The sequence below is a fragment of the Ylistrum balloti genome, unplaced genomic scaffold, assembly GCF_031769215.1.
Source record: "Ylistrum balloti isolate Yb309-2 unplaced genomic scaffold, AGI_CSIRO_Ybal_v1 Utg370386, whole genome shotgun sequence".
Classification (NCBI taxonomy): Eukaryota; Metazoa; Mollusca; class Bivalvia; order Pectinida; family Pectinidae; genus Ylistrum; species Ylistrum balloti.
The window spans coordinates 1,204,262-1,348,440 of NW_026782268.1; the positions used below are offsets into that span (position 1 = coordinate 1,204,262).

At 34.5% G+C, this 144,179-nt stretch overlaps 5 protein-coding genes across 5 annotated transcripts in view; 1 reads left to right on the forward strand and 4 right to left on the reverse strand.

Moving 5' to 3' along the window:
* Positions 1–580: 580 nt before the first annotated feature.
* LOC132554211 (uncharacterized) lies at positions 581–17,530 on the forward strand. Its single transcript, XM_060218517.1, has 22 exons — positions 581–625; positions 5,745–5,840; positions 6,379–6,492; positions 7,125–7,364; positions 8,030–8,122; positions 8,418–8,513; positions 8,996–9,094; positions 9,292–9,354; positions 10,877–10,969; positions 11,987–12,085; positions 12,474–12,566; positions 12,828–12,950; positions 13,151–13,264; positions 13,589–13,696; positions 14,046–14,114; positions 14,265–14,348; positions 14,792–14,854; positions 15,115–15,198; positions 15,837–15,938; positions 16,480–16,593; positions 17,029–17,124; positions 17,453–17,530. Exons 1-22 carry the CDS (start codon positions 581–583, stop codon positions 17,528–17,530), a joined length of 2,166 nt encoding a protein of 721 aa, XP_060074500.1.
* Positions 17,531–23,294: 5,764 nt separating this feature from the next.
* On the reverse strand, positions 23,295–37,070 carry LOC132554155 (protein aurora borealis-like). Its single transcript, XM_060218457.1, has 12 exons — positions 36,850–37,070; positions 34,927–35,272; positions 33,613–33,701; positions 32,774–32,898; positions 30,608–30,697; positions 29,912–29,968; positions 29,441–29,561; positions 28,733–28,859; positions 27,325–27,457; positions 26,115–26,393; positions 24,346–25,137; positions 23,295–23,380 (listed from the first exon to the last, which is right to left on the reverse strand). Exons 1-12 carry the CDS (start codon positions 37,068–37,070, stop codon positions 23,295–23,297), a joined length of 2,466 nt encoding a protein of 821 aa, XP_060074440.1.
* An 18,758-nt stretch (positions 37,071–55,828) lies between these two features.
* On the reverse strand, positions 55,829–57,349 carry LOC132554156 (UDP-glucuronosyltransferase 2A3-like). The gene has a single exon (XM_060218458.1). It carries the CDS (start codon positions 57,347–57,349, stop codon positions 55,829–55,831), a length of 1,521 nt encoding a protein of 506 aa, XP_060074441.1.
* A 7,679-nt stretch (positions 57,350–65,028) lies between these two features.
* On the reverse strand, positions 65,029–90,315 carry LOC132554157 (polycystin-1-like protein 2). Its single transcript, XM_060218459.1, has 24 exons — positions 90,252–90,315; positions 89,862–89,968; positions 89,308–89,547; positions 88,145–88,649; positions 87,731–87,778; positions 87,075–87,184; positions 85,161–85,394; positions 84,333–84,503; positions 83,860–84,014; positions 78,556–79,222; positions 77,795–77,894; positions 76,458–76,723; positions 75,122–75,332; positions 73,941–74,036; positions 72,108–72,698; positions 70,630–71,211; positions 70,158–70,189; positions 69,370–69,527; positions 68,758–68,947; positions 68,482–68,616; positions 67,823–68,047; positions 65,894–66,011; positions 65,564–65,687; positions 65,029–65,095 (listed from the first exon to the last, which is right to left on the reverse strand). The coding sequence occupies exons 1-24, from the start codon at positions 90,313–90,315 to the stop codon at positions 65,029–65,031; spliced, it is 5,196 nt and encodes a 1,731-aa protein (XP_060074442.1).
* Positions 90,316–137,195: 46,880 nt separating this feature from the next.
* Positions 137,196–144,179, reverse strand: part of LOC132554197 (anti-sigma-I factor RsgI2-like) — a 22,986-nt gene continuing 16,002 nt past the window's right edge. Inside the window, exons 7-9 of the mRNA XM_060218502.1 lie at positions 142,371–142,513; positions 141,876–141,960; positions 137,196–141,395 (exon numbers count right to left, since the gene is read on the reverse strand). Coding sequence (XP_060074485.1) covers positions 140,272–141,395; positions 141,876–141,960; positions 142,371–142,513 — 1,352 coding nt within the window. The 3' untranslated portion in view covers positions 137,196–140,271. The remainder of the gene's footprint in view (positions 141,396–141,875; positions 141,961–142,370; positions 142,514–144,179) is intronic.

Sequence of the window (144,179 nt, forward strand, 5' to 3'; positions counted from 1 at the left end):
AGTTCCACATACGAATCTTCTTCTTAAATGAAGGAGAGATTTTGGAAGCCAATGAATGACTTATGCTAATCTTAGTTTTGAATGTAACTGCAGGCTGTCTGAATCAAAACGATCTAAAATACCTGTGCAAATAAAATTACATCTAGATTTGAGTACAATGAAATACCAATATTTCACTTGATTTGTTCAAACATCGAATCCAATTATTCAAACAGATCAATGCCGGCGACAATTAGATAGAAAATACTCCATCTCATGTTCATATTTACCGGCCTGTCAGGACAGAGAATGATGAAGCACTTAAACCCCCACCCCTCCCCTCCAAATAACACTGTTGATGACCTACATTCTTCTTTGGTTGGGGAATATCAATGTCGTCTTCATTTTTTTTGTTTATTAACCTTTATCGTTGTTTACTTATATATTGGTGACATTTTGTTTTATTTTGTTTGTTTGCATTTTTTTTATATTTTGTTTTTAGCTTTGGACACTGTTGTTTATTTTCCCGTTTATTGCACTTTTTCGTTATGTTTCCAGATGAAGACGGATTAGGTTTGTGTATTGCATCAAATTTGACGCCATGCCGTCCGGATCGGATTTTGAGATTGAAACTTTAGCCCAAAGAGTATGTATCTACTGAGAACTCATCATAATTTTAATCATAAAGTTATACCAACAATTCTATATCAGATAATCAGCATACTACATCCGAAAGTAAAAACCATTACAAAGCATTTTCACACTTCACTTGTATTTATCGTTGGAATGCAGAATATTCACAGAAACATGCTGTCAAAATATCTTATTGATAGGGGTTTCAATATTTTGATGATGTATTTTGGTTTTCGGGATCTTTTAGATATAAAACATTATTTCTTTCTTCTGTATGATTTTGTTCTCTTAGACTAATAATAGATTATTATATACTAACATCTTAAGCTTTTTCAGATGATATCTATTCCAGTAGTAATAGTGATGTAAAATATGAAACAAAAATCACCATCGTGAAATAAATCTGAAATATGAGATCTATATCAGATAAGCGTGAATGAGGTTTCAGTATTAAGCTGTGGTCAACGCTAGGTATGGAACCATACATTATTAGAGGCGATAAGACGATTAACAGTTCATAATTTTGCGATCCGTTGCTGCTAGTGAATGGGTCAGGAGGTGCAGTTATAATAATTGTTCCTGTGGTATGAAACGATAAATAATACAGTTCCAATAGACAGAAAGAAAAGAAAACGAAAGAAAAAAAAACACGAAAACAAAATAAACAAAGATATCTAAAAAAAAAAATGAAAAAAATGTCTTAAAAACTAAACAAACGAAAGAAGAAGAAGAAGAAGAAGAAGAAGAAGAAGAAGAAGAAGAAGAAGAGGAGGAGGAGGAGGAGGAGGAGGAGGAGGAGGAGGAGGAGGAGGAGGAGGAGGAGGAGGAGGAAGTGGAGGAGGAAGAAGAAGAAGAAGAAGAAGAAGAAGAAGAAGAAGAAGAAGAAGAAGAAGAAGAAGAAGAAGAAGAAGAAGAAGAAGGAGGAGGAGGAGGAGGAGGAGAAGAAGAAGAAGAAGAAGAAGAAGAAGAAGAAGAAGAAGAAGAAGAAGAAGAAGAAGAAGATGAAGAAGAAGAAGAAGAAGAAGAGGAAAAGGAAGAAGAAGAAGGAGGAGGAGGAGGAGGAGGAAGAGGAGGGAGAGGAAGTGGAGGAGGAAGAGGAGAAGAAGAAAAAGAAGAAGAGGAGGAGGAGGAGGAGGAGAAGAAGAAGAAGCAGAAGAAGAAGAAGAAGAAGAAGAAGGAGAGGAAAAGGAAGAAAAAGAGAACAAGAAAAAGAAGAGCACGTATCGAAAGTAATGTAGCATACGGTCCAACAGAGATTAACCTGATTTGTTTTGATTTACATAAAACAAGAAACAAAGATTTATCATGAATACATATTTTCGTTGTAGTCTTCATACTGTCAGTCTGTCCGGTATCGTAGATACAAAGCAATGTTAATGTAATGTTACTGGATCAATTGGTCGATTCGAGTGTACGGAAAGTTCCCGGCTGTGTTGACATGCTATACGACTTATATCGGGTAGATAATATGTCCGCTGGCATTTTGATCTGGGATCAATATTCTGATCCACGGGAAAGCCTATCTATCATAGTTACTTACAAGACACGGATTTCAAACAGCAGGATAGAACAGCCCGTGTGACATTTATCGAGGTGGCTATAGAGTTCGTTCGCCAATGCCCGGTTCCTTTGTGTGTACAATAATGCAGCTACACTGTCTAGAATCTTCTTTAGTTCCTGATGCTGTGAAAAAAAAAGCTGTATAATTTCACGCTCATTCTCTTTTAGAAAATTGCTTGAAGCAACAGAAATGAATCTCCTAAGCGTATGATTAGATATAGATCTCCATATCATGATAATAGAAATATCAATCGATAAGAAACAATCTGACAGACCAACTGAGCTAAAGGCATGGGCACGGCCTAGAAATGGACCTTAATAGCAGAGCACATTAACAAGCAATGTAGGAAGCTAGATTTCCTTTCGTCGGTAAAAATGTTTGATTCCGAAATTTGTTTTTCTTCTTCTTCTTCTTCTTCTTCTTCTTCTTCTTCTTCTTCTTCTTCTTCTTCTTCTTCTTCCTCTTCTTCTTCTTCTTCATTTTAAATTCTTTATGTTGAAGTACATTTCGGTAATTTTTTTTTATATATATATATCTTGAGTGATTTCGACTGTATATTGTCGATTTGTAGGTTTAATAATTCATATCGTTTTTATATACACTGGTCTTCCTTAGAGGTGAAGGTCGTCTCTAGAAAATGATAGATATTTCTAACAATGAACTGAGACGTATTTGTAGGTAAAGCAATAGTTTACGTTACACATTGATTAATAATTGATGGAAACACTGAAGATATCAATTCTGTTTTGTTGCATAAATAATCAGGATGTGGTATCTCTCTTGTAAGCGTCGCTAGTAAGTATGCAATAATGTCACAGACTTAGATATAGACTTACATACTTTGATGTGTTGCAATTGATGAATAAAGCAGGGTACAGATAGCCCCATAAACATATATTCGTAGTCGAGAAGCACAGTCAATAGACGTTAAAACTCAAACGTTTATAGACTGTTTTATGAGAGGTCGTCATAAAGCCACATACAGACGATCTTTTTATTGCGTTTCTTTTTAAACTAGGGACGCGACACCACAATGGCTATGCTGCCTTGTAGAGTTACACAATGAGAAAATACACTGAAATAAAAAAAAGTTGTTTTGAATAAAGGACTGAACTCAATAGCATAACATTCAGTACTGCGAAATAATTAATTTCGGCGAAGTATTATTTTCGTTCATTTCGTGGGTACTATTAATCAACGAATTCTTGTTTTATTCTAAATTAACAGTAGTTGTCAGACAGAAATTTTATCTTACATTCAAACCTCACCGAATTATATTAATAGCAGATGTCTGTAAAAAAAAAAAAAATATATATATATATATATATATATTTATCTATACCACAAAATCGATCAGTCATTTGATAGCTTAGGAATAATACACAGTAGGGGATAAAAGACATTTACAAAGGTGTATTTAGGTAGTGACGACGAGACATTTGACTAAATGATGAAAAATAATGTCTAGGTATTGGCAGACATTCAATATCCTTTAAATAATTCAGCAATCTGTTCGGTGCATTTAACGATTTTGTACACAGCTAACCTACTCCAAGTTCAAGCTAATCTTACCATGTTTTGTTACGATAGCTGCCATTGTTCATACACGAAATGGAAAATTCGGCATGAAAAATGTAAAAGAAAATGAGATTTGACAAAATTAGGAAAAATAAGAAAATATGAAAAGGTTTTACGCAAAGTCCCTTGGAAAAGTAAAAGGAATGAGTCCAGTGCTCTGGACGTGCATGGGCTATCTCAAAACGCCAACCACCATTCAAATCAAGGCCAGTCCAATTAATATCACGTTCTGAAAAATGAGAGACGAGGCAACGAAACCACCAAGAATATTAACAAGCATCTGGCATATCTTCTCTCCATATCACAGGAAATAAAAGTCAAAGGACATCTCCAACTGATATGATAGCGTCCACAAAGCACTCCTGTATTTTTTCCTCAACCTTCATCTCTCAAAACCAGATAAAGACCATGAATCTATATTCGTTACTACACAACTTATTAAGAAGAAATGTAGATTCAGAATGACAGTGTTTTTATTCGTCTTACTAATTTATCAATAAATCGGTTCTTACAATTTAGGTGTGTCGTCTACGTATGCTGCTCGTTTCATTAGTAAAAACATCTTACCTTATTGATTTATTTATTTACCTTTTTATTTTATTTTGCTAAAACGAAAGACGCAAGAATTCTAGCATGAGCAGCACAAATCATCACACCAATGCTTGTTTTGTATCTCTGTTTATGGTGAATATAGAGCTTTATTATCTTCCAAATGTTCTGTCTTAAATCATTTCTGATGATGTATTTTTAACTTATGTGATTATTAAAATATATCAAAAGATGTAACAAAACAAATAAAAAACATCACCCAAAATATTTTTTCTTTAAACCACAAGTAGTCTGTATCTCATCCCGGAGGGTTTGTTATAATCTACCATTTCTTAATCCCTTCCTCATGACATACTTTTAAAAGGATTGCGAATGAGACTTAGGAAATACTTTTATATAGACAGCTAATGCTCTGTCATTGTGTACATTTCTGAAAACTTATCAGTGCAGTTATGGTACTCGTTGGTCGAGATAACAAACCATTAGTGATTGTCCGAAATAAGCTCCCTTTTATATATATCCAAACATGTTAAGTGCTACTTTCACATATCTCAAATGATTCTACAAACGACAATTAAGCGAATACACTGCTTATCTCTACTTTAAAATCAATCTAAGACGAAGTCTTCTGAAACGTCATTATATATCTTTGTATCAAACGTTTAAAGTGATATAAAATTCAAATTGTATGCAGTAGACTTTTAAAACGTTACCGTTGGTTTCCTATTTCAATTACATTACATATATATCTTAAATTAATAAAGCTTTAAAGGAAAACGCATAAGTTTTAAATAAAGACTTGTTACAAACTTATAGCTAAAATCTAACTGAAAGCAAAACGTCACAGCTTCATGAAATTCCAGCTGATCACTCTACAATATTATGAAAAAATAATAATAAAAAAACTCCTAGAGAGATTATTCTAATGAACGACAAAACGTGTTTAACTAATCACCGTGCTTGTGGTAATTTAATAAATGTTAGTTGTATGCATCAAAAAGCCATTTTTGTTGCTAACGAATCATAGTTGGTCAATGATAAGAATATTTTGTCGCTGAATGCTTGATACTGACACATATCAAGAACAAATACCCGTATTTGTCATTAGGTAAATTTCTGTTTCGAATTGAATGACACTGATATTCCCAATATGTTAATGCTGTATTCAACGACCTTGAACAGACATTTATGTTGTATATATAACAATAGACACTCCTGTATAGAACTAGGTGAGATAACATATTAGCGGATCAATACAGCTGAGAGTTTTGATAACAGGAACACGTACATAGCAAGCATAAACACAAACAAAAGGTGATGTTACCATTAAAAGGGCAAGACGGACGGTCCATGTCGGTGCAATTACATATCTCATGACACAGTTATAGAGTTATAGGTCATTTGAATAAGTCTATGTATTATACCAAAGCCTTGTTCTTTTCAGCTCTATGGGTATATCAAACATGGAGACTACAGAAATGTGCAGGAAATGCTCAACCCTATTACAGAACGGGCTGTGCTCAAGGCTATAGAAGATAGAGTGAGTATGATTTTCAGTTGTATAGAGATCTAGATGAGTATTGATACATTATAGGAGTAATTAATAACACCGTAGTTATTGCGTTTATAGAAAACTGCAGGGGTTTTCATATATACCTAAGGTTGAATAGGATAAACACATGCATTTGAATCATATTTGCTACGCCTCTTATTGAGTTGTAGAAAATACAAAAACGTATATAAAATCCTTTATACCTTTTATAAAACACGTTTGATATTTAACACAAGCTAGTAGTCTTTCACTGCGTTGCGGAAACGGTGGCTTGATTTGTGTATTCTGATGGAACAGCGGATATTACAGTCGGCTTCATACATGATTCCTCGATCAGACGTGAAAACAATTGGGGTTGCTAACTCGACCAGGAGGGTTTTCTTCGAATGCTCCGGCTTCATCCGAAAGTAGACCTCTTGAGCATATACATCAGCTACTACAAGAATAATTAGTATACGCTAATATTGTTATTCAGTTGTTGTAAAACCACTAATGTTAGTATTTTCACGTAAATTTGTTGTTTCAGTTTATCAGTCTACATACAGACACAGATCCTGTTAATCTAGCTATAAAGGCACGAGAGGAAAAGATTGCAATATATCTGGTGGAGAAGGCGTTTTCAACAGATAGGGTCTTCCAGGTCAGTACCAAATGGCATTCTAAAAATCTGCTAAAACTGTAAGATATAACGCATTCGCAGTTCTTGTTTTAAATTCACGCAAAGTTTTCAAAAAAAAAATGGTTCGCATATCCATCCTTTACTTTGGTGACTTGTGTTATGCCGGGTCGTGTACCTGCAACTGTTCAATTTGTTTTTAATTTCTCGATTATTGTCTCATATTAGATGTCTTGAGCAATAATAATCACATAATGCTATTTTGCCTATCACATGGTAGTATAGATGAGTAATGCACTAGGATTTTGACAGTTTTTTTTCGAACACTCGACTCCTAGACCCTTAGAATCACTGATGAGTCCTAGAAGGACGAAACTGCTGTAAGGTGATTTTTGGTCATTGTTTGGCTCTACTGTTTCTAACTTCGCTAGCATAATATTTTTTTGTTTTATCTTTTTTTCTTATCATTTCGTAACAAGAAGGAATTGGAATTGTCACAATGGCCAGTATTGCATGAGACTCCAACCTTCTCCCTCAGCCTCCCTATGACTCAACCATATACCAAAAAGGCTATGTTGGTTTTCTATTTCTCTCTTTCAATGTTATCTAGCAGTGACCAGTGGTGTTATTATATCAAATCTCTCTTTTGTTGCTAGTGGCCAGAGCAGACTTGTGACCAGTGGTGTTACTACGATCACGGACCGGACAAATGTATGTCCGAATTCACCGCAGTTGACAACGCCGAAAAGGAAAATTTGTACAAACTAGCAAAACGAATCAAGGAGATCAGACAAGGCCAAAGAAATCCGGGAGACGGACTGATCATCTCCACTGTACAGCACCACATGACAGGCCAACAGCCGATGGAGGAATCAAGATATCTCAGATATGAAAGGGTATTTAAGTTTCTTATCTTCGGCTTTCACAATTGACGGTTCAATCTGTTGCGGATACTGTGAAATGATGTAATTTCGTAGGGCTTGAATTTCATGGTTGAACAAAAACATGCGTTTTAGTTGGCACTTAATTTCGGGTATAATCTTGCTTACTTTTTTTATGTTTTTTCTTACTCTCTGTTAATGGTGAAATTTGTCACTCAAGTGTAGAACATAATTTGTGTTAAATCTTAATGTGACCGGCTGGCTTATCAGACAGATAGTTTAATTGCGGTCACCTTAGTGTCAGAATCATGCCGTGAAACATTGGCTGGACATGCTCTCCACCATTGAGACATTAACTGTTCACGGTTTAATTGTAGATCAGTAGAAGACACTTTCCCTATCAGAATTAGATTATAATTACTTTAGGATAAACTGTAAGATTACAGCAAATAGAGTCAGTCCTGGTGTGGCCGTGGAAGGAGTAACTTGTTAAGCTCGATACTCAGGCCATACCTGTTATCATTGTTGTAACTTGTGCTAATACTCAACATTTGTACTTGAGAACGATTGTTGCTGGTCTTTTGTATAACATAAGGATAGTACAACATAGAGGGGTAACACTCTCCTTATTAAACAACTATTTTATTGCACGTTAATAATTATTTTGATGTATATTTCAGCCCTCGCCAGTATCGGATTCAAAACATAGAAAAACTGCCGCAGATGAGGCGCGAGAAAAACTTCAGAGATACGGAAGGAAACACGTAGATAAGGTTAGAATATCTTTATTACTTATATAGTGTTTCTTACATCTACAAGGGGTTCCGAACAATTTATCGAAATTGGGTTGAACAAGGTTAATCTAATGATTAATTGTCATTTTTTACTGATTTTTTCCTATATTTTGGTGGACGACATAAAATCGCAAAAGAAATCCCTGAATGTAGAATGAATAAAAAAAAAACAATATTCTTTTTCTATTTCACGATTTCGTGACTATTTCTCATCCGATCATGCGGAAGTTTATGTACCTACCTCATGCTTTCATATCCATTTTATATTTTACAGAATGGAAATACTCTTCTTCATTTAAGTATTCGAAAGCCCCAGGCATATACATATGTATTTGCGAGCGGTGGTGTTCCAGTTAATATTCAAAACAAGGTTGGTGTGAATGTTGAAATGTTTTATAACATTTATGATAACACATACTGTTAATAGTGCGTTATAACGCGTGGGACGTTTATTCCTTAAAACTCACAAAAATTAAGGACAAATCAGAAATTTTGTCTTTCCACGAGACTCATACATGCACATTTTATCCATCAGTGCATCTTCAATACACATTATCGACAAAAACAAAAACAAAACAAAATGGACTGGGAAAAACTAAACCATAGATAAACGTTTTCACGTTGTATATAATGTGCAAGAATGAAAGTTGGTCACAAACCACTTGAACCACTGTGAAAAAAAAAGAATATTTTTCAGTCATAATAACAGGTACATCATAGGAAAAAAACAGATTTCTGTTTTGATCCAATTTTATTTGATCATCACGTGATCAAATACATAAGAATGATTTTGTGAAAGTTAACAGTACTCCCTGATATTTTGTATTTACTTATTTATTTATCTATCTATAGGACGGTGACACAGCTTTGCACTTGGCAGTTCGTGAGGGACTATACGACACTGCAGAGGCTTTAGTACAATGTAGTGCAGACATATCCCTCCGCAACTCTGTACGTATATATTAACACCAACAAATTCGTTCATGAAATTCAAATATATATGTGCATTTTTCATCTTCTGTATCTATATGGCTTGGACTATCACATACCGCCACTCTTTATTTGCATGCAGTGATGAAATAAATTTGTTTCCTGATGCTGTTATTATAAAATTGTAAAACTTATTCTTTTTCAATTATTCCGTTTAGATGGGTCAAGCTCCTTTAGCTGAAGCAGAGGGTCCCATTAAGGAAATGTTGGAGAAATTCCAGGTAAACGTTAATCCTTTGTTTACCAGCATTTTTAAAAGCAAAAAATCATCAATCATTTGAACGTATGAGCATTATTTCTTTTTCTAAATCTTACTTTAAAATAATCTTTATCATTTCTACATATGGCGCTGTATTTTCTTATTGTCTTAATATTCTATGAATGTAAATTTAAAAAAAATTGTTTACTAAACATATAAATATTAGTCGTCGGCAATATTATCTGAAGTGATTTAATTAAATGGTAAAGTGAACAACGTAAATGATTGATAATATTGATGATTTACTTTCTTAGCCTGGCTTTCTTGGTGTCGTGTTGCGTGGAAAAACACGACCTTTAGAACGATTCAGAATGTTCTGGTGTAGTACTGAAGCCTTTCCTGTTAAGGTATCGCCATTATTGACGCAGGCCGTATGGCTTGACTGACTAGCAGTGTCCGTACTGACGTAGCTAATTCAGTTGATGTGTTTTAAATTGTGGCGTGATATGCTGTGATGATGTAATGATGATTTTTGTCATTGAATCTGTTAGAAAATATCACTATTCATCACTTCCCTTTCTACAAAGGTTTAGATGTAGGAGCATAAATCACGTCTCATCACCGCCCTGTCCCACAAGGTTTTGTGAATATTTGACCACTCATCCGAAAACCTAGATATCGAAGAATCAGAGCTAAAAATTACATACCTAAGGCATTTTTACCTATGAACACAAGCATATAAAATGTTGACACAAATACATACGTTGATTTTATTATATGATTCATTTTGCCCGCATAAAAAGTTCAACCCCAAAACGACAATAAGAAATTCATGGTTTATCATTAAATTCATTTTATGACATAGATAAATATGGCGAATCAATATGGTAAAGCTGTTATAATCCGCTTATGATGTGAAGAATTCGTGACTATGTGTGAAAAGCAGGCAGTCTAATGTGTTATTGTTTGTGATAATTATTTCATGTGATTTGAAAAAAGAAGTTTCAATAAAAGAAAAAAAAATATTAACAAGATTTCATATGCATTGATTTCAAATCACATAAAATTAACGTCTTTTGTTTGTCGTTTGCCTAGCATAACACGTTTTAAATCTAGTGTCGTTACTGCAGTGTTAGCAATAGAACTGACTTGTAGAGAAAATAAAATGGCAACCCAATTGAAAATAGGTCATAGTACTAAGCTTCATATAAAAGATTACTGTACAGCTTGATTATTACCGTGGTTCAAATTTTGCGATTTTGGGAGATAAAAAAAAAATCACTGAAATCCTGAATGTTGTTTTTGATATTTTCAATGTATCTTTTGCGACAATATTCCATAATCGACAAGAGCAAAAATATTGAACCATAGAAAAAGATCAAACTATACAGTTACATTGCCAAATGATACTAGCATTTTCACTCATATAACCAGAAAAAAGAACGTCCATTGAAAGAATAACAATTTGGTTGTCATTCTTCCTCAAACAGGGGTGTTTTCTGTTAGGTGCAAGTAGTATAGAAAAAGTTGTTTTTGTTCTCTAGCTGGGCGTAGTGGAAGCCGTGTGTTGTGGGAAGTCTCAACTTTTAGACAGAATTCTCAAACGCACGTGGGCCAGTTTGAGTAGCAAGGTCAAGGTTTGTAATTTGTCAAAAGTATCATGATATTCTTTATATGTAAACTATAGAACAGCAAGTGTCGCTGTTTTCATGTGAACCTTTTCGTAATGAAACAAACACTTTCACTCCTGGAATTCGTATATCACTTCGTCAAATAAGTCATCCAGTTTGTTTTTTTGGTAAGAAATCATTCACTGATATGATTATAAACCAAACAGATGCATATCCCGAATCAAGGCAAATTGAAGGTGCGTAAGAATTGAAATAAAGAACTCTGAACATATTTGTGGTGAAAGGTTGGAAGCAGTTACTAACGAATATATACATATCGTGGTCAATTACATTTTATATCTATTTGCCATTGTGTTCGCAGTATTGTCTATAACGCTTATGTCAGATGGTCCAGGTCAAGTGATGTCCATATGTTGTCCATTGAATTTCTTTAAATCGATATAAATGAGCAATTGCGATGAAACTGATGTGGGGAAAATAAAAGAAAAAAACGAAGGGAGATAATTATGAAATATTTCTGGCAAAAATTGATTTTTTCAATGTGCGTTTGTATACGTATGCAAATGTAATGTTTACATGGCTTATATGAGTCTTTACAGAACAACAAAACTAAAAATGTGTCTGATTCTTACTGATCTAACTTCTCTGTGTGGACTCCGTGTCGTAACACACTAACTGGACTAAATTGACATAACAAGTAAACAGTTTTGTGTGCATTTGAACAAAAATATTATTTGACGTGTTCTGTACGTTTTGTGATCAAAGAAGGGAAAACATTTTTGAAATTTATTCAGAAAATAGAATAGTTATGAATTGTATCTATATCGTTCGATATACTGTGAAATCACTAATTTTCGTTGGGTTTAAATTTTTGTTGATATCGTATATACCGCAAATTTTGTTGTTACTGAATAAAGGACGAAAAGAAAAAAAATTCTTTTTTGAAATGCTAGTGTGTCCATCTTTTAATTTCTATATATTCTGTTTTTAATAGATATTACAAACCCCTTTTTCTGTCGATAGGAAGAAAAGAACATGATAGAGCTGGCGATGCTGAGAGCAGGAGTTGATCCTCAGGTTCAAAATTGTGTTAGATTACTGAAAGAATATCAAACAAGTAGCGTAAGTATCTTACATAAATAATGTACGAATACCAGTAATCAGTAGCGTGTATATTTATGAGAAAGAAAGAAAGAAAGAAAGAAAGAAAGAAGGAAAGAAAGAAAGAAGGAAAGAAGGAAGGAAGGAAGGAAGGAAGAAAGAAATGAATAAATAAATAAAAAAAATCACTTAATAATTCAATTAATTAAATCGCTCAAAATACAATAGTTCTTATTACATTAGATTCTGGTTAAACAATTCTTATCATTCTGAAATAAGGTATCTCTAAACGCCAGGCAAAGTCAACTTATCCAACAACAATTCTTGCTGGCATGTAATGGGACGGTTCCAATAGAATTTGTCAGTTTGCTTGTGAACATGTTATAACTGATCGGTTTCTGTCTTTCAGAAACTAATCCATGCTGTGCTTTGCGAAGACGTAGAGACTGCAAAGGACATTATAGAAAACGAAAAGGGATGGCACACAAATATACGGTTCATGGTCGGTCGATTTCAAAGTTATACAATCACGAAAATCTGTCTATAAAATATATAAGTTTATATATTAATTTAATGTACATTTCAATTATTTAACATGTTGATCAAAATTTCAGCTATGTTTTAAAATGTAAAATATTGTGTTAAAGATTACAATTTTTAGACCTGTGTGAAAATTTTGATGTAATTATAATTCTAAACCTTTAAGCTCACGTAAGTTTGTTGTTTGAAATAGAAGAATGATTTAATATTCTAATTCGTGTAGGACCGAAAAGGAAAAACACTTCTGTCCCAAGCAATAGAGGCTGATAATATTGACCTTGTCAGACTGTTAGTGGACAAAGGCGAGGCGAAGATCAACGCCATCAGGGTTAGGGAGAGCGGAATGGTATATATAATATCTATATTAAATTCTGTGGAAATACTCTATTTCTTTACCTGTTAGAATACTGGAAAACTGAAATCTCAAACTATAATGAACATATAATGATTATATATAACATTTTTACACACACTCCATATAACATTTCTGAGCCAAACAATTTAATTTTACTTGAAAATGAATGCTAGCATTTACGTACATTACAGTCCGAAGAAACCGTCCCCTTATTCCACAAGTGCTTAAAAGCTGGACTGAATCCAGAAATTGCAAAATTTCTCAACGCAAGAATGGATGTGATGGAACGCTTAGAAAAAGACAAGGTATATGTCATAGCGGCAAAATATCAATGTTTTCAGAGAATTGTTTGATTTAACTTAAAATCCTTTGATTCTGAAGAAAGGCCAACATTTCTGTCATTTATGATACATTTGCTAATATCGACTTCATCGTTACATTTTCACGAAATAATGTATTAAGATGACGAAAAGAGAATGGGACAACACATGAAAAATGAAATATATATATGAATTTTTTATTATCATTAGTTTCTTATTATTTTATTATTATTAACATTATTATTAAACGAAGGCGATAAAAAAATACATTTAAGTGCCAAGAACAAACATTTCTTTTTCTTTTATAAGAATGGTAACACGGCGGTGCTACGAGCAATTGAGGAAGAAGTTTCACCCAAACTTGTCCACTGGCTCATTGACACTAGTGGTGGAAGCTGTCTGGCGGAACGAAACAAGGTAAACTGATATTTCGTTGCGTAAATTCATTAAGTTTTCTTGAAATCTTAGCGTTGAAAGTGAACAAAAAATTATATATTTCGGCATTTCTTCCTTTGATGACTAGTTCAGCTGAAGAAGGCTTGTCGGCTTGATTCACGGTACTTCTTTTAGAGAAGACAGATCACGTTGAAACCGCAAAGGTTAATTTTCGAGGCAATTAATCCATGAAGTACTACAAGAATATTTTACACAAATGTATCAAATTTTTTTGGAAAAATATGTGTATGTATAACAATAGTCTGAGATTAGTCCTTTACTTAAATATGACGTTTGGTGTTGTATGACATTTGATTTCTTCTCGATTTAGGAGGGTCTTACTCCAAGAGAACTTGCATTGACCCAAAAAAGCGACGCCATTGTTAAAGTCATCGATCGCGTAAGTATTGCAGTATGTCATCTGTTAAGCAACAAGCAACAGATGATTTAATGTATGCATTCAAATTAATTTTTTTGAACAAATCTCTTTACGAATTAAATATTTAAAATAATATCTGTCTTTATTATTTTATCCTATTTTTTATTGTAGTATATTGTACAAAAGCCAACAAACATATCCATATATGCGTCCCACTTGTACAATGAAAGAGATACTCTTGACATTGTCGATGAGGTAAGAACATTTATCTTACTGATAGTATAAAGTCACGCTGTTTTCGACTGAGTAATATATGTGTGTAGTTTTAAAACTGAGCCAGAATAATAATTATCTATCTCATAAATTATTATATATAAAATATTGATGCATTTTTTCATTCACATTTTGACTATTATCTTATAGGGATAAAATGTTTGCATGTAGGTAGAACGTTGAAGTCTTAATTTCATTTTAAGTGAGGAAAAACAAAACAAAAAACAGAACAAGACAAAAAAGGGATAATATGATTAGATGACGGAGATATGACAAGACACATAAACGTTATATGTATTTTAGATGTGTTACTAAATATAGCAACGTATCTATTTCACATTCGTCAGATTTAAAATTTGGTTTATGATTACATTGCATACTTAAAGCAGATCTTTACCCAGTGTATATTTTCTGATTAATTTCAGGCCACTGGACAAACTTTGCGCGACATTGTACAGAAAAAAAAGAAGATCAAACTAAATTATGAGGTAGGTTTCACTAGCTACAATGTATACTTTTAGTGCAATGAATACCAGATTGGTTTTAAAGAATATCTTAATTCCCCTGTATCGAAAGAGAAACGAAAGTATTTTTTTTTTTTTTTTGTTTTTTTTTTTTTTGAGAAATTTTTTGATGAATTTGTGATTGGCTTTGATGTTGCATATATAGTTTGCTACTGTACTTTAGTAGATGATGAAATATATGAATCACACTGTGTGCTAAATGATATTTGTACTCTTTCTTTCAGGTAGATGCGGGAAACATATCCATCGCAGCTGCTAAGGGCGATTTAGGAGAACTGAAAAATTGTACCGCTAACTTTGTTGATAGGGTAATGCATTCCTATATGTTTTGTTGTTTGTGTTTCTCAAGCAAATCTCAAACATGTGTTCTCAAGGGATAAGCGTCTTTTGCTTTATCTACGAAACCTTCCATGTAAATATGTAATAATAAAATGTATATTCTCTTTGTGAAACCAGAGTGAATAACAAGTAATTCATAAGGCAAACTAGCGAGAATAGAACATATCTTACCCTAAATTTCGCCAAGAAAACCAATATCTCCAAATGATGGCAACCATTCACGTTTTCAAATAGTCTAAAAAGTTAATCTTTTAAACCCCGAGAGAAAGTTTTATTCCGTCAGCGGTTGACTCCTGTTTCGGGAATCCTGATATTTGCAGTTAGCCCTAGGAAACTGAATCAAGTGCAAACGCTATAGATTTGGGATGTGGAAAATAAATGATAAGTATGGACACCTTAAGAATTACGTGGTTTGGTGAAAGGTACTAAGGATAAATTGAAGATAGTGTAAATGATAAACAATCTCTGTATAACATTGTTTTGCAGTGGGTACATAACTCTTATACATCACTACAGCTTGCGTTCAGTGAAAAACACATGCTGAACTAGAGGTTGTGAAATTTGAATTTGAGTTGGCTATGCATTTCATACAAAATGTATTTTTCAGAATGGTTATACTGCCCTGACAAGAGCCATTGTATTTCGCCAGCTATCAGTATGCGAACATTTGTGTACTGTCAGGCCGCAACTTAAATCCATACCCGATAACGTAAGTACGACATAGATTTGGCGATATACAACCCTAATGCAAGAGATGTTTGTATTTCGTTTTGAAAAACGCCCTGTAAAGCAAAATATGCTTTGTTAGAGTTTGGATTGGTTTCGACCATATTATAGTACAACAACCTCATCTGCCTACCGAACATTTCTTTTTTTTTTTTTTGTTTTTGTTGCTTTCGACATCCAATATCAGTAAAATTCTAAAAGTCATTACCGCAAGTTCGTGAATATACTGAATTAACTATATATCAAGAAATTTTTCACCAAAGTAAAACTTTAGCATTTGTACCAATAAAAAGCAATTAAACTGTGATTTTAAAGCTGAAATATATTGTTTAAAGTATTTAAAGGCGAAATCAACACTGGGCAAAAAGAAACAGTGTTTTTCAAGGACGAAAAAAGTGAATGAATATTTCTCCGTTAAATGTTTAACATCAATGGCATAATTAAGACATATACATGACAATATGATAATAATTCAATGTAGACTCATAACCCGTGAAAAGAAAATTGGCGTTATTTTATTTCAGATGAACAGATACCCCTTACATTATGCCTATGCTCTCCCTGATGGTGTCGGCAAGGACTACGTAAATCTGCTGCTAGAGAAGAACCCAGAGTCGATCGAATCCAAAGTAGATCTGGTGCGTGTAAAACATTAACCACATCAGTTATAATACTCTAAACATACATATTTTTGCAGTAATCTTATTTAAACGCTTTTTGCGCTGGAGGTTCTGCGCTAAAATTATATGAATTTGCTATTTTTGGAGTTGTTGTTCTTAATTGTTCAAAATTGATAATGCGCTTAAATTCTATAGCGCCAAAACACGTACATTTATAGTATAAATCATGAAAAACTTGCATAGTTTAAAGGTCTCTTAAACGAAAGATTCTTCAAAGAAGCTTAATAATTTTAATTTTAATATTTTAAACTTTCGTTCTCAAAACACATAGATATTTAAAATAAAGGAACCAAATAGATGAAGCAAACAAACACTATGGTAACTAAAGTACTCACCTCGCAGTGAAAACAATATGGGTAGAGTATTTCCATCAGGATGTTACTTAATTTCCAGATGGGGAGGTGTGCAGCTGACTACAAGAACCTCAGACAGGAAGTAGAAATACAAACTATGTTGTACGATGCTATGACACTCGATATCCTAGGAAAAGTAAGTAAATTTACAGTAAAAAATTGATGCTTTTGTTAAAAATAAATAGATAAATAAACATGAATAAATTGATAGATAAATCAAATGAATATGTTGTTTGATTGGTATACGCCGTAACTGCTCCTTTCTACTCTAGATAATCATTTACACAAATCTCAAGTGTTGTGTACAAACATTCAAATTCATTGTACAGCCATTACCTAAATGAAATATCCAGTTTGAATAATTATTTTTGCATGGTTTCAGTCGTCAGCCATTGAGTTGAAAACTCATTTTTTTTCATAATTTCAAAAAAAATATTCCGAACTTATATTGTTATTTTCTCCAGAGAGGACCCCCACTTGGAAATTGGCCAGATGGCGCCACGAAGACGCCCCCAGACAGACACGTGATTGGACACTCATAACGAGGCAACTTTTTCACATTGCCCGTTATGTAATTGAACATTTCCAAAAAACATTTCATCCAACATGCGCAATGAAAACACGATTAACTTTTCGCTATAATAATACTCCTTGGATGGAAGCCATTGTTGTTCTTTTCATGAACGGCATATAAGTAAGAATGTGACAATGAGCTTTCGGGAGATTTGGAACTGTTGATCATAGCATAATGAACCCATATTTCGGCACATAAACCTGATACCATGGTGGGCGTGCATTCTTAGAACACCGATATCTGGAAACCGATATCAAATCGTGCGATTTAAAGAAAAATGTCGACATGATAGGACCAGGAACTATTGGGAAGAAGTCCCAAAATGAAGCAGGAATTTCAACATAATGATATTCCTGGATGTGCCTTCAGTACAAATGATAATTGTGTTAACTTTATAAACACGGATTTATTTATGCTTTACGCCATTTAGATGAAAATAGCGTGAATTTGAGGAAAGCTAAACTACTACGAGACATATCGAAAAAGGAATTGACCAGATTAGAGGCGATTTTCATCGACTGTGTAGTCATCAATTGTATATTTCAAGTCAAACTACAGGCTATAGTTGTCACTCCCCGCCTTGGTGAATGCCGGACTGAAGAAATGAATGTGTGTTATATGTATATAGACCTATAGACTTAAAAATGGAGCTAACATTTCCTTTCTGTGATATTTAGCATTTGCTCAAAATTATTTATTTTCCACAACAAAAATAAATTTCATAAAAACAAAATTACAATTGTTTTCGCTTATTTATGTCACAGACTACATGGATGTCTATATAAAGACATACGGTTGCCATGCTGTCTCTTTATGTCACAAACTACATGGATGTCTATATAAAGACATACTTGCCATGCTGTCTCTTTTTCACAGACTACATGGATGTCTATATAAAGACATACGGTTACCATGCTGTCTCTTTATGTCACAGACTACATGGATGTCTATATAAAGACATACGGTTACCGTGCTGTCTCTTTATGTCACAGACTACATGGATGTCTATATAAAGACATACGGTTACCGTGCTGTCTCTTTATGTCACAGACTACATGGATGTCTATATAAAGACATACGGTTACCGTGCTGTCTCTTTATGTCACAGACTACATGGATGTCTATATAAAGACATACGTTTACCATGCTCTCTCTTTCTACTCCTAATGGTGATTTCATTCCTACACAAAAAATCAAACATCTTAGTTTCTGGTTGCGTGACCCTGGTTTCTTATATTACAGATACAACAGCAAAACAAGTTTTGGCAAATTGTGTTTCATTTCCATAAGAAACCGTTTAAAATTTGGTTGGAATCAATGGTATGGGACGGAAGTATATCTAAGGGAATGCTACACTGATTGACCTCAGGGTCCAGAGACGAAAGAGGCCAGAGTTACTGAAATCTGACAAGTTTTTCTTCAATTTCAAGGATACTGGAATCAAATGCTCATATTGTTTGAATCAGTATACCAGATATTTCAGGGAGCAATTGTATTGTTTTTTACAGATTTTTGCTGTAAATGGAAAAGTTGTTGCCCCTAAAATATTATTTCATTTGCCTCAGCACTTTCCACATTGACTCCTTGTTAACAAAGATAACATTGATAAATTTGCTGTTGGCTTAACAATCAGTCCAACAAATAAAAGTACTTTCTAATACAAACCTTTCATAGAAACTGACAAAATAGATAACTATTCATTAATTACTTGTTTGATGGGTTTCTGCCTTAGGAACTTCCAAGGTCATTTTAAGGAAGTCTCCTTGTGGTATATGGTGGTAACAGCATACAAGAAACCCGGCACATGCTATCAAATGCAATTAGGGTTAAGTGTTTTGCGCGAGGAAATAACCGTGTCAGCACAGAGATTCGTTTCTAATTTCAAGAGAAACATCAAAACCGCCACCGTTAGAGAATGAACCAAACAAATTGTATAGACCAATGTCAGGTATGTTATCCTTCAACTCACTGAAACGTTGTGGTGACCAATGATAACCAATTTCTGAAATGGCACTGTGGTCCAAAAGAAAACATTGTATGAAGCTCATGAATAAACAAGAGGCCTAACTGCCTTGGCGGTCACCTGAGATAAGCAATATTGAATGTGAAGATTAAAGGATAGTTATCAAGTGTCAAGAAACAGAAATTATGACACTGAATATAGTAAGCCAGTGTCAATACATGAATACCATCAAAACTGTCGTCCTATACTGATAATTCTTATAAAGTTGTTTCCAGTGGGAAATAACCATCATTATGCTCAAAAATACTATGAAAATTATTGTAAAGTCTAAAAAACATATTCCTCCCCAGGAAGAAATGAGACTCATTTTGGTAATTAAAGCACCTAAAGATGCTAACATTCATGACCAGTATTTAATTCTACCATATCTGGGTCCTGAGAAGATTTTTGAAAAAAAGTCAATTTTACCCCTCTTGGCCTCCGTCTATCAGTCCCTGGGGGTCAGTCAGGATCAAAATGGGTATACCATCAAGCCGTCATCCTTCACTCATAATTCTAACCAAGTTTGAAATATTTTCAATGGAAATAAAAACAAATTATGCTAAAAATATAGTTTTCCTATATAAAATATAAACTTTACCCCCTTCCCACGGGTAAATGTAAGGCCCTGGGGCCATGAAATTCACAATTTTAGTAAAGCACCTCAAGATGCTTCAATTCATGAAGAGTATCAGATTCTACCATGTCTGGGTCTTGAGAAGATTTTTGAAATCTGAGTCAATTTGGGGATGGGGACTGTATAATTCACAATTTTGGTTCATCTTTGGCCAGGGAAGGTTTCTGTAAAATTTCATTGAAATCAGATTAGAGGTTTTTGAGAAGAAATCAAAAGTATTAAATTGTTCATGGATGCATGATAAACAACACACGACGCGGGATGAATGGTATCAGAATACCCAAATAAAAAAACCAATAAAATAGGAATAAATACAAAATAAAATGACTGTCTTTATTGATTTTAACAGCAATACAAACTTAACAGTATAGCTAAATACATGCTGGAATAGAAAGGACATCGATCAGCGATTTGATATCCTGTGTAAATTGCTGATCATCAATGGATACACAAAATTAAAAGACAATTATACATGGAGGCAAATACAAGACATACTATATTAATGAAAAAAGAGCTACAAATGTATCCGAAATCAAAGACAATATATATATAAATACACAGAAATACAATTTCTGACATTTTTTATATACAAATGACAAACATATTGAAGAATCAGGATAATTATTTCATTGGTTGTAGACCAAGCAAAATCATAAAATTAGTTTAGAGATTCTTAGAAGGAATATTTTGCAGGGCAAGATTTCTTATTTTTCAAAACCTGTCTATAGAGAACAAAATACATTAATAAAGTAATGATTTCACGACAAGACTAAAATTTGCCAAAGTTAGAATTAAAAATAAAATTTGGAGGTAGAAACCCTAAAAAATCTTATGTTTTATTTGGCCTTCTTATGACTTAGATGTAATACACACTGAGAATTCTAGTGAGATCAGTTCATAGAACGGTATATCAAACAATCAGGTACATAAAACGCTGCTACAATTATCTAACAATTCCTATTATTTGTGTCTCTTTCAAACAAAGTGTGCAAGTATTGAAGAAGAACTGATTGGTCTGTATATCTCAATTTGTAAAGAAAGAAGAAAATATTGTAAGGTAAATACAATTTCAAAAACCATAATCAAATTAATTTTACTTTTGATTTTTTAGTGTTGCCAATAATTTCAAATATCTATGACATTAGCAATGAAACCATTAAAATAAACCCAATATGAAACGATAAACTGAAACTATATTCTTCAAATATATATTACTTTTACTTCATTTTCATATTGTCTTACTTAATTTACTTTTAATATAATAGCATGTTTATTTTACATTGTACAAAATTTATCTCTCAATGGAATACCTCTCAACACTTTAATAGTCTTCTTTCTACTGCATTCAAAAATTTGACATTCAAAAACATCAGCACCAAATTAAAACAATATTTAAATGCACTATATATTTTTTTAAGTCCCCTCCGCCATAATCAATTGTCTGTATACATCCTACATTTGTGATCATAACGTGAAATAACATACAAAGCCAGAAGCAAATCAGACACAAGACTTACATATCACACACAATCTCTCTTTCAAGGATACTACCATTCTCTTACCATAGCATTTCAGCATATGATCAATTACAAAACTATTTCATTATTTCGAAAATGATATGTGGAATCTGATACATCCAATAAAGAAAACAGAGCTAAAATGTCGTTTTAACCTGAAAATAATATAATTGAAAGCTGTACACAAATAAAAAAAAAAAAAACAGCAGATCAAAGTTTGTTAGGAGTTTATTTGTTTCAAACTTTGCGAATTTCTATTTGGTAAATTAAGTTGGGTGTTTTTGGAAGAAAATGTGAGAAATATTACACATGCAAATTTAATCTATTGCTATTTGCCTCTTTTTTGGGGGATCTGAAAGCACAATTTTTCAACACTTATGACTGGATATCGCCAATTGAAACATGCATGTACCAGATAATCATGATATGGAAATCATTATGCAGAGTCAATCTCATATGTAACATGCACAACTTCTAATATTCGATTCTGACAAAATCTAAAAATTTAAATACCAAAAGTATCAAGAATAGGAAAAATCAGAATTTATGTTAATTGTAGAAAAAGAAATCATATTGAATGAAAATTAAAGTTGAAATTTTTTTTCGTGTGTTTTTGTGAAGAATTTGAAAACAACTTTTGATAATTAGTTTTATGTAGAAAGATTTTTCGAGACGCAAGTTTTCCTTATTTCAGTGATACATTCAGTAAATACATACTCTGATGGTTTATTTACTTTATGTATAAGAGATCATTTAATGAGAAATACTGTAGTATCAATATTTTGGTGTACTCAAATTTTAGCAGCTTTGAGTAAAAATGTACAGGTAAATAAAGTAATGTACATTTTTTACAAAAAATGTCACATCCCATTTGATGAATAACTAAATACAAAGTTGATGGATTTTCTGAGCTGTACAAAAATTATCAGAATTCAATACCATTGCAGCAATATTGAAAACCATATGCAGCCATTCAAATTCTTTTTCAAAGTTTTCTGTTCATACATCATATAGCACGATTTCTTTCACCTTTAAATTCCACATAAATTGTTTCATTTGAATTAACAGCTATCAATCTCATTTTGTTTTATTTGAATCACGATCTAATTTTCCACAACACAATGTTATGTATATCATGTATGAAAAAGATTTTAAAACCAAAATCATATGATATATTTCTTATTATCAAATTTAACCCTTACAACAAATCTTGTATCAGGTGATGTTGAATTTAATGCATTGTCTATGTAGACAAACTGACAAAGTTTCTTTATAAAGTATGTATAAGCTCCTGCTTTTTATGTTAATGTTTAGTCATTACTATCGAAACGGACAGCAGACCATGGCTCCTGGTTTTTGGGTATAGGGATACAACCCTTAAGAATTTACCAGATGATTTACTCAGAAGCAATAGGCAGAGTTAGTAACTGTGGATAGAAGTGATTAATTTTGGAATCCTGGGGTCAAATAGATGTTTTACTGGAATAGCCTTTTGCAAAAATAGCCAATATTTCTGACATAATCATCATTCTTCTGACATGATCATCGTGCACAATAAAATTGGTGTAAATTTCTTTTAAACTGATGGTTTTTGTTCTAAAAATGTTCCGATTTTGGCAAGATCCTCACCAGCACGACGCAAGATTGCTAGAGCTTTTTCACCTGTAAAGAGAAAAGAAATGAAAACATTTTTTTCTATTAACCTCTATGAAGAACATACAAATACTATAGAAAAAAGGCTGTGAATGTCACCAAATGATGTATACCAGAAATGTTTTCCACAGTTTAATTCTTGTGAGCTCTGTATTCAATTGAAATTTCAAACAATTTTAATGACATATAAATATATACATGAAAGGGATTGGAGGACATCAGGCTGAGCCTATTTAAGTCTATATTTCTTGAATACAAATAAATATGACATCAAATACCTGGTAGAAAAGATTAACATTTTGGGCATTATGATCACATTAAAGGGACAAGTTTAACTCTAGGTTTCTTTATCAGCAATGTACAAAAATCAGGAAAGGTAGAGTTTTTCTATCATTCAGAATTCACCAAATCAGGTTGACTTTATCAAGTACATAACACATATATTTGTCTTCTCATTGTAACCATCATCCAATGTTGAACGCTATGAAACATAACATCAACGCCTTCAATGAAACCATCTTACAGTTTTTTCATCCCAAGTACCTTAATGTATACATTCCATCCCTTATTAACAAATAATAATGTAATAAAAAGGATACGATAGGCTATTTTAATAAAGATTTTATCCCATCCTAGGATTCCAGGTTTTGTTTAGAGGTACCACCAACAGAATTTAATGGGTTATTTGCATAGTAGTAGGTGAGAAGCTGAACTGTGGATAAAAGTCTTAATGAAAGAGTCCTGGAGTCAAGTAAATCTTTTACTGGAATAGCTCACTTTAAAAAATCATTTTCGTCATTATCATATAATTTTTCGTTGTTTGTATGCAAAATGCAGCTTTCTGATTGGTCATTTTTTTTCTTTTCATTCCTTAATGCAAATAATGAAACCCATCAATCTTTTATTCAATTTCAGTCATAAGACACTTGTAAAACCTCATTACACACTATCTACAGACATGTTCCAGTACTTACTTGCTGACTCTGTCTCAGTGTCTGTAACACCAACAGGAGCTGTTTTTTCAACTGTTGATACTAATGGCTCAAGTTCATGAAGTATCTGTAGCCCCTTTTGAGGAATATGATCTCTATCAGGTCTAGAACCTTGGTCTTGACTTGGTAAGAGTCTGTTTGCCATAGATAGGGCTCTTTTTGCACGCTCTAAAATCTCATCTTCTTGCTCAAATTTGTCTAAGTTTGTGAGATCTAGAAGCTGTTGCACAACCTCTTTCTTACTGCTGTCCGTGTCACCACAGGTGATATTTTCGCCAGACATGAATGCACTGTCATCCTGCTTGGGGAGTTCTTCAGAAGTACCAGGACAGAACATGCTCTCGATGGAACTTCCGACATCCTGGTTTGTGGTATTAAAAGGAAGTGAATTAAACTGTGATGTCAAGTTTGTATGCAAGCCTGTTTCCTGATTGGTGGACTGTAAACTTGCAGTCTGATATCCTGTATCCTGATTGGTGGAATATCCTGCATTATTGTCTTGGCTGAAATCCATCTCAGCCATAGAAAAATCTTTAGTTGTTACAAGTAAACTAGAAGTCTTTATATCATCAGCAAATCTTAGGTTTTTGATTGGCGGTACCGAGTCGTAGTCCATTGGTGTGTTATCTAAGTCCTCTTGGAACAAGCTGGTCCGATGTTTATGTCGACTGAGGTGAGAGATTTTGCGATTAGATACGGTCTTCTTCTTCACAGAACACTCCTTACTGGCTACTGGAGTAACTACATCATCATCCTCCTCTTCTAATGTGAAGCCTTTAATATTGAAATCATCAAGAATCCAAATTTAATTATAAGATTTAGAAAAAGTCTACAAGACATGAATGCCCCCACTGCTGTAAAAACCAGAATCCGATCAGCTGTATAAAACTTGATGTTATAAATACTATGGGGGTAAATATAAACTAAACATTTTGAGAGATTCTCAAGTTAAGAAATTCATTCAGAAAAGGCCACAAGATGACAGATAAATATGGGTAAAATTATATCCCTCCTCCCGCATAAAATGGTACAGGCAAAAATTAGACTTCAGAATGCAATCTCCTATCACTTCATTGTAACAAGCCAATTGGAACCAGGTAAGGTGCAAAGTTATATTTGGGCCAATTATATAACATTTGATGTCATTTCTATATTTCTATAAAGGAAATGAGTGGGCTTATTACCAAGCATGGGCTTATTGATAGTTATACAATAATTCCTAAAAGAATTAGTTATCGTTTTATGTAAAATAATGATGATTTCCAAGTGTTAAAATCACTTCCTTCTATAATCAACATCTTGAACAAAATTGGAATTTTACTCAAGTAAAAAAAAATTTGACATTTACATATTTATAAATACAAATGGACTTTTTCACTAACGAGTTCTGCTGCTTGTACAAGATTCAAATTAATTTGTAAAGTTGTCAAAACATTTTCAAATGAAGCCAATCCTGAAGGATTCATTTAAGTGAAAAAAAAAAACTGTAAAAAAACAAATCATTAATTTTCCTGAAATTTATTTTCTTAATTTACCTATTCAGATGTCCATTAAAAAAGATGAACACATAAAAATTGAAAACTATTGCAGGAGAGTACTAGTGGCTTTCAAAGGCAAGGTTTATCAATAAAAACTAGTGCCAACAACCATACATATTTTTGTAAAACTACAAAATTTGCGTTCATTGAAAATATACAATTTTACAGTACTAAAAACAGTTCATCGTTTTCTTCATTACACATGACACCTACCCTTGTTATCCTGTATGAAGGACCCATCAGCATTTTCCTCATTGTATGGAGATTCTGATCTGATCGGAGAAATTCCAGGACTTTCTAAAGACGTACGAGACGGATGACGACCTTCCTCTGGAGAAACATCCCAGTTAATTTGACTTTTAATTGGAGAAATTTCAGGACTCAAAGGAAGATCTTGCGTGAATAAAGCTTTTCTCTCCCCTGCGGAAAAAATGTCATCCTCCACAAAACTACCCTCATGAGGTACAAAGAATCCTGATGATCTTGATTTAGCTGGAAAGAAGGTTAAAGGTTAGATAAAAAACTTTAAAATATTGAACCAAAAAAACTTGAAGACAAAAAGAGTTTAAATATCTACAAGTACAACAACTGAATTATAATATCAAACAAGAGGCCCATGACCATAAAGACCTAATTATAATATAAAAGCAGTTGTAGAAGTAGAAACAGTCATGAAATTATTAAAACAGCGTGGATTGTATTAGCAGTTAAGACAAAAAACACTCGTTGTTTCAGTTTCTTAACATTCTCATTAAATTTTATCTCAGTGGCACCAGTGGCCATATTGGATTTCGGAATGACCCAGAAAATAACTTCATTTGGTCAGAGTATTTCAGGCAAGCTTCAGTTCAATCCCAAAGTAGGACTTAAAGAACTTTTGATAAGGTCTGAAAAATAAAAGCAACTTTGTCTGCTTTCCTTCATTAACACTCCCACCCATTTCCAGCTCAATGGCACCATTGAACCAAGAAAAGTTTCAAATGTGTTTTTCTTTTTTTTAAATGGCGGCCATAATGAATTAATGACTGACCCAAAGAATAACAACACTTGGTCAGAACCATCTTCCTTCTCAGGATCATTTCAGGCAAGTTTCAGCTCAATCTCACAGGTAGAAATTGAGATGAACTTTATAATGTTAAAAGTTAATCTGCAGCAGATAACAATGAACAAAACATGACCCTTCAGGTCAGATTACCCTATGAAAAACTTCTAAAATTAAAATCAGACACGAAAATAAAGAAACTAGAAGGAAAATTGCAGAAATACTTTTTGAAGTGTCGTCATAGATACCAAAATGTTGACATGGATTCATGTTTATGTGTCTAACACATTCACCATAGTATTTCCTGATATTGAACAACTTTTGACAAAAACATGTCTAATTTTCCTATTCAGCTGGGTCCATTTTAAGGACAATACGTACCAGTACGACTCTGGTGACCTCGGAAAATGGGAGATAACTCTGTGTCTGAGAAGTCCTCTAGTGGTGGAGAGTGGCTGTGTTTTGGTAGAGGCAAGCTATCAGTATTTTTAATGGGACTAGATGAAAACTGGTTCTGAAATGGAGAAAATTTTGTTTACTCCAATTATGCAAGACTGACTGATTCCAGAAATATTGCTACTGTTTGTGGACATGGATTATATTCAAATCAAAATTGTACCAACAATTTTAACTATTCATTAAAAATAATTTTAAAATTAGTATAGAAATAATAATTTGAGATTCTTATAAACTATTTCATCAAAACAACATTGCTGTCTCACAGTGGTTCACAAATTATCTATGGTTATCAAGTTATTTAGAGCTCAGTCAAGTAGAAGAGGTAGAGAAAGGTGTTTTGTTTAAGGATAGGACAAGGAATTTGCGTCAAAAGCCAGTGTGCCTTCAATCCCTACATGACACAATGCTGTAGTACAAAGTGGTCCATGAAATCCATATTTGAGAATATGGTTTGATTAACCAATACTATCCTGTATTAAAAGTCTTGAACTTTAAAAACACCAAAAATTTCAAATATGCTTTGATGTATTTATTACTAAAAAAAATAATTTAAAAACACCAGTTTCATTTAAATGTTTTGGAATATTTTTTCCACTGTTTTTAGTTTCCACTGGAGTGACCAAAGCAAGAAACACCATTTTTCAGTCCTTTAAATATCAAAATTTCAACAGTACTGTAAGAATCACCTATATTATGAAACGAAGTTATAGGGAGAGCAGCAACAAAAAGTGACATCCATAAGAGGCAAAATGATACATCGCAATTCAATATGTATCACATTTGCCTTCTAATTCAATTTTTGATATCTCTTTGCTACTTTTATATGATATATTGTCTATTACAGTTGCTCAAAAAAGACGCTAATTAAAATTTCTCCTGATCGTTATGTAGAGAACTTTTTTTAAAAATATATATTTTCATTTCATTATAACTAGTAAGAAAGGTTTCTATTATTGGTTTTTTTTTTACTTTTTTTATTAATATTTTTTATTATTTACACTTCACACTGGTATCTTGTTCTGATACTATATAATATTGTAATGGACTTTTTATGTCCCTCTTAAATTCAGCATTAAATAACACTAACAGCAAATTTAATATCAAAAATGATTTAATCAAAGGTTGAAGGGTATGTATCACACTGTACATCTTATAATCACTAAGATATATAGATACAACCCTGCAATTCCCAGCTTTTATTAACCACACTTAGAAAACTGAGGTTCTCAGGAATATGTGATGCATACATCACAAGTCAAGTTTTGGTAATCAGTATAACAAACCAGTGACTTAATCACACGACCAATCTGCCTAATGATGGCATACTTACCCGTGAAGGAGTCTTTAGGGGCGTGGCTTGATCCCAGCTTTCTGGCAGTTTTGTCTGTTTGACTGGTAACACTCGAGGCGAAGCACAGATGTTCACTAAACTATGGTCACCCTCAAATGGCCCTGCCCTGGAATAAAATGGCAGCATTTAATGCTACTTACTTATAAAATATGGATATTCTTTTTAAAAGTTTCATGAAATTAAACCTCTTAACTGTTTTCTACAGTAGTTTTAAAGTATAGTCCCCCCCCCCCCCAAACAAATATTTCTAAGGGAAACAGAGGCAACATGCAAGGAGTTAAAGGTAACATATCACGTTGATAACTGCTTTGTCACTGAAGAAATAGGATACCAATTTACCACAAATTATATTCTTTATGGCAAAACAATTAAGTTATTGAAATTACCAACAAGGCTTTCCTTCTTTGCATAGTTTTCCTAGGTTTTAGTCACAATCTGGATAGCAAATTTTGTTTTCAAATTTCTAGATTGCATCCAAGAAAAGATTCAAGCTTATTAAAAATGCTAATGTACAAGATATTGTTATTTTCCATGATTTTAATTTCCAAACCACTGAATGTCAATGGTTGTCAGAGAGCAAAATCAGAACAAATCACCAGGTCTATTCTTAAGGCTATATAACCAAATGCCTCTTGAACTAGTCAAACTGTTTAGGCTTTTATCAAATAAAACACCCCCTGGACTCACTTAACAGGACTGGGAGCAACACTACTTGTATCTGCCTGGAAAAACAGCTTGCGTCTGAGAGAAGAGGTGCTTAGCATCTCTTGGTTGTTTTCATCGCTGAGTTCACATGTCATATGTTGGCCTGTAATCATCATCAATGGATTTTATATTATAGTGTAAACATATATCTAGACATAAAAACATTACCAAATGTCCTCAATAAAAATGTGATAATTAAATGTATTTATCCTCAAATAAGCCTGGCCCCCTCCCTTAGTGTTAAAAGTTAAGTACTAAAGATTGGGGAAGGATTATTTGTTAACTACTTTTAGCTCACAATTCTAAAGTTAACGATTCTGCAAAAATGGAGAGGGAGCTAATTTGTTGATAAAAGAATTGTATAATTTATAGCAAAAAAAATTCAGTTACAACTGAACATCTTGTAAAATTATATTATTTTTCAAACTGAAGCATTATGCATATGTATCTTACCTAAAACGTTGTTGATATCAAAATCTACTGGTAGAGTCAGCATGGTTTGGCAACCAACTACAAATAAAGTCAATTATCATTTTTCTCAGTAAAGATGATTTTCCTATAAACATGTTTTGTTTCAATTATAAAATTTAAAGAAATCACTAAATAGTTCACATAGACCTTGAGATTTTTTTTTAAAGAAATTCAAGGACTTTTCAAGGCAAAAATGCAAAATTTCAAGACTTTTCAAGGAAAAGATTCAAATTTGAAAAACTTTCCATATCTGTGTGAACCATGAATAATACTTTCTTAATGAACAAGAAGAATAAGTAAAGTTACATACAAATTAACATATATGAACTGACATGGTCAGATTTCCTGTTTTTTTCAAACAAAGGCACAATTGATTTGTAAAGAAAACTTTTGGAAGTACGTGATGTTATATAAACTTAATTGGTAAGTTTGGTAATCATATGTTTAACATTTAAAAAATTGAGTTTGAACTTACAGAGAATGAGAAACAAATATTCAGTCCTATTTCATTCGAAGGGAATTTCAATATTGACTTCAAAATTTACTACATGGCATTTAACTTTGGACAAATCAACAGAGACTCAGGAGAGTCATCATTGCACATTATATTATTATTCAATAACAGGACTTTAAAGTCACAACTGATACATATATACGCCTGCAGCATCAGACTCTCACCTTCCTGTGTCCGGATAGATTTCTGCGGAAGCTGCTTCTGTATTGATCCCTGAAGGTCTGGCTCTAAACAAGACTTAGGCAACCGCTCATCTGTCAACGCCAATTAACAAAACAACTTAAAATCAACATTTCTAAACAAATTAGAATGAAATTCATACATCCTTTAGTCATTCCATGGACAACTTCGTACATTTTTACCATATGCAGTTATGTCTTAACTTTTTCCTTCTTTCTATCAACACACATTTCAAAGGTAAACCAGTATCTACAGAGATAACCAAGATTCTATTACTTATTGCACTGATTCAGAGATGATTGGTAGAACTGATTCGGAGATGATTGGTAGAACTGATTCGGAGATGATTGGTAGAACTGATTCTGAGATGATTGGTAGAACTGATTCGGAGATGATTATTGCACTGATTCAGAGATGATTGGTAGAACTGATTCGGAGATGATTGGTAGAACTGATTCGGAGATGATTGGTAGAACTGATTCTGAGATGATTGGTAGAACTGATTCGGAGATGATTGGTAGAACTGATTCAGAGATGATTGGTAGAACTGATTCAGAGATGATTGGTAGAACTGATTCTGATTGGTAGAACTGATTCGGAGATGATTGGTAGAACTGATTCGGAGATGATTGGTAGAACTGATTCGGAGATGATTGGTAGAACTGATTCGGAGATGATTGGTAGAACTGATTCTGAGATGATTGGTAGAACTGATTCTGATTCTGAGATGATTGGTAGAACTGATTCTAAGATGATTGGTAGAACTGATTCGGAGATGATTGGTAGAACTGATTCGGAGATGATTGGTAGAACTGATTCGGAGATGATTGGTAGAACTGATTCGGAGATGATTGGTAGAACTGATTCAGAGATGATTGGTAGAACTGATTCAGAGATGATTGGTAGAACTGATTCGGAGATGATTGGTAGAACTGATTCGGAGATGATTGGTAGAACTGATTCGGAGATGATTGGTAGAACTGGAGATGATTGGTATTGCACTGATTGGTAGAACTGAGAGATGATTGGTAGAACTGATTCGGAGATGATTGGTAGAACTGATTCGGAGATGATTGGTAGAACTGATTCTGAGATGATTGGTAGAACTGATTCTGAGATGATTGGTAGAACTGATTCGGAGATGATTGGTAGAACTGATTCGGAGATGATTGGTAGAACTGATTCTGATTGGTAGATGATTTGAGATGATTGGTAGAACTGATTCAGAGATGATTGGTAGAACTGATTCGGAGATGATTGGTAGAACTGATTCGGAGATGATTGGTAGAACTGATTCGGAGATGATTGGTAGAACTGATTCAGAGATGATTGGTAGAACTGATTCTGATTGGTAGAACTGATTCGGAGATGATTGGTAGAACTGATTCTGATTGGTAGAACTGATTCGGGGATGATTGGTAGAACTGATTTGAGATGATTGGTAGAACTGATTCGGAGATGATTGGTAGAACTGATTCAGAGATGATTGGTAGAACTGATTCGGAGATGATTGGTAGAACTGATTCAGAGATGATTGGTAGAACTGATTCTGATTGGTAGAACTGATTCGGAGATGATTGGTAGAACTGATTCGGAGATGATTGGTAGAACTGATTCGGAGATGATTGGTAGAACTGATTCTGATTCGGAGATGATTGGTAGAACTGCTTCGGAGATGATTGGTAGAACTGATTCGGAGATGATTGGTAGAACTGATTCGGAGATGATTGGTAGAACTGATTCAGAGATGATTGGTAGAACTGATTCGGAGATGATTGGTAGAACTGATTCGGAGATGATTGGTAGAACTGATTCGGAGATGATTGGTAGAACTGATTCGGAGATGATTGGTAGAACTGATTCGGAGATGATTGGTAGAACTGATTCGGAGATGATTGGTAGAACTGATTCGGAGATGATTGGTAGAACTGATTCAGAGATGATTGGTAGAACTGATTCTGAGATTATTGGTAGAACTGATTCTGATTGGTAGAACTGATTCGGAGATGATTGGTAGAACTGATTCAGAGATGACTGGTAGAACTGATTCTAAGTGAATAATTTAAATAAGAAGGATTTACATACACAGAAATAATGGAGATATTTTGGTTATGAACACTGTGACAAAACTCTATCACACTCAACTTTACCTGAATTTGGTGTGGTCTTAATGACAGGTGCCTTTGGGTCTGACCATGGAGAGGGAGCTACCAGGTTATCGGAGAAATACTTCTCTATAGCTTGTTGTACTCTCGCCTCAGTCTCTCGGTCAGGTCTGTGGTACATATACAACAAAGTGTGATATTTTACTACAATCTACGCCATCTTTTTCAAAATGAAATAATTTCATGTAAAATAAGTGTTAAAGTAGCTAGCACAATTACCTATCTTTTGATTGATGTCTGCCATAGCATGTTCCTGACCAACCAACACAGCTAAATGCATTTCTTGATAAATACAACATTAACTCCCAAACTCAATGCAAATTGATCATGTTTACATTTTCATCTCCATCTAAGAGATAACAGTTACGCTTTCTTATTTCTGGAAAACACAACTAGTAGCAACTGCAATGAGGTGCATAAAATTATGTTAATGGAGATTGGACCACTAAGATCTAGAATGTATATTTAGAAATTAGATACAAGTTACAAGATACTGGTTAAAGCTTCCTGTAATGCTATTAACAGTGAAAATTTGTGACACTCAATTTCTACAGATACTCAGAAATCTGTAAATGTCTTAATATTTAGTGGAGAAATGAAAAATATCTTATTTTCTAGCTTCGGGAAAAATGTAATTTATGCAGAATGAATCCGTGGCACCTGCATGTCGTTACGACTGGAAAAATGCAAGCGGCCCAGGTCTACTCGTATGAAAATATGCAACTATGTCTAAAATCCACATAGGACTTGTGGCTTTTAGCTGGACACAGTTATCGTTTATAAGACTCTTTGAGATGATATTATCGAATGCTAGATTTACTTACAGAGAATGAGCAGTCTGTTGTTTAGGATTCTCCTCAATATCTGCAGGGTTTAACTCAGCAATATGCTCTATGGCCCAACTGAACACCTTCTGTAATGAGTGTAACATACAAATGATATCATCTTAAAGTCGAACATTTCACATGATTTGCTAAAGGAAATTACGATGATTTTTGTCCACAATCAGAACTAATATCACATAAAAATATTTTCAATAAAAGAAAACAAAAATTTCTTAATTTCATTTTCTTGGCTAATAGAACATGACCATACAGAGGTTATATAATAACCAAAACACTTTAAACTTTTATACACAACACAAAAAACAAAACAAAAATAAAAAAAAAATGAACTGATGAAAATAGTCGCTCAGCAATTGAAATGATAAAAGTTGAGTTGGTACATGAGGATTTTGTAATCAAGATTTATCAAATGCATACAAAAGTGTGTATTTTTGGAAAAACCATGAAATCTGAGTCTCCATTCCCTAAAATATGATTTTACAGTTCCAGGTATTTCAGTATATTGCATTCAACCTTACAAGACAAATAAGAGCTTGTGTTTCTGTAACTAAATGTATGTGGACATTTCTATGCACCTCACAGGTCAAATACTGTATGTATATATATATAAAAAGATATATATATATATATATATATGGGTGTTATTTTTTTAATTTTTGAAGAATTTACATGTAAAACAAACATACACAATACATGTACATGAAAACCCCATAAACACTGATCCTTAATGGATAATTATATACTGGATCATTCTCACTTGCACTCACACAAACAAAAGATGAAAAAAGCATAGAAAAAAGGGTGATGGAGAGTGTGGAGGGGAAGGGTCAAAAAGAAAGGAGTGATGGGATCATTGGAATGTGAGGAGGGGAGGGGTTGGGAGAGTGGGATGAGGTGGGGGATAGTATGTAAGAGAGGTAGTTTCTCCAAACTACTTAAATTTATAAATCAGATATCATTTATGATGAATGTTTATTTAATAAATAAATATATAGACTGTGCTTTGTTGACTTGATTTACTATGTGGTTACAAGCATCATGAAATATAAGGCAAATTCTAAGTTTTAATAGTGAAATCACACTAGAGATAAATGTATAAATAACTAATGAGAACTTCATGATAGACAAACATTCAAATACAAATGTTGAGTATATACCATAACTGGTTACTCATATTTTGATTAAATTGGTTAACTTAACTGATTAACAATAAATCAGATAAAACCGCAAAATGGATGTTATTTTTCATTATCAGTATGTATACAAGTAAAACTCTTACTCTAAAATTTTTACCTTTTCTTCATTATCTGGAGATGAGCGTACAGCAAATACTCCAGGACTCATGAATATTGGTCCACCAACCTCGCCATACATCCCATTATCAAAGGGATTTGTGATTATCTCCCCTTTGGGTGTATATTGGGGAAACCCAGGGGGAAGCCTGTTCATCTGTGGGGTATTATAATGACTAGGAACTTCATTAGTTTTCCTGATTGGGGTCTGGAACATTGGACTGAGCCCAGCAGGTGTTGCCGACAATGGAGTGTAGGTCTTGTGTTGATAAGGAGATGACATCACTGACTTGAGATAGAGTTCACTTCGTGTGCCACTTCCTGGCATCTTGTGTGCAGGACTTGGACTTGAAAAAAAGAAATTGATTTATATAAAATCCTTACATAATTTCAACATATACGCTAAAAGGCAATGCACTGATCAAAATCAAAGCAACCAACAAAAGTATTTTATGACACGCAATATCTTTCTCTTTTTGTTACTCAGTTGAAGGTTAAGTATAGCATGTCCAGTTCTTCTGTTGATATCAGTATAGAGATACATGTATGTAGGCAAAACTATCAAAATCTTGTTTGAATATTTCTGTTGTAGTAATATAGGCTCTGAGAAAGAATATCTAAATTTGAATAAAAAAAATTATAAAAAAATATGAAAGAAAATAACAATCCGAAAATAAGTCTGAAGGGTTCCGACCATTTCTTTGCATTCTAATGCAGACAAAAAAAAAAAAAAAAAAACTCACAGAGATGGTTATGATAACCACTAAATTAACCTTACTATTAGGCCAAACAAAAATGTATTCCTTGTTTCCAACAACCCTATCTACCTATCCAAATATTAAGTGCATACCCTAAATCTTCAGGGCACTTGTCAAAGAAGTAATTTTAAAGTCAAGATCTCTCCTATTTAAATTCAAATTTAAATTATTTAAGATTACTTGTTGAAATAATACCTATTTATCCTAATTTTTCCAACGTGTTACAGGAAACATTTTTTTTGTCTGGCCTTATAGCTTGAGTTTTTTCTAGTTCCTATGCCAGATGTTAGATATTTTGACATACATGCACAGATGACTGGTATGAACCAATATGCTTAATGCAATGATAATAGTACAATGTCATTTAAATAATACAATAAGATTTTTTTCTCCGACAAGGTTTTCCATAAGAGCCGGTCGCTGGCCAATTTGACAGGCTACTTTGATCATTTGGCCGTCTACACCAATCCAGTTCTGTAATAATGTTCCGTACACGACTACACATACACGGCAGGCCAGCCTCCTACTTTCACTACACAGCCTACTACTAACAAAATTATGGAAAACCCTGCTCCTATCTTATATAAGTGTGAAATCCATTGACAGTCATTAACTACATACATATAAACCTATTTATTCTGTCAACCAGTTTCAAGCATATTTTGATCATGGCCATCAATACATTGCTTGCAAGATATGCCAATCGAAAATTTGATATCAACCAAAAAGTAAACACTTCCAAGAGTAGTGGCCGTTTCTAAAAGCTGCTTGAAAAAATGCAGATATCAAAAAAATGAGTTAATATATTTAGGTTACATCTGTCAATGGCTTTGACAATAACCTAAATCAATAATCGAAAAACCTTTTTTACTTCCCATCAACACTGATATGGAAATATTTTAAATCATATTAAACTTCACCTGTAAGCCAACCCATGCATAGGTTGCTAAAATTTTGTGTTTTATATACATGTATTTGAAGGAATTCTGACTAACAACGACAAACATGATAAAATTTAAATTGCAAATAGATAGCCAGAACCCTTCACACTAGTATGGACCTGAGGACAGTATGTATAGCATCTGGTGTATAGGAGCCATGAGGAACTCAAAAGCTACCCTTACATGTACCTACATAGAATGGCTTCTTTTAATAATTTCAATTACCTGGACATGAATGTCGGGTGTCCCAGCATCTTTGATGATGGAGTATGTACTTTGGATGGACGTATAGGACTTGGCATACTTTCATCATTGAATTCATCAAGGAAATGCTTTTCAAATGGGAGACTCCTGACAACAGTTTTTGGTCCAATATCTTTGATTGGGCTATTTACTGCTGAAATCAAATCTTTCACCTCTGGTTCTTTGACCGTGACCTCTTCCATGTTTTGGTGAATTGAACTTAGGTTTTTGTACTCTCATGTAGATGGTGTATCTTCAAAGGAACAAATCTGTAAACCAAGATCATAACGTTATGAAAAACACATGCAGCTGGAATAGGAAATTAAGAAGTTGGCTTTCGTTAATACTGCTGTATGTACCCCCAGCAGGTTCAAAAGTTACATAATATGACAACATTTTAACACACGAAAAAATAAACTTAAAGTATGTCATATCATTTTGACGTCAACAAGAACAACATTTCGAATACGCTTTGGTAGCTCTATTTTCTTTCCCTGTTCCAAACGCGACCGTTACCTTCAGAATATATTGGTAATTTCGGAATGTGATATGCTTCCAATCATCCAAATTTACAAATTGTCCGAACTGTAGAAGGATTTCCGGATCTGACATCGATATGTGGTATAACTAGGAACGGAAATACGTTTATTTAAAAGTTCGTTGTACTGTGTTTGAACACGTTCTAGCTGTCAGCCAAAATTTGAAATCCCGCCATAAAATGTAAACTTCCGGTAATAATCTTGATATACTAGAAATAAATTTATCAGATAAGAATAATAATTTGTTATCAAAGCATTAAATTTATATCGTCACAATTTTTCATTAAATCTATAATTACTTTTGTCACAATACTGTAATATTGAAAAGAGTTTTTATTTTTGTAAATTAATAAAAAAAATAAGTCCTTCTAGAGTATCAAAGTTTTATCATATCGATAAAAAATAATTCCCAATGCTTATTTCACTTTTTACATCAGATTTTCAAAATGAAAGGAAAGTTGTCGATAGAGATGTCAAATTAAAATTAAAAGGCTTGAAAGCATATTTTACTGCTCCGTTCACCCTATTACGTCAAACATGGCGGACTCTAACTCAGCGGGGAAACGTAGAGTGTCTTCTGCAAGGGAAACCATGGATTGTAGGTTCAACACATCTTTGTTTATTTGTCTTATATTGTTCATATATTTTATTGTGTATTCAAATGTCGAATTCAGATGGTCTAAACATGTAACTGTCATGATAACATGGCAAGTTACGGCCATACTGTGAAAGATTCTAGATGTTTCGTGTCGCATATTCATCGGAATGCAACTACTTAGCCATATCAAATTTATTCAAGCCCCAGATTCTTCCTTGAGTAAAGAAATCTTAAGCACATCGTAAGTTATAAAAAAACTATTAGGAGGTACTGGAGCACGAGTAAATCTAGGTAAATAGGCAGATTTGACTTGTACGTTTATAGGACAAATATATGCTGGTGACGTCGGTCAGATTTCTTTTTCGCAGATCGGGGAAAAAATGGACGACGAAATATGTAACGAATCTATAGCGAATCCATCCAAAATGGCGTCATTCACTTATTGTGTCATCTCGAAATAAGCATCCCGTTGATGCATATTCTGACTTACTTACTAAGTCTTACTTAGCCGGCAGTGAACTCGGGCCTTTAGGCCTCTATATTCAGATCAAATCCTTAGTCTTAATTCGGGCCATATGTGCACTTTTAGCATGATGTTTGCTTGCAGTGTTTTGATAATGAATTTTGGAAATTTCTTTTCTCACAACAGAACATGTTGATAAAGGGATGCAAGTACCAAAAGTTGCACTGATGAAATTCAACCAACTCACTGGAAAATTTTGTTCTATGACAAAACTAATTTGTTTTACCAACTTGCTAGATTTGTTTTCTGTTTTTCCGATGTGCACACTAAGATTGTGAGCAGGTATAGCTTGGTGGTTTACATTTGCCCAATATACATATAGCCTGATTTGTTGGTTTACCTGAAGAAAGGAGTTTTCCTTAACTTAATGATTTCCTTTGGGCAATTTTAAGTTTTTGATATTCCTTAATCAGCAAAGATTCATGTAACTGTGGCATCTAATTTCTTAACTTAATATTACATATAAAATTGCTAATGGAATGATCTCATACAGAATAAAAGTGTGTTTGGTTTTTTTTTTAAAATAAACTAATAAGTAATGATCAGCCAGGATTCTTATCAGGGAGATACATTGGAGGGAATACATGTTTACTCTATGATATTACGAAATTTACTGGAGAAAATGATATTCCCGAAATGATTTTGATGGTAGATTTTGAAAAAGCATTCGACTCTTGGTCCTGAAATTTCATAAGAAAAGATTTTTTTCAACTTTGGCAATGATATTTAAAATGGTTCAACACATTACACAGTAATGTTAAGTGAACAATTAATTATTTATTATTTTAAAGGAGAATATTGATATTGATCTTTTATCAAATATTGATGGTGAATATGTATTAAAATGTGGTAGCTTATGTACAAATAATTTTTGGAAAGATGTCTTCATTGCTTGGTACAAATTAAATAATTCTAGTGAAATAAAAGAATTACAAAAAAGATCATTCTTGACAAAGTGCATTTGGCTTAATAAAGATATAAGTGTCGCAGGTAAACCTATTTTCTACAAATCATTTTATAGATCAGGAATACATATGATTGCTGATCTTCTAAAGGATTCAGACAATGTTTTTCTAAATGTGTGAATCATTAGGAGAATGCAGTGTATATTATTGTCCTATGTTTCTTAATATATCTATGTATATGTTCAAAATGATTCCAAAATATAAAAACAAATTATAAAAAGAAAGAAATTGGTGCCAGATTGGGTTGTTTACATTTACACGTTTGACCAGAGTTGTTCATTTAACAAATGAAGGTGGACCTAATGATCTTATTTAGTCATCTGTGCAAGTTTGCACTTAGATTTTGAGGCCAGTTATGTGAAATGTCAACCATAACGCCTCATTTTTTGAAATCAGACCATTTAGCACCTTTTGTGTAATAGTGGATACATTTATAGAAAGTGATGAAGGTTGCCTTACCATTTGAAATTCAGAAGTCAATTGTGCAAGAAATAAGATGTGCTCTTATCCTTGATGGCAGTACTAGTGTCACAAGATATATAAACCTATGAATTATGATTGAATTTAAATATCTTATTGGGTTTTTTATTGAGATTTTTTATAATATAATTCCCAAACTTACAACCACAGCTAGGCCCCATTCCTAAAGATCTAGACTAATGACTATCTCACATTAACATCTCATTAAAATCAACTTTTCTTTGTTTTGCAGCATTATTAGAAATATCACGACTTCTGAACACAGGACTTGATGCTGAGACGTTGACCACATGTGTTAGGCTGTGTGAGAGTGGAGTAAACCCTGAAGCTCTAGCTCTTGTTATACAGGAGCTGAGGAGAGAGACAGCGGCTGTCAAGGTATGTGTTACTGTGACCATCAACTTCTAGGATACAGCTGTTATAATTGTTGACAACTCTTACATCTTGAAGTTCTGCTATTCTATATATAGGGTAATTCATTGTCCCAGTATGTTATACTGTACTGTAGGTCTAAGGTTATTCAGTGCATTGTATATGGCTAGGTTTGGGGTTTTACCATGGCCTTGTATGTATGTCTAAGATTATTCAGTATCTTGTGTATAGGCTAAACTAGAGGTATTAAGTACATTACATGTCAAGTGTTGTGGTTCTCAAACACCCACACAGTTTTGACTGTCAATCCCTACCACTTACAGACACACCGATTCAACAGTCAACAACCCGCCCGTTTCCCTGTAAACTGAAACTGGCTCAACTCCTTGTAGATGGATGTTGGGTATAAGTGATTGAGACAAATGACTTGTCTAACTAACAGTCATACTGTGGAGTACATGTGTTACCTGTGGCTCTGGGTCTGACTTGTGTATGCACAGTACAATGTTTATGGTCAATCATGAAGTGTTACTTTCACTATGCAATGTTTACACTAATCTAAATTCAATGATTACCGCCTTTGGATTTGTGTTATTTATAGTGACGCCACATTTGATCATCTGATTTTGTGTTGCACCTCTTGAACGTGGTCGGCACAGAAGTTTGATCAATGAATTGTATTTCGTCTCACACATCGCTTCGTGATTTTGTTTGCGATATGTATGCCAATGTCAGGATTTAAAGTGATGAATTTTACCAAGTTTATACATTTTGCCATGGACTAAACATATAACATATTTCCCAGGTTATAAGCCACACAGGTATATAAGCTACAGAGCCGATATTGAACGATTTTTTTCTATTTGATCCACATATAATCCTCATCACAGTCTTCGCAAAAGGGATGAAAAATTGCCAGTCATCCAGACTGGGGTAGTTATTTTTCTGCCAGACTGGAAAAAAATCTGCCAGACCAAAAAATAAACAACAATATTCTCCAAAAAAAACAGCATATTTAACTTTATTCATGCAACACAATTATACACAGATACATTTCTGCTTGCATAGTGATCTTGCATATTTCAGTAGATCCCTATTTCCTTAGACATGTAATAATAGTCTCAAAGTTCATCATTTCATCTTGAAAGTCTAGACATTCAGAGTCATCATTATTATTATTAATGTAACGACGATATGTTAATACATTACATGATGTTCCAAAGCGGAAATGTATTGAAAATGTTTCCAATAATCGAAATTTTATTCTTGTTTTCGTCCGGGAACTTTGCTAACAGCATTTACAAATCGGCTATGATACAAGCAAATTGATTGGATAGGCTGGCATTGCTTAACAAATAAAAAAAGTCGATACATTTCGAAGTTATTATACCGGAAACTTGTCTCTTTCGTACGAAAAACGCTGGCAAAAATAGATACTTGTGCCAAAAACATTTGCCAGTTGACCGGACCGACGACTTGACAAAAGTGCCGGACCGGAGGGAATTTTGCCAGACATGACCGACGGTCCGGAACCTTTCTTACGATATGGTGACCACTATTGTTGATGTTTGATATGCTGTTAACAGATAATGGTAGGCATTTCTTACGAAGCGGTAACTGTTATGTTGACCAAATTTTGTTGATATAACAGACCACAGAAGGCAATTTATCAAAACAATCAGTGAAACATTTAATAAAATTTGCAAATGAATTTATACACAGATAATCCTTTACTATAACAATAAGTGAAAAAAATGTAACATAATTCACTGTTAACGCGAGCGAGAACATCAAGTTTTTGACAGTAACTACATACACAAAACAACCTTGTTTGCAACATTTGTGGTGATGTATTAGGTTTTCGCGTAGTCTAGATCAGCCTGAGTCTTGACACATAGTGTAAACAAGGATACTACATCGATGTATCTGATCGATCAGTGGACTTGAATTAATTTTAAGAGTGTTTAAGTTGATAACCATAATTTATTATGGAATATTCAATAGTTATAACTACAAATTTCACTTGCCCGCCGCACAAGTAGCTGAAACAAATCACTCGCCCGCATGTAGCTTTGACTCGTCTAGACGAGCAGACGGGTGGATTTTTCTAACCCTGCCCTATCTTATCTCGTCGGTGTTGGCCGGCTGAAACACCAAGGTTGAAACATGGGCCATACTGAATCGCCTACACCCAGGTAACACTCCACACCTGCAGGGTGTTTGAGAACATCAGCATTTGACGTGTGTTTTACTTTGTATATAGTTATGTGTATGTAAGTCTAGGGTTATCCAGTGTTTTGTAATTAGGTCTAAGTTTATTCAGGATTGTGTATGTAGGTCTAGGGCTATACAATATCTTGTTTGTTAATACATTATTCAATATCATATAAATATAAGTGTATTCACTGTATCTGAATGAAATCATCCATTATCTGCCCAATCTATGTTCATTTTAATGCTGTTTATGGGTATTTTCTCTATAATAATGGATAAAATTTCCCCGATATTCTCTATGTAAATAATGCTGTCAAATGCTCCCAGATTGCACTCTTTTGTATCAACCTGAAATCCTATTTAAATTTCTGCTGGCTTCATGCACAATGGCTTAGGTTTTCCCCTGGCTTGCTCAAATGCTAAGTCAAGTTTTGGCCCATATTTCTGCAAGAGACATCTTCCCCTAAAGCCTAGATTAATCACTGATCTGACATGTTGATGAAAGGTTTTTAAGCACCTAATATGAAAGTTTTTTTGTTATCTAGTAGCCCGTTACATGAAAACTGTTAGGACAAGATTAACAGTATTTTGTAGTTATTCATTTTGCATATACATATTTTACAACGTCTTTCATAGGGACCAGGTTAAATAATAATGTCATGTTCAACGTCAATCAGCATTAATCAAACAGAGGGTATCACCTAGAACATTGTGTACTCGTCAATCAGCATTAATCAAACAGAGGGTATCACCTAGAACATTGTGTACTCGTCAATCAGCATTAATCAAGCAGGGTATCACCTAGAACATTGTGTACTCGTCAATCAGCATTAATCAAACAGAGGGTATCACCTAGAACATTGTGTACTCGTCAATCAGCATTAATCAAACAGGGGGTATCACCTAGAACATTGTGTACTCGTCAATCAGCATTAATCAAACAGAGGGTATCACCTAGAACATTGTGTACTCGTCAATCAGCATTAATCAAACAGAGGGTATCACCTAGAACAATGTGTACTCGTTAATCAGCATTAATCAAACAGAGGGTATCACCTAGAACATTGTGTACTCGTCAATCAGCATTAAACAAGCAGGGTATCACCTAGAACATTGTGTACTTGTCAATCAGCATTAATCAAACAGAGGGTATCACCTAGAACATTGTGTACTCGTCAATCAGCATTAATCAAACAGAGGGTATCACCTAGAACATTGTGTACTCGTCAATCAGCATTAATCAAACAGAGGGTATCACCTAGAACAATGTGTACTCGTCAATCAGCATTAATCAAACAGAGGGTATCACCTAGAACATTGTGTACTCGTCAATCAGCATTAATCAAACAGGGGGTATCACCTAGAACATTGTGTACTCGTCAATCAGCATTAATCAAACAGAGGGTATCACCTAGAACATTGTGTACTCGTCAATCAGCATTAATCAAACAGAGGGTATCACCTAGAACATTGTGTACTCGTCAATCAGCATTAATCAAACAGAGGGTATCACCTAGAACATTGTGTACTCGTCAATCAGCATTAATCAAACAGAGGGTATCACCTAGAACATTGTGTACTCGTCAATCAGCATTAATCAAACAGAGGGTATCACCTAGAACATTGTGTACTCGTCAATCAGCATTAATCAAACAGAGGGTATCACCTAGAACATTGTGTACTCGTCAATCAGCATTAATCAAACAGAGGGTATCACCTAGAACATTGTGTACTCGTCAATCAGCATTAATCAAACAGAGGGTATCACCTAGAACATTGTGTACTCGTCAATCAGCATTAATCAAACAGAGGGTATCACCTAGAACATTGTGTACTCGTCAATCAGCATTAATCAAACAGAGGGTATCACCTAGAACATTGTGTACTCGTCAATCAGCATTAATCAAACAGAGGGTATCACCTAGAACATTGTGTACTCGTCAATCAGCATTAATCAAGCAGGGTATCACCTAGAACATTGTGTACTCGTCAATCAGCATTAATCAAACAGAGGGTATCACCTAGAACATTGTGTACTCGTCAATCAGCATTAATCAAACAGAGGGTATCACCTAGAACATTGTGTACTCGTCAATCAGCATTAATCAAACAGAGGGTATCACCTAGAACATTGTGTACTCGTCAATCAGCATTAATCAAACAGAGGGTATCACCTAGAACATTGTGTACTCGTCAATCAGCATTAATCAAACAGAGCATTAATCAAACAGAGGGTATCACCTAGAACATTGTGTACTCGTCAAACAGCATTAATCAAACAGAGGGTATCACCTAGAACATTGTGTACTCGTCAATCAGCATTAATCAAACAGAGGGTATCACCTAGAACATTGTGTACTCGTCAATCAGCATTAATCAAACAGAGGGTATCACCTAGAACATTGTGTACTCGTCAATCAGCATTAATCAAACAGAGGGTATCACCTAGAACATTGTGTACTCGTCAATCAGCATTAATCAAACAGAGGGTATCACCTAGAACATTGTGTACTCGTCAATCAGCATTAATCAAACAGAGGGTATCACCTAGAACATTGTGTACTCGTCAATCAGCATTAATCAAACAGAGGGTATCACCTAGAACATTGTGTACTCGTCAATCAGCATTAATCAAACAGAGGGTATCACCTAGAACATTGTGTACTCGTCAATCAGCATTAATCAAACAGAGGGTATCACCTAGAACATTGTGTACTCGTCAATCAGCATTAATCAAACAGAGGGTATCACCTAGAACATTGTGTACTCGTCAATCAGCATTAATCAAACAGAGGGTATCACCTAGAACATTGTGTACTCGTCAATCAGCATTAATCAAACAGAGGGTATCACCTAGAACATTGTGTACTCGTCAATCAGCATTAATCAAACAGAGGGTATCACCTAGAACATTGTGTACTCGTCAATCAGCATTAATCAAACAGAGGGTATCACCTAGAACATTGTGTACTCGTCAATCAGCATTAATCAAACAGAGGGTATCACCTAGAACATTGTGTACTCGTCAATCAGCATTAATCAAACAGAGGGTATCACCTAGAACATTGTGTACTCGTCAATCAGCATTAATCAAACAGAGGGTATCACCTAGAACATTGTGTACTCGTCAATCAGCATTAATCAAACAGAGGGTATCACCTAGAACATTGTGTACTCGTCAATCAGCATTAATCAAACAGAGGGTATCACCTAGAACATTGTGTACTCGTCAATCAGCATTAATCAAACAGAGGGTATCACCTAGAACATTGTGTACTCGTCAATCAGCATTAAAAAATTCCTCTTGTTCCTTGAGTGGCTGTTGCTTTATCAAAGAAAAAATTACATTATCAGCTTTTAATAGTCTTAAGATCTACTCTTGAATGTGTTGACAACAACGTTGAAAGGTCCTCTGTTTTTTTTTTATAGAAATAATAAACATATATAGAAATGTTTTTAGATTGATGGTAACAAAAATCATTGTTTCTTTATTTTATACCTAAAGGCTGCAGAAAGCTGATTCCTGGCAGGGGAAATGACCCAACAAGTATATGGAAGACAAGTCTGACCTTGCTGATAACACGGCCGTTGTCGTATTGTCACAATTGACAGTGTTTTTTCACTAAGCAGACCAACGTATTACATCCTGGTGTTACAAATTATATGGTATGGTAAACAGGCAAATCTGCATACTTTTGTGATGACCATCACCATCTCAGAATTGTATCTTCATTCTACATATGGTTTCAAACATATTTATAGTAAACACAGAAAACACATTTCTAGTACACATGGCAAACACCCAGAAAGGGAATTTCAGAGCACCTCTTGTTACACAAATCAATATATACAGGGAACAGTTTTTGTAAGATTGCCAGCAATTCTGTACCATTGTCTTAGTTGTCATCTGCTTTTTTTGTCTTTTTTTAATTTGGCTCCCAGAGCTAACGATAGATTAGATATGAATACCTGTCTATAAATATTAAGGGTCTGCAGTTTGTGTTATGTATATAATTTTTCATGTACACACTTAATAAATAAATGACGATCCAACACCCCTTATGTAGAACTTTAGGTCAGTGTCTTTGGACGGATCTGTTTAGGATTCAATAACGTCCCTTACTAAAAAACAATAATAGATAAAAAGTAAACTCAACAACATGAAGAATTGTCTACATGTTTTGGCCACATTGTGACCGTCATCAGGACAAAGATTTATCATGATAAAACATCTTAAGTGTAGAAATGCTTTACAAGTTACATTATGACGTCATAGTAAAAATGACGTTGAAACAATTATTATAGTTCTTATTTGTAAACTAGAAAATTCTCTACACGATGTGTACACTATCTGGTTTTGAACGGTGGTTGGCAGTTCCTTCTGTAGATGTGTGGAAATACTACTGAAGCTATCATTTATGGATGATGTTGGGTTCTGGTTAGCATACTGATGGTCACTGTAGGCGTTCACATTGGAGTCTCCATCATCTGAGTTAGAAAGATATAGATCTTATTCTAAGATGTCCACACAAAAAGGTTCTAGATTAGGTTTCTGTAAGTAAGTGCGAGCTGGTGCTATTCTGAATCTGACATTCTCAAGCTTGGAATGGCTGGTAGATTCAATTGGTGGGGTCCAGGGAAGGGGATTCAGGCTGCCTCCTGTGGGGTCCAGGTTATATTTCATTTATTATGTACACACTTTGTAGAAATTTTGGTGATAAAAAATAATCTAAATCCCAAATTTCAGTTATATTGAGATAATTTCATCTCTACAAAAAGTCATGAAAGGATCAAATATATTTCCTAATTTAAAGTACATGTTCAAGTATATTACTCTAGTTCTAGGTTTAAGCTTCCATGGCTTGTTTCCTACCGTTGAACTTTTTATCACCATTCTTCTGTTGACTGTACACAGTATGTAGTGCTTAAGTGATGATTTCTAAAACTTCAACCATTTGACTTTAGGGTAGCTCTGTTCACAATTATGGAGAAAAAGCAGAATGATAAAATGAGATGAAATTGTTGAATTTAGCATGGTGACAAATTAAGAAATTTTACCTGATGATCAGAGTTGAAGCAGATTTTTTTTTATATATGCAAAGGGAGGTAAATCCAATACATAATTTGCAGATTTGATGTTAGAAATATAGAATTTTAAACACCCAAAAAATGATGTGTGGCCTTTCTTATCAATTATTTTACTTTTATATAGAAGACATGCAAAAATTAATGATATGTAAATAACCGATTGCTTGATAAATAAATGAATAAATTTAAAAAAATGATTGCTTAATAAACAAAAAAATAAAAAAAAGTGCTTGCTTGATAAACAATTGAATTGATAACAAACTGATTGCTTGATCAATAAAAGAATGAATAAAAACCTGATTACTTTCCTTATCGGCTATTGTCTTTTATGTTGGACACCTCTTATATAAATATTCTCTAAATTTCATATATTGGACCTAAATAGCTGTCTTTAGTGGTGGGAACTTCTCAAATAAATAGACACAAAATATAACTAGCTCTGCATCCACAATTATCTTGTCTTATATAAATAATCTCAAAAAGACTGATATTGGACCTACATAGCTGTGTCTATTGATGGATACTTCTCACATAAATAGACACAAAATATTACTGGCTTTCTATATCAACAATTATCTTCTATAGCTGTGTCTAGTGATGGATATGTCTCACACAAATATTTACAAACATCTGTGATTGGGCATCTTAATCTGTTATTGTCTGTAGTATTATACACGTCTTACAAAAACGCTGACTAAATATTCTCTAAATGACTGATATTGGAGCTACATAGCTGTGTCTAGTGATGGACACTTCTCACATAAATAGACACAAAAATGTAACTAGCTCTGCATCAACAATTATCTTCTGTGTTGGACACGTCTTATATAAATATTATAAAAACGACTGATATTGGACCTACATAGTTGTGTCTAGTGATGGACACTTCTCACATAAATAGACACAAAATATTACTGGCTTTCTATATCAACAATTATTTTCTATGTTAGACACGTCTTATATAAATATTCTAAAAACGACTAACATTGGACCTACATAGTTGTGTCTAGTGATGGATACTTCTCACATAAATAGACACAAAATATTACTGGCTTTCTATATCAACAATTATCTTCTATGTTAGACACGTCTTATATAAATATTCTAAAAACGACTGACATTGGACCTACATAGCTGTGTCTAGTGATGGATACTTCTCACATAAATAGACACAAAATATTACTGGCTTTCTATATCAACAATTATCTTCTATGTTAGACACGTCTTATATAAATATTATAAAAACGACTAACATTGGACCTACATAGTTGTGTCTAGTGATGGACACTTCTCACATAAATAGACACAAAATATTACTGGCTTTCTATATCAACAGTTACCTACTATATTGGACACGTCTTATATAAATATTCTAAAAACGACTGACATGGGATGTACATAGTTGTGTCTAGTGATGGACACTTCTCACATAAATAGACACAAAATATTACTGGCTTTCTATATCAACAATTATCTTCTGTGTTGGACATGTCTTATGAAGATATTTTCTTAATGTCTTATATTGAACCTCTATAGCTCTGTCTAGTAATGGATATGTCTTACACAAATATTTGCAAACATTTGTTATTGGGCATCTTAATCTACTACTGTCGGTAGTATTGTACACGTCTTACAAAAACACTGACTAAATATTCTCTTAATGACTGATATTGGACCTACATAGCTGTGTCTAGTGATGGACACTTCTCACATAAATAGACACAAAATGTTATTGGCTTTCTATATCAACAATTATCTTCTGTGTTGGACACATCTTATATAAATATTATAAAAACGACTGATATTGGACCTACATAGCTGTGTCTAGTGATGGATACTTCTCACATAAATAGACACAAAATATTATTGGCTTTCTATATCAACAATTATCTTCTATGTTGGACACATCTTATATAAATATTATAAAAATGACTGATATTGGACCTACATAGCTGTGTCTAGTGATGGACACTTCTCACATAAATAGACACAAAAATGTAACTAGCTCTGCATCAACAATTATCTTCTGTGTTGGACACATCTTATATAAATATTATAAAAACGACTGATATTGGACCTACATAGCTGTGTCTAGTGATGGATACTTCTCACATAAATAGACACAAAATATTATTGGCTTTCTATATCAACAATTATCTTCTGTGTTGGACACATCTTATATAAATATTATAAAAACGACTGATATTGGACCTACATATCTGTGTCTAGTGATGGATACTTCTCACATAAATAGGCACAAAATATTATTGGCTTTCTATATCAACAATTATCTTCTGTGTTGGACACATCTTATATAAATATTATAAAAACGACTGATATTGGACATACATATCTGTGTCTAGTGATGGATACTTCTCACATAAATGGACACAAAATATAACTTGCTGTCTATATCAATAATTATCTTCTATATTTCACATGTCTTATATAGATATTCTCTAAAGGACTGATATTGGACCTCTATAGCTGTGTCTAGTGATGGATATGTCTTACACAAATATTTACAAACATCTGTGATTGGGCATCTTAATCTACTACTGTCTGTAGTATTGTACACGTCTTGCAAAAACATTGACTAAATATCTTGCAGAACTTTTCACAAATTATCTAAGAATGGCACTCTTTATTTTCATCTTTTATGTTGGTGCATTTTAGAAATGCACATGAATTCAAGTTTTTTATCTACTGAACTGATGACTTTTTATTCATTACATCTGTCCTCACATATGTTCATTCTCATTTTTACACTTAAGTGTAGTTTCATTTTACACTGAATGAAATATACCACAGTTTGCTGTCTCTGTAAAGAGATGGGACATGCTTGGTTGTTTGTGATTGTCATGTACTAACTGTAATAATTATCACACATGGTAACTTTCTCTTTTCTCTCGACAAACACTCCCGTGTTTAGGATGTTGATAATACAATCTGTGCCTGATGATGATTAAGTTCTATTAACCCTTCCTAATTCCTTCTACAGTCAGAGCAAGTAGCATCTTCTAAGGCTTGTTTAGTGATCATCTTTGGCTATGATGTTTGATCTCTGACATTTTTTCTTTCTAAAATTAGTTTTATTTTTTCAATATTTCAAAAAGTTCAGTATTTTTTGTGTTCATCAGTGAAACCTGCAAATTAAATTTTTTTTAAAATAAAGTTTTTTGGTACTTCTATATACAGGATGAAAGTACTTTTTTTCACAACTCATTAAGACATGCAAAATAAGTGGGATTCACAACATATTGTACTAAATACAAATTATTGATACTACAGGTGTTTATATCTTAGCATGTCTTTTCTTGTTCTGTTATTCAATATGGAAGTATGTTATGCCTCATCAAATCATACATTGAGTAATGAAAACATTTTATCAAGTTTAAGGTCCAAAAACTATTGACCAGTGACAGGGGTTGAGGTCAAACACTTGAGTCACAAAAATGTGTTGAAGTCAATTTTTGTTCAATTAATCAAACACAGTGAATAAAATATGGTGCTAATATTGTACGTATATGCTGTGAAGAAATAGTAAATGAAAACTTGAACTCCAGCATTTAGCTTACTTTGAAAAACATGTGTTTGCTTTTACATATAACTTTTAACTATCTTTATGCAGAAAATATTCTTTGTTTGCTTTGCTTATATAATTTACTTTGTGTGCTTGATTTCAATGGTAGGATCATTCCAAACAGACCAGCATCTGAATAGGTGTGATGAAAGAGCACATCAACCAGGAATCAAATAGCACTTTCTGACCTGCAGATGTGTTTCATACCCAAGTTGATTTGGGGGTATTTTTGTGTAAATTAAGATTTTCTAGTTAATCAATGATTTCCAGACAATTATTTGGGGTCTGCATAATGTTTGAAATGATCAAGAATGATTGAAATCAATCACCCTCATAGTTTGTAGTGTAATCACCATTCCTTGATATATGCAGACATCATGACTTATCTGCTTAGCTTAATCTCCTGCTGAAACTCTAACAGAACTGGTATATGCATTTGTTTGTAGATTAAGAATCAGTCTTTAAAATATACATATTTTTGTTATCTTGTCTTTTTAATATATTTGTCAGATAGAGTTTTGAAATTTTTTGTCAGTTTGAGTTTGAAATGAAGTTTGGATACTTAGAAGCTATTGGGGAAAGATCCTCAACTAATGCTTGAAATTATGAACTTTTTAGATTCTTTTTTAACGAGGTAGAAGAAATATTTCAAAGAATTTGTGTGACTATTTTCTTAGCTTTTAATTTTTAACATGGTGTTGATGTGTATAACTGTCTTGAATAAAACTGGTTTAAAACAGCTGGAATTCGTGAAATGTCTGTACCTGATGCATGTCATTGTCTTCTAGACCTCTACAATGATAAAATTGCATGTGTAACATAAACTCTGGGTTTAAACCCACAAGCTGGAAATGATACTGCAACTCAAGATTTGATCCATAATGTTGAATATACTCAAAGAAAATAATGGCTACCGGGTATAAATACACTTTCTTTTATTGGTTGACCTTGAACTGCTGTCAATATTATTTCTTCTCTATTGTGTAGATATCTGAATTACGCGATGATATCAGTAATTAAAAGAAAACTTATTTTAAAGTTTATGATCTATCCAGACATTAAAATCAACAGAACAGGGACTTGGTATAATACAATGTCCAGGTGGCGTTAAGTACCAGATTCAAGTGTCCCTGAAACCACAGCCAAACAATAAGTTATGCATTGTGACACAACTGTGACACAAGACAGAAAATTTCAATATTCACATTTATTATGCTGTTATTGATATTTACATTTTCTGTTGTCTATATGCTCATCATTTTCAATTGTAACATCTGGTGCATATTTTGAGAGAAAAGAATGCAAATTACTTGCATATATTCATGTTCATAACTTAAGTAGTCTGTTTTGGTAAATTTTAGGGTTCATGGAAATTACTGTTGAAGTCAGCTGAATGGGCGGATGTGTTTTTTTTAAAAAGAATAGGATCGAAGAACTTGAAGTACTGAAGGCCTTATTTCAAGAATTAAAGAATTGCAACAGGACATTAAAATATAACGTTATATTTGAATTATATCCTGACAATCTTGAGTATACTTCTCTACAGCTGTGCGCAACGGTATGTGTTTGAGTGCAAAAATACCCAACGTCCTTAAAGCCTGCCAATTTGAAGTATGTGGAGGGGGCATTGTCTTAAAACGTTAAATTTTTATAAGTGGACTATTCAAATCGCCCTGCGTTTGTGGCCCATTGTCTATCCGTTCGCCTGTAAACAACTTTTGTTATTACTATTTCTTGAGGAATACTGAATGGATCTTTCTCAAATTGCATATTTAGATTCCCCTTGGTCCCTTGTTGTGTCCGTTAGACTATGGGACTGATAAAAAATATGGCCGACAGGCGGCCATCTTGAATGTTTTTATTGAAGTTTGTATATGCTATGTCTTGAAAAGTACTGTATAAATCTTTCTCAAATTTCACGTATAGATTCCTTTTGGTCCCTAGGTGTGCCCATGTAATTTTGGGACTGATCAGTAGTACAAATTGGCTGGCAGGTGGCCATCTTGGATTTTGACTTTTGAAAGTTTGTTATCGAAATTTCTCCAGAACTACTGAATGGATCTTTATTAAATTTGATGTAGATTTCCCTTGGTCCCTTTTTGTGCCTATTTGATTTTGGGTTCTGATCAGAAAAACAAAACGGCCAAAAGATGGCAATCTTTGATTTTGACGTCGAAAGTTTGTTCTTGTTTTTTTTTAGAGAACTACTGTATACATCTTTCTCAAATTTTATGTTTAGGTTCCTTTTGGTACCTAGTTTTGCCTGCTTGAGTTTGGGACTGATCAGAAAAACAAAATGGCTGACAGCCAGCAATCTTCGATTTTTTCAATGAAAATTGATGGTAGTGGACTGGTATCCTTGATTTAAATAACTATTTTACATTTTTCCTTGAAGCGTGACATGTTACAGCAATCAAAATTGTCAGGGTGCGATGTCAAGCAGGTTAATAGTACATGTGATACGGCTCGAAAAAATGGCCGTTCCGAAAAACATAACGATTTGGAACAGTGTCCAGACGGTACACTCCCTATTTCGTCATTATGCCGAACCCCCACCCCCCACATATAAGCCGCACGCCGGACGGCCGAGGAAAAAACAGCGGCTATTGGTTATTGTAAAGAAAATGCGGAATTTGATGTGTAAATTGTCTATTTTAATGAGTTTTTGTTACGCAAAACCAACATCAGGATGCAATTATGTACACTTATTATATCAGTGGATATTCAATTGTAGAACAGTGATTAAGTCTGAATAAACAAAGTAACGAACTTTCAGAACACATTATTTACAAGTGAATCAATGAAACATGTATATTTCAATGTCTGTTTACTTATTGATGAATAAACAATTTTGATCAAGTATCTAAAAATGGCAACGAATAAATGTACATTCTCATTCTTATTAAATATATAATTGAAACAAGTGACTTATCAAATCACTGAAAGAAGAGTAGATAGTTTATGTTATTTTCAGTACTATAATATAAAGCCTGGTCATATGATTCACCGTTCCCTTTACCATGTAAATGGTTCAACGCTCCATGTTGGTTTGTGAGATTCTCAGGAAGCTGAGGAACGCACCGGGTTTTGTAGAAGACACTTTACAGTTGCTCTGAATGGCATGCAGTGGGCCTCCCAAGCTCTTGTTCATCAGTGAGGAAGCTCCAGCTTGCTTACAAGAATTTCCTACCCCAAAGTGATCCTGTTAGTTGAATAAGCGATACATCCATAAAGGAAATAAAAAATTAAAATAATAATAATTGAACACCAAAATGATTAAAACAAATAGTATTTAGTATGATACTTATTTAGCAGAACGATGATTCAGTGCAATGTGATGGTGAGATATTTATATTTTACCCAAATCGGACATGCCCCGAAGCTGATCTCACATCGTTTCCATAATTTGTGAATTTAAGTACACATTGGTACATTCTCATGTTATTTATCCTTCATTTCATGCATTAAGCCAATGACAAAATGAAAAGATAACACCTTAATTTAACATTTTTGGAGTAAAAGTATGAAAAATAAAGCGTCAGAACGCGGAAATAAACAAGATATCGTGTTTACAAAGAAAAGACAGGTATCGTATTGTTTTATAGTTAAAGGCAGGTAGGGAATTTACTTTGGGGTAACACGAATAAAAAAGGAAAAAGAGATCCATTAGGAACCATGACAAGCACCCTTGTTGGATTTTATTTGTTTTTCGTTCCTTTCTCTTACTCGGTTATTCCTAATTATCATATAGAGTTGAAAGTGTATTCCCTTCTGTATATAGCGATAATAATCTTTAATTTCTTAATTCAAGATTGTTGCCTTGCGGCCATTTTGGTGTACTGATCAGTCCCAAAATTAAAATGACCCAACAAATGACTAAGAGGGGCCTAAAAACAAAATTTGAGAAAGAACCATTCAGTTTTTCTTGAAAAAATAATAACACTCTTTTATTGTCAAAATCCATGATGACCACCCGTCAGCCACTTCGTTTATCTGACCAAGCGTAATAACATGAACACAAAGGAATAAGGGAAACCTATATACTAGAATCAAATCTGGGAAAGATTGATAAAGTATTTTGAAGAAATGGGGATAACAACGGACCAACGGGTACCTACATATGAAAGATCTATACACCACTTCTCCAAATATAAAGGTAACAAGTTATGACTATCCGAAACCATACACCCATAGCATTTCAAGAAATAGCGATAACAAAATGTTAATATCAAAATGAAAAAAAAATCTATTTGTCTGCCATTTTTTTCTTCAGAAGAGTCCAAAAATGGGACATGTACAATTGGTAGCAAAGGACCAAACGAAATTTACATATAGAATTCCAGAATTATTCATCTGAAACTTTTCAAAATATATTGATAACATACTGCTAATGTCAAAATCTAAGTCGGTTTCGTGTCGGCCAGTTTTTTTTTTATGCACGGGGACCATGAGGCATCGTCAATACGAAATTTGAGAACGATCTATCAATACCATTTCAAGTAATAGCGAACTGGCATAATCCAAGTTGGTTCCCTGTCGGCCAGATTTTTGTTTTTGTTTTTTGTTTGTCTTTTTTCAAAAAAGTCCCAGTTTCACGGTTTAGTTAGTTTTTATTTTATCTAACACTCTTTTGTTAAGTTGACCAAAAATGTATCTAAGTTTGTGAAACAAGAAAGCTGTGAAATAAACAACTGCCCCAAACATCATTCCCACCACCAGCAGTATGTCCAGAAGGTAGTACTGGTACCATGGCATGTCTGATGAGTACGAGTGGACAAACTTATCTCCATATCGGATAATATGATCTATCCAATAGGAAGCCCGCTGTAGTGGAGTATCAGATCGACTATGGAATACCTGCGAAGCGTTCCTTATATTGTATTGGAAGTTTTTCTGGGTAATAACCGTTTCTAAAGCTACTTCGATATCGTTGACAGTAAACGAGCAGAAATTTAGTACAAATCCATAACCTTTCTCTTTCATACGTTCACAGTTGTAGTATTGGTCATGACAAAGCGGAAATCCTATCATTGGAACGCCATGATACAAAGCTTCAAATTGACTGTGTTTTCCACAATGTGTCATGAAGGCGATTATCTTTGGGTGACCTAATAGGTCATTCTGTGGTATCCACGGTGAAACCATGACATTGTCCTCTCTGTACTCTGAAACGCTATGTTTTATGATAAAATGTATTTCAGGGCGTCTTTTGAAAGCTCTTATGAAAGTGTTTATACGTTCGTTTGGGAAACCATTGAACCCAGCTCCTAATGACACGATTACAGCACCGTCGACACTGGAATCCAAGAATTCCTGAAATATTTCAGGTAAAGGTTCAGATGGCTTGGTATTCATACCTCCAACAAACGCGACATGCGGCAAGGACGGTTGGGGATAGTCGATGAGAAAATCCAACGTTATCAAATGAAAAGACGCTTTCGACATCAGTTGATTTCCAGTTATTGGTGAACCACCTGACACATACTTGGCTACATTTGTGATTGGCAACAGGTAGCTTGGCGCCAGCTCCAATACAATCGATGTAAACACACTCTGCATCCTTTCGAGGAAATCCAGTTTGTCGCCTATGACTAAACGTCGATGTGGCGATATCGATGCCGGAGAAAAAGGAATCCGCATTCTTACAGGATCATAATTAATTCCAAAATTTATATACGGCAACCCAAGCTTATAAGCAAGTGACGCAAAGCATTCTGCTATGGGCACGTTGTCCACTATAGCCAAGTCAAAGTTTCTGTTTTTGAGATGTTTCAAAAGTTCTGCTTCATTATGGAAATCATTGCAAAATGTTACTAAATCAAATAGCCCCAGAACGTTTATGATTCCAGCTTCTTTTAAAACACATATTTCTCTGGCTACTTTTGCATTTTTACCAACAAAGTCTGCCTCATCTAGAACACTTGAAATAACGATGTCGACTGCCGGACCAAACTGGAGTTTCACATCGTTGGCTACCATAGTTGTGGTGATGACTGTGGCGGTGTGGTTATACGTTTGCGTCACCGAGTCGAGTAATTGGATCAGACTACGGGTGTGGCTAATCGTTGGAAATGAGATCACCAGGATGTGTTCACTATGGACTGGATACACATATGGCATGATAAGGACACACGATGTAAAAATCTGGAGAAACATTGGCCTGTAAAATAGAATAGCAGAAATTGGATTCATGATAATGGAAACAATAATGGCTAATGTAAAAGGTTTTCCTTTTGTTGGTCCAAAGTTTTGTACTTTCATGAAATAATTGATGCAAAAACGGTGTACTTTTTTTACGGACTTCATGAAAGAGATCGTACATATATCTGTTTTATTTTCAATACGTATCTTTTCAGGATTTTCTCCAAATAACGAAAATTAGAATTCTCGAAAACTAAAATCATTGCAGAATTTTTTTCCGATCCGATTCCTTATAGATACAAGTGTTAGAATAAATAAGTCTTTAACATCAATATTAACTGAGTCCACTATGATATTGTGTGAGGACATTTAAAGTGGTTAAATAAACCTAAAAAAAAAAAAAAAACTGAATGCGATCCTCTTGGTCGCTAGAACGCTTTGATTGGATAAAAAGTGACATTGACCAACAAAATATCTTTTCAAGCTGTCTTGTGGAAGTAAACGTATACTCAAATTTTACGTAATTCAAATTAAACCAAAAAGCATATAACAGCACGTCTGGTTTATTTTTTACCTGGTTACGGGTATAAAGCTCGGAAACCTTCACCACTTTCCGTAAAAGAGAAAGTCTCTTTCATTGAAGGTGGCGTGAAACTTTATTTGCGTTACCCTGTCTATAATTGTACTGCAACTGCATTTTTTATGTACACGCTTTTGCGATGTTTGTTTCAATTTTATTATATTTGGAAGTTTATGAAATTTCCTTTAAAATGATGTATACGCAACTTGAATGAATATGTAAAATATGGGAATTCAGAACAATTTGACATATTACAGTACTTTGGAAGTTTATGAAATTTCCTTTAAAATGATGTATACGCAACTTGAATGAATATGTAAAATATGGGAATTCAGAACAATTTGACATATTACAGTACATATCTCTGCATAAGGCAAAACAAGGTATCCCTGCCTGAAAACGGGATGGAGATTTTGTTAACATCTAATTAACCAACATTACATTGTCGTTGAATTCTCGACTACCGCATATTGATCAGGTAATGGTTTATACCAGTGTACCAGGTATAAGTGTTGTTTGTGCGTATCATGAGACTTTTATCATTATAATACAACAATCTGTCAGAACATCTATGCTGTTTACATTTTGGAAATGAAACAATCTTTCCTGAACTTTCAAGTGCCGAGTTTCTGCTGAACATATTGACAGACAGACAATGTGGTTCCTTTTTTGTGAGATAAAAAGAAAAAGAAAAATGAAAATTGATCAGGATCTGTCAAAGTAACGAAGAGTTTTTTCATATTCAGGAAACATACATACTTGTCCAGCACGGAGATTTTGTTAGTTTTTTCCCACGTATCGAAAGATCGGGGCAAAGTGTTTTTGTGCTGCCTTTTTGTCTGTCTGTTTGTTTGTTAGTTGCCAAATTTAACCTTGCCTATAACCCTTGCATTGCAATTCATATTTGACATGTGTGTTCCTTGTGACATGACACCACAATGAAGACGCAACTGTTTCACCAAGTGTGCAATACAAAATGTAATGTACAATCCAAAATCGGTAACACATATTTACACTTGTATTTGTTTCTGTTTTGCCGAAATAGCAAAATGCAAATCGCCGAGATAAATTTAAATTCTATTTATTATTTACTATAATCCTGGCCTGGGTTTTTGGGCAGAGACCAACTCTGGCGCGCACTCGTCATTTATGACATAAATGAACAGTTGGCGGCTATTGTTAAAGAAAGTTGGCACATTGATGTTAATATGGAGTTATGGTATCAGACGTAACATCATCAAAAGACATTATATGTGAACATGGTCATGGTCACTCTATATCGCGAATATCTTAGAATCTGCAAATTTCGGCATAGTTATTATTCCCATTAGTAACGAGAGGACAGTTCAACTGGAAAGGGGACAGTCTACCAATTCGTCATGTCAACTTGATAAAATGGTCAATATCGTTTATGAAACAATCTTTAGAAAAATAAAGTATGTTTTCTTAAAGGTGATGTATGTGTAACTAAGTTCTGCGGTCATCAGAACATCAAAATAGCAAAATAAAGAAAATATTATGTCCAGTTTTCCCTCGTGCGTGTTACAACTCTTGTCATATAATATTGTTATGCTGTTAATGAATTGACTGGATTATCTCCCTTAGTATAACTTTTCTGTGTTCCATATTTAGCATTTTTTCCGTAATTGATCTAGCCGTGATTTAGTATGTCTGATTTTAGTATCTTGTTCCGTGTCGTATCTAACCGTGTTTTAGCAGACCCCAATCTTTAATCAAATGCGAACACGTATGCGGCACTACATGTTTCCAGTTTTTGTATTGTTTTAATTCCACGTGTATTCGTTTAGATCAGGATGTTTTTTTTTATTAATCTATCGATAGGTCGAAAGTTCACGATCTGTTCTGCAAAAAAGTTATAGAGAACCATGTTTCTAACCAATTGGAATTTTCATACACAATACCATAAAGCGTTCTCTATGAAACGAGCCAAAACATTAGGCTTAGGAAAAGCATTGTAATGTTATATATTTCTAGTGGGACTCAGGTTTCGGACAATGATATCAATTTTTTTTAGTATTTTTTAAACTGAATAGCAAGATATGTGCCATCGTGATTGGTTACAGACATGAGCTTATTAATGAATCGATATAGTATGAAAAAAGGAAAAGCCAAAAACTAACTAATTACCGTTGACACACTTGGCGACTTATATTAAATAAATGAAAAAGTACTTACCTATCCATTTAAGAATTTTCAGAAATATGACCGTGACTGATGTTTTGTATTCAAATATGAACACAGAACTGGCATGAACAGACGTCTCCTGGAGACCTTTATCTTCAAAAAGGTCACTTTCTACTAAAACTAAATAATTCATATATATGTATTTTTCAGTTGACAGCTTTATGTACCTAGAATTTAATTTTCATAACAGATGTTCTGTGAATAAAGAATGCGTGGAATGTCATTAATATTCATACTGTAAGATATTTATTTTGACAAGGAGTATGTAAATGCAGATTTAGATAATATTTTTGTATAAATTTAAACTACAATTATGGATAGCACACATGTTTGGCATTAAATAGTCAGTGAGATATACAAATAACAATTCTTGTAACTTATAACACCAATAAGGTTTAATACCACAAATAAGTCACTTGCACAATAACACATGCTTTTACCACGGCAGGGTGGAAACAGGAGGGAGAACAATAAGCATGGTGTGCATGGAGTTAGTTCCGGTCCAGGGGTTCCGGAATACCATATACATGTACATATACAACACAAACACTGTGCAACATAATTATGTTTGAGCTTCCCTTTTTTCTTGAAATAAAATATTAAAGTCTTTTAGAGTTCAATGAATTCTTGTGTTAAGTTTCAAGAACACAGTGTCTAGGCCTAGTATCCGTTTACCTAACGGTAGCTGATACACAGTTTTTAGAGCACAAGATACATTATGTATTTATCTAACAGTCGTTTGTATAAAGTTTTTGTTTGAAACACAGTACCGGATATATATTATCCGTTTATCTAACGGTATTGCACATTGCCTATATGGTAAAGACGACAATTAAGTAAGCTTCATAATATCTATTTAAAGTGCGTATATATATGCATCGATATTTTTCTAGCATTGCTGCTGTCACGTATATCTATTAGTAAAGTGTTCATTTCATTATATACAGTATACGTGATATATGTATATCTGAAGATTAGAACGATATTATTTTTTCTAAAACTCTTTTATTTCCGTCGTTGAATTATTCATGATTCGAAAATAAAATAGCAATGAAAATAAACACACCGACTAGTTAATGTTATTGTCAGAATGAATGAAATCCATTGTCAGGAAAAAGCAACTGGATTAACACAGATTCGTAAGAGAGAAAATGTTTCGAATCAGAAAAGATTTAGAAGGTACTGTTAAAGACAAACAAGTTGATACAACGTTAGAATTAGGTCAAGTAGAGCACAACAATAAATTTAACTGCATCGTACAGCTGTTTCGTCTTCTAGGTCTCGTCAGTGCATGGTGCTAAGGGTCTAAATTTTAAACCTAAAAGAAATTTAACTCAAGTGATAAAAAAAATGTAAAAAATCTCGATAGAGAGGTGTCTTAATTTTAGAAGAACGTCATGTACTCGTATATTTGAATAATCTTGAACGTGCCACTATTCCGATGAATTAAGACGTAGCATGTCAGGTTGCGTTAAATCTCGGAGACTATTAGTCAAGCAGCAATATCTACCGCTTACGATTTGAAAATTGTACAAAAGACACGCAAGTGAATGTATGCAAGAGCAGTACTCGGTATAAATTGATCTTCTCTTTTACGATAAACAATCAATGTTTGTAACAAATTACTAAAACAATGCAGGTACTCATCTATATCCTCGTACAATTTATTACAATATACATCTTCTGTACTTTAAAAGAAAATATCTTCGTAGAGCCCAATTTTCGAAGTTTTACGTGGATCATTGATTTTCCAGGGTGAATTTTGATCAATTTAAACAGCCCATGGACATATGACTTTGTGGAATATGAGTACCAAAAATTTCAACGATAATGAAACTATCATGAAAATAGATTATTTAACAGTTTGCCGCTAAATTACTCGTTAGTATGCCCGATGGTTGCGTTGTTACACACATTGTTCTCATTTAGGAACGCGACATTACTTATTTAGATTGTCTTAACATAGCGGTTGTTGTCGATGAATCATTGTAAATTTTCTATTTTTGGATAGAAATATTTCTGCATTTCCAAATGACGTATTTTATTTGCGATAGTTGATTTGGATTGACCAAGATTTACATAACGGGTGTTGAAGATGAAGCAGAAGACGCTTACTTTTCCGGAACACATGTCTTAGTTTTTCCTCCCACTTTTTCAGGCGTCTGCTTGTAAATCATATTTTGCCCTGGCTTTGTTAAATTAGAGTTTGTATTTAGTTTCTGTTGTAACGTCGGTATGTTCTATGTTATTTTTTATATGATATCATAATAATGAAAAAAGAAATTAGATGTGTCTGTAAAAACTACTTATCGGTAGAATTTCAACAATTGTAAAGATACAATGATTTTTTTTTCAAAATAAATGTACACATCGCTACAAATGTTAACATAATTCGAGGGAAACTGTTTCTCATTTTTAAACTGTCACGTGGTATGTTCTTGTTCGAGATTTCCATTTTCAGGCAGTAGAAGGTTTAAATCTTCATAAGTGCTTGACATTTTGTTGTAGTCGACAGCATTTGGAAGGTCTCGTGCAGATACCAAAACCTTCATGGAAAATCTTTTCTCCTTCAAAATTGACCAGAGCGATACACTTTGGTTTATTTGATAATTATTACAAATGATTGTTATATATAATTTCTCTTTATTAAGCTATTAAGTTAAAATTAAGTATAAATTGAAATATTATTCAAAACACAAATAGGAGTCTTATGAAATGTTATTGGTTTCAATGACTTTAACTTACCAACAGAAATAAACAAGAAAACAAACGCACACGAGTCTTATTTTGTAATATATGAAAATATATATACTCATACATAACTAAGTAGCAGTATAAACAAACAAGCAGTATAACAACAACATATCACAATATGATTCCACATTGCCTTAAAACAATATCTCCAAGTAGAAGCTTAATGGTCAGCTACGGAGTTGCGATACAGCAGATTAAAGGAATCTTGCATTTTTCTCATGGACAGGAAATTCTCAGAACCAGTGAGCAAGCATTGTTCTGTATTATCTAAGACGGTTTTAAGATTTTCGTGTCCGTGGAGCACAATCATGTCTTACTATTTCTCCCACACTTGCAACATGCTTATTAACACAACAGACGTTTAATACTTGCGTTCATGGAAAACGATTCTGATAATTAAAAGCCATAACATATACAGAATGGATAAAAGAAAACGGTTAATAAAAACACTAATATCAAATATATTTTAAGCCATACAGAACATTATTTTGATATAGTTAAATTCTAAAAGTATGAAATTTTATTTTTAAAATATTCAGCTTTGACATAAAAGTTATGTTTCTTCAATGTCAGATGTAGTTTACAATCTAAATCTTTCAAAATTTCAAAAGTTTTAAAATTTCGAAAAAAAATGCGATATTATTTCTTTCGTCATCTATCAATCATTTGACTTTATATAGGAGGACAAACAGCATAAAACCTTGAACTTTAAACCATTTATGTATTACACTGGACGATAAGGACGAAAGCTAAAGCTACATCGAATGTTTTGTGTACAACATACTTGCTTTATATCAAGAGCCTTAACTTTAAGAGTGTGACAACTTGATACACACATTCCAAAGACATTTAAGTATGTAAACTTGAAAATATGCGTGATAAACCGTTCTCAAGACAACACATATATTGCCAAGTGCAAGAGGCAGGCGACAATCAGGACTTATCTTTAACAATACGTGAAGATGTATGAGGTTTGTTCAAAACCTTACATTTCAAAATGATGAATTATTTTTTAGCTCACTTGAGTCTATTCAATGGTGTCGTCCGTCGACCGTTCGTCAACTTTTCAACATAAACGACTTTTCTGAGTAGTATTTACCCAAAGACCAAGGGTACTGCTATTTTGCCAATGACTGGCACAACAAATCACAAAATACAAAACAGCTCTCAAATTAATCACATGACCAATATTTTTGGGTCACGGTATACATGCTGTAGCATGTTTTGGAAACGTTAATTTTGCAGAAATGGAAATTTACAGAACAAGTCAATCACATTAGCTCTTTTGTTCTATTGGTCTTGTTTTCATGGTATCATTTTCGCATCTGTATTACATCCACATAAAACCCATGAAAATGACTATGTAAGTATTTCAGCAACACAAATAACAAATATCATGGAGTATTTATAACGAAGGTCTCTGTAAGTAAACATTCCGTCGTTAAATCTTACATATTTCTGCACAATGTTGATAATAATAACAACAAAAGGTGTAAAAAAAACCTGCACCATTTTTTGCATTACATCCTATTATAGTAGAAAATGTTCAAATTGATGAAAGAAGATAATATAAACAAACAAACAAACAAAAAAAAAAAAAAAAAAAAAATTAGACGCTAATGGAAATTTGTCATGACGTAGGTTTCATCACATTGGTCCACTTGAATGGCAATATCTCAGTATCTCTTCCTGTGGAGTCCTGTATATAAAATTCGATGTCCACTATTTCTGAAACAGAAAAAAAAATATATAAAGATTATTGTTTGTGACGTATCGTTCGAAATATTTGCGGGGCTTTTTATATCGCGATAAGCTAAGATTCCGACACATGAAATTCCGAAAAAAAATATGCTGACAGTGGAAGAAATTTAAAAAAAAAATCATTTTTTAATAAAGAGATTTCCTGTGAATTGTAAAGGGAGATGCAACTCGATATGCAATTCATATTTACCTCAACCTCAACCAGACTTATCGTGTTCGATTGGAAATAAAGACCCCGCTATATGGTATTTCAAATGGGTCCAGATGCTTGATCAGTCTACAAATCACACTCCAAACACAAAACACTACCTGGTCGGATATCTCAAACCCTAAAATTCATAATTAAACATTGAAACGTCTATTTACAGCCAATGCCATCACTCACCGTTTCCTCTTCCGGTGTTACGGTAACAATTTTTAGCATTCTGAAAAAAAAAAAATCAGTTATAGTTATATTTTGCAGTCGGACATGTATCAAAAAGTCAGAACAATAAAAAAAGTTTTATTTACACCCTTTTTCAAGGTTTTTTTTTTATCAGATAACGAAAATAATTTCCACGAAAAAATATAAAGAATCATTACTTTGTGGTGTCGTATGCCTTGTGACATCACCAAAATGCGATATATAGATATTGTAAATTCAAATCATACATTAGAACTACAATGCATTTTCAGGAATGCTTTTAAAATATCTATATAACGTGGTGAACAGAATGACATATTTGTTTCAAATGAACAAGAAACGTACATAGGACCTTTGTACAATATCAAAGTATATATTCTACAATAACAAAACAAATCATATTTTCGCGATTTCATAACTTAGAAGTCCTTTGATACAACCAGAGTAAATCTTTAAATAATTTAAGAACATATTGTCCGGCAATACTTACTCGCTTCGGAGGTTATCCACTTTGAAAGAAAAGTGACCAAGAATGTTTTTCCTTACAGGTGTAGAGCCCGTTTGCCATGCTCCGATACCATCTTTTGTCATCAGGAAAAAATCTCTTGGTTGACCTTAAACAGATTTATCAAAATTCAAATAGAAATGGAGTTTGACTATTATTAATTAACGTTGAATTCATTGTCTTATATTGATAACTCTTGTTGGATAGGATAAAATTGTATCCTTATTCCGTCACTGTAATATGAATAGCAGACTTTGTTTCATCAATTTTTGTCCTGTGTCTTGAACCAAAAACAGATCATAGATTGATGTTTACCTTTTTTACCTTCCAATGGCCTAAGGTACTCGGTTTGGGGAAGCGTCATCTTCACCGGGTGTTTTATGTTATCGTTAGCTCTGATATAAATTACAGGCGCTGGTTTCTTGTCCTCAAACTGCCAGGAGAAAACAAAAATACAAGACATAAGTTCCTTGTATTCGGTTGTCACCTGACTAAGAAAAGAAATATAGGATATATTTTATCTTTGAAATAAATGTATACATCCTTTAAATTTTGATATTATAATATCGCTTTTGCTGCTTTAAAATCAGAACTGAAACAAATAATTGAATATTTACATAGAAATAAACACATGAAAAATAAATCATTAATTACTTTAAATGAATATTTCATAGCATTTGACCTCAAAATGAATAGATAAAGCATTTATCAAATAAATGGTATAATATTGCAAGAAGTAGAATTCACTTACTTCAACTTATAAATATTTCGAAGGATTAGAAAACAAAAACAGAACAATTAGATAATTTCTAAAACATCAATGGTATCGTTTTGTTCCAATGATGTTATAATTTTTTAGCCTAGTATTAGGAATTAACGAGACAGTGTTGACGGTTGCAGATTCAGATGACAGAGACGTATTTAGGACATTTTGCTACAGTTCGCATATTTCACGTCAAGGATCTAAAGAGGCCTAACTTTTACACTGTTTACTTTTTATGATAACTCAACTGCATGTTCGTCCTTGGTGCACCGCCAGAATACAAACGTTTTGTACCGAGTGATTTTCAGAGGGACTTATTTTCTTCCCAACATCATAGACTTTTTTCCTTACCGGCTGGATTTTCGAACCACCTTCTAGGTGTGATTAACAGCGAGATCAAATAGAAATTCGACTGTGGGTATTTCAGGTGGTCAATATTTTGTTTAAGGTATACACGTTTCTATTGAACACCTAAATAAATTCTCAGGATTTGCAGGAAATATGGATTAAATGATATTTGGATGGAAAGAATTTCTCTCCTGAGTATTTATTTACAATTAACCAATTTCAAATTATATTTGATCATTTTCAGCTGTTTAAAGTTCTCACTTGTTCAACTGTCAACTGATACAGCGTCGCCCCATGTTTCTGATTAGATTTCTGACGTCGTCAACGGCAATCCATTGCTGTTCCTTTTAAAATAATGGCACTGTCGAACATGACGTCACAAGGCATCTAACATATGTTCATGGAGATGATTGAAGGCTAGTGTATGAGCATGACGTAAAACAGTTATGAGGCATGCGGTGTTCCTTGGTCTGTCACTAAATCGGCATTTCCTCTCCAGCTGATCCCTCCCTTCACCATCACACTACTAATCGCATTGGATAAGAAATCGTCTTCATACAAGCCTTCGTTCCATTGGCGTGGGATCCATACAGCTTGACAGTAAACACGATGCCTGATAGCTCTGTTGAGTTAATCAGCACTGCCTGGCGCAGAAAGAAAGCGTTGACGTCTTGACGTTGTTGCAATAAGACAGTCCTGTCGTACCGTTGTTTTTCTAGATCGTGCAGATTGAGGACGGTCAGAAACAAATCCTGTTCGATAACTGGTCTTCAGTTGTGATATTGTTGAAGTGTGAACAAGGTAGTAAAAACCAACTTCTCTAATGCATCTACTAGAATACAACATGGACGTCGACCCATTTGATGTTAAGTCCAAACCTTCTTTGAAAATTCGATTTTACATGTGTCAAAGCTGTGTGCAATCATGCGTAAAGTGTAACGCGCCCGAAATGACAGCATGCACGTGCTTAATATACCGGTGCGCTACTTTATAGACTTATCGATTTACAAAAGATTATCACTAACACGCTATACTTACTCGATATACATATTTTCCGTAATAAAAAAATCAGTAGAAAAAAGTCTTTAACCTTAATTGCTGAGTTTTTTTTTTTTTTAAAAAACGGACCTTACCATAAACGACATTTTGCATGGCGTCTCCTCCACGACTGAATTAGGCTCTATTGTTATAGTGACTCGTTTGTCCTGATGCAAGGAAATTGATCCTCCTAACCTGGATATGACATGGTTCTCGATCGTAGCGCGGACAGACTCAAAAGGCGCCATCCACGGGTCACACTTGGCGGCAATGGCATGAGTCGGGCATGTGTTAAATTTCACGCCAATACATGGACTCTCCTGATAGAAAAAAAGTATGACAAAATTGATAATAATTCACGTTTAACTTGAAGAAGTGATTTTAACAGTATCTACTGTCCTCTTAACCTTTCTGTGAACTGTGAACTGTGAACTCACTGACAATCTAAATCGATTCAATTTTTGAAAAAAGCCCATTTAATTCAGCCCCACGAATTTGTATTTGAAAATGAGTTGTCACAGAATAGGGTGATGTAGAAATACATTCTTTTGAAAGATAAATGCATATTTCCCACACACTCAGATGCAAAAGACTGATACTGAATGGTGTTTTGTTTTTTGGAAGGAATACAGATTTACAGTACACTGAAGTATGATTAAGAAACCCAGAATGTGAAGGGCTTAGTGTAAACCGTAGGGGTATTTTTTACGGAATATCAGAATAGCGGAACATTTCTTATTTGTTTGTACGTTACCTCGTTGGATTGAAGAGATAAATATCTTTGCCATGAAATGCCGTCGTCGAAACTTGCTATAAGGTAAACTTCTCCATATGAAGCTTTTGATTTATCAATGATTTCTCGGTCAACAATTTTGACATCCACAGGACCCTGTAAAAAAAGGATAATACTAGGAGGTTAATCTTCGAGTTATTTAGATGGATATCAAAGTTACTGACAACAAACTCAATCTGTAAAAAATTGGATTAACTAACTTTGATTTTTTTATTAGAGATACAGTGTTTTGTTTACCTTCTCCGAAAGCGATTCCTTGACGTCCAGTATGAAAAGGTCACTAATAAGCTGTAAATAGGTATCCGACGGAGGGCCAACCTTTCTATTCATCTCGTTCTTCCTTATATGTCGAGCAGGGATCTCCTCCTCATCTAGAGCCTCGGCAAACATCAATGTCAACACAAACTTGTTGTTGATGTCCATATACCTGATAATACCAGTTTAGTGGAAATAAGTAGTATAGACGAAGATAACTGTTACATGGCATGCTGGAAGCAGAAGGGGGTGGGCTGAAAACGACGGGATAAGATTGGATAGGACGAGAAAGACAAAAATAATGTTACATGGCATAAAGGAAGGGACACGACAGCAATACAATACGCCAGACACCAATGTGAACATTGGGACAAAACAGAACACTACGAAAATAACGGGACAATAACGCATGCGAGTGAAGCAAAGGGACAAGATGGAGTACCAAGAGAAACAACATGACAGGACGGGAACGTGGGGGAAAAGGACGTTCTTAGTAAAATATTTCAAGATTTTGTCCACATAACATAATTCCTTTGATTAGTGATGAAAAATAAATCTATTGCAATTCAGCTATAGAGCTATGAACTTACTTACATGTAATGGGATTCTGATTCCAGAAGTCGAGATAAGCAGCGAAGCTCTCTCGATTTAATTATTTTTGTGGTCCAAATTAGACAACCTTTAACGAATTGAGCTTGTGTATAAAAGTCTTCTTTTACAAGACCCACCATCTTCTTCTGTAGATCGTTTATCTGCAATAAAATAAGTGTGCTGCACTGATAATAACTAATTCGGTTTACATTTAGAGCATATGCAACGTCGACAAAGGAAAACTCACCTCAAACGACTCTGATAGCTGACTTTCCTTGACTTTGACCTTGTTATCATTTTTAAACGTGACATTAAGTTCTTGGATTGACCAATAATTAGATGTCTAATGGTGAAGCAGAAGATGTCTACTCTTCCGGACACTTCTTTTTATTCTCGTTGTAACTTTTTCAGGAGTCTCTGTGCAAGTAATTCTTTAGTTTACACTCTTACCATAGCTCAATTGAATTTGCTTTATGATTATGTTGACATTTTGGTATTTTTTGTGTTATGTATGTTAAAAATTGTTTGTCCAGATACATCTATATTTTCCTTAATTCTGATTTTCGAAGTTGTGTTATATTTAGACGAACTTCAGTATTGATTTTTAATAACCAGAAGCAATAGTCTCGTACTGACATGACCAAAATTTATATATTAAATCATATTTGTGAGTGTAGTTGTGTGTATAACATATTTTAATAACAATTACATGTAGGTATTTGTAATTATGTATTATTAAATGACACGAATCACGGGGTGTAAACGTGCTGTAATGAAAATGTTAGAAATACCTTTTTGTCCATGGAACCCTGCTTCGTTTCGCCTGAAAAGAACACGAAAGTCATTTCGATAAAAGAAATACAAACATATTTACTGAATTGTTATTGCGTACAAATAAATAAGCATTCTCACATTTGTCAATGTAGAATTAAAAAAAACCACCTATATCATTTTTCACAATAGTTTCAGCATTCCTTTCCTGATAACACTACACTCCCACCCCTATCCTCTTACACACACACCACCACCACCACCACCACCACCACGCACACTCACACACACCACCACTCACACACACCACGCACACTCACACACACCACCACTCACACACACCACCACCACCACCACCACCACCACGCACACTCACACCGCCCATACCCTCCTCCATACACACAATCATTCATTTAAACAATGAATGTTTCATGCAAAGATTGATTGTATGGTGACAAAATTTAAAGTATGAATAGCCTTTAAGATAAGTACCTTCTTCCTCTTGTTGCCAGCTGTTTCCAGACGCAGGATGAACTTTGGTCAATCTCAGCATTTGTGCAATACTTTCGAACTTATTCCAGAAATGATTATTCAATCGCTTATTAAATTTGTATTCTCCTGCTTTGTTAACTAAGTCTGTTGCATCAGAAAATGCCAAATTCAATGTACTTATAAACAGATTCATAGTGATAAGTGTTATCATGATGGTAAAGAGTGCAAATATACATATGATACCGACGTCTTCCACATGCACATCTTGCCGGAAACTGACCATCCCTATGGTAACGCGAAACAACGACAACATGGATGCTCCAATGGAATAGTATTCCTCTTCAACATTTCCGTACATCAGATGGATAAGCATTGAGAATGCCAAAATTAGGATGCAAACTATAAAAAGAAATCCAGCCAGTTTATGTTTGGAAATAATTATAGTTGTCCTCATTAAGTGCATGTAGTAATTAAAAGACAAAGGCTCCAAAAGATCAAGTGTTGCTATGAAACAGACGGCACTGATGCATGCTTTGTACCATTCGTCCGTCACGTTCACTGTCTCGAATGACACGAATGACCCTGTAAGAAAAGGTTCATAATAACGAATATTATTTGAAAATGCGACGAACGTCAAGAAAATGAAAATTCAATGTTTTCTTTATCAAAATGAAAGAGGACATACGGGAAACCATTCAAAATCACGTCATTTCGTTTCGTTTGATTTTATTGATCTTTATGACTGATTCGATTTTTATATTTGTATATGCTTCATGATGAGTTGTATTCTTGTAACTTCTTGAGATAGACCTTCGGTAATTGAAATAAATAGATAGATAAATAAATATACGCAGTGTTTAACAGTATTACCATTTCAAAGTTTTATGGGATTTGTTTAAGTTTTTTTAGTTTTATAATACTGAAGGTAGTGCCATAAGTACGTCAGTCGGTCCAGTGTGATACACGACTTATCGCTTATGTATAATATTAAAGTTAAAAATAAAGACTTGATAAGCTAAAATCACTCAATGATGGCGAAGTAGCGAAATGTGAACCAGGATTCTCTCAGCTGCAGCAGAAAACGTTTTCATGGAATTCATGCCCCGCAAAAGTGTACATAAATGTGTGAAAGGCTACAGATACAAAGAAACTACTCTTCAAAGTTGTTTTTAATATGTACTTGTACTCTGTTATAAAATGGTTTATAGCTATCTGGTCGTCCTCAGCTATCATACCATGAAATAAAGAACTGTTTAAGACTTATAAATCCTTTCGCTGGGATGAAGATGCAGTGCGCTTTATCATATGAATTGCACCGTAGATAAACTGAATGGGTCTTTCTCTTGTCCAGAAGTTAAATAATACATATTAAACTGTGCTGTTTCAAAAACACAGGAGAATGCTACAAAAATAGTAAAATCATTACAACCCAAGTTTGAAATAATACAATATAGTGTAGTTGCAAAACTCCGACTTACCTAGATTCTTGAATATCTTTTCAATCGCTGTAATTGTTTCATCAACTCGTACGAAGAAGAATACTATGGCACAGATCCCGAATCCAACTTCTAGCACACGAATCCATCCATCGATGGTTATAAAAAATCCACATCTGCTTCTTACTATTCTAACAATTATCAAAACAAACTTGACGAAGATGATAAGTATGAATAGAACTTGTAAGGCGAGTACTATATAATCAAATGGTTGTTGGAAAGGATACAGATTTGCTGTTGTGATCTTAAAGGCCATACTTAATTTTCCGAAACTTGATAATTCGAAGATAACTTTGACGTGTGAGAAAAGCTTTGAATCAGGGTTATAAAGCATCAATTCCACAAATATCGCTCTTGTATACAGGTCAATCCATGAATTGTTTCTTAGTGTCTGCATGTACAACGCAGCACTGGACCGCTTTGGTCCTATGTCCAATACGTAACCTCCTCCACCATATGTCCCAAAAACCCCTTGATAAGGCAAGGCTTCTGTTTCAGTTGCATCTTTATAAAGAAAGGCGTAGTCTATCTCCTCATTTTCGTCAAAACACGTCACATTGTTTGGAACCCATCCTGTAGCAAAGAGATGGAGGTAAACTAATATCACATAAACAAACTGTTAACTTAACGCTGAAAGCTTCAAAATGGAGCTCAACATTAAATAACAACAATAAATAAATAAATAAATAAACACCGACACCCACAAAATATAAAAAGTTCTGTCAAAAAAACATCTTATTCGTCTTAACATAAACATAAAGAATGTAATCACGCCAAATGCATAAATTTCCTTAATACATAAACACTCGCAACACTAACGAACGTATACTTTCATTTCATAAAAGGCAGCTAAGGCATTAGCTTAATTGATGTATCGGAAACACTATACAAGATATTTTTATTGTCAAATTTTTTGTTCAATAGATATACGAGTTATTTCCCTTGATTTTTTTTCCAAAAATAACTAAGAGTTATGTCCCTTGAATTAGAGGGTCATCGGTCATCTGATTGGTCAGTTACTTTCGCGCGGATGCTGAGACCCCTCTCATAACGCAGCCATCTTTAATTGTATCAATACGTAGTTCAATTAGTGGAGTGGATTTGCATTTGTTATGCAAAATTTACCCACCCACTTCCACCCTATTGTCTGTTCTATAGTAACGTTATTTATCATCAGCAATTGTGGCGGTTTTTTCGTTAACCCCACATTGGCTTTTTATAATAATTACTAAAAAATAATCTTTTGTTCATTTTACGGTTTTTGTAACTGTAAGATATGTTTTTAATTTCATAAATAAATACTAAGTCACCCTCTCTGTAAGGGTGGCCTTTTTCATTCATACTCATTGTTGTGTCGTTTCTTGTCGTAGTGTGCAGATACATAAATACATGTTTTGGGGACGTGTAGAAAAACGTAATAGAGTCATAAAGCTTAATTTTTGTTCTGTTGTAACGCACTATGAACAACTACGTCGGTCCAATGACTCACGATTGTGTGGGCTGATAATGGAAACTGATGTTTGGCGATCATTTTTTTGCAAATTAACCAAATATATATACTAGATGTTTATGTATATATGAATTCTGATTAAAGAATTGCGCGAGAAAAGAATTCCAAACACTTAGCTTAAGTTTGTATAATAAAGTATGTTTATAAATATATGTCGCAATATTTTGAAAAAAAAATGTGTAAATAAACATTCAATATGTCAAGATACATAAGCGATATGCAGATACAAATACAGTAAATATCATCAGAGAGTGAGATACGGAAATTTATCGAGTAGTATTATTTGAATGATGTTGATTACGTACCTTTACAGTAGTCTTCTTTAGCTTCCGTGTCAGCATCATAGCTGATAGGACATCTGGTAACGGAGCTTTTCATGACACCAGGTATAAAACATGACTCTGAAGATATAATACAGGAATATATGACCTCGTAAATTAATTTGTCAATGTGTTACACAAAATATACATGAAAAAAAAAATGATAATAGCAATTCCTTAAATGTTATTTTCGTTCCATTACATAATAATGTTGTTTTCTTTTAATACCAAAATATCATCTTTGAATGTTTAAAAGAAAAATCACGATTTTCAAGAGAAAGGTCATACCATACTCTCTTCCCGGAAATATAACAATTAACATCAAACCTTAGCCATGTTGTCTTTTCCAAACAAACTTTTATTTATTAAATTCTTAAAAGCAATATCAACATTTCAAAACGAAGTCGTTTTCTGTAAAGTAGCTTTTGATTGGCTAGAAGCGCAGTACTATGACTTCTTACGTGAAGACTTCGTTAAAAGATTAACCATGGTTTCTTCTTCAGTGACCTTTTAGGTTTTGGAGTCATGATTCGAAATAACAAAGTACATTTATAAAACACACCACGGTTTATTGAGAGTGCAGCAAAGGTTTTGGTCCCATAACTAAGATATCGAACTTGAACTTAATTGAGCAATCACAATCAAATGTTCGATAACTGATAAATTATCTAAATAAAAAAAACAACACGAGGCGTTACATTTATATTGAATACTGCCAAGTTATTGATGATGGGTTGAGTTTGATCAAATTGAACTTACAAGACTAAAATATTGATCACTGTTAAAAAGTGTGAAAATATACTGGCTTCCTCACTTATGAACAAGTCAGTCTTTGGGACTAATTTACATGGGCCTAGAAATTGGCGTGATAAGAGAGATATCAGGATGATTGTCAGCACTTTTTCCATTCTTTCAATTAAAGATGTATTCAAATTTTGCATATATAAACTGACGAAAACGAGGCTAACAGGTAACAGACACGACGACATGATACAATAATATAAAGACATCCATTAATTGTAAGTTAGTAATAATTATCATACAAATGAGTAAAATATAAAAATAAGAGATAGAAAGACTAAACAAAAAGAAGAAATTAGAGAAAGTTTCCCAGTTTACATAATTGTCATTATGAAAAGTTATTTTTTCGGTGATAGATAACTTACGGGTGTCAAACCAGGGTAACACGAAAGGTTCACTCTTTTGGGTGACACGAACTTGACGTATCCTTGCTAATCCCAACCGGAAATGTTGCGTATCGTCAATGAATCGTAAGATGTACGAAAAACGCACTTCATTATTCAGGTACAGCTTTGGAAATGTCTTTATAATAAACTTGTTTTCAATCCAATCCCATATGTCGTTTGTAGTATTCAGCTATAAGTAACAACAAAGAATGTTTTATGATATATATGAACTAAACGCTACTAGTCTGTTCTGATTGCTGAAGTAAGTTATACATTCTTTACCATTTATGATTAACACATTATTTGAAGTATCAGGAGAAAAAAAGGGAAAAAAACCCGAAATGGCAACATAATCAAAATCCAAAGTCAACTTCATTAACAATATGGCACAATATGAGCAAAAGAAAGATATACACGGAAAATCCTGGAAAAATCAAGGAGAAATTTTTAGGTAAAAACTCCAAAGAAAACATCATGGTTACGAAAGGTTTCACTGACCACGTGATATCATGAAGATGAGGATGACAACGAGAGGACAGTATTCAGATACAGAAGTTTTGTCCTTGCTAACTTTCATAATGAATAAAATTTTCTTTTGTCACGTTCTCAAATGGGAACAGCTTTACAGCGGAACAAACAGGCAAACACGGCCTGCTTCATATCACACAAAGAAAAAGAGTTATTTGCAAAAAGTTGGAGAGCAGAAAAGTTTATAGAAAGTAACCGATGATTAATAATCATATAAAAATGAAATGCTAACTATTCTAACCTACCATTCTTATTGTGAATGGGGGAAAACGTGTCATTGAAGGATGTATACAAATAGACAAACATATTTTTGAAAAGGTCTTTATGCTATATATTTTAGGTATAAACTCCAAAGAAAATATTATCATGGTAATAGAATGTTTCCTGACTACGGGATATCATGAATATGGGATGACAACGAGAGTAAAGTGTTCAGATGCAAGAGTTTTGTCCTTGCAAACTTTCATAATCTTTAAAAGTATTCTATGTATTTGATTATTCTTTTTTACCTTTTCCTTTAAGAACATTCACCTTATTTTATTTGAAATAACACAGTAAGCATTAAAAAAATGCTGTTCTGTCAAATGATTATCATAAATGTCAATTTGAAAAAAAAAACCGCAATAATGGAACAGATCTTGCATTTATAGTACTATATTCCTAATTTCTGTTTCTGTTAACAGAGAGTAAAGCAAATTGAATGATAAGATAAAAGCAGCATAAAAATAGATGAATGAAACTCACATCATCTATTTCTATTTCTGACAGCACTATCAAATTTTCTTACCATCTTCCAGGATAACGATGATTTTAGATGTGTGTTTTGGTAATACGCATCTTCAACGACGTTTTGTGAGCAGATGGTGGCAACTAATAAGACATAAAGAAACTGTACAATCCAGTTTTTAAACAATGTGTATAACTTCTTGTCTAACTGTAAACGTCGCTTAAGTCGCTTGGTTTCAACGGACGAATCGTCAGCGGTATCAGCTGGACAAATGACTGTGGGGTCCACCCCAACGTAACATCTCTCAAGGTTCTCCAAGTCATCAGCTAAAAAGGCAAACAGACGGATGAGTTTAGTGGAGAGTGGTTAAGCTTATTTTAAATTGCAGTGGAATGATTGAAAAGAATGATTGAAGTAGGTCGTGTCGTCCCGACTTAGCCACATTCCGAGTGGTTTACATCAATAGAAGTTTGAATAAATAGAGAGATGAACAAAACAAATTGAATTGATAATATTTTCCCCTATACATTCCAACATCAGCTGGAGACTCTTTAGCTGATTGTGTGGCCGTCACCGTTTTTTATATAAAAATCTTAATTTAAAAAAATAAAAGGAAACGAGATAAAATCGAAATGTAATCAAAAGACATGCTTGAGAGTGATTGATTTTTGAAAAATGATTGTCAATTCCATTTCATAACACATTTAATTAGATATAAGTCATATGGCTTTATTTATGCATTCAATTATATTTATTGAAATGAATATGAAATTAAATTCCCTATCATTGCGAAATTGTGATACTGTAAAATTGTTTATTCTTTTCCCTCTGACTCCGTATAAATCTCTTGTGTGTATTTTGCACTGGTTCAATTGGGTTTTGGATTCTTGTGGCTTGTAAGTATTTTCTTTGTTGTTTTCCTGGACAGTGACTTTTATTCTACTGAATGCTAGTGTCTTATATATGCATTATACACACACCACAATGATCATGTCTATCTTTCTACACTGGCTTCTAATTTACTGCTAACGTTATAGAGAAGTAGTTCTACTTGTTTGCATATTGATACAATTGCTAAAACTCGCAATATGGAAATATTTTTAAAGAGAATTCTATTAAATTATAATATCTATTTGTATATAAACGGAAGACAAAGCGAATAACCTATTGCAAAATAATATGAAACACCGATGCTGGCGCTCCTATATAAAATAACGTGATCAGACTATAGTGGTAAATATTGATAAAATTTGTTGAGAGTTTCTCCAGATACGACACTGAGATTCGGAAGGGGAAGCGACAGGACGGGACGGAACGGAAGGACAATGATAATACTATCGCCACATGCCCTATATTAAATAGAAGGAGCATAACGAAAGCAAAGGAAATATATCTACCTTCTTCCATGTTTTTCGCAGAAGGAAACGGCAGATCTGCTAGCGTCTGTTGTGCATTTCGTGAGCAGCAGCACGCTAATATCACGGCAAGAGCAACCGCCTGTTACAATAAAGCCGACATATGGTGTAATACAGTACAAGAGTAGGCTAAAAGAGAACTAATGTCATAAAATGGATCTGTTATGGTCCGCTAATCACTGAAAATGATTTGATTCAAAAGTTTTCCTTCATTTAAGAAGTGTTGTGTTACAAAATGGCTACTGAACATTTTGTATGACATCTCTCCAGTAGACCAACCTGATGTCAGAAATAAGCATAGAATTGTTATGTTTGATACAGTCTTATGTTTGGAATATATTGTAAAATATACAATTAAATCATGTGTTTGTGACTTGGATAAACCTGTATATGTTTACATTTAAATCAAATATATATATTTCGTTCAGCCAAAATGTTGAAACGAGATCAGTAAGTTATGATATCAAAACCACATTCCATAACAATGAGAGTTTTTTACAACTGAGTTAACATACCATGTAATGATACAGGATATGTATTCATATGAATACTAAATTCATTTTTAACAAAGAATTTCATTTGAGCCCCTTTACGAACCGAGTCATTTGTAGTATCAATAATAGTTATGTGGGGTAGTTACTCTCTGATTACTGAAATATAGAGGGTCAGTTGGATTAATGGGGACGCTGTGAAGACTTGTAGAATGCAACTGCAAATGCTTACTGGAAAAATAATAGCTTTACCTTGAATGGTTCAAGCACGAAGACACTCTGTACAGTCCCCAGGAAGAAAGCCAACAGCCACTCTACAGTAAGATCTTTGCCCCAGTCTAAAGAATACATGAAGGTGAAATACCCACCAGATCCTAAACATCCAAGTATCAGCGAATAACCGATGAATATAGTCCACCAGGGTAGAGAAAGAGGGCCTGAGCAACACCTTACACAGCAACCGCAGCAGCATGACTTTTTCTTCGGCGGTTCTTCTGTGATTATATGCTCGCCCTTAAGTCGTCTGTGTTTGAAGATGTTAACAATGACCATACTCGGTATAACTGCAATGGCGGCAGACACGAAACCAACATAGAACTGTTTGTAGCTGAATTTAAGTGGTCCAAGAGTTATGACTCGTCCTCCTTCATTCGGGGTATTGTAAAATATGGCCGATGCAACCATGGAAAGAAACAAAAGGGCAGTGATGGACCAGAGTCTTTGAACACGGGTGAATCGACTGTAATTCGGACGTTTGGACAGAGAAAACCACAAGTGTTCATCAAACATGTTTCGTTTGCTTGTTTCATTGAGGAGCATCTGACTGTCCATCAACTGTTCGTTCAGAGCGTCCATTTTCTTCCATGATCTTCCGTCGTCGGCAACGAGTGAAAGCCATTTTCCACAGGCGAATGCATACCTAACGAAAATAATGTTATGGTATATAAGAAATGTCATGACATCCATTTTTCATATAATTAAACAGATGTATAACAAAATTTATTTACCGCATGATTCAACGTCATCGAGTTATCGTATGATCCAGTTGAGTTTAAAGATGGTCTTATCTTTTAAAACGTCTCCCTAGTAAGATTTGAAAACTGGAATACCATATCTTTCTTGTAAATAATTATGAGTATCGTCTTCCGCTTATTTCCATTTTCAAACTTTGGCAAAGGGCCTGTTTCCAGTAATGTTAATTCTCCATAGGAGCCTGCCCCCGTATAATTTCTTATCTAGCTTAACTACTGTTTTTTTCTTTTCCGAAAAATAATTTTAACACCCAGATTTCATAATTTCAGTGAAAATGTGTTTTTATAAAGTTGTCAACTTCAGCATCAAAGACATAAGTTCGTAAATAAAAGAAGGTTATCTTGAAATTGTAATTCGCAACATAGTATAAATTTCTTTTGATAAATATTTCCAAAACATCGTGTTTATTCATAAAACATAAAAAAAAATATATTCTCGGATGAAAATGCACTTGCAGAGACACAATTATGAAGAAAAATGCCATAAATTTGCAATTTTCTCCCGTTATATAGTTTTGGATGCAAATTTCCATCAGAAAATCGGATAGAGCTTTACTTGTTTCATATGTGCACCAAAAATCAGCTAATTCCATGTGGTGGAACGTTCTCATATCGCCGCCTGAATGTGGTTGTTAATTGAAAGAAAAGGGGAAATGAGTAACAACCTTGTCTGAAACCCTATTATATAGCTTATTATATACAAACTTTTATATTGAATATCAGAGTGGATATTTTCATGACAGTTTTATGATGTGTAACGACTAAATAAATAGTATCGATATAAAGATTTACACTGAGGACACCCTGATACATGAATACTGTTCTATCTCAAGCTGTCCTCTTCTGAATTTTCTGATCGTGTGGCCTTGTACATTTATCCGTATCTTCTTGTCTTTGTCTATACGTTTACGAAATCATTCGACGCTAGCTATTCTTGTGTCAATTTCCTTGTTTTATTGTCCCATCTCCAAAGCGTTGTGGCTCTGTCAGGGTTGGGACCCTGACTTGTCTCACTTTCTTTGTGTCTGCCGACCACGCCACATCGAATAGATAGATTATCCATATGAAATACTTTATTTTGTTCTAAGTAATCAATCAATTCTGCGCTTCTTGGAGGTATTGAATGTGATTTATTATATTGTCTTGTTATTTTGTGTAATTAGTTGTTCGTTATTTATCACACATTTTCGCATAATTGTACCAAACTACTAAGTATTAGCTGTTTACAGCAATCATCGGTGGCTTGCTATTTTGTTACTTTATCGACGCTTCATAAACCAATCGTTACTGTTTCAAGATGGAGGGTAAATGTGTTGGAGAAGAGTGTCAAGTATACTTCAAGAAACGTAGTGGCAATAAGAACAGAAGTGCACGCAATGTAAATAGTCCACAATATAAATGGCTCCTAGATACGCTGGTGCAACAAGGATTGATGTCAGCAAAGGAACAAGCATTTATTTGCCAGAAGTGCTACATGAAGTATCTTCGGAACAAAAATCAGCCTGAACCTGAACCCGAGCAGAACCAGGAAATAGAGGAAGAAGACGACTCCCCGTCCCATATCCTGCCGTTGCTGACCCTTCATGATCTTTTGAATGGATCATCTTCACACAAAAAATGCTGTCTCTGTCTTGCTACCTTTCCAAAAAATGAAACAAAATCATCAGTCTTACCAAAACGTGCAAGACATCACCTGATCTATTCACACAAACTGTGGTGTCCCACCTCATCCCGCGTCTGCTCCATTCACCTTCTTGGTAACGACTTAGATCCGTCTACAGAGGTTGTCCTTGATGGTAGAGGTTCCTTGGAATCTTAGTTACCATCAAAATCGTCCGAAATCATTAATGTCCTCCTAGAGGTGTCGCACGTCCTTTCACAGAACCAGTCTGCGTTTACAATAAGCTTTTCTTCTCTTGATGACTCGACATGCATGGCCTGGACAAGTTGGTCCAAAGATAGTTCCTCGAAATCCACTCCCACTGTTCCCCATATCTTTCATCTGGTATATATACCAAGACTACACACGATGCTCTATTACTGTTCTGGGTATAACTGAAAACCTGACATTTCCTGGAGTCAGTGTTCTTCTCTTTTTGGAATTTCCAAGTCAAGTGTGTCCAAAACTTTCCACTCCATAGTACAGGCATTAGACACATCGATAGTCCCACAATTTCTAGGTCCGGATCACTTGACAAGAGAACAATTGCTCGGGCACAATACTGTCTTTTCAGAAGCATTTTTTGGAGATAAAGCCACTGCCATATTAGATGGCACCTATATCTATATCCAGAAAAAGCTCCGACCACAAGCTCCAGAGAATGTCCTACTGTGGCCAGAAGAAGAGAAACTATGTCAAATTCATGAGCATCGCCATACCAGATAGCTACATTCTGGACACCGTAGGACCATTCACTGGCAGCGAAAATGATGCTACAATTACAAAAAAAGTCATGGACAAGCTAGTTACTTGGCTACAACCAGACGACAACGTTGTCGTTGACCGAGGTTTTAGAGATGTCCTACCAGTTCTCGAAGCCTCTGGCCTCAATGCTAGCATGCCGTCATACCTGAAACCCGGTCAAAGTCAACATTCTGACGTCCAAGCAAATCTTGACAGAACTATCACCAAATCGAGGTGGATTGTGGAATCCTATCATGGTCGTCTGAAACACTGGACGTTCCTCCGAACGCAATTGGTGTCTAGCAGCTTTATCAATGTCATTGAGGCTTTGCTTCGAACCGTCACAGCCTGTCTGAATGGTATCAGAGGACCGATCTACCAGAGATCTCCAGAGAGAGATGCCAAAGATAGGCTAATGGCTGAACGTATGAAGGACCGTTTGACAACACCGAATGGTTTAACTCAGAGAGTCAAGATAGATCCGGATCTATCTAGACGGGCAAGGTCCGAGTTTGTCAAGATGGGTGCATCTTCCGTACCGTTTCCCCGTCTCGATCTTGATTACTTGAGAACCATTACGTGTGGAACGTATCAGATATCTCTGGCTCCTGGTTACATCGCCGAACATTTAAGTGATGACGGAGACTATGAGGTGTGGCTTTACCAGCACTCCCCAGACCTTCTCCGATGTCAAATACATTCTCGACACAAAAGCCAAACGAAATATAACGTTTGGATACGGTTCACCGTTTCACCTGATGTTGAGGCCCCAATAAAGGACTACTACTGCCAGTGCCCAGTTGGAGAGAGAACGATGGGAATGTGTGCGCATAAATCCAGTATCTTGTACTACCTTGGGTATTACAGGACGCTGGAAAACCCTCGACCATTACAACCACAGGTAAAGAAATTCCGACAAAACTTGAAATAGTTTTCCATGCGGCAACGGAGTGCATATGTCGAAAGTATGTTTGGGGCTCGATATGAAAGATCCCCGTTACCATGTGACTAACCAAACTTATCAATATAGGTATTATACAATCGCCCGTAGCTATGAACACTCCCGTAAATGCGAAAACCAACCAAAATCATAAGGAACACGTTTTGTTTGTTGTTCTGTCTATTTGTCAGCCAATGTCTTCAACCACGAGGACTTGTGAAGTAGCCATCTTGGATGTTTTTAAGAAAAAGTGTTTCTCTCACTTTTTTTCATATCTGTGTACATATTCTCAACATACCGAGCAAATACTCTCGTTTTTTTGTTAATTATCTAAAGAAAGTCGAAAATCGGCAATTCAACCATAGGCTAATTCAACCCAACATTTGAAAATGTTCCACCACTTACATTTTGATGATTTTCCTCTCATCAATAGCATATTACGTACTATTTAATAGGATAAAAATTGGTTTGCATCCAACGCCCATAAAAAGGTGTATTCTCCAAAAAAACACAGTTTTTGTGTCTAAAATGTTATCATCGAAAATTACATTTTTGAGATTATTTCTTCTATAAAACAGCCAAATGGCGCGATGGAAACATGATTTTTTGTCACAATCATGCCATGAATGTATTCTTTACGGTGACTATCATTTGATTAGATTTTCATTAATATTTTACATAACATGCACATTTTATCAACACTTAGACAGCTTCTGAAAGGTGCAACTTTAAGGAGCCATAAAAAACAAACCAAGTAACCTAAATCTTTATACTTTGTAGATTTGTGACCACAACGGCATGGGCAATGCACCACCAACAGGAAATTTGAATCACAGAAGTGGCCGTTTTGGAAACCGGCCCTTTTTTTCTTTTCATTTTATATATTTCTGGACGTCACCCTGAAAAAAACTCACTGATCTGCTCCTTTTGTTTTGAATGTCTCGTCACATATTACGACTTTAAAAAACACAGCTTCACAGAAAAAAACACATTAGAATTTGGGATAGTTATTGCTCACAAAATGGCAGGAAATTGCTTTTCAAAACATCACACTGTAATTTCTTTACCAGACTAATGTATAGATTTTTACATAGAAGTGATCGGGTTTGTCCTTTTGCTTATAAAATAGCTTGGTTTCTCATATAGATATAAGGTTACTAGGTTTCTTATGTTATTACTACCTTCTCTTATTTTTGATGTCACCGATCACGATTTTACTGAGTAACCAAGCAGGGGAGGGTCCCTCATTATCATGCCACACTACTAGGTTCTTCAGATGGCCGAGCTGGGTAGTTGTCTTCATCAAAAAATGGGACGTTGTCCCTCTTCCAAAATTCTGCATTCGAAAAACACATCGCGTCAATATTTATTCTGTTTGATTGTTTCAAGTAAACACATGATAGTAAAATGAAATATAAAAACCCAAGCAACCTCAGCTTTCTCGATCATAGAACGATCTTAACTTGGGTTTCATGCATGTTATAACTAATACTGGTATGCTGGAGGACATCTGCTACTGAACTTCCCCTTTCTCTATAGAATCAATCATGTTTACTAGTCCTGCTATATTTATATTTCACATTTGATTTTTCATTTTTTTATAAGTGGGTATAATTTTTCCTTTGGTAAACTTAACCTTGACCTATAAACTGACCTTTCGTATTCCATCTGTTAGTTTGCGGATACCCGTTTCTCCTTTATCCCCAACTACCTTCAGATATACTGTGGAAGACAGGTATTTTGAAGATCGCATGGCGGTTGATACTGCTAAGAAATATGTATGTTGCGCACCGGGCATGTTATCTTCTAAGGGCAGGTAACTCCACTTGAAAATATCATAGTTGATTGATATATATATATATGCAAATTTCCGTAGTTAATGACATCAAACCTGATTACTATATAATCATATATTTTCTTGGGGTTCCAATTACGTCGTTTCCAGATGGATACTTTTTCATGACACTTGAATTACGTGCCAATCGTGAAAAACATCTATATTAACTGTTTTATCGTTTCATGATCATATGAATTTGTTTATTTAGGTTACAAAAATAAAATCACACAAATCTTAATGATTTTATAGTATAAACTTGTTTTAAATATGATGTGCATTATATGTCTGATATTTCAAACACAAAAAAACGTTGTAAGGTCATTTACATGTTCAACACTTTAAAAACACGTATTTATGTGCTGCACAAGGAAAAAACATTTATAATAAGGAAAATCAGAAAACAACTAGCGTCTTTATCGTTCAAAATGAGGATCGAACATCCTTTCAAACAGATCATGTTTTATCTACAACGTTAATCTTTAATACATGGACTGGGACACCCTGAAAATAAGCATCCCAGGGAAAATGTTGAAGGTCAAGGTCAACAGATCTATCGTTGTCAGTTAACTTACAAATAAATAATTATACAAATAAATAAAGATAACATGTGGAAACTCAAGGTCGACACTAAGTTCCTATATTTACCAGAACAGCGTCCCCTTTGTCCAGGCGGCGTAGAGGGATGGCGATAAGGACGACTATTATCCAAATACCACATATACAAGCCAATGCATGTGGAGTCTCCCTCAGCCTCTCCTCGAAGTTAAGGAAGATTGCAGAAAAGTCAATAGTGTCTGGGGCAACAAACATGATGTTGGCCGAAAATGTTCCAAAGAAGTTGCTCTCGTAGGCAATATTAGTCCCGGTTCCGGAAGAAAGCTAAGAAAGAGGGTAGATATCATTTATATAATGAAAACTCTCTAGTCATGCTTAGTAATAACCAAAATAACAACAAAAATATTGACATGCCAACATAATCTTAATTGAATATCGAATTCAATGACACGACGGCAAAATAAGAACAAAAAGCAGATAAATAAGACCAGGTGTATCGGCAAAAGACAGATTTTCCTGATTCATCGACGGCATCCGCCATATTAATACCGGCAAAGACAGGTAAGTAATGTCACGTTCTCAAATAAAAAGAAAGTAAACAAAAACAAAAAAACATTAAGTATACTAACAGATATCAGACACGTTCAGCTTCAAATCACGTAGAAACAGATTATTGAACTTGTGGATATAGAACATGGTGACCACAAAAATGTCACATAATCCTCACCAAGTACAACAAAATATTTCTAACGCGATAATCTACATGATTATTTAATTAATGACATTGTTAACAATATATGTACGGCATATCCCAAACATCACATTACAATGATATATATCTATAAAACAAACTCTGGAAGTAAACAAAATTTGAAGTGTTTTTTGAAAGTTATTTATTAATGTTGCATCTAATTACAATATTGATTAAAACATCAACACTATTTTTTAATTTCACATTTCTTGAACATTTTTTTCCTGATCGGTACCGGTTTAATACACACAAACAGCATATATGCATACATCTCCACTGTCATTACAGTGACATTTTTGTTCTTACCTCAAATTAAGTGATTCATATTGGATGCAATATTAATATTGATTTCTAAAAATGTAAAATTACATCATTTCAACTACAAAATGATTTATATTCGTTTCGTAGTCCCTAGATAAAGCGAACACAATCCACTGTTTGCATTTATTGAATGCATTTAGGTATGCACAAGAACAAGACGTTTATTTATTGTGTCTAAGAGTATATGAATTGTCACCTCCCTATTCGTGATATAAACATGATCTTATAGATGAAAAAAACTTTTTGTAATGATATGGTAATTGCTAATTATTATGAATAAAAGCATTAGTTAAAAAAAATTTCACCTTAACATATGAAGTTACGCCATTGAATGATACCCTGCGATGCAAGTACAGAAACCAAAAACAAAATCATAAAAAACGAAAACCAAAAACAATGAAAATATACACAAACAGGAATTTTTCGATAAAATCTCGAAAGTGCTGTGCATTGAAATTTTACGTTTCAATCTAGAAAAATTTCAATTTAATAAAAAAATCGAAGGAGGTTACGGTAACATTGTCATAATTTTTATTTTATGCACATGTTTATTGGATTCAATTGATTTTCTATTCATTCCATTGTTTCGGGATTTTTATTATAGCAGACAAAGAATTAAGAATTGTTTTATCAACGCCTGAAATAATAGGATTTTCTTGTAGTCATTTTTCAAAGTCAAAATGCATGTTCCAAGGCTATAAAAAGCCTTTGGAAAATTTCACATCAACATTGGCTGTTAATTTCTTCATTGCAATGCCTAATGGATAACAGTTGTCATTCAAACATGTTTCTAAAACCTTGCTGACAATAGTAACGATTTTTTTTTTTTTTTTTTTTTATGTTGAATATTATTATCGTAGCGTGTTAATTAAGTCATAATTTCAAGTTTGAATGACATGATTGCAGCTTGTACAGTATGACATATAACTCACCTTTATGTCCTCACTGACCGCCCATAAGGCTGTTCCGGGATCAAATCTCCTTAAGTCTACTTCTACAATACGGTATCTGTGGGGATCGACAAGTCCTGCAGGTGCCAGCGCTAGGACAAAAATATAAACCTGAATGATACTTTATGTCTCATTTGATTAGTATGATAGAAAATAAAACGATATTTAGACAATATGCTGTTACGTTTTTAACCCAATAAAGTTATGAATTTCACTATCATTGCTGTCCGGGTTTAGTTTTGAATAGACGAATCATTGTAACGAATGATTTTCAGGTGTGATCTGCATTCATTTAGTCTTAATATCAAACAGAAAGTAACAAATTTAAAAAAATGAGAGAAAACAAGAATCATCCGGAATGTGGTTGTCTCCCCTTATGTCATACATGATAATATATATCTCTTTGACCAATATTACTTTTACCATAACAAGAGAAAAAATGTAAATCCTTTCAACATCGAGTATAACTTCTTAATCAGTTTTCAATTATAAGTGAATAAATAAATAATGATATAAAAGATATGATGAGGATCGAATGCATTTTTTTCCAATAAATAATCACTATGTATTATTTTAATACATGATGTGTATCTAAATACGCTAACATTCATAATGTTGAAACTGAAAATATACCCTACTTGATGCGGCAGGGTTAGCTGAGCGTCTCCTACGAGTGAGACTGCCATCTGTCAGGGAGTAAGAAAAGTTCCAGATATTAGGATGATACTATAAGATGGATTGTGGTAATTAATTTAGGAACAATTATTAAAAACATCAACAATTAAAATGAAATGACATATGACATAATATGCTATAAATTGTTTTAATTCGGCTTATATCAAACGAATTATATTCTATTTGTCACATTCTTGTTTTCGGCAATGAAATTATTTTTCTCGTACTGAGAAAATCCTGTGGCGTCATTTTGTATGAGTTACGTAATTAAAAAGGAGTTTTGTAATTTTAATTACGATGTCGTCTTATTAACCTGATAGAGATAATTCATGTATGTCAGACCCGACTCTGAGTGCAGCACAAGAATTATTGTATACCTTCACACTTGACCATCATGAGAATTGGTTTTACTAAGGCCTCCCCTTCTTCTTTGTAAGTGTGGGCAATTTGTAGTGTCTGATCATCGAAGGTTAAAATGAGATCATCTGGCCGTTTCATTATAATCTTGCTGAAGCCTTTAGTTTCTACTCTAATATCGAAGTCATCTTCAGTAGGGAAAACTTCTTTTCCAAACTTTCCCAGTGTGACGCATATCTTCGTACTCTTCAGCTCGATGTCGATGGTAAACCCCACAATGCTGTAGTTAAAAGCTATGATAGCATTAAAAGCGCCATTCGTAGTTTTAGAAGGTTCCATTTCTATCCACTTAATATTTGTATTGAGGGCGTCTTTTGCTTCCGCGCGGAGACCCACAGGGTCCTCCGGATCAGGCAAGGTAACATTTTCACCCTTCTTGTCAACGATGGCCATCTTGATAATGCCGGTGTTGATGGAGTCAGTGTTGTTGGCAAATATGTAAGGACTGTATTGATATGTTACTACCTAGAAAGGGAAAACAGACATAAAAAGCTATATCACCAAATCATAAACAGACACAAAATTTCATATTTATCAATCACATCACACGCGTTGTTATCCATAGCGTATGGCTGTAAAAGCTATCACTTTAAATTTTTCAATTGTTTGCAGTTTTACTAGAATGTTTTAGAAGAAAAGACAATTTTTTTCAAGGAAGATGCCAAACGGAATAACTTCCCTTTACCTTCATTTGCATTGTATTTTTTTAAAAAGCTTAAATTTGACAATTGTCTTCCAAGGTATTGGGCACGTTCTCTGGTTCCCCACGAAACAGAACGCAACAGCAATCCGCAACAATTTATGATGTCTCTTTCAGCATCTTACGTATACAAAACTATGGTATTATCATAACAAATTTGCAATGGGCAATTGAAAGACGTAATGTGTACCTATCCCGTGGCAGTAAGATCTACAACTAGGAACTAAATAATAATAGACCTACTAAACGATTACATGACACTTCTTTAAACATGTTTAGTTTGTTTATTATTATGTCTTACTAACATTCATGGTCATTTTGGGACATGTAAGGTTTGAGTATTGGAGGAAAGCCGGAGTTCCCGGAGAAAAAACATCGACTTTTGGCTAGTACCTTGCCACTGCCTCTATAAACATAACTCACCACCACGTTGGTTTCCTTGCCCTTAATGGTCTCCTGGAAGGTTTCCCAATAAGGCAATAAAAACTTGCCATAACTCGCCTCTATAGTGGCAGGTAGCTTATCACCCTTGTCTTTTGCAACCGCCACCGAAATGTCGAAATACGTATACAAGTCCTTGCGAGACTTCGATTTGTCGTTAATCAACATCAGTTTCAACATGTCAACCATGGATGATTCAGAAACCATGATAACACCTTCAGCCTAAGTAATGTAAAGCAATCATTGTTTTCATTATCAAAGAAGTACAGGTTGTATAGAAGAATAAAATTTTCGCGAATTTACTAAAAGCAAATAGCGCTGGCAATCTTATTTTGCACCCATTTCGCGAGATTCTATTCAATGCCCTAACTATATGCAAAGGGAAAACTCCCAAAACAACAATTTTAAACAATGACAAAACATCAACAGAGTGTTATGTAAGTACAATAAAACGAAAAAAGGTATTAAAATAGATTCGAATCAAATCGAAGTGCATAATTTCCAATGACGTCATTAAGCACCGAGTTATGACCTACCTCGGTAGTGGCATTGATGCATCCTGTGGACGTGCTGGTGATATTGACATTGGAACAACTGAGAGTTTGGCAAAATCGATGAAGCCTACTCGTGAGGAACACATATCCTGAAAATAGAATATATTTGCTTTATTTGCTGAATAATAAGATTTTGCTTTAATAACATCCGATAGTTGCATCATTGATATTTTAAACTTGGTTACGAGCCTTTTCTCTCTGTCCCTGGCTGGTGTATATATAGTATTTCCAATTTATTGAGTTACTGGCTACGTCACAATGCGCTGACAATAAGATGGCGATCCACTTTTGAGATAGGGAGGTATCAGTTTATGACCATCAGACGAATTGCAACACAAAACACTATAAAGACTTCAAAGACAATATACTTACTTTCACCAACATCATCTATGTTCTTGTCACCTTTTTTTATGTTCTCTTTTCCAAATTTGACCATCTTTTCCATAATAGTTGGTATTATCATCTAGTCACAAAAGAAATTCATACAGCAGTTGTGTTGTCTCGCAAGTGTATAATACACCTACTATTACCTGTATTGGTGAGATTTTTAAGTAATTCAGTCAAACATATGAAAGAGATACATACCTTGCAGACGCAATTTATTGGCAATCTCACGGCAGATAGCACATACCTAGTAGATGTATTTAATTGTTTACCACCTCATGCTCGATTTCAGCAAACAAATTTGATGGTACGTTCACTGCATAACGATACCATTCAATAAACCCTTTATTATTGACCTCCACGAGGTAGAATTGAGTATACAAACTAGACAAAGTGATATGTTGACCACCTTAAGGTGATCGAATCTATTGTTAATAGCTATCGTAGCTTTGAAATATAAAAATAGAAACCTTAATGGAGATTTATATGAAGTTTACAGATTTTTTGCCAATAAATATGGAGTTAAGAAATCCATTGACTCGTACACATGTGCCCTTGTCATGATGATGTAATTCGTTAATCTTAACCTTAGATTGCCCTCAGATAAATTATATCAATAAAAGCATTTACATAATTATATAATCAAAGAAAAATGAAGGCTCTGTGTGTAACTCACCACACTTTGATAGAGTTCCTCGTAGACCTGCCTAATTTGGTCAATGATGGCATCATTCACCTGCATAGTGATGTTATGGACATACTTGAATTCATCCTCTACGAGAATCCCTTGCTCTGCCACAGTATTTATTTCAACAATGATATCTAAAATATACAAAAAATAAACTTGAAAATTAAAAGCATTTAAGGGCCTAAACATGACTGTCGAGCCCTAGAAGGACGAAACAGCTATATGTTGCAGTTCATAAGTTGACTCTGCTGTATCTTATTCTGAATTTGAGTTGAAATGGTCTGTTCCCTTGTTTGTCTTTCATTGACTCCTTTAGGCATTAAAATAAATTAAAGTGGTGTCATTTCTTCCTTTGATTATTGTCTGTATCTGATGATAATTCATCGTGGTGTATGGAGCCAATATAGACAGCACGAAAGAAATATTCTCCTTTATGAAATTAGAACAATTTTCATGCCTGTGTCAAAGAAATTATCAATGCAACAGTAGTGTTTTCGCTTTAGAGTCTCTAATATTTTTTAAGCAAAAATAATGAAACTTTTAGAAATAAATATTATTCAACCAAAAAAACAGAACAAAGTATATTTTGACCAGCATCACGATATATAAAAAAGTGTCATCTAAACCTGTGAATAATTGATAAAAAAAGCTTTATGAATTACAATGGTTGACATTTGTTTGTTTGAACTAGAATACTCTTTGTTTTCAAACTGTGCAACACCTAATTGCGAAAATCACAACTTTCAATAAAGTGTTTTTTGTGGTTCTCATTTGGAGACGTGACTTGGATTGATCAAGCTTAACATGTCGTCGATGAATCAGAATTCTTCTTGTATGTTGACGAATCTCTATGTAAATATTTCTTTTATTCTAATTTTGATATCATTTTATCGGACTTGTAATTGAATTTATGATCTATGAACTTTTTTGTTAAGACAAATTATCTTAATCTAAAGACAACTGTAACAAGCGAATGAACAATAAATCTGATCATGGAATTTAACATGTTAACATTGTATACAGGTCAAACACAAGATATCTTAAACTGATGGCTCTGCAAATCTCTATGCGTCTTATGCTATATTAAAATGAAACATAGAATATAAGATTTTAAGAAGTGAATATAAAAAAACTATTTCAGTAAGCATACTATAAATAAACGTTAATCATGGAATGATGATAGAAAAAATGAAAGCTTATGATAAATCATTAATCCATCGGTATAAGAAATATGAGTTAATCATATTTTTATGAATTGAAACGTGAATAGAAATTGAAATATTGACTATGAAGCGGCAAAATTTTCAGTAAGCATTAACTTACTGTCAGTGCACATGAGTCCTGTAAAACCAGCAGTGCAGTTACATTCGTCAAGTACATCCGGATTATCAGTAACCCGGTCAATGGTACAGGAGGCTTCATGTTCACATCCTAGTGGAATGCACTCTGAAAAAATAAAATACGAACTCTTAGTCTAAAAAAAATTCAAAAGCTTAACCATAAATATTGTGGTATGAAAGGCATCTGGATGAAAAGACAGATATGTAAGTTTTTTACATGCCTTTAAAAGTTTGCAAATGATGGCCTAGCTTCAACACACAGATCGATGCATCTGATACCAATTAGACGTGTAGGTGGCTCCTGGTCCTTAGCATTACCGGTGTGATTATGGGACTGCCATAAAAACAAGATGGCCGATAGGCAGCCATCTTGGATGTTGACAGGAAAGTTTGTTACCTGTATTCCTTTAAGCACTGGATAGATTTTGTAACATACCGAATTCATGTTCTTAATCCCTAATTATGCCCTTAGATTTTGGAACTGATAAACAAAATGGCCGACGGGCGGCCATTTTTTATTTGTCAGCCAACTTTTAAAGAATATATTAAGACAAAAAAATGGTGGGTGAGAAGATCTCTTTCGGATTTCTTGTTTATTGATAAGTTATATTTTATCTCATGCTGGAATGGAAACTTTTTTATTTCTCATTCGATAATCTAAATAACTGTTATTTATCAAAGAACATTATCCTCTTTTCATTTACATAATAGCTCACAGCTTCCGATGTGTTAATCTATTATGTTTCAGGAATATACCATATGAAAACCTGCATGCATATATAAGGGGAGATACAAGATATATCAAATTGATCTCTTGCACTGAGCAACCAGATACAATTTTCGCTTTGGTATCATACCCCCGCCGGTTCTGTTCAAGAAGATGTTTATAAACTTCTTCCAGAGAAAAGAAATGCATAATTCTTGTTTTAAATATCCCTAACTATTGGGCTAAATGCACGCAAAATTAATCTTTTCCCTCTATATCATATTAAGTTATCAGAAGGTGTGATGAATTCAATGCAACAAAAAGGGGTTAATCCAGATAATTTCCATTTAATCTGCATAAAAAACGAAATTTAAAAAAAAAAAAAAAAAAAAAAAACATTTTAACATTGATTGATAATAAATATGAATAATATAATAAACCTCACAAAATTTATCTTATTTATTTTATGACGTAATAGTATTGTGCAATACAAGTAATCATGGACGGAATAGAATAGTTCTAGGATTAAGATTTCAACATTTCCCAAACTCCCCGCATTGGAAGTGTGTTGCTATACTTTCAACTACTAACGACGTATAGCTTAAAAATGGCTCTGTGATTACAGACATATTCTGTATTGATACGACAAAGCACAAAGAATATTGAAATTGATAAGGTGTATGCTTACAATACAATCAATTTTCCTTGGAAACATTAATCATATAATGCCCATTACCTGGAATGTGTGAAATCAACTTTGACGCACTTATTAGGCCTACATTGAATAATGTAATTAGTTGTTAATGTAATAATATTGATGGCTCTTTTAATTACGTAATAGAATAGTATTTGTTAAAACTGTTTAGAGTCAGAATACAAATAAACCATGTATCATGTAACAACTGAGTGGGGGCATACATCGGGAAACATTCAATTGAAAATAATTATCTTGTAACACTACGCCAGGTTTTTCATATAATGTTCATAGTGCATGTCAGGTGTTGTAATGGCGATAAACGTAATGATAGACACTTGTCATTTCCGCTTTTTTCCCTCTTTTTTTTTACGTATTTCGAATTAGGAACAGATAGGACGTGTCTGAAATATCAGACCCGTTTCCGGTCATCGCAGACCAACTCACAAAACCCTTAACTGATTAAAATGTATTGTAACAGATGGTTAAGAGAACACTGTCCCTTTTTATTTAAAAGTGCACAGAAGTATATACAGTGGGGTCAAACAATGACTTAGACTGCATCATACAGCTGTGCCGTCCTTCTAGGTCTAGTGTAAATCATTGGGTATTGGTTATCTCATGACATTACTGAGTATTCAATGCAATTATAAATTTTGTGTTGTTTCTAAAAACACTGTAATGAAGTCCACTTGTATGAAAAAAAATTGTAATCCATTTTACTCTGACTGACTGTTAATTCCTTATTAATAATATGGTGACCAGCATTCGTTTTCCATTAACACTTCATATGTGTTGGCAAATAACAAAATAGAATTGAAATGTACATTATAAAAATCTTTTTTATCCCAGAAAAACATAAATATTATACCAAAAATATTAATAATAGTTTTAATTGTTTCAAAAGAAAAGTAACAAGCCAAACTGCAGCGGATGATATAATCTGCAATCGACTTGGGATCCTGTTGTATATGAATTGGACTTTCCATTTACATTTAAAATTGTCAAATTATATATCTCGACATTGGTTAAGTAAACTTTGGGAAAAACTGTTTGCAAATTGTTGTTCATAATACTGATGTATATCCTATATATAGATCAAAATCGTGTATGGTAGTCAGGTTAAATATCCGTATATAGACAATTCCAACTGATATTGCTTAAACAGCGCTCAGCAGGAGCAAATAGATTGATTATATGATAATTTAACTTAATTTCAATGCAAGAATTGCCAGTTTTTTAGAGCACAAGTTCTAATCTAAACAGTAAAGTTATGTTTTGATATTTTTTCAAATAACCTTAAATAAAACCTTAAGTTATATAACATGAATTGATTTAGAAGTGTTATTGGTATATTCTACATTTATTTATAAAACCGTACGTTTATTTTAGCACGGAAAGCAATTTCTAATGACAGGGAAATCAATCCTGTTTGTCTGCCTGTCTGTCTGTCTGTCTGTATACTAATAACAGGTTATCCGTTCGTACATATGGACTGCCAAAATATCAACATATTCCTTTGAATATATTGTATTCAAAAGGCAATTAATGTTTATTGACAATTAACATGGGTCTGTACACCGGGGCTAGAGCGGACACGGATTTTATGGTCCTGCAGGTAATAGGTAATGACCTTCTTCCCAATGTTCTGGATCACTACAATTTGGCATGTGTACGTCTTATAGTTTGTACTTTCATGCAGTGCATATATTTTGATGAAAATCATGCTTGTTCCAGAGAACATTAAAATTGAACTTTTGTTTTGTGTATATTTCATATTCTAATAGTGGGCAATGTCACGTGAATGTGGTACTCACTGGACATTAAAATAGGCGTGTTCAGCTTTTACTAGAACAAGTAAGCCTATACCTCGCTATCGTTGTTGGGGCTCCCCACGGGTGAACTTTGAGTATACATGAACTGTGCTGATTTACGTATACGTTACTATGGATTCGAGCCAAATGTTTTCTAATGACTCTTTCGGGTCTATTGTTGCAACGCCAACATATCTGACACCTGATGCTAATGGCTTAGGTAACAGTAACATTGACTTCTCAGTTTTAAATTCCATTCCAAAGGATGCATATGTGACCAAACTATCGAAAATAACTAACATGTCTCAGTCGAAGCTGCCATGGTATCGTTCAGATTTGTACGACCGTGCAATTAAGATACGTGGCTGTCCTATTGGAAGGCTAGTGACAAGAAAGTCCACCACAAAAAGTACTGCTGAATGTAAGTACGCCCGCGATTGTTATCAACTCGAACAGTTCATAGCTGGAAACACTGATGTTTGTTTAAGTGATAAAGTTTCCCTTAAATCGCGAAATCCTCCCGATTCCAAGCAAGTTAACGTCGCACCCTCGCCTTCGCTCGATATGACCGTATTTACCTACTTTCTTCGAAAATGATGTTTATTGAGGAGTCGGTTCGCTCCAGCCTCCAGAGCTCCGAGGATTCAATTATCCGCAATTTTGGACAGGAAATAGGCAAAGAAATATCTGGCCTGAAATTCATTGTTCGCAAGACCTCCCAACTTACGTATCACCCCAATATTCCTCGTCGCCTCCTATCACTCTAGGCTTGAACTTATCTACACATTCGCCTGATTCGTCTCCTTCCATATCGGCCTCAACCACCTGCTGGTCCATCTTCTTCGTCATGCTCCTATGCAAAAGTATGTTCTGTTGGTATTTTGGCTGCACCACCATTCACCGCTGGTCCGTTTGATAAAAAAATCAGCCCGATAAGCAGACCGTTACTAAAAATAAACGTACTGCGCCGGATGATCATGCTCCCCAGCTCGTCCACTCTAAGGATTCATGTTCACAAAGTCATGACAATGCTAGCGGTTTTGTTGCTGTTTCTAGGAGAAAGACCACACGTCTGTTTCTGAGTGGTATGTCCTCCAGTTGTGCAGCCGACGATATCTGTTCTTATGTCGAGCAGAGGACCGTGGCTGCTACTTTCGTCCGTATCCTCAAAAGCAGGAACTCTTATTCCGTCTCAAGTCGAGTAGATATTCCTTCGTCCGATGTTGGTAAAAACCAAAGTAGATCGTTTCTAGCCCAAAGCTATTCGCTGCAGGAAATGGTATGAACAGTAGCGATCTTTCTCTATTTCTGCGAGTAGTCGTCTTTTTCATGGCTTCTCTACGTCCTATGACGAAAATGATCACCTGCTTAATAGTATACATCCAGACTACCTCTATTTTGCAGTTTCTGACTTCTCGACGCATGCTCTATCTGATCGTAAAACGAGAAAGGGTGGTGTTGCCTTTTTGTGGGAAAAGAGCATTTCGTGTCGTGTGACTGTCGTTGATTCAGATGACGATCATATAGTTAACTTGAAGCTTGTCTCTAATTAAAGGAACAACACGAGCTACGACTAAGATATTTTTAACGACTACATCGACAAGTTGGACTCTTTGTGTGCCTCGTTTTCCCTTCAAGGTTCTGTCATCATCATGGGAGATTTTAACGCTCGCTTCAGTGGCCCTCGCATACCAAACTATCAAAATTACCGATATCAGTTGAGTGCTCTGACTACTTCCTCCATTTCCTCTGGATCATTACACTCTGATGACGGCATTTCATCTCTTATTGATCATGTGATAATCGATTCATCCAAAATTGACCAAACTGATATATCGATGACCAACTTTGCTTCGACGTCTCCAATCACAGATCAATCTTCTGTGATGTACTTTTTCCAACCGCATCGCCTGTAAAATCTCCCCAGATTGAACGCAATGTTTTCAAGTGGTCTTTCGATGGCACTTCTTCAGGTACTTAAGTCTATCGCGATAACCTTCATCAGTTTATAACGCTGTCTAATCTCATTGGTCATCAGTTACTCAATATTTCAGACTTCGACAGTTATACAGACATAATGACTAAAGGTATTCAGGACATATTCTTATCGTCTCACCAAAAGAGAAAGTTTAAGAAATTCTTGAAACCCTATGGGAAAGGAGAGCTGAAAGAGTTACATCGCGATACCAGGAGGAAGCGAAACGTAAGTTCCGGCGTAAACACAGCCAGTTATCAGAGAACCATCTGATTACTCTGAACTCCGGCTGACATTAATTAAAAGTCGTTTTGGTCTCTGGTGAGATTTCGTGCTAGTGGTGGATCTTGTGGTTCAGCGGACGCTGAAGTATTGTTTGGAAAAGCAGACTGTTACTTAAGCGTTGCACTGGGGTGTTTTTTTTTTTTTTTTTTTAGGGGATGGTATTTACCCCCTCTCTACTGAACGCTTCTTTTACAATGAATTCCTACGCCATGATGCGCCAGCAACACGTTCTTCCGAAATAACTTTTACAGTGGATGAAATTAAACTTACCTGTAAAAGTCTTCATCTTAAAAAGGCTCATGACATTGACTCTATTTTATACGAACATTATCTTGATAAGATTAGAGTCTATGAACCGTTTTCATATAAATTCATTACACCATGGTTTTCAAAATTAAGCTGGTAGCTCTATGACTTCATATATCGTACAGAAACAATCGAGTAAGCTTCTGAACATGATCGTAAATTGTTTACTTGTTTTTAGACAAGTCTAAAGCCTTTAATTGTGTCTAGCTCGACGGTGTGTTTGTTAAACTATCACGTTTTGGTTTTGACAGAAAAAAATCTTAATATAACTATGTCTTTACACAAGAATATGTATATTGTTGTTATGTATCAAAATTTTGTGTCTAAAGTGTTCAAGATAAGCCAGGGAACACGTCAGGGCAGTATTATCTCCCCTTGGCTCTATTCTGTTTATATCAACGATTTGTTGAATTATCTTAGCAGTTCTGTATACTTGATAGCTACATCTGATGTTAATGTCACGTGCCCTACGCACGGAGATGATATTTGTCTTCCCTCACTTACCAAACACAATTTAGATATGCTTATAGATATTTGCTACATGTATAGTTGTAAAATGGAGACTTAAATGTAATGCCTCCAAATCAGCAAATATTGTCTTCAACGAAAGTAGTAATGCTCTCTCACAATCGTATCGAACTTGGTATCTGGCTGACAATGTTGTTAATGAAAGCACAAATGTTAATCACGTGGGTATTAATTTGAATAAATTTAAACCAGGTCGGCCTGATGTCGACGCTGTTATCCATAAATTGCGAGGTCAATTTGGGTTGGGAGCTCTGCAACTCGCCTTCCAACTCTGATTGGCGTCGCTTAGAATCAGCCCATCATTTATATGCAAAATTAATACAAAATTTCCGACTTCGTACAATATCTGATGTAGCATTGGGAATGTAAGGTTTGTCTTCTATACATCTTTATGTAGAGCAATGTAAGCTTCGTTTTTTCGGGGCTTTGTGTAATATCAAAACAACTTGTACTTCAAAACAACTATTTTTGTTGCGTTTACAACAACAAAAAATAAATAACGCTAAGAATGGTTTCATCAACGACATTTGGAGTGCTCTACACAAATACAACTTCCAAGACATCTTGATTTTCCTAAATCTGAAAAATTTCCATCCAAACTTAGCTGGAAATATCTTGTAAAGAATATCCTTCTCTGTAAGAATCTGATGACTGGCGTTTACGTATAAACAGTTCGTTAGAATTTCATAGATTCAAAATTCTTCATCCTGATATGGTTCCTGCAGTAATTTGGTCATTTTCTAAACGCCATCCAAAGGTGGGGTCAACACGTTTGGGAATTAAACATTAGCATCGGCTCCCACTTGGAATGTCAAAATATGATAACCATAAACAGATATGGGTATCAGAAGCTTAGTTGCGCTTCTTTTGCTCACAGCATGAGGATCTTTGAAGGGGTGATCAGCATTTTTGTACATAGATATAGGTACCATCAAGGATTACAGTTACTTTGTCTCTGTATAAACATCTTGTAAAGGCAGTGTTGTCGCACTTAGCGTCCTCGCGAGTAATTTTTCTTGGACCAAGGAAACGGGGCACAACAATCTAGCTCAAGGCTTTTAAGACGCTATGAAATGTGTGAGACACCTACTGTTTTTTGTCAGACCACACAAGACACCACGTTGAGACCATGAAATATTAGTCTTCAGTTTAACCCAGAAAAGAAACAAAGCATGGAATATCGAGGAACATTATCCTCTATTGCTGTGTGAGGAGCAAATTCTATGGATTTGCTGCATTTGTTCAAGTGTGTAACCAGCTCGTGCTTTGAATTCTTCATTTCTGAAATGGTCTACATCTATGCCTGTGTTGGTTGGAGTACCAGAAGAAAGGAAATGTTTTAGTTCAAGAAGGTCATTGATAACCTGATTAGCTCTTTCTTGAAGATGAAGAGCTAACGGTTCCCTTGTTTGCAGATCTAGTGGCAAAGAAGGATTTAGAAAGTCACCAATAATATGATCATTGCAAACACGAGCATAACGGGGGCCACCATAGAAAATGGAAAAATATCAAGTTTGGCCTGGCACGCTGGGGTATAGTGCATAGCCCAGTGCCCTCTTTTCCACATATGACACATCTATTATATGAATTGCCACCATAAAAAATTCTCAACATAGATTAGTGGTAGTTGGTTGGATGACAAGAAATCAGTGTAAGCATCACTTGTTCTTTAGAGGATATATTTCTAGTGCAGAAAACACCATGTTAAGTTATTCCTACTGAATTTCATTTTAAAACAAATACAAAATACTTGTGCTTTGGTACTACACAAAATTGGAAAATATAGAGTATTTGGCACAAATAACAACGAAAGTTAAATCTTGATGATTATGGCAAATTATGCAATAAGCATGTTTAAGTTGCTTTTTAAAGATATATTTTGCCGGTTTTGAAATCACTTAAAATTTATTCAATTAATAGCATATATACGTATGACATATAGACTGAGATTGCAACTATACATAATGAACTTAACAAACGTTGATATATTCTTTATTTTGTGAAAATTTTGCGGTTTTTTTTAAAATCAAAGCTATCAATATGCTTACATTTTTTTATGCCAATATAACATATGTCGTATCAAAATAACGGACATTTTATGTACTTAAGGCTGGTATATAAATATTTTAATTTAAAATTCTCATGTAGCAAGTATTTGTCATTATGGTAGGGTACCTTTGTCACTCAACCTGGTGTTATCGAAGGAGGTCCAGTATGACTATTAGTAGTTATAATGACTAATCATTTATGCGGTTGTAGGTTATTTCATGTATCTACAAATGGCGAAAAAATAAAAGAAATCAATATGGGGGCCAAAGGTTTACCCCACCTTTTAACAGGACACGTAAACTGTGGCAAAAATGTGAAATGCCCCTCATTCTTGCGAACTTTTATGTGCTGTTAACATTTTTTATCAAATATTGTCTCATGATTTCTGAAAAGGCATACAATATGACTTATTTACGTATTAATAGTATGGTGACCGTCATAAGATTTCCATTAACACATGTTGGCAAGTAAAACAAAACTGAATTGAAATATACCTTATATAACCTTTTTATCACAGAAAAACATAAAGATACTACTAAAATAGTTTTTATTATTTTAAAATAAAATCCTTTTGAAGTGACAATCCAAACTGCAGCGGATGATATATTCTGCAATCGACTTGGGATCCTCTTGTATATGACTTGGACTTTCAATTTACATTAGCAATTAGAAATCCTTTGAATATATTTTGTTCAAGAAGCAATTGATGTTTTTTTTTTGACAATCAACACGGTGTGTACAAATACAGTAGATTTTGGATTATTCAGGTATGGCGAGATAGCATCAAATGGTGTCTTAGTCACCCAACTAAAGTTCGAATTCACGCATGACCAAGCGTATCCGTGATTCCTCGTAATAAGTTTCACTTATGATATCAGGGAATATAACATTATATTTTACGGTATTTAACACACTTCAAAAAGAGGCAGATTCTCCTGTCAATGTGTCCGCTACAACGTAATCAATCTACTCCATTGATTATACTTTGCAAACAATCATTCTAGCGACGTCGCATTTTTTTTTATTTTCAAACTTCATTTTTATTTTGAGCTATTCTTTTCCATCGATACATCTATAACTACCTTTTCATATGTAAATCTGAACGCATGGAAAAACAGTACATTTATATTCATTGTTAGAAAAATAACTTTGGGAAATTTGAGATTTTAGCTTATCAAATTCCGATGACAGAACATAATCCTATCTGGTCCCTAGTCTCATAACACGAAACATGATTTATTTGCTTTGCTCTTTAACACGACAGCGTAAATATTTATGTAAAATTTCATTGATTGGTTAAGGAGTATGTCGGGTTTTTAATATTACACTAGCTGTCCATTGATTGATAATATAGGTTTGAGACATATATTAACCTGGGGTTTAATTACCCGTGGATATCGTAAAAATCATTATATCTTGGAAATAGTGATAAGCATAAAGAATATTATTAAGATCAGAGGATGTCGAGACATTCGTTGTAATAAGCTAATTCCAAAGCATATAAGATATATGAGTTTTATTTATCATCATAAGTGTTATTGCTGACATGATTTAAACGTCTGAGGAAATGGTTGCGTAAATAATAATGTTTTTTTTCTTTTTACAAAGCACACAATATTAACACTCTTAAAGGGATTGTACAAATAAAGACAAGTAGAGTTAAAGAATGAGATAACGTATCGCCAAATTTATTAAATTTATTGACTACAAAGCTGTTTCGTCCTTATAGAAACTGTCAGTGCTGGTGATGGCACAATATCTTATATTAAAATGATTAACTTGAACAAGAAAATAACACTTAGTATTCTATTCATACGTGTTCTTATTGCATAGAAAGTATTTCTTTTGATACAAATGTATGATTATAGATATCATAAACTGCAGTTAATTTCAAAATATTCTGCCGCAACAAATTCATTATTTGATTCTGAATTTATATTGAAAGGCACTATTTATTTGTGATATGTAGAAACTACCTCAATTTTATCGTTGTATAATATATACAGTAACTTTTAATCCTTGCTAATGTGTATCGGTGGTAGACGGAAAAAATAGATAAACAAGACGATGTGAGAAACTTTCAATCACTTTTCTCAGTGAGATAATGAATAAAACTGAAAGCAAGAAATAAAAATCCTTATTACCATTTACCCCGCTGTACAATACAATATCTGTAAGCTTTGTTAAAGAGAATTACAGACAGATGATTCAATTACTCAAATTGCTCTGAAATATACATGAAGTATCGATTTCAATTATTTTTGTGATAATGACTAATATTAATTATATGGAGACACAACGTATTGAATTTTGTCATCGTATTACATAGATATTTCTTCATCAGTGGTTTTAAATTGAGTACTATGTTTTCCATTAATTACATCCCCATAACCGAAGTTTATGATATTTTATGTGTCACTTTATATTTACTAACTAATCGTTGTTTGCCCCTTTGTTTATGTTGACAATACAATATCCAAATTATCAGATGATGGTATTTCTCTACAATAATGACGAAATTGAGCTGAAAAATTGTTTACTGTTAAAACATTACACCGTTTATGTTTATAATATACTCTTCAATAGCGAAAACATAACATAGTATAAAGATATTCCAGATTTGATACCAAAACGACGAATAATTAATCATTGTAAATAAGTAGACTCGTTACACAGTGTAAGTAAAAATTACGACTTTCTTTCGATGTGATATTTATTTCCGTTTACACAGGAAACGAAAACAAAAAACAAAAAAAACACGATGTTCACCAGTAAATAAGACATAATTAAACTTTATATAAAAAAAACTTCCAATAAATAAATAACAATTAAAGAAACACCAACAACACTATAAACAAAGATACAGTGATATTTGGCACATTGCCAGATTCATTAGTTTTCTGGGGAAAAAGCAATTCAGTGAGTTTCTTCTGAATTTAGTTTATTTTTATTTTCAGAAATGTTTACGCCGTTTGTTTACATACCGTAAAGGGTTTTTTTCTGGATGGTTCGACGGTTTTCGTGATTTTTGTAAAACCTAAAGTAATAAGACTTCTTTTTCACGAAAATTAAGAAATTGACAGGTTGCTACTTAGATGTTATTTTTCAAGGTGTAATGTTTTCGCGAATTCGTTATCTGAATTTAAATAGGAAAAACAATGTTTACATTTCACTGTCTGCCGAACACATGCAATATGTAGGACAGAAATTCATATGGCAGAACGTGTGAGAAATTTGAATGTGATGTTTCAATGACTATAGATTAACATCCATCAGACAAATAACCAGTGTGAAGCATGCCATCATGCTGTGTGAGAGATGGTAAGGAATCGATTTACTTTTTCAGCAGTACTATGATATATACGAAAGTAGAAATGAATGCAATAAGATGTTAATAAAGATATAAGAGAAAAGTACACAAACTGGTAACAATAAGCTGACCAGTCGATTCGACTATTCTTTGTAGGATTATACTACAGCCGCAAACGTCGGTCGACTCCCTACCACACAGGTAATTTTTTATCTGATGAAGGTAACAGTGCGGTCATCGAAAAGTAACATTAAAGCTTTCTAGTGGTTGCGATGTAAGAGATAAAACAATTGTCATTACATAGGGAAAATCAAAATATCAAAAATTAAAGGGAATCGCACTAATGATATAACTTTTTGATGATAACCAATTTAAAAAGATTTCACAAAGAAATACTATTTACTTAATATACTAAAGTGATGACTTTTGTAACCTAGTCCATGTTTGCTGTGAAAAGCCTGAGCGCACTACTGGTCAGTATTAAACTGTTTGCGTACAAATTTATTCACATGCCACGTGTTATCACAGTATATCAAATAAAACAGGAACATCAGGAAAAACCTTTAAAAATAATTTTTACCCACGAACTAGTATATTCACTTCCGACCTCATTATTTGACGATAGAGTTGATAACCCTTTTTGAAATATATCAAATAACTATTGAATAAAGGACACTGAATACACAATAGATGCTAAGCGTTTATCGACTTTATATCTTTGAACGCGGATACTAGGTAATGGTTGTACTGAATGAGGGTAATGGAGTTATGGGAAGTAAAGCTATAGATGTCTGATAGGGTATAAATCAAAATAAAGGAGAAAAACAAATCAGATACGTAAGTCAACATTAAAGATAAACATCATCCTGTAATCTGTTTCCTTTATTGTCTTTTCTATCATTCTTATTTTCTTCTGAATCTACTGAAGTGTTCATAAGATATTTTGTACATAACCTTTTATTTTACAAGTGGTCAAATTTGACCTTTCACCTTGTCTGTTGATCACCAAAATCTAACCAGGTGTGGATGGTATGGTGCTATGATGAATGTGAACTAAATTTGCCCAGGTGATGATGGGATTTCTTTTACTTTCAAAACTAGTTAATGGTTAGCTTCGATCGTGAACTTATTTAGATGAAGATATTTTTCACACATTGGAATTGTCTTGTTTTTCTTGACCACCATAAAGTATACAGGTGTAAATCTTGATGGTTGACATCACCATTATTGCATCGTAAATGGCCCGTCAACACACAAAAGGTCATTAGGGCCATCAACCAGTGAAAAACAAGATCCAAAAGAACTCTATGGTGCGGTATTATGGTTTGAACAAGACTCTAATTTAACCGTTTATAAGATATCGTGTACATAAGCTTTACGCATACTTCTAAATGTTGAGTCCATAAAGGGTTGTACAAAAGACACAAACTTCAATAGCAATAGAGCTATATAGAGCAGCGCTTTACAAAATGAAATAAACTGCATCATACAGCTGTTTCGTCCTTCTATGGTTCATCAATGATGCTGAGGACCTAAATGTTATATCTTTAGAGGCAACTGAGGAAAATCCAAATTGATTGAAAATGTCAGAATCCAGATAGTAAGGTGCACTAGCTCCATAGAATTTTCATATATCTGATAATGATCTGATAAGACCTTAAAGTACCGATAATTTCTCTGATATATTAATCGTCTACATCGTAATATAACTCGAATGTTGTGGTTTATATTTACCTTGGTCAGTTACCGGAAATTAATATTTGAATAACACTATGGTCATAACAAATAACTGGTCAATGTTGTATATTTCCTACATGTAATCGTCTGGGAGTCAAACTTGGTAAACGTTGTTATAGTGGCAGTCTGGAGATTTTTATATCTACCAATTCATCCGTTAACTAGGTTTGCTATTGAAGTGATGCATATGAGTTATTGTGTTTGAATGACAGTATCGTCACACAGACCCCGAACGACAAGTAACAAAGTCTGTATTGCTCTGGGGTCTCGCAATAACGGAGGGTAAAAACACGGGTAAAGACGAGATACGAGGCCTTCGGGTGTTAGCTACCCGAATCCTTGAAACTATACGCAAACTATATTGCCGTTTCATAATATTTCTTTTCCTGCATAAAGATAAGGAAATATTTGCCAAATATGGATATGGCTGGTCACGTTAAACTTAAAGGTTCCATATACGACACCTTGAAAATAAAATGAGAAGACTAGTTTGATCCTTTAATGTACTTCAAATGAATATTCAGGTCGCAAAACGGTAGGTTGTAATGATTTTGAAGTTGAGTATCGCTCCTTTGTAATTTTCAATAGAGCTTATCAATCTGTGATTGGTCTTCTTTATTATGAAACCCGCTCTAGACCAATCATATCACTTCGCTAGTTCCTTCAATTTTGCCATAAAAGGGGTGAAGAGAGCGATAGTAAGCTAAACTCCTTGAATATAAAAGGTGGGACATATATTGCGTCTGCCATTCAAAGACAGGCAAATCTGCCTTGAATGATCAATAATTTACAATCAAATTTCATCTGGTATCTAGAATTAAGTTATTTGTTTATAGTTTATCAAATGTTCCATTTCAACAAATTATATTAGATGTTTTACTAAATGCGCATTTAACATTAAAATGAAAAGGGTAAGTATAGCAGTACATTTCCCTATGTCCAATTGCGTATCGAACTGGGTTAAAACCGCTAGCTCCCTGGCGCTAAGCGAGTTTGCAATCAAACGTGACAGCAATAACGCGTCATATGATGTTGGCACTTAAAGCTCTGTCAGTCATAATTACCAAATTGCACGCGACACTTCAATACTTAAATATATATCTTTATTATTGAAAACTCTAAATGGAATTCGATCAACACTACAATGATTGCCTATATGGCCAACGTCACATTGGGACTCATCTAATCAATAAAATTTGAAATGATGCAAATCATTTACTGGTTTACGCGTATGTTATGTTGCCAGTTACATGGATACTCCATACAACCATAACAGATGGCACTGTTTCATATTTTTTATCAAAGATTGAAATAGCATAAAGGAGTATTGAAAATTACGAAAAAATAATATCATACCTGTATAGTTTGAAGACTTGACAATGACTCCATTCGCTGAGGACGCCAGAACCACTGAAAAACGACAATGATATCAATGCATACAAGCCAATGACACATGCTATTGAGTGGAATTGCAAACATAAAATTACCTTCGGATAACACAAAATACACTATATTTGATTCAAATTGATTGTACATTATATAAGGCCTATAATCCAAGTTAATCTCTCAATAATTCAGGCTTTTGGCTTTCTATTTTTTAAAGACATTCATTAAGTTTATTGTTCATTGTAAATCGGTATTCATTTTCAGATTACCTTTATGTATTATATTGCAATTGAAAACAAACAAATAAAAATATAAGGGTTTGAAAAGTGACATTTCTGGTTATTCAACACGATGATCGGTCGAAAATTTTAATAAAATTTACGTGTTAATTTAAAACACTTATCTGCTTCATGTTACTGGAAATGTGTCGGCTGATGACTCGTTACGATACCCGAATCATAATTTATTCGGTGTGATTTATTTCTTAGTCAAAATGTTATATATTCTGTTATACAGGTATTGGATAATTTTAAAACGGGAAAAGATTTATCTTAAGATAATATATTTATTTTTCTTCATCAGAAATTATTTTTCATTTTTACCTACCAATGATAACGACGAAGGTCCAGGGCGGGTATGACATCATGATATCACAGGTGTACAGGTGATCAGAATTCAGGTGTGTAGTTATCCTTTATCAACTTATAAAAGAGGTTCCTGGAACACGATTACGAACTGATCGCTGATTTTATTGTGAAGAACTTTGATCACAGCTCAGTGGAACGGAAAGTAACTCTATTAATATCTTATAATATATAAAGCTGTTAAATTCATATCAATTTAGCGTATCCATCACATCTTTAGGTTGTATCAAATTTCATATTGATCACAGTTTCCCTGTTAAGATGAAGGGATGATCAAAGCACAAACACAAAGGTACTGATCACAGGTCCAGATGAATGGTGTATACTGATATAAATCCTAAGTCCACTTCGTTGTTAAGAAACAAAAACGACTGCTCACTGAAATTCTAAGGTATCAAACACAGCTCCGTTTGAAAATCGTCGGCTGATCTTAATCCATAAACCACAACAACAAAAACAAAACAAAAATAAAAGACAAATAAGAAAAAAACAAGAAAAGAATGTTCTCTAGAATTCAAAGAAGCGATGACAGTTTAGGCGAATTAAAGTTAAGAAAAAAAAGAGAAATCAGCCCAAAGCTCAAAATGAAGACGAAAACACAAGACTATTCACTGCTCATTTTGAAGTCTAACCAGCTTATTGAAGATAAAAGTTCACTGCTCACTATTCACTGATAAGCTGAGGCTCACTGTTCCACAGGGGCAAATGCACTGGTCCAAACTCAAAGTTTCACAAACAAATAGATCACTGCTCGCTGTTGAACGAATTTAATTAGCACGGTGTATAGGAACTCATAACAACTCAAATCGTTGTGAGAGGTATTCGATGCCGCTCGCTGTAATAAAGGGACTTTCATCACTGATGATAGGCACACGTCATTGCTGCTCTGCCTGTAATATTGAATGACATATTCACCCCCCGCACGACAGCAATATGATACTATCGATTACAGTGAAATCAACAAACCAGAGATAGGTTCGCGTGTATATATATATTGAACAGAGGATAGCTGTATCACAGAAATATATACATTTGCTAAATACTTACTGATCTAAATACATCTGTACCTTCCTTTCATGTTAGTTACAGTATCTTGAACACTCTGCAACATTTATCAAGGATAAGATTATTAACGACATGTGTAAACACGAATTAAATTTGAGTGAATGTCGAGAAGAAGGAAAAACTAAAACAAATAAAAGTAGTGCATCTTTAATGTATAACAACGTTGTGATCACATTCATATTTTGTTACGGATGATTTAGACTTAAGGCTGTATGCATGCTAAATCATTCTGGTACAATGTATCTATGTAGCTCCTTTCCAATAAAAGTTTTATTCGTTTTTTCATTACACTATAAATTCATCTAATTGTTATCATTTAATGGTTGTATATCAATTTTTGTAACATCTTTTTAATCTTTTTTTTTTTTTTTTTTTTACAAAAGGTGATACAAAAATTGAATAACAACTTTTAAAACAAATTTAGAATTAGATACAGTACATCTGAATCAACTGCATCATGCAAATGGTTCGTCCTTTCAAGACTCCCTAGTGATGCTAAAGGCCAAACGACTGTCTAGGACTGTCTATAATGTGTATGAAAGAAAAGTTGAATCTAGATAAAGATGTCCAAAAACAAATCTCATATCTCTACTATCAAAATTAACATGTCATATTGTCTGTGTGAATTCATATTTTTGTTGAATTAAATTTAATCTATTCTTCAATACCTTTTTTTCAACTTTCCTTTATTCTTCTTAAAATAAGACAGGACAGACGTTTATGCTGTATAGGAGAATAATATTTAAGAGTGGCAGTAATTTTACTGTTGATGTAAATAATATCATATTGATCCTGAATTTCATAATGAAATCAAAATGAAATGAACACTAATATTTTACGTCATTTACAAAAGGTTTACAAATTGATAGAAACAGACTCACATTGAGAAGGGAAACTGCCGCATGAGATTGGTACTAACAAAGTACTTATACCAAGTTATGAACAATTTATGCATTAATGTCTTCTTTTTCTTGGCATTTTAATATGTAGAACAATGGAAATCCTTAAATATTTGGCGAGACATTTCTGATTTGTGGTCATGCAGAAGTTGCACATTTGGTCATACTGTAAGGGATCTCCACACACTACATATCGATTTGTTTTTCCTTAACATCAATAATTCTTAATAGATAATTCCACCGACAAAAAGAATAAATTGCCTCATTTTAAAAACAAACCAATATCAACAAAATACACTGCCAATATTTATCTCGTGTCGAGATATCCTTATTTGCATTACAGAGAAGTGTAAAAATTGATCAACCATGAAAATTACAGTAAAGTTTAAATAAAAACTTCCTCTACAGGAAAAAAATGCGAGACCCATTTTGGTTTTTAAAGCACCTGAAGATTCTTCCATTCACACAGAGCATTTAATTCTACCATAGCTGGTTGAGAAGTGGAAAAATCGATCAGCCATTTAAGTAATGATGAGCACTATAGTAAAAAATTTATCATATGAATAATAAAACATGAATATCGGCAAATATACTTACCATGTGATAAATATCGATATATTGGTGAATATGTCAATTAAGTGTATAAAAATGAAGCAACTCATTCTACCATTATAAAAATCGTATCTTCAATATTTGCCCATTACCAACTGACGGTCATTTGAAAATGTTTTAGTAAACAAAAGAGATTTTGTTCGAGTGTTATTGATTTTGTACGTAAAGTAGTGAGGTATCTATATTTAATCGAGTGTTGATAATGATGTACAAATTGAAAAAAAACAAATTATTAAAATAAGAACGAAAGAATGAATATATTAATAAACATGATCGATAACTGATATTTCTTTTAGTCTCCAGTAGTAACAGAGGTGTTCTTGTATCTTAAAGTTAACGTACGTAAAGTTGATTCATAATTAATAATAGACCTAGCAGCGTGGACGGTCATCTGAGATAAGCAATATTGAATATAAAGGTTAAAGGGTAGTTATCAAGTGTCATGAAACAGACATGGAATAGCGAGTGTTAATACATGCATACCATTAAAACTGCCATTCTATACTAAAATTTTATTACAAAGTTATATCCAGTGGGAAATTTTCATCATTATGCTCAATAATGCAATTTTTGTGTGAAAATGATAGTAAAGGTTAGAAAAAAAACTTTCTCCTCAAGAAGAAATATGAGGCTCATTTTGGTAATTAAAGCACCTTATGATGCTTCCATTCCTACCGAGCATTTTATTCTACCATACCTGGGTGTTGAGAGGATTTTTGAAATTGAAGTCAATTCAACCCCTATATAACAATATATTTATCTGTCGTACTAAAAATAAATGATAGAATAAAACGAAAACAAAGCACAAAACAAGAGGCCGAGTGGGCCTTCATAGTTTATCTGGCTAAACGACCTGTTTAGTCCTTTAACAAGGAATTTTAAATATGACAAATAATTTCGGAAATAATTTCCCTATTGGGCCTCGGCATTGTGGTACAACAGAGGTCAGATTCATCATTCATGAAAAATTGCTTCAGACCAAACTTGGACAACATACTTGATCGAAAGAAGGATTTTTGAGAACTTGTATTTCCCTTATTGGACCAAAAATCTCTGATGTCAGACTCCTGGTTGATACAAATTTAGGTTACCCTTTCAACAAGGTATGTTTTCAGACCAGAATGGGATAGTTAAAGCATTCCCACGAAAGAAGGGATTTCAGAGAATTTTCACTATCTGGCTGCGCCCAACTATTTGTACAAAATTTACTCTCCTTCACCCGAGTTCAGATCAAATTTGAACAGGTTCTTGATATTTCTACAGAAGAAGGATTTCAAAGAATTTCCTTATTGGACCCTGCCAATCTCACCCCAGGATCTGAGACTGAATCTGGGCAAAATCCAATCATTTCTATATAAAAAATTTATTAACGCCTCAACTCATTTACATATAAAATGTACAATATACATAAAACAGTGCGTTCGTCAAACAGAATTAAATGTGCATATTAAAGACATACAGTTCCATCAAATGAACATCAATCTTTACAAGTTCATCATAAAAAAATGAAAAAAAAATTCATTAAACATAAACTTAAAATCATGACAAAATGCATTATTATCACTAAGTTAAATATTGTCAGACACATAGTTACCATATCACATATATAATTAATAGATCTATGTACATTAAAGTCAAATAACATATTTATAATCTACTTACTTAAGTAATTATGTCCCTAATAATAAAGCAGTTTTTGGAGGTGAGTTTACATATTTCATTATCTGATGAAACGAAAGACACTTTATCATTATCAGACATACCTCTAAAATTATCATTAATAGACTGCGCCTTTTAAATAAAAGAGTTCTAAAATCATGGTACAGTGGGGACCGACAGAGCACATGTTCTCCATCCTCCCATCTTTTTAATGCAGTAAAAGCACACACGTTCGATTCTATTTAAGTTCTGATAGCGCCCTCTCTCAATACGTAATGGCGTCACTCCTCACTGAATTTCTGAGTGCTCCTCCAAGATTTTGGTATCTAACACTTGTTTTAAACTGAATTAGGATGCATCATTATAGAAAGCTACGTTTTCTTTTTACCCTCATCAAGTTAATCAATTGCCTCAGACACAGGGTTGAGACGTTTTCCAAAACCATTCTCCCAGAAACTCAATACATCGTCAATATTTGTGGTCAATGTGGCATCCCGATTAGGAACTTCCAATGGAATAACTTTCAATCTCCCTCTCCCAAGTCCTGACCGACCGATTTCCTTCCAAAAATCTTGCTCTAATTGACTCTAATTTTGTAGAGACTGCATCCCATATCTATGTTTAGCCCTTTGTACTGCTTGGTCAAACTCTCTTCTAGTTTAAATGAATTTTGATTTCAACTTTGGCCTAGCCTGAGAATGGTTTTCCTGCCATTCTCTCGCCTCCGCCCTACACATACCGCTCCATTGCTCTGTTAGCTGGTCGCTCCACCATTGGTTAGCAACTCTTTTTAGGAATCTAGTCTCACATTACTGACTTGACTCTTGGCAAGAACTCTGAATAGAATGAGTTAATTTCGCCCTGACTGCGACTGCTGCTTTCAAGCGCTGAAATTGTCTCCAATACATACCAATGCTCGTTTTTCCTGATCGATGGAAATGTTACGCGGAGCAGCTTCATAATCAAACTTCTGATATTCCAAGTTAGGCCTTTTACGCGTATCAACGTCAGAGAGAGCCTTAACATTCCATGACCATTGTATAACAGGAGGATGAGGTACGACGTGTGTGACGTCAAAAGTTCCTATACAACCGGATGGCAGAATTAAATCACGAGGGAGTGTTACTTTAAAATCAGAAAAATCGTTCAATTGTTCGTATGGAACAAAGGATTAGTTGACAACAGACTGGCCATTCGCAGAAATACACGTGAAGCTATTGTTAATATTGTTTTTTTTTTCATTTGACATACAACAATTGACGTTTATAAAGAAGTCTATGATTGCTTCTCTATAGTAGTTTGACTGGAAGTCTACCACATGCCCATCTGTTATCGGTACCCGAAATAAAATCCTCTTTGTCGGAATATCTACGATTGAAATCATCACACACAAGCAGCTTACCTTCTGACTGATATTCATATATTTGGCCAATAATTGTGTCCAAAAACGTGCGCACACTAACCGAACGAGAGGAGTTTTCGGGTGGCAGATAACACACGCAAGTAGAGAAAGTTTGGATGCTTGCGCGTGTAAAGCCACGAGATACCCTCGTGATCGTCATCTATAACCGCTTCATGAAATTTTTTAATAACCATTTCGTCACCGAAAATCCGACACCTCCGGATCCACACTATCATTTCTTAAACACCGATTTTCTTTTATTGCCAAACCACAAATAATTGTCTATGCCGATATCATCTGACCCATTTAAGTGACTGTCCGCTTCGCCAGTGATATCCAAATTCAGGTTGCTCATAGATTATATAAGAAATAATTTAAAGAACTTGTTAAAATTTTCATTTTTATGTCCCACCCTTCAGGTCCATTGGGGCATTTCACAAATATTTATAAATACTTTTCTCGCTTTCCCCAAGGATGCCTTTGACCAAATTTTGACAATTATCACAAATATAGGTAAAGACAATACAATACCCTCTTGTGAACTTAAACTGTCTGAATGTCAGTCAGATCAAGTGAGTTTTTTTTTAATTTATGAAAAAGACAACAAAAAGTGTAAGGTTATTTACTTACATAAACTGCCTAATTGATTTGAATGACATGATCTTCTGTAATTTTGTGAGGTAGTCACTGCAAAGCGACCCTGCCACAAAAAAAAAAAATCCGAAAAGAACGGAAGATAAACCAAGCAAACAAATAGCTAATATTATTGTGAGACACTTGACTGACAAGTGGTTCACATCGCCAAAGTCTTCTTAGTAAACAGATACAGGGGCCACACGTGATCAACTGACGTAACATACTTCGTTCATGATGATGAAAATTTAAGCGAACACAGAGTACGGTTGTTTAATAGTTTGCCATACGTACAACGACATATAAGATTAAAATAAAACAAAAGACAAAATAATACAGCCGTTTTTATAATGTATCGTAACTACCCTAAAAGAAAACGTCGAGCAACCTCGATGTAGTGAAACTGCTTGTTCTTCAGAAATATTTGGTTTGTGTATATGTCCTAAAACAACTACGGTCATTTAAGGACGGCCTCGCAAGGGTACTATGCGAGGTGAATGCTTGTGTTTAAGGGAGGCTATAATATGGTCGTGTACACCCTTATACATGTATGTCTTTGCCGAGGAACAGATCCAAAAGCATTCCTTACAAGGGCGAACGTTCACCTAAAGGCCAAAAATGAGGCAGGGACAAGGGAGACATTTAAAAAACTATACATCTTTAGAAACTTGGTCGCCTCTTACGATCATGAAATGTGGACAACAAGCACTATTCTTGCACAAGGTACAAATTACTTTGTATCTGGTAAGTTGTGTTCGTCAACAACACGGTAGGACCTGAGAGCATTGTTAACAAACATACTGTCACGCATGATTAAATATGCTGAATGATAATTAGTAGTATATTATTGTTCATAGGGATTCAATTCTATTATAGATCTTTATTGAATAAAAACCCATGGGCGTAAACGTGACATTGACACTGTATGACATTCAATTAACCTTAACACGAAGTAATTAAAGACATTTTGATTTATTGCTATGAATGTTGCTGTGTCGCGGTATCACAACTAGACTTACGTATCCAGAGGAGACGACGGAATTGGGAATGTTGTTCCTCCAGTTATTGAAACGATATCAATGTGTTTATGGTTGAACTGTGTCAAGTAAATAGATAAAATTAGGTAAATAAAAAATAAAGGTCTGTTTATTTGTCCACATATTTATTTACTACTTGATATACTTAGTAAATATGTGTTGTTATTTACTTTTTTTTTAATTACATTACGAGTTTTTTTCCCACAATCTCTTTAAGAGTACATTGTGGTACCTTACGTTACGCTCCTCGGAATACGTCTGTAAAGCAATGCATTTACAAGATAGTCTAGGTCCACGCAGAGAGGCAACAGATCCACTCATATTTGTCAAAAGAAGTATTTTTGATAAGTAAACAAATCAGTGCATCATGTGATCGCTGTGCAGGATATCGTAGAGAAAGTACGCCTGTAATACAATATTACGTAACAGTGACCTGATTTAAAACTACCTCACGGAATTCGTTCGTTGTGCCGTCTTCAAGCATTGAACTGTTTTTGGCCAACGGCCATGCCGGTAATGTATAAAATTTGAACAATGGCGAATAAACTTCGGGTCTGTATATTTTTCTCTCTTTTCAAAAGATCTTTTTCTTCCTAAGGCCTACCTTGACACTGCCCTTTGACCTCTGGTTGAGCGTTTACCCCTATGCGGAAGGCTTTGGATTCTGTTCTGTCCCCTGATCAACACATACCAGACTTAATAAAATTGTAGTCACTTATGTCTGCTTAACGTACTCTTTTGTTGTAGTGATATGACGTGACCTCCAACCTCGATATGGTAATCAGCTTCAGTTACGTTATACTACCAGGAGGTATACACATATATATCGCAACCTCCCACTCATCTCGGTTACACGCATGGTAGGAAGGTCGTCCCTAAGTATCTACAGCATAAAGATTGTACAAAAGAAAATGGATTAAACTGCATCATACATCTGTTTCGTCCTTCTAGGACTGGTCAGTGATGCTAGATCATACATCTGTTTCGTCCCTCTAGGACTGGTCAGTGATTATGAAGGCTTAAATTTGGTAACTTTTGAAGCCTAGGAGCGACTAAGGAAAATTCAAGGTGACCGAAAGAAGAATTAAAAATTTGACGGGGAGGCGCATCATCCCCATAAATTTCATTAAGTAGCTTTCGTAATTATCATATATCAGATAGTTTCAGAACATCGTCAAGTACATGAGTATATTATAAACCATGCCACTATTTGTATGGATGAAAAGAAGGCAAACAGACTAAGGTACAATTCGGCCCGGACTGTAAATTCACCGTATGTATCTACCACCTGCTATCTTAAAAAAATGTACAAAAGACAAAATTGAGTAGCACTTTTAAACCAAAACCAAATCTAAATTGCCTTTTAAACATTAAAAAACGTTTATCCGGAAACTGTGTCGGTAGAGCATCTGACATTGGAAACTTGAAGGCAGGGCACTGCACTTCAGCAGCTTTTGATATGGTCAGTGGGCCTCCCGTATAGTGTTTAGTTTGGTAACTATTACGCTACTACAAGAAGACTCCGATTAAAAATGATCATAGCCGTTCATAGCCGTAGACCCGACAAACAAACACTTTCGTATAGGAATGGACCTTGTGCCATGCGTTCCAAATGACAGGTATTAAGGTACAAAGTTTACATGTATAGGCATGTACTGATAGATAATTGTGATACAACGAATAAAAGATATTCTGACCGTGTCAAACAGAGTATAGCTTTATCGCATGTTTCATTTTAAACCTATTATTTCCTAACAAAAGATTGTAAAACAGAACGTGTGACACTTGATTGACCTTTTTCGATATAAGCAATCTATGCGTACTTAACGTTCACCGCGAGACTACTAACGATGAAGGAAATAATTAATTCATGATGTCGTTAATTCAATCCTAATTCAAAAGAAATAACAGTTCTCGGTTTATGTGGCGTTGTATCCCGACGGTAATCAAATATTTCCCTTATGAATAGCATTGCATTGATATATCAACAAATTGTGATATCCAAATCATGCCCCACACCGATATGTTGGTGATATTGAGAGCTATACGGCAAGTAGGCGATGTGAATTGATCAGTTTACGTTGATTTCAAAAGTATCTATCTTTTCTAAGTTTATTGTCCCGTGAATAACCTAGCTTATTTTCGATGGGAAAAAGCTGGTTACCGCCTCAATAAACAAGATACGGGAGTCGCGTCGAATGTCACCCAGAGTAATTAGAATAAAGTGTCTTATCCATGGACAAAAACCAAGACAGCATACATTGATCTGTTTCTGAGCTTTCTGAGAAACAAACAGATTCTATATATCAGCATAATAGACATGCTTATATGAATTAAATCAATTTCCATTCTAGTTTTAAATATACAGTTGTGGGATCGCATAACGTTACACCATGTGCGCACGATGTCTGCACGATGTACGCACGATAAGAAAATCGGACAAAATAAGCTATCGCACATTGGTGCGCACGTTGTGTGGTTCTATCGCACAAATGTGCGACTCTATCGTGGTTAATACAAATTTAGAAATTACATATAGATAAGTATGGAATAGGGTTTATTTATTCTTTAAATATATAAGGATACAACTAAGTATATTTCCTAGTTAAGTCATTAAAATATAGGTTGGACACTTGCAGATATATCAGATACACACTGAATAGTTAGATACACTCGGAACTTTAAGTGTTTTGTTCACAGCTAGCCACACGTGGCCAGCTTTAGTGTACGGACCCACATTATATATACATTATATATTTAAACATTAAATGGACTTCTCTTTATGCCAGAGCAATGAATCATTTAAAATCTCCGGTTCGATCTGGACCTGTCACGTATATACCCGTATACACGTAAACTTTTCTTGCCCGAGGCACCACGACTCGGCACTTCCTGAAGGATGAAACTATACACGATTAGGCTAATGAATGCAGGTCCAGTGCTATTTCGAAAACTCGATTTCAAAATGTTATGAATTTATAAATTTTATAAATTCTGATATTCATATGATCGCTATTGAGTAATAACTTCATGAATTTTCCGTTTCATTTTCAATCCGTAATATTTGCATAATATTTTTTACCAAACAGCACAAAATGTGCGATCCTATCGCTCAGTTGTGCGCACAATACCGTGTCAAGCATGTGTGCGTACGATGTATGCACGATCTGCGCACGATGTTCTGTATATAGAATATCTTAGACCATAAACACTAGACTTAAATATCATTTCTTGATTCTTGTGTCAATGACTTGAAGAAATATCCTTACAGCTTTAGGTTTTGATATGGTTTAAATTCTTTTTAAAAAATATTCATTTCCATTTCATCCATCTAAGCTTATAAACACAGAACATGTATATATCGAAAATACCTACACAATATACATCTAAAACATATTCCACTGAAAATTTATTTACAAGAAACTTTTATGCAATAAATAAGTCTATTGTACATTTCATTACAGAATTGTTCGATTTCAGAGACTTTCAATTACTGATAATATGAAAGCACTTCAATGGATAGTTACCTTTGACATATATGAAGCAGAGATTGCTACCACGTGCAATATACTAACCACGCAATGACCCTTGGTAAATCAACACCCGTTGTTTTGTTCCGGATAGGACAATAAAAAGCTATTTAATATTGATGTAACATTTTGATAACAAAAATTGTATGTGTTTTTTTCTTTAATGCACTTCATGGATTAAACAATGTTTTATCCTAGCAGTTCCAGTACAGGTGGTCTTTTTTCTCATGATAATGTGACTAGGTGTATCATTCAAATTTACACAAATCAATTTAACAGAGTAATACGGCGGACCATCGCATTAAAACAAAACCAAACGAATGATTGATACATAAACGAGTTTACAGTACAGGTGATCTTTTTTCTCATTAGAGTGTGACTTGGTGTCAACAAATCAAATTGCGCAAATCAATCTAAAATTAATAGGGCGGCTTATTGCTATAAAAAGCAAATCTACGCAAACAAGGTTCAGTCAGAATTAAGATTGGTTATGCATATGATATGAACATGATAGTATATTGTGTTATATGAATCAGAAGTTGTCTCGAAAGACCGAGGCTCATATCCCAAAATGATATCTGTTGATGATAGTATCAAGAATAATTAAAGACGCAGAAATATTACCTTACTAGTTATTACTCCAAGAAAAAAATTTTTGGTGCGCTGCAGCGCGTGAACGGTCGCGCAATTATTGTGACGTTAACGTTCCTGTTCTGTATGAGGTGGCAATTTGTCCTTCTCCATAATTAGGAGCTTAGTTTCCTGTACAATTGTACATTGGGCAGGAAAAATAGATACATTTCTGAAGTTCAAACCAAGCACTAAGAATTCCTTATCACCTCCCCCCTCCTCCCCCCCCCCCACACACACACAACCTCCCCCTCCCCCCACCCCTCCCTCGTACTTTTTATTATTCCTCATTGTTATTCTATGTCCATTATCTGCTTGAAATCGATACGACACGATGCCATATTAAATTTTAACGTTTTAAGAATTCAATACACACAACAATGAAGTAGAAACAAATAACAACGGCTTTTAGCAGTTGAAGTCATAAAATGTATTTGATATATACAAGAATATCACCCGTTATATTGATTAAATAAATGAATATTAGTCATATATGTTTCCACATATCGTTTACGACAACGCTCGAATATCAAGGTATGTATTGTGTAATATATATGTTTTGATATGATCTAACTACACAATTTCGCCATCTAACACAGAAAATACTACCATGTATATTGTACATTTCATTACAGAATTTTCGATTTCAGTGGCAGTCAATTATTAATGATGATGTGAAAACACTTCAATGTTTGACTAGATCAAATATCACATGATCGCTGAATAATTGTTGTTTTAAATTTATGTAGCAGAGAAAACTGACACTTGCATAATAACCACGAAATGTCCGTTAATAAAATAATATCTGTTGTTTTGTTCCGGATAGGACAACACAAAACTATTTAATATTAAGTAACATTTTCAATAATATCAGATATTTCCTGATGATAAGATATTGTTTTATTAAGCTGAACGCTATTTCCTTACTACGATGTGAATGTAAACAAAAGCGCTGTTTTGATATCTTGATTTTCACGGTTAAAAAGCCATTCCGCTAGTATGCAAGAATGATATTCGCCTATTCAAATTTATGTCATTTATATTATTACGATTTACAGACCGCATGTTATTGATATTTTTTGTTTGTTTTTGTCTCTTTTTTTTTTTTGTTTGTTTGGTTTTTTTTTTCTTGTTGTCTAGTTTGTTTGATTGGTAATATTGGTATTTTCACATACGACAGTTTAAATGCCAGAAAGACCCGCCAATGCAAATGGGAAATAAACACAGACATATCAACAAATAGTACACGCTGTTTAATTGCGATGGTAATTTGTATCAATAGTGTCGCGTATAATGTATATAAAATCAATAATAAATAAATCAACATTTTTACAAATTTGTAATTAAAATAAAAACTGATTTCCTCAGAGAGCTTGTTGAAGTATTAATGTTTTTTTCGGAACGCTTGTTAAATTAATTTCGCCATCAACACCTGTATTATGTATATAGTAGGACCTTTTAAATGTTTGAGAATTATAGAATAGCATTGGTTTGATTTCAATGTAAAACTGTGGTCTATAATTCCGGCCGAACATTCGTTTTATTAGTTTTCAAATCCTTCACAGATGACTTTTGTTTCATTCTTGCTTATCAGAACATGTAGACATGATTTGCCAAGCTTCATTTTCATTTTATCATATGTTAAGTCGATCTTTCTTAAAATCACTTGGTATTATTACCTTATTATTAAAATGATAATTTAAAATTTTGGAATCAAGGACATGACAGACTCTTCAACGTCACCCAATGACATTTCCATACCGACCTTCGCTTACAACGCATTTAACAGGAGAAAAAATCTACTTCACTGTATAGTACCCACGCAAATTATAATTTTCCTTTGATATTTACCATTTCTAGATAGCATACCTCCTACTTACATCACCTAAACTGTTTACAAGTTCGTTGTTATTTCCTTCTCTAGGACTCCAAATATAAACATTTCCTTGATAGATAGCTAACGAAAAAAAACGTTAACAATAGAAAATTTTAAGAGATTTTGGATGATAAAGAAAGCTAGTAAGAGGTTTATAATTCGTCTCGTTATCTCTATGGAAAATATCAGATTTCTCGCCCACGGTTATCGATTTTGTGTTTGGATTACGATTCGGTTGACACGCCAGTATGCGGTTTTATCATATAAAATAAACTATGTGAAAATAGCTTTAAAACGTCACTACGCACACTTTGATTACGTCATCACATTATGTATTGGAACATTTCACCTTCGGATAACAAAATAGATACTAACATACATGTCCAGAAGCCATTTAATCAGCGCAATCAACATTTATTTTTGGACGATCGTTGATTTTGACAGAAAAAATAATTCTTTACATTTGTGCTATGTAGACTAGAACATCTTAATTGTCTGGATACAACGTGAAATGTCGAACAAAGCAAAACTCTTGATCTCAACATTGATATCTCGATCTGAATCACCTAGTGTTGAAATATTGCATTGTATCTCTTAGATTCGCATGCAACAATTCGCTCAATTCTCCAGAAGTTTGCACTGGGTTTTTAAACAAACTTATTGGTAGTCACACTTTGGGTAATAAAATACTACATAGCAATAACTTTGTAAAGCACACAATGAACGTAACTAAATTATCAATACAGTGGAAATTATACTTCAGACGTAATGGGACAAATTTAGGAAGATGGTTGAGAAACTCGGGTCACCAGATTAATAAAATCTCTCTTTTTATCACTGTTATGAAATCACGTTTATGTAATTTGTTTTGTGCAGGGATAAAGAAACAATCTGTTTGAAATGATGACTCGATAATGTTGTAAATAACGGTAAAAAAGTAGAAAATTAACACATGATAATTTCAACCTGTGATCAACTTGTAATTAAACAAAGGAAATGAGACACCGACCGGCACGTTTCCATTTCAATTTCCTTTATATATTATATATAGGTGAATTTGTTTTAATTAATATTCGTGATTTTACGCGTCACGATTGATTCGCTGTTCATGATCCAATCAGCTGAGAATTCTGAAATGAACTTTTGCGGAAAGAACTTACTTATCAAAACGTTTCCGCAATGAAAACTGTCATTACACTGTATACCGGAAATCATGTTGGGATTATAAAAAAAAAAAACAATAGACTAAACCAGAAATGATTCCTCCGGAAAACCTGTACTAGGTACTAGTTCGCAGCTAATTCTCGTCATAATCTTCAATACATTAATATGAAAAAGACACTACCTAAACTTGTCTTTCACCTATTCGTCCGGGGTTCGATTCCCTGAAATGAAACGGGTTTCCTCCCATAGTTAGACACCTCACATGATTACAACAGGTGTGATTTTTATGAGTTGAGAAAATAATGTTTCCATATGTTAATAAGTCATGCACACACAATTATACAACATGAAGACAGACAAATCAGAACAAAACAAAAGACGACAAGATAACGCAAAGCGTGACATTATCATATCCCAAAGTCCTATATGTAACCTGTGACTCTCCTATATGTTACCTGTGACTGTCCTATATGTTACCTGTGACTGTCCTATATGTTACCTGTGACTGTCCTATATGTTACCTGTGACTGTCCTATATGTTACCTGTGACTGTCCTATATGTTATCTGTGACTGTCCTGTATGTAACCTATGACTGTCCTATATGTGTGACTGTCCTATATGTTACCTGTGACTGTCCTATATGTTACCTATGACTGTCCTATATGTTACCTGTGACTGTCCTATATGTTACCTGTGACTGTCCTATTTGTTACCTGTGACTGTCCTATATGTTACCTGTGACTGTCCTATATGTTACCTTTTACTGTCCTATATGTTACCTGTGACTGTCCTATATGTTACCTGTAACTGTCCTGTATGTAACCTATGACTGTCCTATATGTTACATGTGACTGTCCTGTTTGTTACCTGTGACTGTCCTATATGTTATCTGTGACTGTCCTGTATGTTACCTGTGACTGTCCTATATGTTACATGTGACTGTCCTATATGTTACCTGTGACTGTCCTATATCTTACCTGTGACTGTCCTGTATGTTACTTGTTACTGTCCTATATGTTACCTGTGGCTGTCCTATATGTTACCTGTGACTGTCCTATATGTTATCTGTGACTGTCCTATATGTTACCTGTGACTGTCCTATATGTTACCAGTTAATGTCGTATATGTTACCTGTAACTATCCTGTTTGTTACCTGTGACTGTCCTATATGTTATCTGTGACTGTCCTGTATGTAACCTATGACTGTCCTATATGTTACATGTAACTGTCCTATATGTTACCTGTGACTGTCCTATATGTTATCTGTGACTGCTCTGTATGTTACCTGTGACTGTCCTATATGTTATCTGTGACTGCTCTGTATGTTACCTGTGACTGTCCTATATGTTACCTGTGACTGTCCTATATGTTACCTGTGACTGTCCTGTATGTTACCTGTTACTGTCCTATATGTTACCTGTGACTGTCCTATATGTTACCTATGAATGTCCTATATGTTACCTATGACTGTCCTATATGTTACCTATGACTGTCCTATATGTTACCTGTGACTGTCCTATATGTTACCTGTGACTGTCCTATATGTTACCTGTGACTGTCCTGTTTGTTACCTGTGACTGTCCTATATGTTATCTGTGACTGTCCTGTATGTAACCTATGACTGTCCTATATGTTACATGTGACTGTCCTATATGTTACCTGTGACTGTCCTATATGTTACCTGTGACTGTCCTGTATGTTACCTGTTACTGTCCTATATGTTACCTGTGACTGTCCTATATGTTACATGTTACTGTCCTATATGTTACCTATGACTGTCCTATATGTTACCTATGACTGTCTTATATGTTACCTGTTAATGTTCTATATGTTACCTGTGACTGTCCTATATGTTACCTGTAACTGTCCTGTTTGTTACCTGTGACTGTCCTATATGTTACCTGTGACTGTCCTATATGTTACTGTCCTGTATGTTACTTGTTACTGTCCTATATGTTACCTGTGGCTGTCCTATATGTTACATGTTATTGTCCTATTTGTTACCTATGACTGTCCTATATGTTACCTATGACTATCTTATATGTTACCTGTTAATGTTCTATATGTTACCTGTGACTGTCCTATATGTTACCTGTGACTGTCCTGTATGTTACCTGTTACTGTCCTATATGTTACCTGTGACTGTCCTATATGTTACCTGTTACTGTCCTATATGTTACCTGTGACTGTCCTATATGTTATATGTTACCTGTGACTGTCCTATATGTTACCTGTGACTGTCCTATATGTTACCTGTGACTGTCCTATATGTTACCTGTGACTGTCCTATATGTTACCTATGACTGTCCTATATGTTACCTGTGACTGTCCTGTATGTTACCTGTGACTGTCCTATATGTTACATGTGACTGTCCTACATGTTACCTGTGACTGCTCTGTATGTTACCTGTGACTGTCCTATATGTTACCTGTGACTGTCCTATATTGTTACATGTTACCTGAAGGAGTTGTATATGTTACCTGTGACTGTCCTATATGTTACCTGTGACTGTCCTGTATGTTACCTGTTACTGTCCTATATGTTACCTGTGACTGTTCAAGTATGTTACCTGTGACTGTCCTGTATGTTACCTGTGACTGTCCTATATGTTATGTGACTGTCCTATAGGGATTGTATGTGAGTGTCCTATATAGAGTCAAGGGATTGTATGGAGTGAAGGAGTGAAGGAATTGTATGGAGTGAAGAAATTGTATAGAGTGAAGGGATTGTATGGAGTGAGAGTGAAGGGATTGTATGAAGATTGTGAAGGGATGTGGAGTATGGAGTGTATGGAGTGAAGGGATTTTGTATAGTGAAGGGATTGTATGGAAAGGAAGGGATTGTATGGAGTGAAGGTAAGAGATTGTATAGTGAAGGAGTGAAGGGATTGTATGGAGTATGGAGTGAAGGGATTGTATGGAGTGAAGGGATTGTATGGAGTGAAGGGATTGTATGGAGTGAAGGGATTGTATGGAGTGAAGGAATTGTATGGAGTGAAGGAGTGAAAGGATTGTATGGAGTGAAGGAATTGTATGGAGTGAAGGAGTGAAGGGATTGTATGGAGTGAAGAAATTGTATATGAAGAGTGATTGTATGGATGAAGGAATTGTATAGTGAAGGAGGAGTGAAGGGATTGTATGGAGTGAAGGAGTGAAGGGATTGTATGGAGTGAAGGGATTGTATGTAGTGAAGGGATTGTATGGATCGAAGGAATTGTTTGCAGGGAAAGGAATATATGAAGTGAAGAAATTGTATGGAGTGAAGGAGTGAAGGGATTGTATGGAGTGAAGGGATTGTATGGAGTGAAGGAGTGAAGGGATTGTATGGAGTGAAGGAATTGTATGGAGTGAAGGAGTGAAGGGATTGTATGGAGTGAAGGAATTGTATGGAGTGAAGGAATTGTATGGAGTGAAGGAGTGAAGGGATTGTATGGAGTGAAGGAATTGTATGGAGTGAAGAAGTGAAGGGATTGTATGGAGTGAAGGAATTGTATGGAGTGAAGAAGTGAAGGGATTGTATGGAGTGAAGGAATTGTATGGAGTGAAGGAGTGAAGGGATTGTATGGAGTGAAGGGATTGTATGGAGAGAGTGAAGGGATTGTATGGAGAGAAAGGATTGTATGGAGTGAAGGGATTGTATGGAGTGAAGGAATTGTATGGAGTGAAGGAGTGAAGGGATTGTATGGAGTGAAGAAATTGTATAGAGTGAAGGGATTGTATGGAGTGAAGGAATTGTATGGAGTGAAGGAGTGAAGGGATTGTATGGAGTGAAGGAATTGTATGGAGTGAAGGAGTGAAGGGATTGTATGGGATTGTATGGAGTGAAGGGATTGTATGGAAGGGGAATTGTATATGAAGGAGTGAAGGGATTGTATGGAGTGAAGGAATTGTATGGAGTAAAGGGATTGTATGGAGTGAAGAAGTGAAGGGATTGTATGGAGTGAAGGAATTGTATGGAGTGAAGGAGTGAAGGGATTGTATGGAGTGAAGGAATTGTATGGAGTGAAGGGATTGTATGGAGTGAAGGAATTGTATGGAGTAAAGGAGTGAAGGGATTGTATGGAGTGAAGGAATTGTATGGAGTGAAGGAGTGAAGGGATTGTATGGAGTGAAGGAGTGAAGGGATTGTATGGAGTGAAGGTATGGAGTGAAGGGATTGTATGGAGTGAAGGAGTGAAGGGATTGTATGGAGTGAAGGAATTGTATGGAGTGAAGGGATTGTATGGAGTGAAGGGATTGTATGGAGTGAAGGGATTGTATGGAGTGAAGGGATTGTATGGAGTGAAGGAATTGTATGGAGTGAAGGAGTGAAGGGATTGTATGGAGTGAAGGGATTGTATGGAGTGAAGGGATTGTATGGAGTGAAGGGATTGTATGGAGTGAAGGAGTGAAGGGATTGTATGGAGTGAAGGGATTGTATGGAGTGAAGGAGTGAAGGGATTGTATGGAGTGAAGGAGTGAAGGGATTGTATGGAGTGAAGGGATTGTATGGAGTGAAGGGATTGTATGGAGTGAAGGAGTGAAGGGATTGTATGGAGTAAAGGGATTGTATTGAATGAAATGATTGTATGGAGTGAAGGAATTGTATGGAGTGAAGGGATTGTATGGAGTGAAGGAATTGTATGGAGTGAAGGAACGTATGGAGTGAAGGAACGTATGGAGTGAAGGAATTGTATGGAGTGAAGGGATTGTATGGAGTGAAGGAATTGTATGGAGTGAAGGGATTGTATGGAGTGAAGGAGTGAAGGGATTGTATGGAGTGAAGGGATTGTATGGAGTGAAGGAATTGTATGGAGTGAAGGGATTGTATGGAGTGAAGGAGTGAAGGGATTGTATGGAGTGAAGGGATTGTATGTAGTGAAGGGATTGTATGGATCGAAGGAATTGTTTGCAGGGAAAGGAATATATGAAGTGAAGAAATTGTATGGAGTGAAGGAGTGAAGGGATTGTATGGAGTGAAGGATATGTATGGAGTGAAGGAGTGAAGGGATTGTATGGAGTGAAGGGATTGTATGGAGTGAAGGGATTGTATGGAGTGAAGGAATTGTATGGAGTGAAGAAGTGAAGGGATTGTATAGAGTGAAGAAATTGTATGGAGTGAAGGGATTGTATGGAGTGAAGAAGTGAAGGGATTGTATGGATCGAAGGAATTGTTTGCAGGGAAAGGAATATATGAAGTGAAGAAATTGTATGGAGTGAAGGAGTGAAGGGATTGTATGGAGTGAAGGGATTGTATGGAGTGAAGGGATTGTATGGAGTGAAGGGATTGTATGGAGTGAAGAAATTGTATGGAGTGAAGGGATTGTATGGAGTAAAGGAGTGAAGGGATTGTATGGAGTGAAGGGATTGTATAGAGTGAAGGAATTGTATGGAGTGAAGGGATTGTATGGAGTGAAGGAATTGTATGGAGTGAAGGAGTGAAAGGATTGTATGGAGTGAAGGAATTGTATGGAGAGAAAGGATCTTATGGATTGAAGAAATTGTATGGAGTGAAGGAGTGAAGAAATTGTATGGGATGAAGGAAATGTACTCAGTGAACTGATTTTTATTTTACACTAAATAAAAATAAGAAATATCCATTTATTGAAAGAGAATAATAGATATCCCGTGTAAATCACAAGTCGTGTCAATGATATGCAATATTTAATTGGCCGCGGCGCGTCATTCAAATCAAACAATTAGTTATTATTTTGTCTGTTAAGGTTTAAAATTTTTAAAAACGGTTGAAATGTTAATATGATTTCCCGGAAGAAAACTTGATATTGATTATTATACACGAATAGTTTCACTACATTCATACCTATTCAGACGTGAATATTATTCTGATGGTGGCTGCCCATCAACACACTACTGATATAGGTTGATATAGATTTGTTGATTTATGTTTTTTTTCATTTAAAACGTATGAGATTGGTGTGTTATTCCTATTTATGCACTGTTTACTATTAGTGTGCTGATTAAAGATTATTCAACTTTAAATGATCGGAAACTTTTCGGGTCTTTCACGATCGAAGTTCCAAAATATACATTGTCGCATGAATTTCTTTCCTACTTTTTTACCTTATTTCTTTTATCTTTGTTATTTCTCTCTTTCTTTAACGATTTTGCACTACTAAATATGATAGCAATTACATGTACACAATGTCCATGTTTTATGTACAAAATGTCCATGTTGTATGTACACAATGTCCATGTTGTATGTACACAATGTCCACGTTGTATCTACACAACATCCACGTTGTGTGTACACAATGTCCACGTTGTATCTACACAATATCCACGTTGTATGTACACAATGTCCACGTTGTATGTACACAATGTCCACGTTGTGTGTACACAATGTCCACGTTGTATGTACACAATGTCCACGTTGTGTGTACACAATGTCCACGTTGTATGTACACAATGTCCATGTTGTATGTACACAATGTCCATGTTGTATGTACACAATGTCCATGTTGTATGTACACAATGTCCATGTTGTATGTACACAATGTCCATGTTGTATGTACACAATGTCCACGTTGTATCTACACAATATCCACGTTGCATGTACACAATGTCAATGTTGTATCTACACAATATCCATGTTGTATGTACACAATGTCCATGTTGTATGTACACAATGTCCATGTTGTATGTACACAATGTCCACGTTGTATGTACACAATGTCCACGTTGTGTGTACATAATGTCCATATTGTGTGTACACAATGTCAATGTTGTATGTACACAATGTCCATGTTGTATGTACACAATGTCCATGTTGTATGTACACAATGTCCATGTTGTATGTACACAATGTCCACGTTGTATCTACACAATATCCACGTTGTATGTACACAATGTCCATGTTGTATCTACACAATATCCATGTTGTATGTACACAATGTCCATGTTGTATGTACACAATGCCCATGTTGTATGTACACAATGTCCATGTTGTATCTACACAATATCCATGTTGTATGTACACAATGTCCATGTTGTATGTACACAATGTCCATGTTGTATGTGCACAATGTCCATGTTGTATGTATACAATGTCCACGTTGTATGTACACGATGTTCATGTTGTATGTACACAATGTCTACGTTGTATGTACACAATGTCCACGTTGTGTGTACACAATGTCAATGTTTTCTGTACACAATGTCCATGTTGTATGTATACAATGTCCACGTTGTATGTACACAATGTCCATGTTGTCTGTACACAATGTCCACGTTGTATGTACACGATGTCAATGTTGTATGTACACAATGTCAATGTTGTATGTACACAATGTCCATGTTGTATGTACACAATGTCCACGTTGTATGTACACAATGTCCACGTTGTGTGTACACAATGTCCATATTGTGTGTACACAATGTCCATGTTGTATGTACACAATGTCCATGTTGTATGTACACAATGTCCATGTTGTATGTACACAATGTCCATGTTGTATGTATACAATGTCCACGTTGTATGTACACGATGTTCATGTTGTATGTACACAATGTCTAGGTTGTATGTACACAATGTCCACGTTGTTTGTACACAATGTCAATGTTTTCTGTACACAATGTCCATGTTGTATGTATACAATGTCCACGTTGTATGTACACAATGTCCATGTTGTATGTACACAATGTCCATGTTGTATGTACACAATGTCCACGTTGTATCTACACAATATCCACGTTGTGTGTACACAATGTCCATGTTGCATCTACACAATGTCCACGTTGTATGTACACAATGTCCATGTTGTATGTACACAATGTCCACGTTGTATGTACACAATGTCCACGTTGTGTGTACACAATGTCCATATTGTGTGTACACAATGTCTACGTTGTATGTACACAATGTCCACGTTGTATGTATACAATGTCCACGTTGTATGTACACGATGTTCATGTTGTATGTACACAATGTCTACGTTGTATGTACACAATGTCCACGTTGTGTGTACACAATGTCAATGTTTTCTGTACACAATGTCCATGTTGTATGTATACAATGTCCACGTTGTATGTACACAATGTCCATGTTGTCTGTACACAATGTCCACGTTGTATGTACACGATGTCAATGTTGTATGTACACAATGTCAATGTTGTATGTACACAATGTCCATGTTGTATGTACACAATTTCCACGTTGTATGTACACAATGTCCACGTTGTGTGTACACAATGTCCATATTGTGTGTACACAATGTCCATATTGTGTGTACACAATGTCCATGTTGTATGTACACAATGTCCATGTTGTATGTACACAATGTCCATGTTGTATGTACACAATGTCCATGTTGTATGTACACAATGTCCATGTTGTATGTATACAATGTCCACGTTGTATGTACACGATGTTCATGTTGTATGTACACAATGTCTACGTTGTATGTACACAATGTCCACGTTGTGTGTACACAATGTCAATGTTTTCTGTACACAATGTCCATGTTGTATGTATACAATGTCCACGTTGTATGTACACAATGTCCATGTTGTATGTACACAATGTCCATGTTGTATGTACACAATGTCCACGTTGTATCTACACAATATCCACGTTGTGTGAACACAATGTCCATGTTGTATCTACACAATGTCCACGTTGTATGTACACAATGTCCATGTTGTATGTACACAATGTCCACGTTGTATGTACACAATGTCCACATTGTGTGTACACAATGTCCATGTTGTATGTACACAATGTCCATGTTGTATGTACACAATGTCCATGTTGTATGTACACAATGTCCATGTTGTATGTATACAATGTCCACTGTATGTACACGATGTTCATGTTGTATGTACACAATGTCTACGTTGTATGTACACAATGTCCACGTTGTGTGTACACAATGTCAATGTTTTCTGTACACAATGTCCATGTTGTATGTATACAATGTCCACGTTGTATGTACACAATGTCCATGTTGTATGTACACAATGTCAATGTTGTATGTACACAATGTCAATGTTGTATGTACACAATGTCCACGTTGTATGTACACAATGTCAATGTTGTATGTACACAATTTCCACGTTGTATGTACACAATGTCCACGTTGTATGTACACAATGTCCATGTTGTATGTACACAATGTCCATGTTTTATGTATACAATGTCAATGTTGTATGTACACAATTTCCACTTTGTATGTACACAATGTCAATGTTTTATGTACACAATGTCAATGTTGTATGTACACTATGTCAATGTTGTATGTACACAATGTCAATGTTGTATGTCGTATTTGATAGATTTTTAGGGCTTTTTGTGATTGTTAATTTTTGTGAATTACATAACAGCGTTAACACAGAAACGAAATACACAACAGCGTCGACACAGAAACGAAATTATTACAGCGTCGACACAGAAACGAAATTATTACAGCGTTGACATAGAAACGAAATTATTACAGCGTCGACACAGAAACGAAATACACAACAGCGTCGACACAGAAACGAAATTATTACAGCGTCGACACAGAAACGAAATAACTACAGCCTTGACATAGAAGCGAAATTACTACAGCGTCGACACAGCAACGAAAAACACAACAGCGTCGACTCATAAACGAAAAACACAACAGCGTCGACACGGAAACGAAATTATTACAGCGTCGACGCAGAAACGACAGACCGACCGACAGACCGACCGACTGAACGACCGACCAACCGACCGACCGACAGACAGACAGACAGACAGACAGACAGACAGACAGACAGACAGACAGACAGACAGACAGACAGACTGAACGACCGACCAACCGACCGACCGACCGACCGACCGATTTTTTCTTTTTAATCACGCATGGGAATAATTAATTGTTAGCATTTCTCGTATTTTCCTCTACTTATAAACAAGATAATTTGTATTGAAATTTCTGATGTGATAAAGCGTATTAAAAAAAAATATTCAACAATGAAAAAAGTTAGATCGTGTCATTCGCCTCGAAAAACATTATTTTTTTCTGTTTTGTTTTGTCTTTTTTTCTCCCTTTAGGAATTAACTTCTAACAAATTCCATCACAAACCTAAGCAGTCTTTGCTTGTAATGTCTTTTTTATCGACTAAAGCAAAATTGATCGGTTTTGTCACAATATCAAGAAGAACGACATTAATAAATTATATCGCGTGCGTGTTGGGCGCCGTTCTTTTCCATTACAATTAGAAATGAACAATGAGCAAAATACCACGGCTCGCTGTAACCTACCTAGGAGAGTTTAGTAGAGATGAAATCGAATTTTTGCTTTCAAAGGTCTACTGGATATAAAACTCAATGAATGATCTTATGAATATTAATCATGGAAAACTAATTTGGTTGTGTTAATTAATTCTATTGTGAATACATAACATTAATTTACCGCATTTGAATTAATGATGAAAAGCTTAAACAATACAGGGCGAAAATATATTGAATTCAACATTCTTGGATTGACAATTACAATTGGTATAACACTATCATAATAAAGATAAATGGATTTTTATTAATGTTATCTTATTCCGGAAATAGAAATAGTGAATGCGATCTGGATTACTCTATGGTTGTTAATCAAAATCTGAAAATCTGATCGGATAATTATCTTCGTAACACATTTAAACGAGAAGTGATCACTCTTCACATTTACAATGTATATCTGGATTTTCTGCACAATCATGGTAAATTTGAAGTGATGAAATTTGGTGGAATTACCCCCTACCAACATGAAATACAACTATCTAAATTTATACGTGTAACACCTGATTATATACTGTACGCTTTTCGAGCTTGGAATTGGTTTCAATTTTCTGGTCCCTTTTAAGAAAAACGGATCTGGAATGAACCTAGAAAAACGGAACTGTGATCCAGATCCTTGTCTTATTTTAGATTAAACGGAACTGGAGTTTACAAATTTAGGCCCTTAGCATCACTGACTAGTACTAGAAGAATGAAACAGCTGTATGATGCAGTTTAAATCATTATATGAAGGTGCTGACAGTATCATTTCTGTGGCACCATACTCCGGCTTTTCTCGACATGTTTGAGTAGGCAACCTGAATTACGCTGCAGTTGTCATCAGTGTCCCGTTGGAAAATGTGGAACCGTTACTCCGATATATAAACAGTTGCAAAAGATCTCCTTGATATGGATACACTTAAAGGCTGGTATCAGCAAACCGAAAGTGACCCGTTAGACTGAAAAACAAAAACAAAACAAAACAAAAACAAAAAAAGTAAAAACAAAAAAAAAAATCAATATTAAAAAAATAAAAAAAAATAACAGCATCCCTTTAATTATGACCGACAGTAGGAAATATCGGATTTCATGCATTGTTCCGTTCGGAAAGGCTAGTCGATTCGAAATATTCATTGTTATTCTTTCTCTTCCGCCTTAGAATTCGACTCTACAATCCAAATGTTAAAAAAAACAATATTGGAATACTTCTCACATAACAAACCTCAAACGTTTACATTAAAACCGTCACTTAAACCGTTATCAAATCAAAGTAACGAAGAATAGTAGGACAATAGAGACGAAGATCGATCGTATCAAATATTTCCTGTCGACATGTCAATTTCAGGTAATGATAGTGGACACTAATTGAATACACGTAAACTGGTATCTATTCCGGAACAAGGGCCGATTCATTAAAGATATTACCAGGCTGGCGATTTGCAACAACCGTGCTTTTTACGGTATGTAATTTTCCTAATTAACGTGGAGTGCATGTATTGTCTACAAAATGAGATACAAAGGTTTATTGTCTATTTTTAAATTCATTGAGCTTTGTTTCTATTGCAAGTAATATTTTCCGTCATGTGTTTGATTTTTCTGTATTGTATGAAGTCGACATATATAAATGATGTGCATTATGTTGTAGTTCTTACCAGTTATAGGAGAAATCAATAATAGTCAACGCCAGCTTTAACTACGTCAAGGTCATTCATCTAAATGATTGATTCGTGAACCGTTTGCCGTGTAAGTGAGATGGTGTTTGTGTTGGGTAGGGAGGGGGCCACGCAGGAACATACAATGCATGTACATTTTACCGTATAGATACAATAGAAACGTATATACATTTGTCACTTGCTCGTTTGTTAAGTTATTTCGGCTAGTTGTTAAGTATGTTTATTTTCTAAAAGTTTTAAGTCAGTTCAACATTTGATCGCTTTTTTATAGTAACAGAGTAATTTGTAGGTGGATGGTCACGTGATGAGCTAAGGACAGGTTGTGTAATGTGAGCTGTGAGAACTGTATACCTTTTAATCAATTTCTGTGTTGAGATCGATAACCAAACTTTGCCATACATTAGTGTATGTACCATTGATACGAACTATCTGTGTGTTTCCATCCTACATTGACTTTTTGGAGTGTTATTTGTGTTTGTGTCTTCACCTTTCACGTACAATGGCTACTCTACATTCCACGGACAGTGGTCACCAGGTACACGTACAACAGGTACAACAGGTAATACCAAGTAATAGTGGTCAGCCAGGAGGATCATTGACAACAAACTCGTGTCCCTTCTCTAAAGAACAGGATAAGCAGTATGCATCACCTATTGTGAATGTTTCTGACAAACGTAAAACTTTCTGCAGTCCTGAATCGTCTAGTGTAACTGATTCCCTGCATGCCCCCAAAAAAGTCCTAACCGGTCCTTCTGTTGCTTACTCGATCCTCCAACTACCAACTATGCCGGGACTCAAAACCAGTATAGGTTCAGGGGTTACCGTGGATCTTTCCAATATACTGTCCAACCAAACTTTCATGAACCAAATGATAAGCGCAATAGTCCAACCAGTGGCAGCCCTTGTATCAAATGCACTACAGACTACTATAATGGCGCAGATGGTACCACAGATACAACTAGTTATTGACAACAGGTTAAAAGATGATGTACGTTTTAGTAGTATGGTCAACAACAAAGTTTAACACATAGTCAAACCATTCGAGCACAAAATTTTCGAGCTCGAAAAACGTATTACAGATCTCCGAGTATCAGACTCGGTCTCCAAAGATGCAATTGAAGAGCAAGAACAATATTTGCGATACCCTCCCCGAGGACTCCGAAGGAGCGAAAGGGTTTGGCACGACCAAAGCTGTATTGGACATACAGTGGCGTTCATGCCAAAGTCCTCCCGATGATCTGTCCCGTACTCACATCATCGGGAAATCTAGGAATGGTAAATGTACTATTATGGCCCGTTTCGTCCATTATCATTGCCGGCAACGAGTCTGCTCAAACAAAAAGAATTTGAAAGGTAATAAAGACAGCATTTTCATAACCGAAAGTCTTACAAGCAAAGGACAAAGTCTTGTGAACCGGCTGAACATCCTCCGTAAAACCGGCAAAATCAGTTCGTTCTGTACCACAGATGGGCGTATCTTCGCAAAAGTACATGGTAACGACGCGAAAATTCTTATCAAAACCAATGACGATGTTTCCCGCCTAGAGTGAACATCAACTTCCGTCGATGACATTCATCATTCAATACTCTGTTTAATAGATATTGTTTTTCATAGAAGTTGTATGTACGCACCTATAAACGATGATATATCTAGTATGTTAAAAATATTTGAATGAAATACTTTAACCAATTGAAACTCACAACATTGACATTTTACCTTAGTGAGTTTCGATTGTTCTAAATCATATACTTTAGTTAGGTAAAATTAAAATCGCAAGGGCTTTGTGGTGAGCTATTTACGTGGCTAGAAAACTATGTATTTAATAGGCAGCAGAAAGTTTTCCTAAATAGTGGTTATTCTCAATTAGGTTCAAACTCAGCAGGGGTTCCTCAAGGTTCCATTCTTGGACCACTTTTGTTTCTTATAAACATAAATGATATTGGTGATGTCCTTCAATCATCTGCTCGTATTTTTGCTGACGATACTTCTTTATTAAAGTCTTCCTCATCATGTCTTGAAATCCAAACTGTCTTAAAGAGGGATCTTCATTCTTTAAACTTTTGGGCTAAAACTTGGTTGGTTACTTTCAATCCAGACAAAACTGAGGTAATATTTATTTCTAATTCGATTGACATAGATGATGATTTAGACCTGGATTTAGATGGGAAAGATTTGAATTTTACTGATCATCATAGGCATTTGGGGGTAAATCTTAATTCCAACGCAAAATGGGGGAATCATATCAATGCTAGATATATGTCTGTTATGAAGAAAATCAATGTCTTAAGAAGGTTGAAATACTTGTTAAATAGAAAGAGTCTCTTAAAAATTTACAAAGCTTTTATTTTACCAATTTTAGAGTATGCGTGTGAATTGCGGGACGGTTGCACTAATACTGAATCAGATAAATTAGAGAAAGCCTAAAGAGAAGCTGCTCGTATTATAACTGGCCTTCCTTCTGATGCACGTATAGAAAATTTACATTTTGAAACTGGTTTAGATACACTTTCGAATCGTCGACAACGAAGAAAACTTCAACTTTTATTTAAAATGCATAACAAGCTAACTCCAGATTATTTAAACGATCTCTTGCCACCTATTGTTGCAGATAATAACCGATACAATCTTAGAAATAACAATGATTATAGAGTTCCTCTATTTGGGCTTTCTCTTACAAACCTCTCTTTTATACCTTCTACACTTCGTAGCTGGAATTTGTTAGATTTCTCTGTACGGTCACTGCCTTCCATAAATTCATTTAAAACCTCACTTACTTTAAATACACAACAATGAATATGTTATGAACAACATTACTAAAAGTGTTATCTGATAAATGTTGAACGAAAATAGTTGTGTTAGTCGCTTGAATTTACTATCGGGGTACAACGGATGCTTAATTTTAAACGCGAAATGTAAATATACTTTTTTTAGTTTCAACATATCTTATTACCTCATGAGGATTGGGCACGAGTTATGACAACTTATAATAACCCCTGTCGTGTTACCTTCCAGTGTTTTAGACAAATCACGACAAAGAAAAATATGGGAAAGACATTCCGGTTTACAATTGAATTATTTATTATGTATAAAAACATGATACCACATTGTTGAGAAAATCTATTTACTAGAAATATATACAATATATGTATGATATAGATAGTGGTCACTTTGATTTCGTACTTATGGAATTAGGTTGTTCTTTTCATCTGAAGTGAATAAACACGTAAATTTTTATTTCAATCAAAGCTCCAAAATAACTGAAATTCGACATCTTGGAATGCACGTTCAGTACCTCTATTGGCTGTCAACCTTATACATGCAGCTGTACTGACTAAATAAAACGACGGGAAGTAACTCTTGGGATCAGAATGAGAATACAGATCTACTGTCCACAACTATGCTGGCATCGTGTTGTATATATATAGGGAGATAACTCTTGTTTGCAGGGTTATTTAACAATTTTATACCAAACCATTATAAACTGCTGTTCGGGAAAAACACTATGATCTACCTGAGTTACTGCCCTTTGTCTGACTCTTGTTGTTTTCAAAAAAGTAGTCTTTCAGAACTTTCTACACCGTCTTTGAAAATAAGCAGTTATTGCTGGCGTGTATTCGGAATTTGATATGATTTCTACTATCAAAAATAAATCCTTTTCAAATGAAATTTATTAAGAGAGAAAAAAGCAAAGGTAGATTCATTATTTAAGCTAACAGTATTTCCATGTTGCTTCAATCTTTTGATAAACCCACGGAAATCTTGATCACCAAACTTTACGGTAAATATGTAAATATTTGATCAACAATATTATTCAACTGGTTTTAATCTGAGATATAATAGTGATGAAATTATGTCTTGGACACAATTATGAGCCCTATGATCAAAAAAATATATAGCATCCATGTTGTACCAATGCACGTGCTCTATAACACCTAGGGGAGCTGTGATTGGCAGTTTGAATGACTACGTCATAACTATGAATGTCACAGATACACTACACGTTAATAACGATGTAACGTTAAAATAGAGCCAAAATCTCGATAATTCAAACCAATATAAGATTTTTAAAGTTGTCATGAATTTGTGGAATAGCTCTTGACTTTTTTTTTTTTTTTAAATCAAGCCTTGGTGTCTATCAATTATTTAAATCTATTACACTCATCACATTTTTTATTATTGAAATGGGAAATGGACACACATTTGATGACGGTCAATAAATGTCTCACACAAAAATGATAAAATCAGACAAAACACATAATTATCTGAAATCCAATACTGACCAATGACTCTAACACATTCTACTGCAATATGCAATGGTTAAGTATTGTTTCATTAAAAGAATGAATATATATTTACATATGTATGTCCATTATGGTATAAAATACATCATGTGATTTCATCATCCCCTGCTATTTTAGTACCAAAACTATTTACATTATATCAAATATATACATAAGCATTAATTGATTAAGTATAAAAAAGATCATAAGGTTGTTTTTTTATAAAGTAATTTGAATATACAGCATTAACAATATGTCACACTTTCATAATCAAGTGTATTTTGCAATCCACACATTTCAAGCCTTTTTTTAGAAAAAAAAACATTTTAGCTGAAAAGCTTAAATCTTAAAATAATTGAACCTTTGCACATAAGTGAGTTTTAAGAGGTTGTTTAAGAAATTAGAAAATAAAAAAGACAAAATTTACAGCTGTCTGATAAAAAAAAGTTTCTCTAAAACGAGAACACAAACGTAAGTGCCCAGCTGTTCTTGCAGAATTCCAGCAGCAAACCAATTTCACAGTACACTGAAAATTGAGAATTAGTTACCTTGGCAACCACTGACGTTTAGTCAGTCTCAATGATATAGCCAACATAGAGACTTGCAGAAATGAAAGCATACTGTATGTGGAAAAAATGTGTAACATCTTCAGGTCAAGGCTCCATATCTCCAGAAAGTTTTCTGATTAAAAAGATTGCATAAACTTTTTATCTTTCGTTTCTTTAAATGACGAATGCTTATCGAAAACGCCGACTGCAAATTTGACCAAAATATAGCTTCAGATCAACGTTAATATCTTATCCTATGATTGTTTTTCGATGAAGCATTCATGGCAATATTCGGAATGAGTTTATCGTCCCATGGACATTGGAGTTTATCTTTGCTGTCTGGTAGCTACTTCACTGAACAGCATGCGGAAGGCATGCCGCTTGCTATTCAATGCAATTATGGAAGTGGTTCGTCTTAGGACACAGCCGAGACAGAACAGGACATCGTTTTATTAACTTTTTGAGAAAGACAGGTCAGGGATCTAAACAAACACCGGAAGTTGAAAAGTCAAATGTTCTACTGACATAAAATATTTGTGACAGGAATAATCTCCATGTAAAGTTTTCTTCTCGCGGGAAACGAATGCTTGCCTCTTAACTGCGAGATAGTGCAAAATTCTTAATTTTGGTTGAGTTCTATTTTTTCGCTATTTTCAAAAAAGGAATAAAACTGAGATAAAAAAGTATTGGGGGGAAAGGGTAATAGCAAAAATACATGCGAGTTTTTGTTTAATACATTGAAAAAATTAGCCATCGACAAAAGACAACTCTTTATAGTACCTTGATTTTCAGATACAGGGTGAATGGTGTTGATATTGAGCGTAAGCAGTGTGTATTGATTATTGAAGTAAGTGAATTAACAGGTAATTTACAATTAAAGTTAAATTTATATAAACTTTTATCAGTGATAGCAAAGCTGCGTTGAAAAAGAACATCAATTTGTCGACCTTTAAAGATTTCCTGTGATGTCATAGTTTGCACAGACATTTGTTTGAAGTTTTTGTCTATTTTGAAGTCTGACATGTCATATATACATAAAACCCAAAACCGGCGACAACATATTTAAAGATTTCAAACAATATTACGAAATTAGATGAGAATACATGCATCTGTGTTTGGATTAAAAATTCCAGGATTATTTCTATTACAGCTGAGATGTAGATTTTCGTTTTGATGTGATATTGCTTAGGCTGAGTGGTATGCGAGAAATATTGACAAGAATCAGGAAGTGCTGATAATATTCCTTAAGCAAGCCAAACAAGGTCTATCTTTCAATGTCTTAAATGTTCACTAAACCTTTGCCATTCGTTACCATTCACTGTAAGCATTTCTGGCGATTGGTGCCATCTCGTCTTCCATATCGTCATGTTTCTTTCGCTGTTTCTTCATATATAGAAACACTATTACCAAAACGATCGCTAACCCAATAGCCACGCCCACTCCAACACCAATCATCAAAGGCTTTACCGGGCCTTTTGATTGACTGGTTCTTTTACCAACCTGAATCACGTTTGGAATGTCTGTTTCATTATTATTTTGTGGTGTTCTTGTGACTTCCGGTATGGAATTGTCAGAAACTGTCGTCGTACTTTTCTGGGCCGTATTTGTAGTGGTTGAAATAGAAGCTTGCTTTGTGACTTCAGCTTTTGGTGCTTCCGATGATGTCTTTAGTGCTGTTTTTGTTGTTGTTGACATCAGTGTTGTACTTGTTGTTTGCATTGAAGTTGGTTTTAAAGTTTCTTTCTTTGTTGTCACTGTCCAGCGTTTTGTAGTTGTAGGTTTCGAGGTTGGTTCTGTTGTTGGACGTTTCGTGGTTGGTTTCATAGTTGTAGGACGTTTCGTGGTTGGTTCAATAGTTGTCGGACGTTTCGTGGTTGGTTTTATAGTTGTTGGAGGTTTCGTGGTTGGTTTTGGAGTTGTTCGAGGTTTCGTGGTTGGTTTTGGAGTTGTGGAGGGTTTTATGGTTGATTTTGGAGTTGTTGGACGTTTCGTGGTTGGTTTCATAGTTGTTGGAGGTTTCGTGGTTGGTTTCATAGTTGTTGGAGGTTTCGTGGTTGGTTTTATAGTTGTTGGACGTTTCGTGGTTGGTTTCATAGTAGGTTTCCTCGTCGTGGTCGTTGTTGGAGTTTTTGAAGGTAGAGTTGTTTCTGTCGCTGTCGTAACAACGATTGTCGCAATTTCCATCGTTGTTTCCTCTGTTGGTACGGATTCCGTAGTAACTTCAACGACTTGAGGCGGGGCGGTAGACAAGTTAACGGTGAAGGAACCGGAAGCATGAGTAGTAATTTCTTCAGAAGAAATACCATTCATCATGGAGACGTTCAATAGACTATCAGTTGTAAATTCACCGGATGTTTTTGTCGATAAATCTCTAAATTCTGTCGTCGGTTGCATGGTTGTAAGTTGTTCACTTTCAGTTGTGACGTCATCGACTTGAAATTATAAAAAGGAAATGAATTGGTATAATTATGACTAGTAATGATCATGGTGACTATCGATTACAGAAATGAAAATCATTATCACAGTTTTAAGAACATCATATCAAAGTGAGACACACACTCGTCTGTTTGATATGAGAGATGTTTTCTGTTACCTTCGTGCAATATTTTTTCATCATTTCCATTTTTTTCACTTGAACATTTTTAATTGTAAACAAAATTATTTAATTCATAGCAATGATAACAACAAAATATAGAAATGATAACATAGTTTTAATTCCTACGGTTCAATATGTTATTATTATTTTTTTTCTTTTCTATCGTAATTTGTATTTTCCATATTTACACCACAGTTACGTCCCTTACATGTTACCTACACGTCCGGCCATTATGAGTTATAAATAACTTTTTTCTGTTTTGAAAATTCTATAAACTAATTTATTGATTTAGAATTAGACCTCAATCATCACTCACCATCATCTGAACAATTGTACATTCTCGCGTCATCAAAGGCGATGTCTCCAAGAGCGCTCTTACCCCGGATACCTATTACCACAATCTAAAAAACAGCAAACATTGATAACCGTTGAGGACTTAACAAAGGAGAGCTAGATATCTACTTTGTGATAATTTTCACAAAAATGTGAAGTCTGCGTTTTGATGCAGCGTTTAAAGCGAAAATTTATAACATTTCTCGGAATTTTTCATTTGATGTTTTTCACGATATTTTTATTTTTCGTTGCTTGCGACCTTCATTCTTACAGTATATCAACTATAAGGTATATATATATTTATATATATATAAATCAGTTTTCCTCGTGTTATCTAAAGACAAAAATCAAGATTATAAAGCATTTCATCGCTTGAAAATAAATCGTCAAATATCACATATTGGTATATTAAGTAATCCACTCATCAAATATCGAAGAGTTTGAAAGAATGAACGGGCGCTAGTGAGGGGTGTCTTACTTGAATTGGAGACGTGACATCACGAATTTCGAAGCTGCCCCTCAACCAGTGGTCACTTTGATGTCCAGACTCGTTAAAGGAGGGCAATATTTCCTCTATATCTTCTTCGGCTCGTCTCACGTACACCAGCAATCTACCAACCTCTAGCAAAATAGCATTGAAAGATCGTAAATACACATGATAACTTTCTCATTATAAAAATTTTCGGTACAGACACGCATTAAGTCATATCAAGCTGTGGCCGGACCGACACCTTTTGACAGTGACATAACGGAGTATCCGGATAAACACGTGGTAATATTCAATTACAGAGTGTCCGGACCGACAGGTGGTAATATTCTAATTATAGAGTATCTGGATCGACAGGTGGTAATATTCAAATTATGGAGTATCTGGATCGACAGGTGTTTATATTCAAATTATAGAGTATCTCGATCGACAGGTGGTACTATTCAAATTAAAGAGTATATGGATCGACAGGTGTTTATATTCAAATCATAGAGTATCTGGACCGACACGTGGTAATATTCAAATTATAGAGTATCACGAATGACACGTGTTAATATTCAAATTATAAATCATCTGAACCGACAGGTGTTCATATTCAAATTATAGAATATCTGGACCGACAGGTGGTAATATTCAAATTATAGAGTATCTGATCCGACAGGTGTTCATATTCAAATTATAGAGTATCTGGACCGACACGTGGTAATATTCAAATTATAAAGTATCTGGACCGACAGGTGGTAATATTCAAATTATAGAATATCTGGACCGACAGGTGGTAATATTCAAATTATAAAGTATCTGGACCGACAGGTGGTAATATTCAAATTATAGAGTATCTGGACCGTCACGTGGTAATATTCAAATTATAGAGTATCTGGATCGACATGTGGTAATATTCAAATTATGGAGTGTCCGGACTGACACGTGGATATATTCAAATTATAGAGTATCTGGACCGACACGTGGTAATATTCAAATTATAGAGTATCTGGACCGACACGTGGTAATATTCAAATTATAGAGTGTCCGGACTGACACGTGGATATATTCAAATTATAGAGTATCTGGACCGACACGTGGTAATATTCAAATTATAGAGTATCTGGACCGACACGTGGTAATATTCAAATTATAGAGTATCTGGACCGACACGTGGTAATATTCAAATTATAGAGCATCTGGACCGACACGTGGTAATATTCAAATTATAGAGTATCTGGATCGACAGGTGGTAATATTCAAATTATAGAGTATCTGGATCGACAGGTGGTAATATTCAAATTATGGAGTGTCCGGACTGACACGTGGTAGTATTCAAATTATAGAGTATCTGGACCGACACGTGGTAATATTCAAATTATCGAGTATCTGGACCGACAAGTGGTAATATTCAAATGATAGAGTATCTGGACTGACACGTGGTAATATTCAAATTATAGAGTATCTGGACCGACAGGTGGTAATATTCAAATTACAGAGTATCTGGACCGACACGTGTTTATATTCAAATCATAGATTATCTGGATCGACAGGTGTTTATATTCAAATCATAGATTATCTGGATCGACAGGTGTTTATATTCAAATTATAGAGTATCTGGATCGACACGTGGTTATATTCAAATTATAGAGTGTCTGATCCGACAGGTGGTAATATTCAAATTACAGAGTGTCTGATCCGACACGTGGTAATATTCAAATTATAGAGTATCTGGACCGACACGTGGTAATATTCAAATTGTAGAGTATCTGGACCGACACGTGGTAATATTCAAATTCCAGAGTATCTGGACCGACA

What these genes read in the sequence shown, in the direction of transcription:
- LOC132554211 (XM_060218517.1), top strand. Translation starts at nt 581, where the DNA reads ATGCCGTCCGGATCGGATTTTGAGATTGAAACTTTAGCCCAAAGA. An exon ending in ACACAAATATACGGTTCATG is followed by an intron (nt 12,567 to 12,827) that starts GTCGGTCGATTT and finishes TAATTCGTGTAG; the next exon opens with GACCGAAAAGGAAAAACACT. An exon ending in TTGTTAAAGTCATCGATCGC is followed by an intron (nt 14,115 to 14,264) that starts GTAAGTATTGCA and finishes TTTTTATTGTAG; the next exon opens with TATATTGTACAAAAGCCAAC.
- LOC132554155 (XM_060218457.1), bottom strand. Translation starts at nt 37,070, where the DNA reads ATGGAAGAGGTCACGGTCAAAGAACCAGAGGTGAAAGATTTGATTTCA. An exon ending in TAAGACCACACCAAATTCAG is followed by an intron (nt 30,698 to 32,773) that starts GTAAAGTTGAGT and finishes TGGCGTTGACAG; the next exon opens with ATGAGCGGTTGCCTAAGTCT. An exon ending in AGGTCACCAGAGTCGTACTG is followed by an intron (nt 26,394 to 27,324) that starts GTACGTATTGTC and finishes CCTTCTTTCCAG; the next exon opens with CTAAATCAAGATCATCAGGA.
- LOC132554156 (XM_060218458.1), bottom strand. Translation starts at nt 57,349, where the DNA reads ATGCCATATGTGTATCCAGTCCATAGTGAACACATCCTGGTGATCTCA.
- LOC132554157 (XM_060218459.1), bottom strand. Translation starts at nt 90,315, where the DNA reads ATGGTCAAATTTGGAAAAGAGAACATAAAAAAAGGTGACAAGAACATA. An exon ending in TAACAGATGGAATACGAAAG is followed by an intron (nt 84,015 to 84,332) that starts GTCAGTTTATAG and finishes TTTCGAATGCAG; the next exon opens with AATTTTGGAAGAGGGACAAC. An exon ending in TATCTCTTCAATCCAACGAG is followed by an intron (nt 68,048 to 68,481) that starts GTAACGTACAAA and finishes TTTTTCTATCAG; the next exon opens with GAGAGTCCATGTATTGGCGT.